At 48.5% G+C, this 140,986-nt stretch overlaps 5 protein-coding genes across 26 annotated transcripts; 2 read left to right on the plus strand and 3 right to left on the minus strand.

Moving 5' to 3' along the window:
- Positions 1-6,562: 6,562 nt before the first annotated feature.
- Positions 6,563-31,852, minus strand: RAB7B (RAB7B, member RAS oncogene family). 3 transcript variants are annotated; one of them, XM_002928429.4, is made up of 6 exons: positions 31,057-31,852; positions 23,495-23,563; positions 22,971-23,097; positions 22,078-22,293; positions 14,464-14,589; positions 6,563-8,811 (listed from the first exon to the last, which is right to left on the minus strand). In XM_002928429.4, the coding sequence occupies exons 2-6, from the start codon at positions 23,545-23,547 to the stop codon at positions 8,731-8,733; spliced, it is 603 nt and encodes a 200-aa protein (XP_002928475.1). In that variant the 5' UTR covers positions 23,548-23,563; positions 31,057-31,852; the 3' UTR covers positions 6,563-8,730. The 3 variants fall into 3 exon arrangements, with proteins under 3 accessions (XP_002928475.1, XP_011234588.1, XP_034523027.1); XM_011236286.3 differs by having other exon boundaries at positions 31,112-31,847; XM_034667136.1 differs by lacking the exon at positions 31,057-31,852 and adding an exon at positions 30,615-30,782.
- Positions 31,853-40,904: 9,052 nt separating this feature from the next.
- CTSE (cathepsin E) lies at positions 40,905-50,517 on the minus strand. The gene is made up of 9 exons (XM_002928428.4): positions 50,404-50,517; positions 49,626-49,782; positions 48,942-49,059; positions 47,847-47,965; positions 46,993-47,192; positions 44,582-44,704; positions 43,216-43,357; positions 43,035-43,133; positions 40,905-41,158 (listed from the first exon to the last, which is right to left on the minus strand). The coding sequence occupies exons 1-9, from the start codon at positions 50,469-50,471 to the stop codon at positions 40,994-40,996; spliced, it is 1,191 nt and encodes a 396-aa protein (XP_002928474.1). The 5' UTR covers positions 50,472-50,517; the 3' UTR covers positions 40,905-40,993.
- Positions 50,518-58,950: 8,433 nt separating this feature from the next.
- LOC109491070 lies at positions 58,951-81,426 on the plus strand. Of its 16 annotated transcripts, XR_004627363.1 has the most exons (10): positions 58,962-59,085; positions 68,783-68,939; positions 73,530-73,686; positions 75,419-75,469; positions 75,758-75,806; positions 76,088-76,194; positions 76,863-76,915; positions 77,190-77,372; positions 78,322-78,714; positions 81,290-81,426. XR_004627363.1 is itself a non-coding variant. In XM_034667141.1 (9 exons), exons 2-8 carry the CDS (start codon positions 68,934-68,936, stop codon positions 77,346-77,348), a joined length of 582 nt encoding a protein of 193 aa, XP_034523032.1. In that variant the 5' UTR covers positions 58,962-59,085; positions 68,783-68,933; the 3' UTR covers positions 77,349-77,372; positions 81,290-81,426. The 16 variants fall into 16 exon arrangements, 15 of the variants coding, with proteins under 15 accessions (XP_034523037.1, XP_034523032.1, XP_034523029.1 ...); XM_034667141.1 differs by lacking the exon at positions 78,322-78,714; XM_034667138.1 differs by lacking the exon at positions 81,290-81,426 and having other exon boundaries at positions 78,322-81,279.
- A 5,841-nt stretch (positions 81,427-87,267) lies between these two features.
- RHEX (regulator of hemoglobinization and erythroid cell expansion) lies at positions 87,268-103,516 on the plus strand. 5 transcript variants are annotated; one of them, XM_034667152.1, is made up of 8 exons: positions 87,268-87,425; positions 89,436-89,526; positions 89,646-89,739; positions 99,164-99,434; positions 99,656-99,756; positions 100,729-100,857; positions 102,120-102,190; positions 102,705-103,516. In XM_034667152.1, the coding sequence occupies exons 4-8, from the start codon at positions 99,424-99,426 to the stop codon at positions 102,903-102,905; spliced, it is 513 nt and encodes a 170-aa protein (XP_034523043.1). In that variant the 5' UTR covers positions 87,268-87,425; positions 89,436-89,526; positions 89,646-89,739; positions 99,164-99,423; the 3' UTR covers positions 102,906-103,516. The 5 variants fall into 5 exon arrangements, with proteins under 5 accessions (XP_034523043.1, XP_034523044.1, XP_002928473.1 ...); XM_034667153.1 differs by having other exon boundaries at positions 99,282-99,434; XM_002928427.4 differs by lacking the exon at positions 89,646-89,739.
- A 3,094-nt stretch (positions 103,517-106,610) lies between these two features.
- AVPR1B (arginine vasopressin receptor 1B) lies at positions 106,611-115,007 on the minus strand. The gene is made up of 2 exons (XM_011236288.3): positions 113,585-115,007; positions 106,611-109,866 (listed from the first exon to the last, which is right to left on the minus strand). The coding sequence occupies exons 1-2, from the start codon at positions 114,522-114,524 to the stop codon at positions 109,538-109,540; spliced, it is 1,269 nt and encodes a 422-aa protein (XP_011234590.2). The 5' UTR covers positions 114,525-115,007; the 3' UTR covers positions 106,611-109,537.
- Between the last annotated feature and the right edge of the window lie 25,979 nt (positions 115,008-140,986).

Below are 140,986 nucleotides of genomic sequence, written 5' to 3' on the forward strand. Positions count from 1 at the left end.
GGAACACACTAAGTGGATATATGAACCAAGCAGTACAGGAACAAAGAGGCAAAGAACAGCAAACACTATAATACCCACGTTGGGATAGCATTTCACAGTTTGTACGCCACATAGACTCCTGCGACACGCGGGTCTCGGTATGCCCACTTGACAACAAGGGAACAGAGGCCCAAAACAATGATAACATTGGCCCCTGCTCACCCTCTATCCTCTTGCCTAACTAGTGTGCAACTTTGGCAAGTTACTTAACATCTCTGTGCCCCGTTCCCCAGCTGTCTGATGGGGGGGATAATACAGCTCCTAGTTTGTACGATTGTCGGTGAGGACCACAGGCGTTAATATTCATAAGGTGCTCGGAACAGTGTATATAATAAGCCTCAATACATAATTGACAGCTAAAAACCAACCAACCAACCAACAAGGAATCTTGACCCCAAATGCAGTACTCTTTCTCTACATAATACTATACAGAGCTGTGTAGTTTCCAAATCACAAACATAGTCATGATTTTCTTTTAGTTTCTTATCATCCTTGTGAAGTAGGCAAGAAACAATTATCACCCCATTTTATAGAGGAGACAACTAAGATGATACTAGAAAGGATATTGACTCAAGATCACACAAAGGCTTAAGATGATCTGACTTCAAATATACAAGTCTGGCCATGACCTCACACGGAATTCCCTCCCCCAGATGTATCATCTGAAACAGGGGGAAAAAATCAAATCAGAGACTGGTAGGGATTCCACAAGACCTACAAATATCATTCTCTCCTATTTTCAGGGCTTAGAAATTCACCGACGTTTCCTGTCATCATGGGCTGTCATTGTATGTGAGACAAATGTTGCTGAGACTTGAAGGTCAAGGCAAACTCCTACAGATTCAAGAGTGATGGCCCAAGGTTGCACAAAGGTCTGGGGAGCTCCCTGCAGACCAAAGGCCTCCTTTCTCCCAAAGAAGCTGTCTTGGCGAGCAGCTGTGGGGGCAGGGGGGACACAGCGAGTTCCTCACTCAGGGAACTTGGGTTCAGTTCGGAGAGCGGAGGCAGGATCTTCCTGGAGTTAACCTTGCCGGCTGCCTGCTTCTAGAGACTCTGGGTGGGTGTGAGAATGGTACTTTAAATTTTGTTTGAAGTAGCCACAATGCTAACCAGACCATTTGGGTCCCAGAGCTCACTCAGGGGAGGACACAGAGAGATACGGATTGAATGAAGGAGTTCCTTTGTTTGTTTGCTCATTCACTTAATTCCCATTTACTTCACCCTTAGCCTGCAGTGGGGACGCCAGAGTCTTACGCCTTTATTCACAAATCGATTTGAAGCGAACACCCCTGCAACTGTTCCTGACCCAATGCAAACCACCAACTATTGAGTTCTGACCATTAATTAGGCACCACACAGACAGCAGTTTCCCCTTACCCACGCTCACGGTTACCCGTGGTCAACTGCAGTCCCGAAGCAGATGACCTTCCTGACGGATCTCAGACGGTCAGTAGCAGCCTCAGGCTTCGTCACAGTGCCTACGTCGCTCCCCTCACTTCATCTCATCACGTAGACATTTTATCATTTCACGTTGTCACAGAAGGGTGAGTATGGTACCATAGGAGATTCGGAGGAAGAGACCGCGTTCACATCACATTTATTGTAGTATATTATTATAATTGTTCTGTTTCCGTTATTGCTATTAGCCTCTTGCTGTGCCTTATTTACATATGTATCGAGCTTTGTCATAGGTAGTACCTATAGGAACACAGTGTAATACGTAGGGTTCAGGTATCCCCTGGGGCGGGGGAGATCTAGGAATGTATCCCTTGTGGGTAAGGGGTGGGGACGACTGTACCTAACTAGAGCCCTTCCAGGTTAGCACCATGATTCCTGCTGGACAGGTGAGATAATGGAAACTCTGAGAGGTCAGGTCATACACCCAAGGTCACACAGCGATGGGAAAGACAGTCAGGGTTCAAACTCAAGTGCGCTTGACTCCAAAGCCCAGGCTGTGGTTGAAGTTTTAAAATTTGGGTATTTGTGTCATAAAAAAGAATATGTGTAACACACATCTAAGACGCAAAGTGTAATAGTAAGATGACTGCCTGCGGCCTCACAGCCCAACTGGAGGACTGGGTGTTCCCCACATTGTCCAGTTGCCTGGTGTGTCTGGTGCCTATAGGGTCCCCCCACTTCTCCCCAACCCCGTTCCCCATCCAAGGTAACTGCTTTCTAAGTTTTGGGCTCATCATCCCCTTGTTTGTACGTTTTTTATTGCTCTATGTTGTTTTCCCAGATGTGTTTGTGGTAAGTATGTGTGAAGATAAACCATCTAGTTTTGCTTGCTTTCGAACTTTACTTAAATGGTAACAGTCTGTCTCCTTCTGTGGCTTATTATCTTCCATATGCTTTTGAGATTCACCCAGCTGATGTATGTGGCTTTAGTTTAGTCGTTTCCACTGCTGTAAACTTCCATTGTTTGAATACATCACGTTTTATTCATCCAATTTTCTGCAGAAGAACATCTGGGTCATTTCCAGTTTTGTTTTCTTTCTTTCCTTTTCTTTTCTCTGTTACAAACAATGCTACAAAGAAAATTCTTTTTTTTTTTTTTTAAGATTTTATTTATTTATTCGACAGAGATAGAGTCAGCCAGCGAGAGAGGGAACACGAGCAGGGGGAATGGGAGAGGAAGAAGCAGGCTCATAGCAAGAGCCTGATGTGGGGCTCGATCCCATAACACCGGGATCACGCCCTGAGCCGAAGGCAGACGCTTAACCGCTGTGCCACCCAGGCGCCCCTACAAAGAAAATTCTTGATCATGTCATCTGGTGCCCACCAGCCGGGGTTATGTATGTCAGGGGTGGGGTTCCAGGGTCATAGAGCCTGTATGTGGTGCTTTTATTCAATACAGCCCCAAAGTAGCTGTACCGGTTTATCTGGGGCCCATCCTTGGAGGAGGATCTTTTCTGGGGTCAGTGTCGGGCTTAGGAAAGTGGGCTCCAGAGTGTCAACTACCTGGTAAGTCTTGATATTAACCTTGGGGAATACCTACCCTTAAGGGTAGTCAGTCACTCACATGGTAATTCACAGCAGTGTGCAAACTTGGTAGTTTCTCTCCAGTGCTGAGCCTCTGGGGTTGGAAACACCTGTTCAGTTATTGACCAACATCCCAGGAAAACCAGAAAACCCCAGCTGATCTTGTCCCGCCCGGGAGCATGTGGGCTTGGGGGATTTCTTAGACATGTGTCCTGCTATGACAGAGTCCAATTCTGTCAGCCTTGGAGTCAAGGCTGTGTGTTGCAACTGACCCAAGGCAGCAAGGTCCTGCTTGGAGCTCGCCCTCTCTCCCTGCTTGTTCTGCCCCTTCTTCCTTCTACCAATATTCCCTTTTTTAAAAAATTTTATCTATTTATTTGAGACAGAGAGAGAATGAGAGAGGACACAAACTGGGGGGAGGGGCAAAGGGAGAAGGAGAAGCATACTCCCCGCTGAGCAGGGACCCTGGGATCATGACCTGAGCCGAAGGCAGATGCCCAACCAACTGAGCTGCCCAGGTGCCCCTATTCATTTTCCTTTTTAAAAATGTTTGATTATGTAATACATTCAAAGAGTTAAAAATTCAAAGTTATAAGATTGCATAAGCAGAGTCTTACTCCTGTATCTGACTCCCACTTGCCCAGCCCCCCCTCTGAAAGGTAGTCACTTTTATTAATTTCTTATGCATCTTTCTAGAGTTTTCTTTATGTACAAACAAAAATATCTTATTTAGGCCTCTTTTTACTGAAAAGATAGCATCTTACGCATATGCTTCCACCACTGCCTTTGCGGCAAACAATACCCCTCAGATGCTGTACTCCGTGTCACTCCGCAGAACGTTCTATCATTCGTTTTATTAGCTGTGTGGTATTCTGTCGGTTCCACAGTATTTATGTGTCACCTGCTACGCGCCAATGTCTCTGCTGAGTGCTGGGGTTAACGATGAGTCAAAACAGCCTTTGGGGAGCCCCCGTCTAAGGGCATGTAGATGAACAATTAGGATGAACTATTCTAGGAGCTGACTTTCCAGAAATATTTACTGAATACCAAGGACTTGTCAGGCATCGCTCTGCGCACCAGGTGGACGATGGGGAATAAAGCTGATGAAACTCCCCCCTGGTGGAGCTGGGGCTCTGGCACGGAGAACAGGGCCGTGGGGGCTGATGGAAGGCCCCAGGTTTCCGAGAAGGCTGACGAGAGGTAGCTATGTGTTAGCTGACGACTAGCAGCTAAGGGGGACTAGCGCCGGACACAGGCATCTTTGGGGAGCCGAGAGGAGTTGTTGCGTGTGGGGCTGAGGGAGGCGGTGGCCACGTCTAAGGCCCGAGCAGGCAGCGGGAGGACCACAGAGGGATTCTGTCTGCGCGGACCCCACGGGGAGGGCTGTGCGTGGAGTGGCTGGGAAAGGAGCAAGAGGGCTGGCAGGAGCCCCGCGGGGAGGCCACAAAGCAGTCTAGGCAGGACACGCCAGCTGCCTGGACCAGGTGGAGCAGAGGGGAGGGGGGAGAGGGCGGAGGTAACCTCAGCCATCTCTTCTGGGCCTGAGGCTAACCCCTCCTCCTTGGGCTGTCCTGGGGCCTCACTGACACAAGGAAGGCTCTCCACAGCTCCTGTGCCACCCCTCCTCCCTCCCCCCTCCACCTGTTTTACTGCTTTCGTCCAGTCTTATGAGCTTGTTTAGATTATTTTCCGTACTTCAACAAGGGAAACCCACTGTCTGGCCCTCTAAGTCCCTACTCCCCTCCCCACCCCCCCATATACACACACTGTTCCATGCACACACACACACATACCCACACTGCTTCATGCACACACCACACACACTGCTCCATGCACACACGCACACATACACACACTGTTCCGTGCACACACCACACACACGCACACTTGCTCCATGCACACACCACACACACACACTCACACTGCTCCATGCACACACCACACACACACATGCACACACACACAGTGCTCCATGCACACACCACACACACACGCACACTGCTCCATGCACACACACACACACACTGCTCCATGCACACACCACACACACACACACGCACACTGTTCCATGCACACACCACACACACATGCACACACACAGTGCTCCATGCACACACCACACACACACACGCACACTGCTCCATGCACACACACCACACACACACACACTGCTCCATGCACACACCACACACACCCACGCACACTGCTCCATGCACACACCACACACACACACACACACTGCTCCATGCACACACCGCACGCACACATACACACAAACATACCCCGTGCAGATCCACAAGCACACATTCCCCCCCCACACACACATTCCCCCCAGCAGCACACATCCTAGGGGGAACCTCCAGGTGGGCACGCAGCAGGCAGGTCCTCGTGTCCTCAGCCCATTGTCACAGCGGGGCCAGCCACACGCAGCTAGGAGTTTTGGGTGTCCCCGCCGACACGCCACCGGCCTGTGTGTGCCTGGGAGCAAGGCTGCCTGGTGGGTGCCGGCCACACACTGCACTCCGCGGAGCTGCCTGCGGCTGGGAGCAGGACAGCGAGGGGGCCTCTGCTGAGTGGGAGCAAAGGGCAGAAATTCCACCAAATCCCCTGGGGCAGTGTGGCACCCAGCCAGGCCCAGCCCAGGTTTATTTGGTGATAAGATTTGGTTTTGTTTTTTTCCCAAGCCCCAGCGGTGTGTGCCACGGAGCTCTGGCCGGGATCCTCCCTCTTATTCATTTGCGGTCTGGAGCTGCCCCTTTTTGCAGGGCTGTGGTGGGACAGGGGTGGCCTGGGTTGGAGCAGTCTTATTAATTGGGGTCCTGGTCTCTGAAGGGATGGTGGTGAAGGGGCCCCAGGAGGTGCTGCTCATGCCCTGCTCTGAGCTCCGGTGGTGCCGCTTAACCCAGTCTCGCAGCCCCCACGTGCCGCCTTCCTCTGCGGCACCCACCCCTACTGGGTTACCAAGGGCCAGTCTCAGACTCAGCAGTGGGGATGCTCTGCCCTCCCACATGGAAAGTTCTGTCCTGCTCCTGACTCTGGAGAAAAGTCAAAATGCCCACGTTAGCCTGGGGTCGATTCTCCACTTGGCTCTGGCAAAGACGGAACCCTCATCTTCAAGAGGCAGTGTGTCTGCGGCCCAGGTGGGCCTGGCCAGGGGCTCTATCATTCTGGAAGGCACTGAAAACAGAGCCGCTTCCTCAGGGACAGCTCTGGGTGTGTGTAACCTGTTCTCCAAGGGCTGTGTGCTTGGTTTAAAGATCCACTGTCACCATCTTGAAACTCTTAATCATTTTTGAACAAGGGGCAGGGCATTTTCATTTCACACTGGGCCCCGCCAGTTATGTAAGCCAGTCCTAATTTTTTGTTGTCCTCTCTTTAGTATCTTTTGAATTTTGAATTATGGAAACATGTTTGTTTTTATTATTAAAATTATTTTTATTTTTTAAAAGATTTTATTTATTTATTTGACAGAGAGTGAGAGCACAAGCAGGGGGAGCGGCAGGCAGGGGGAGAGGGAGAAGCAGGCTCCCCGCTGAGCAGGGAGCCCGAAGCTGGACTCGATCCCAGGGCCCTGGGATCATGACCTGAGCGGAAGGCAGACACTTAACCGAGTGAGCCACCCAGGCATCCCTGTTTGTTTTCTACACTTAATAACAAAATACCAAAAAGGAGAACAATAAAGAAGGACACATTATTTGTGGCACTCATTTAGAAACAGTTCGTGTCCATTGCGGTGCATGAGCTGCTGTATGCACAACCTGAACACCGTACATCCGACCCACAGTCCGACGGACTCCCAGGAGAACCTGTGTGACATGCAGAATGCCACTCGCATGAAGGACATAGAGACAGTGGCTTGCTCCCGGACATTTGCCGCCGCCCAGGACGAGCCAGTCCTTACTCCACAGCTTGCTGGGGAGACGAGGCTCCCCAAACTCTCCTCTGGCCCCTCCCCGCCAGGATTCCCTACCTCCGGGAGTATCTTCAGAGTCAGGTGACATCAGAAGTCCTAGGTGAACATCCCAGCTCTGCTCGGAGCTCAGTGCAGGACACTTCTGTGGAGACAGGAGACTTGCATGGTGGGCATTGATGGGGCCTGGGAGCCTCTGAGAGGTCATCTTGTCCACCCCCTTCAGGCCGGGCCCTGTCTATGCTGTCTCTTGCCAGAAGAGTCTGCAGGGACAGGGAGTCCATGAGTTTTCCAGACCCCTCATTGTAGTATTTGTCACTGATGTGGATTTCTTGCCTGAATTATTCATGTTTCAGTTTTTGCCCATTTCTTGCTAGGTGTAAGAAATTGGGATTCTCCTGCCCCACAGATTTCACAGGGTTAAACATGCCCACAGCCTGAGGACCAGCTTTGAGGATCAGCACGGAGAGAGAAAAGCACCCCCCTTCAAGTGTCATGCCTTGGCCGCTGGCCACCCAGCCTACAAGGGAAGGAGCACTGCTGCCCTCTGGTGGCCAACCAGCAGAGGCTCAAGGAGCAGCTCGCGGGGCGGGGTCGCCTTCGCTTGTCTCTGGGACAGCAGCTTGGAGTCTTCAGGTAAATTAATGTCCTTTCACTGTTCCTGGAACACAGCAAGCTTGTCCTCCCCTAAGGGCCTTGGCTCTTGCTGCCTCCTCTCCCTGTCTAGATCTCTAGTGGCAGTCACCTATTCTTCTCTAGTTCTTGGGCCAAATGACACCTACTCGGGGAAGCCCTCCTGGACCATTTTGTCTGAAATAGCACCAACCTCAGCTCCTGTCTCTTTCTATCCCATTTCCTTGTTTGCTTTGTTCAAGCACTCATCTAATATTTGAGAATGTCTGTTTCAATTCTGTGCCTAGGGCTTCTCTCCCTTATCAGAATATGGGGTCCCGGAGAGTAGGGTCTTTGCTAGTTTCATTTGTCACTGGACCTCCGTGCATTGTACATAGTAGATTCTCAACAATACTCGTTGAAGGAATAAATAAATGCATGTCAACAAGAGTAACTGAGATTGAAGCAGAGCTTCTGGTCATCAAAATCATATTCTCTGCGGTGGGCAGGGCACATACCCCCATTTGGCAGACGAACAAGCCGAGGCTCAGAGAGATTTATAGGAGTCTCTGAGCAGCCAGCAGAGAAGAATGAGCCAGTCCTTGGTGCCTTTCCTGGTCTCTCAGTCCCCTACCCTGGAGGGGACAGAACGATGTTCCAGGCTTGAACGGTGGCCGGCACGGGTTGAAGCAGGCCCTCACCTTCTGGCCCTGGTGACCAAGGCAGCCTGAGCTGCGCCCTGTTCCAAAGCTGTGCTGGAGCTTTGGGGCTGTGTGGTGGCTTGGGCGAGGAAGGCCAGTTCACAGGAGAGAAGAAGAGGACTCGAGACAGTGGCCTGTCCGTCTGCAGAGACGTGCGTTCTGGAGCAGGGCTGTGTTCGGGGAGGGTGGGTAGCAGGAAGGCTGGAGCCAGTGAGGGACCTGTGACTCCTCCAGGGTCAAGATTTGGCTGTGACGTTCTGGGTTCCATCGGGGTCCCTGAGGGCCCAGCCGGGTCCTCACTACACTCAGCCCGAGGCAGGGGCTGTACTCTGATCTGGACCCAGCACAGAGGCGAGGGGGTAGAGGGCTCTGGCTGCAGAGCCTAGGCTGCTTGGGCTGAGTTTGGGCAGGTGGGGGCGCTGGTGGGGCCGGGATGCCCAGGCCCCAGGCAGGCTTCGTCGGAGACCAGAGCGGGAGTCCAGGAGATCAGCAGCACCTACTCCTGGGCTGGTCTTCTGGCGAGAGCTTGATGGAGTCTGCGAGGTAATTCTCCAAGACGCTTCGATACTGGGGAAGGAAAAGAGAAGCCAGAGTTCACATCCTGAGAGGCAAGGCGCCTCACCTGCCCGGGGCGGGGGTGGGGGGGCCTGGTCTTCCCCACCCTCTTCTTTCCTCACCTCCCCCTCCAGCTTCTTCCCAGGAGCCCAGAGCAGGTGGATGGCACGAGTCACCTGACCTCCAGCGAGGTCCCAAAACTCTCCATTCTCCAGAGGGATCGACTGGGGTGACATTTGACCTCAAGCAGAGACGACGACAACCCACTCCTTCTTTCTGCTGGAGACCTATCCCCACGAACACCTCCACACTCCAACCTTCTCTCACCATGTCCACCTCCCAGTCCCCCTCCCCACCCCACCCTGGCACCTGCGGAAGCCCAGTCAATCCTCTGCCCTTCCCATGGCCTCTGTCCGCCCTAAAACAGACTCAGCATGTCCGCTGGGCCTATTTGCTTCTCTGCCCACCTTCCCAAACCCTTGTGTCCCAACAATGTCCAGAGAAAGCCTCTCCCCACCCAGCTGGCCACTTCTCTCCCAGGACCCACCCCGCTTGGCTCAGGGGCGAGGGTGGGGTGAGGCAAGGGGGCCCTTCCTCCAGGAGATGAATTCGAGGGCGAAAGGGTCTCCTCTTAAAGGGACCCCATCTCTTTTCTCTGCCAGGCTCTCACCAGTCACCAGGCTTGGGCGTCCATGCCCCCTCAGCTGGTACTGTGTGAGTGCCGAGCCCGTGGGTATGCCCTCGCTCTGCGTGTGAATGCCTCCCGGTCCCTTGGTGTGGACCCGAGCAGCACCCATCACCACTGGTGAATGTCACAGCCCTTAATGCCATGGCCCTGGGTCCCAGGAGGTGGTGTCAGGGCTCCCCTGATATGCCCTGATGTTGGTGGCTCCTGAGACACAGAAGGCCCCATGATGCCCCATGACTCACTGCCACCCCCAGGCTGAGTGGGCATTTAGCCTGACGTGCCGCGCTTGTGGTGCTGGGCTGGGATCCAGCCCTTTTCCAAATAATTTGTTTCTTGGAGCCCTTGTTTCTCAACCCTTCCCTGTAGGGTCTTGAGGGGCCTTAGCCTGGGTGATGGGCCTCGAATATCCCTAGACAGATTATTTAGAGTTTTTAGAATTTATATAATAATAATAATAATTTTAACAGGAAGGATTAGTGCTGGGGGGTGAGGGGCAGCGTACGCTCTGCAAAGGGTCCATCTCTCTGTAGATGTCCACACCCCAGATTGATCTCTCCCTCTGCTGGGGAGGATCCTAGCCCACTGCTTATGCACTTGACCCAGGGTACCCCAGGGCTTCCCAAGCTCTCACCCTGAGAAAGCAGAGTCCCAGCCGAGGTGTCTGAGAAGAGACGATGGGGCTGAGTGGCCCCTCATCACCTGCACCGTACCGGCCTGGCAAGCGGGCCCCAGCCTCTGCAGCCCCGGGCGCGTCCAGTGCCCCTGCTGGCCTGTTCTGTAGGGTACGGGCCCTCTCACGCCGCGGAGTGAACGTAGTTACACTCCTGCCAGTTCCGAACCTCCCAGCTAGGGCCGAAGAGGAGCAGAGCGTCCCCGGCTAAGCCCCCCTTTACACCGAGTGATCCAGCTTCCCCGAGAGGAAGGATTTGGAAGGATTCTCTGGTTGTTTGGTATTTTCCGGGTCCTTCCCTCATCATGAAAGCCAGAGACCGTGACTGGGATCCAGAACTTTCCTAATCGGCTCTTTGGACCCAGGAGGCAGGGCCTGTTGGTTCATCGTCCTCAAGTGTGCCCCACCCTCACATCCTCCCAAGGCCCGCTGGGACCCCAGAGCCCCTCATGACCAGAAGCCTGTGCCATTGTCCACACAGCCAGCCTCTGGGGAAGGAGATTGGGAATGCCCCGAGGATCGAGAGGATCGAGGAGCTGCGGGGCTCTCTGAGCTCCTTTGCATTTTATTCTAGATTCAAATGGAACGCTGCCTCTGGAAGGTGTGAGAAACTTCCTAATTCATTACACTGGCAAAGCCTGCGGGCTTCACTCCGGCTTTCTTCACCCAATAATATTCACACCTCCACAGGTCTGTGCCACTGGAGTGCTTCTCGTCTGTGACAGCATTTCGGTCCTCTCAGCAATGAGCGCACCTAGCTGTAAAGTCACACAGTGGTACCCTCACGCACCTGATGCGCCTAAGGGATGTGACTGACTGTGGCCATCTGTCCCCTCGAGCCCGGTCACCTCTCTGGCCCTGCTTTTAGATCCTCAAAAAGGTCCTATCATTTCACCACGCTTACCTGCTAGCCAGCCAGCCTGCTTCCCTCCTGGACGTGGCACTGTGTCTTTCTCTAGTTAGCTTCGAAGGAACTGGCCCCCAAGCTGCAGGGCACGCCCCGGGGGCCAGGCCTGACCGGTCCCAGCAGGGATGGAGTGCCAACCTCGGAAGAGCAGAATCCCAACCTCCCGGATCCCCTGAAGCAGATGGCATCCCTTCCTGGGCCATGAGGGCATACTTACTCATGTTTTGGAATTACTACATATCCTCATCCTCGAAAGTGGCCGGATTGGCATAGTGAAGTAACTGCCTACCATCTTTCCTTTCAAAATGGTAGCCGAGTACCTGTTCTGGTGCTGACCTCACAAGTCACTCTTTCCAATCAGAGTTCACCGCAGAACTCAAAGTTTCGAGGGACCGTGAGTGTCCTGTGCCCCAGTGGACCGCATGACCCCCTCCTCTTGTGATGCCCCTGCCCTCCCCCTCTTCTCTAGCCTGGTCCCTAGCATTCCATTCGATCCCACCTCCGTTCGCCAAGCTGGGCACCTGGTCATTGACCTAAATAGCCCCTGGTTCCTTCTCTCCTACCTTCGGCTGTCATCAACCACTGAGGCGCTCCCTCCAAACTCCACCCGGTCCGGCCACCCCATTCGGCCGCGCCTGGACTCCTGCGGTACCTTCCCCTCCACCCCTGGGGCCCGTCCTCCACGAAGCAGGAAACTCCCCTGCCACAAACCCGTCTCCACAGCTCCTGCCTTAAAGCGGCTACCTTGTTTAATGCCTTCTCTGTACAAGGAACTGCTTTATTTGGCCCTTGCAACAACCCCAATAGGAAGATACTATTATTTGAACTTTAAAGAGAGGGAATCGGTGGCTGAGGGAGGCTGCGTGACTCGCTTTAGGACGCACAGTGTGAGGCAGGGCCAGGACTTAATGTCGGATGTAGTGGGCTTCGGAGCCTGAGCCCGGGGGTTCCCTCCCGTGCCCAGCTCTCACATCTCCCTCCCAAACCCTCCACGACCTCCCTGGGAAGGAGGGGAAAGGCCTTTGCAGAAAATGTCTTTCAAAACTTGTTTGACCTTGAACTAGAGATGGGCAACCTCCAGGTTCACTTTAACATCTGCGTGAATTTTACATTTTATGCCCTAGTAATTATGTTTGTTTTGTTTTAATGTGAAAATATTTCTCCTTCAAGTTCCTGAGTAAAGGACATGCCCGGTGGGGTTTCGAGGTGCCGGGTGAGCCCCCATGTGCCTCGGGGCCAGCGGCGCGATCTGGACAGCATGCACCTGCAGCCCGAAGTCCGAGTCCCGGCTGGGGCTCTCCAAGCCTTCATGACCTGTGCTGTTGACCTTGTGGGCTCCCTCGCTCGCCCCACCCACACCCCGCTTCCCTTCATGCCACGTTTCCGTCTACTCACGGACCCACAGTGGGTTCCTCACGTGAGCCCTGCAGATTGGGGCCTGGGCCTCTGGCCATGCCCTTCTCTCTGCCCTTCTGCTGCCCCCGCCCTCCCCCCTCCTGTGTCCACCTGCAAACTGTGTATTGTCTTTCAACACCCAAGTCACATGCCGCTTCTCTGGGTAGCATCCTCACCACCCCCGCCGCCAGCCGCCACTGAGTCATCTTGGTGCCTTGACCTTGCTCCCTCTGGGGCACGTTCCTCTCTGACAGCCTGTTTGTGAATGTCTTACTCCTCTACCTGACTTTAGAGCCACTGAGGTCCGTAGCTCCAGCCCTAGCCTGAGAACTCAGTAAATGTTTCTGGGATTGCATTATTTCCATTTTACAGATGAGGAAACCGAGGCTCAGAGGAGTCACATGTCTTGCCCAGGGGTCCCCTTGAAAGCCCCAGGGCAGGATTCGAATGTAGGTCAGCCTGACTGTGGACACCATACTTGTGACTTCCAGACTTCTCATCGGTAAATTTCCGCCATTGACATGAGGGACTGATGTGGGCTTGCTAAGCCATTCTTCTGCCAAGTAGGATATTAAAACAACACCACCACCACCACCAGTAGAAAAGCTTCATCAAGTTGACACAGCAAGAAAGATGTAACTTTAAGAATAAAGGACACTCCTTCTTCAGAAAGGGCAGATGCTGGCCACACACAGACACGGGCTGTGGGCTGATGGCGCTTCCCTGTGACTCAGCATTTGGCTACCAGTGCCCTGTGTTTGTGGAGATCATTTATCACAGATCACCATACAAGGTCAAATAACATTCCTCCGCTTTCCAGGGCAAGGCATGAGCCCGCACATCTGTGGTTTGAGAGCTGACGTTGCAGACTGTGTCATAAAACCACACCTCTGGGTCATGTGCTAGAGACGGGCACCCACCCCCAGCTTCCCTTTAACCCGAGACAGCGAGGGCTGGGGGCTGGGACGGAAGCGTGAAAACAGTCTGTGGGGGAGGACCCTGAGCCGAAGGCTCTGGCACGTCTGGATGGCACGCTTGGGGCTCCTCCCTGGGCGGCCGGCCACGCGGACGTGGTTGCTGCCTCTCTCCCTGGTGGGCGCCCACAGGCAGGGCCCCGAGCCTCCTCTCCAGAGCGGCTGGCAGCACGGGGCCAGGGAGCCGGTCACCCCCAACGACGGCAGGCACCTCCACAGAGGGGAAACCCCCGACCTCTCATGCTCCTTTCCTCAGTTCAAAATCATTGCTGCCATGAGCTTCTCCCTGCTTCTGAGAAGCTCACCCTGATTAAATGTGGCAGAACGATGAGACAAGCCAATCCCTTCCCTGTGCGGATCACTCATGAACCCTCTTCTAAGTCTCCAGACTCCATATCAGAAGGGCATGAAAACCCTGCTACTGCCTCCAGGCAGCCTTCCCTGATCTTCCCATCCCTCCCCCTTCCCTCCCCCACTGTAGGGATGTGCCCCTCCTCTGGGGTCCCCCACCAAATCCTTCCCCAGCATACACCTGTTCTGTGACCCCATGTGGGCCTATCAGACTGCCTCCAGAGAGCAAGGGGCCCTGAGCCTTGCACATGGCCCCACACAGATGACACAGTCAACACAGGGGTCCACAGCTATCCTGCTGTTTGATGGGAGGATGTCAGCAACTCCAGCAGGCCTGTACTTCCACCTGGACAGAGGGCCGGCACTGTGGGTCTTCTCTCCCAGCAGCCAGGACTGAACTAGGTCACCACGTCTCAAACCCAGGGATGAGGTGCAGAACCCTACGTTTTAGAAAATCCAGACTGAGGGGCCACCAACTTTACACTCTAAAGTAGCTTTATACTTCTGGTGTTCTGGGGCTCAGAATCAGAGCACTGCCGAGCCCATTCCAGAACTCAGTAAGACAATGAGCAATCCTGTCCTACCCACAGCCCTACCAGTGCCCAGTGTGTTCTCTAGAAGCTCCTGAGTTTCCCATCCATGGGGCAGCCCTGGAGGTGCTGCCACCAAAGCCACTCACCCTGGACAGAGCCCGACTGGCCAGCATCTCGAAGGCTTGTACCACATTGATGTCATTCTTGGCACTGACTTCAAAGTATGGAATATCCTTCTCTCTACACCAGCCTTGGGCTACCTCCTGGGGCACCTGAAGGAGGGGAAGACATGATCACTGTCCCTGTATCATCACCGCCACCATCCCCACCATCATCATATTGCCCACCATCACATTCCCACCATCCCCGCCACCACTCCCATTTATCGAGAATCTTCCATGTTTCCAAAACTTTACATGCATTCTTTTTTTTTTATGAAGATTTTATTTATTTATGTGACAGAGATAGAGAGAGCACAAGCAGGGGGGCTGCAGAGGGAGAAGGAGAAGCAGGCTCCCCGGTGAGCAGGGAGCCTGACGTGAAGCTCGATCTCAGGGATCATGACCTGAGCTGAAGGCAGATGCGTAACTAACTGAGCCACCCAGGCGCCCCTACATGCTTGCTTTCTTTCTTCCTTCCTTCCTTTCTTTCTTTTATTTTTTTTAAGATTTTATTTATTTATTTGACAGAGAGAGAGAGACAGTCAGCGAGAGAGGGAACACAAGCAGGGGGAGTGGGAGAGGAAGAAGCAGGCTCCCAGTGTAGGAGCCTGATGTGGGGCTCAATCCCATAACGCTGGGATCACTCCCTGAGCTGAAGGCAGAAGCTTAACGACTGAGCCACCCAGGCGCCCCTCATGGATTCTTTCTTAACAAAAAGCTATGAGGTTGTTATTGTTAGCTCCATTTTCCAGATGGGGAAACTGAGGGCTGTGCTCAGCGTGTGTGGGGGTGAGCGGGATTTGAATACAGGCTTGGAAGAGAATTAGAGCCCATTGTACTATGCTGCCTTCCTAAGGCCCACACTAGGTGCTTCTTCCTGCCATTGGCTCCTTCTTCTGTCCCTTCCAAAGGAGATGAACGCGACAGACACTAGCCGGGGTGGAGGACTTCTGTCCCCTGAGCTGGCTGACTAGGGCCTGTGCCCAGGAGCTCTGTTGCTGAGCAGAGACTCAGGTCCTTGCTAACCTTCTTCCCCAGTGTAGAGTCCTAGCAACAGTCAATAAGCTGCTTCTATGGGCTGGATACTGTGTTAGATATCTTGTCCTAGTCATTCATTCAATCCTTGCAGTGACCCTGTGAGATGGGTGTTACTAGCTCCACTTTATAGTTAAGAACACTGAGGCTCAGAGCGGTTTAGCAACTTGCCTCAGATCACACAGCTGAGAAGGCAGAGCGGGAATGCAGCCCAGCTCAGTGCTTCGGGGGCATCGGGGCTGCCCTCTGCAGGGCACCGCGTGAGGACTGTGCCGCTTCTGTTCCCCCCACTAGACGGTTGGCTCCTTGAGCTCAGACTCAGGGTCCTTTCAGCTCTTGACCTGGCACCATAGGCCACTCAGGACAGGTGGAATGAGCACATCCCCACCCGACTGCAAACGGCCGATCAGAGTTTGAGAGTGTGGGTTTGGAAAGCGCCTGGCGGCCCTGTTAGTTACTTCCAAAGACAGTTGGAGCCATTCAGTCGGATGCCTAATTAATTATTTCCGGGAGGAGGAAATGGCCATATCTCGAACACTGGCTGTGCTCGGTACTTTATAACCATGATTTCATTTTATTTAAAATGGGGAAAGGACATTCTGCCTCTCTCCCAGAAGACAGCGCAGCCAGGGGGAAATCAGAGACTGTCTCCCTCACTCCTGCAGGTTCTAGGATTGACTATCTCATTGGTAAAGGAAGCATCCCTGTCCCCTGTTTCTTTGGTCCTTGCTTCCCTGGTCTCAGCCATGGCGGCAGCACCAGGGGCTCATAGCTATCTCCCCCAGTGCCTCTGCTGACACCAGCATTGTCCCGGCATTGGGAGGCTTGCCACCTGAGACTGGAGGGTGCAGCCTGGAGTCAGCTAAGCAGCCTGTCCTTTGGGGGGCTAGCTGACACCTCCACACCCCATGCCCAGGTCCTGGGGGTAAACCCTAGGCCTTGGTCTTGGCCTCTGATCTCCAAGACTCTCCTGCCTTTATGGGGAGGGCCCCAGAATTGGCCAGGACTGCTTCCTTCCATGGAGCACTGATGCCTAAGGCCTGGTGAGCAACCAAGAAGGCTCACAGTTCAGGAACATTCTGAACTCTTTGGGGGAAGGGTCAAGGGTGGCTGTCCTCACTAGGAAGCACAAGTAAATAAGCATTAGGAACTCACGCATTGTACCTAGATGGCACCTTAGAAATGCAAAGGGGGTAATCAGAAGGGGGAATGAAACATGAGAGAGTATGGACTATGAGAAACAAACTGAAGACTTCAGAGGGGAGGGGGTGGGGGAATGGGATACTGGTGATGGGTAGTAAGGAGGGCACGTATTGCATGGTGCACTGGGTGTTATACGCAACTAATGAAGCATCAAACTTTACATCGGAATCTGGGGATGTACTGTATGGTGATTAACATAATATAATAAAAAAAAAAAAGAAATGCAAAGGGCTTCCTGCCTTTTACAGTCCTCCAGTGTAAGGGTGGGACTTACACTTCTTACAGTGCCTTCCAGCCTTCCTTTTTTCTACCCAATCCCCTGCCCAACCCCCTGTCTCCACCAGGTGATGAGCATTTGACTGGACACATCACTGATGTCCAGGAGAGGCAGTAAAAACTGAAGTCAAGAGAAAAGAAGTCAAGGCCTCTGCCTCTCCAGGATGTAGGGAGATCTGTTATATTTTGTGGCGTGAGACGCAGAAGCCCGGATTCATGCCCATGAGACCCAGCAACAGGGCTGGGATGACAAGGCTGCAGCAGCAACCCGCTCAGCTCGGCTCCCTTCTCTCCCACTGGACAGTGACCGGGCCTGTCTGGTGCCCAGTTGTGACAGGTGTTTTATCTCACTTGGCCCTGATCTCTCTGTTGGGTTTATATGGAATGGTTAAATACCCGCTCCAAAAGGTCAGCTGAGATGATGTTGTAAATTAACCTTCTTGGGGGGCCTGGGTAGCTCAGTTGGTTAAGCGCCTGCCTTCGGCTCAGGACATGATCCCAGGGTCATGGGATCGAGCCCCACATCAGATCCCTGATCAGCGGTGAGTCTGCTTCTCCCTCTGTCTCTCACTCACTCGTGCTCTCTCTCTTTCTCAAAAAAAAAAAAAAAAAATCTCAAAAAAAAATTAACCTTCTTTTTGTTCGCCCCTTCTCCTCCCCCACTCAAGCTCTGCAAGCCAGCCTGGGAAGAAAGCTGCCCAGACTGGGCCTTCCACTATTCACTTCCAGTTCTTGTTACGGTTTCAAGATTGTTTAAATTATCTTGTCTTTTCTTTATTTATAAAATAACAGTTCCTTATACTTTAGGCTCTGACTGTGGAAATAAATTCAAGGAGTGGTACTTGGGGACTTGGGAAATCCGAAATTTTGAAAGTGTTACCTCGGTTAATTTTGTTTTTGGCTGACAATATACACTATGAACATTGTTTTTCTGTTACAATTTTGCTTGTTCATCAGAGGCCAAATGTTTGACAAACCTAGCTCGGTTTGCATAATTTTGTGCATGATGTCTTTCCATCTCATATGCATTTTAAATCATCAGTTGTATTAATGTTAACATTAGTGTGTCAGATACATCTTGAACCACTACCAAAAGTAACAGAAAATATTTTCGGAAAATATAATTCCCATGTTAAGAATCAGCGATGAGTCAGAAATTGCCTACCTGAGCAGAGAGCAAAAAATTCACATTCTAGCAAATAGATTCCTCATAGGATGGGTGCTAGCAGAGCTGTTCTTTCTATCAAACTAATATTTTTCCACTATGACCTTCTATGGAAGGAATAGGGATTTTTTAAAAAGTCAGCAATTTCTTTAAAATCATTCTGGTGATAAAGATATGTATATATAATACATGTACATGTATTTTATTGTGGTGACATAATACAACATACACATAAACATAAGCTTTACCACTTTATATTTAAGCCCACGGTTCAGTGGCTTTAAGCACATTTCCGTTGTTGGGTATGGATGGATGGGGTATCACCCCACCCACCTCCAGAACCTTTTCCTCATCCTAAATCTAGTGATATAGTTTTAAACATTTATTTCTTTTTTATTAAGTGGGGAAAACTCGCGTGTTTTCTCAGCCCATCCCTTGGAGGACATAAGAGGGAGGCTAACAACTGCTTCGGTGTATTAAGCTCGCCATGTGCTTTAGGGCACCAGTTCCTTCAGGCCCCTGGCCCGCTCATGAAGTCTGCGTCTGGGCTCCATGTTGCCGATGAGGAAGCTGGAGCTGGCCAGGGGCACACAGCAGGCGTGGGTTTGAGCCCAGAGAAGGTGCTCTTTCAGGTGGCACTCGGCTCTTATCCACTCACCCCTGTGCAAGTGAGAGCCCAGAGCACATCTCTCAGCTGGCCTTCTCTGTTCCCCAAACCCTCCGTTAAGCTGGGACCAAAACAAGGGACACTGGAGGGCAGTGGCTTCCCAGCCTCACCTCCCCTCACTCACGGTTCCTCCTCTCCACTTCCCTGCCCTCATCTCATTATTGCTGAGCTCTTCCCCACCTCTGCTGACCTATTCTACCTCCCCCCCAGTCCCCTTCCTGGGGCTTGCCTGTGGAAAGACAAACTCCCCTAGCCCTCCCTCCTCCAGGGTCCTCTCTCACTTCCCCGGGTTGGCTGAGCCCTGGCTTTTCCTGGAGTCTCTGTTCCCCCTGTCGCCCTCACCAGCCGGGACTGTCTCCATATGCTGCTCACCACAGACTCCAGACACGGGGATGGGCTTGCCCGGGCCTCACTGTTCCTTTCAAGTCTCTATTCTTCCTCTGTCTGCAGAGCAAAACCCCTCCCCTGAGGCTTGGATGGACACCCCTCCACCCCTCGGAGCCATCACCTGTTCTTTCTATCCTGCTTGTTTCGCTCCTCACCCTGTGGCCCCCCCCCCTCAGGGCAGCCTCACAGTTCCTGTCCCTCCATCAGAATGTGTCTTCTCTCCTCTTCAGCCTCTTCTTCCCAGGGCTTGACTCTGGATCTCCAACAAGCCGTTGAATCTGGCCTCTCATTCTGTGACACGGTCTCCTTCCCTTCGACCTCCTTCCACCCTCATTCCTTCAGCCCTGCCCTTCCACCTTGGACGCTGCAGCTGCCTGTTCCTTCAAACCTCCCCTTGGCTCTCTTCTTTCTGTGGTGGCTTGTCTGTGCCTCCACATCTCTACTCTTCAGCTACTCTTGTCTGGAAACACCTAAGTCCCAGATCCCTCATTCTTGGCTCTCAACCCACATGTGGCTACTGGAGAAAAACCCAACCCAGATGCCAACTCTAACTCCTGGTCTCCTTCTTTAGCTGGGACCCTAGTGTCACCCACCAGTTCTTATCTTTGTCCTTGACTTCTCTCCAGAGTAACTGGCAAAGCTTCACCATGATTCCTGAGACTTCTACTTGGTTCCCTTCCTCCTCCCGCTCAATAGAAGCTGGTGCCTCTGATCTCACGAGAAAAAAATCCAGCTCTCAGGCTTGGACCCGATGACCTACAGACTCATGAAGCAGGATGTTAAAATGGAAGTTTCGGCAGAGGCGCTACAATTTAATGGATGTCAGATATAAAGTGGGTTGGGAGACAGACTGCCACAGGACATTGCCCATTTCAAAAGGTTCATGACCAAGAAATTGTTAGATGACTGTAAAACCCACAGCATGGATATAAAAGGATTGAAAGGATTAGAGAGGATTTCTTTGGAAATAGTTGTGTTGTGGGTATACGCCTTCCCCTCCCCTCCTGGAAGAGAGAGAATAGGTCAATCCTCACTTCTAGCCAAAAGAAGGCTTCAAGGAGGCCACTTGAAAAGCTTCACATATGACCCCCGGAGTTTGGTGGATACAGTGGACAGGTGCCTGACAAGCCCTTGAGGGGTCTAAGACAAAGGCAACAGGGCAGAGAACGGACTGCTGTGAGAACGAGTCACCCTTGCCCTCAAGGGAGCCAGAATCCAAAGGCGAGGCTTGTGGGAGGAGATGTGGGGTCCAAGGAGAGCTAGCCGGCCTGGAGCTATTGTAAATCCCATCAGAAGGACTTCCTGCAGGACATGGTGCCCCCAGTTGGGTGGAGGATGAAAAATCGGGAGACGAGGAGAGAGAGAAGGAAAATGCAAGACTCTTGTCATGGGAGGGACAGTAAATGCTTCCAGTGGAGGCTTCGTAAGGACTCAAAGGTAACCCATGGAAGAGACAACTTGAAACACCTGCTGGGACCAGAGAGTACAAACTGTCTTGTGACAGTACCCATCAAACAAGGATTTTCCTGCTATCCTGACTTCTTCTCCCCCTTGCTTCATTTCTGACAGGGTCCGAAACCAGAATTATCCAGAGAAGGGGAGGGAAGCGTGGACACATAAAGTTGGCAATGAGATGCAAAAGACCATTCCCCTGTCTAGACCACAGTGTTCTCCTCTATAACTGCCCCAAGTGGAAAAAAGAAAGGGAGACACCTTGCTTTTCAATGAACTTAGGACTTTGATTATTACCTGAGACTGGATATTTGCAATTAGAGAATGGACACTAAATTTGCAACCTGAAGTGACCATAGAATTGATGATGCCTAGATTTCTATTTCCAGAAGAGACATCTCTGAAGTTTTATTCTAGCATATTCCACAGTCCACTGTCATCTCCAATTAGTTCTTCTACAAGTGCCTTAAACTCAGCACATCTAAACTCATCTCTTTCTGAACAGGAGGCTCTTCTTGATGGCGGTAGCTTCTCTGGAAGCACCATCAACCATCCATCCATCCATCCGTCCATCATTCCAAATGATGCCTCAGTTCTATCCTTTTCTCTATTTGAACCATTGTGAAAACATAGCTCAAACATGATGGCTCAGTTCCTCATTTCTTTTCTCTATGTGAAACACTAAGACAACCTTGTTCAAATGGCTCTTTCTGGTGTCACTGAAGCTTCATCTGGCACAAGGTCATCTTTTACAAATTAAGTCTACCTCTATTGTTTTCTCATTAGTGCGCAATATGGAGAGAGCGCTAATCAATTCCACTATGGCAGTAAACACCAACACAAGTGGGGTCACAGCAGCTGGGGAGCAGCCAGCTGCATGTGGTTAGCCAGATAATCTGAAAAACGCTCATGTTGATAAAAATATATATTAGTAGTTTCCCAGAAAATTTATAGAGTTAAGAATTTATAACTGCCATCCCTGCATGATGCTGGGTAGAAATACTGTTCTAGAAGTTAATTCAAATTCCACCTGCTTTCCTCTGATGCCTTAATTCTTCCATTCTGTGTCTCTAGACAAAATTGCTTTCACTTCTCAGCTCACATCACGCTATTTCTTGCCTTTGCTCATATCGTTTCTTCAGCCTGGAACCCATCTCTCCTGGAAGCCCTTTCTATACTCTGGGCTTGAGTAGATGCCTTTTCACTGTGGTCCCCAAATATCCAAGGTATATCTCTGTCATCGCATTTATCATAATCATGTTTTAGAGTGTCTGTATCCACTACTAGACTGTGAGATTCTTGAGGTAAGGATTGGGCTTGGTTCTGCTCTGTATGTGTGGGACCCACCCCAGGGCCTGGCACGTAGTAGGTGCTCATACAATGTTTGGAGACCGAATGAAAGTATGGACGGTACCTGCCGGTCTGCGAGATCGATCTTGTTGCCCAGCACCACCATGGGGTAGGATGGCTCCATTGGAATCGTTTTGGCCAGAACATCACCCCGCCAGGTATCCAACGCTTCAAAGGATTCCAGGTCGGTGACATCAAAAGCCAGGATGCAGCCATCAGAGCCTTTGTAGAATGTGGACACCATGGAGCGAAACCGCTCCTGTCCGCCCGTGTCCCAGATCTGGAGGGGAAGAGCAGCTGCCCCATCAGGCTGTGATGAGGGCCTGGAGGTAGGCCCAGCTGGGCCACATGATGTCAAAGTTTCCTTTCCTGAGCAGGAAGCTTGTGGTCCATTCACACACGGGCATCTTAACCCTGCCACCCATGTACTCTCCAGCATCTCAACACTATCATCTGAGCTCTCATTGTCCCCCTGGGTCATCAAGAAAGGCATAATTATTCTCATCTGATAGATTTGGACTTTGAGAGTGACTTGCTCAAGGCCACTTACCAAGATTTCCAGTGAACCTGAGACTAGGAGTGGGGCCTCCTAACTCCTGGATTTGTCCTTCCTCCCCGCCCCCAGATCAGGGATCAGCAGTTTTTTTCTTAAAGGGCCACATAGTAAATATTTTAGTCTTTACAAACCATACTGTGGGTTGCAGCTACTCAATTCTGCTGTTGTAGTGCGAAAGCATTCATCGACTGTAAGGAAACAGTGGACATGGCTGTGTTCCAATAAAACTTTATTTACAAAAATGGGTGGTGGACCACATTCGACCCATGAGTTGAAGTTCGCTGATCTCTACTCTAGACCTTTGTAGCTCCTGGTGTACATTGCTGTGTGAGTGGCTAGCTAGGGAATGTGGGATGATTTTCAGGCATGCATGCTGAAGAGGGAAAGGCAGAGCTGCTCACCTGTAGTTTCAAAGTTGTGTCATCCAGGATGATAATCTTGGAGAGGATGCTGGCCCCCAGCGTGGTCTGGTAGTCCTCGTAAAACGTCTTGTGCACATATTGGTGGAGGAGGGAAGTCTTTCCTACACTGAGAACAAACCCCCAAACACATGTGAACAATAAACACACACACACACACACATACCCACACACACCATTCTCAGATCTTGCCATGCCCCTCTTGCTGCCATCTCTCCGAGCTTCTGAGTTTCTAACACTTACAGTCCAAGGACCACAGTGAGCAGCAAGGGATTAGGGAATGGACTCTAGAAGCTGGGACCCACCCAAACAAACCAGAAACCAGGCAGACCGACTCTCAGGCTCTTTTGCTCATCTGAGCTCTCTTGCTGGGGGTAGGATGTCCTCCCCAGTGCCACTCTGAATCTGAGAGAGACCCATGGTAGGTAGGAAATATTCAGAGGTCTCACTGTCCTTGGGTCGAGGCTGCTTCCCAACCCCCACACCCTGAGTTGATCCTGGCTTACCCCAGGGCTCCGATGATGATGAGCTTCAGGTCCACCTTCTTCCGGGGATTCATGGAGGGCCTTCAGAGCCTGTAGGGAAACAGAGGTCAGCTGCATGCTGGTCAGAGTCCCCTGTGGCCATTGTTGCTGAGGCTGGCCTCTGCTTTCCCTGCCTTGATGTGCAGATCATTGTTCTGGGCCCAGACTCAGGTGGGGTTGTTCTCCAAAAGAGATGGATCATCAGCAACCCTTATCCCCCCACTTCCTCTTGGGGCCTCCACAAGGCTGGAAGTGTGATGACCCCACAGGACAGGCACATTGCTCACCCTTCAGCTTTACAAACCCTGCTCTTGGAGGCAGCCTGGAGCACCAAGAAGACCGGACAGGGTTGAACAGAGGCCTCGAGGACAGTCAAGCCTAGAGCCAGAGATGGAGGGCAGTGTGGGAAGAGGAGATGGAGGCAGGACAAGGGGTCCATTGTCAGGACTGCCTGAGAGGCTTTGGATGGGAGAGTGCCCCTCCCCCAGCCCGAGGTGTTGCTGCAATCACAGAATCAAAAGGCTCTTCTCCAATGCAGCTGGTGGGGCTATAATGGGTACATGTTTCTGGAAAGCTACTTGGCAGCCAGTATTGACAGCCTTAAAAATGGTCCTGCCCTCCATTTCTAGGAATTTGTCCTAAGGAAATAATCTGAAATGCGGGCAAAGATTCTTGTTCAAGAGTGTTCGTCACAGAATTATTTATAAACATCTGACAACAAGGAAGTGGGTAAATAAATCATGGCACACAATGAACTATTAATGTGGAGTTTTTGAGAATATTATACTAATGTGGGAAAATGCTTATGCCATAGGGTCTAAAGATTTTTAAAAAGATTTTATTTATTTTGAGAGAGAGAGAGAGACAGAGAGAATGAGCAGGGGGAGGGGCAGAGGAAGAGGGAGAGGCAGACTTTCTGCTGAGCAGGGAGCCCGACACGGGGCTCGATCCCAGGACCCCGAGATCATGACCTGAACTGAAGGCAGACAGACACCCAACCAACTGAGCCACCTAGGCACCCCTCATAGGGTCTAAAAGAAAGACAGAAGACACTAAACTGTATATACGCCGCCCCAAATAGAACATGAGTTCCTACTTGCATAGAAAAAGGTCTAGAAAGAAATATACAACAAATTTAAGTGGTTAATTCTGGGTGGTAGGAAACTGCACAATTTAACATGCGTTCTCTGTGCTTTTTAGTATGTTTCATTTTTTTTATAACAAACATGGCAAACAGGTCTTGTTCTTGTAAGAGAAGTACACATATGTGTGTGCATTTTCTATAGACACGCACATATTGATTACTATTATTGCATTTTTAGCAAGCTAATGCAAAACCGTCACAGGGGGTTTGCTTAACTGGGTCTTTGGGTTCTACGTTTACACGCACACTTACGTATACACAATTCCCGACTCCTGAGTCTCCTATCCTTGGATGTATTCAGTAGGCATACTGAGAAAACTTGATCCGATTCTGCCTGGCTGAGGTGTCAAAAAAGCCAGCTTGAGTTTCCCCTGGGACTTGGAAAAAGCTCTACATTGAATGTCCTGAGCCCTTGGTTCTCGTTCCCTTACTTTGTCACTGTGGGGTATTGGGCCAGTTACTTCCCCTTTCTGAGTCTTGGCTCTCCAACTAGAGAATGAACAAGTTGGGCCCCAAAGACTCAAAGCCCCTTCTGGTTGAAACATGCTTTATCTACTGCAGCTGTAACTCACCGGCCACGAGAGCCTTGGCTGGGGGTGCCTAGTTAGTGCAAAGCTAAAACAAAAGCCCCCAGAGGCAGAGGGCTCTTAGGGCCCCTCCATGAGCCATGACATGGCCCAAGGGTGATTTGAGGCTCTGCTCAGAGCTGCTTGTCCCAAGAGCCAGAATTGGTGTCACTGGACCCTCTGCCATACAGCCTAGGACGGCTGGGTTGGCATGGCGGGCAACAGGTGTTGGTGATCCATGACAGTCATTCCAAAAAGACCTACATGTCAACTGCATTGCAAAGCCCCGCACTAGACACAGGGAAGAGCACAAAGATGGGACAAATAGGAACCGCCACTAGGGAGTCATCATGGGAGAAAGCACAGGGCTGAGTGATTACACCAGAGAGAAGGTATAAAGCATCTAACAGGGGGTGCCTGGGTGGCACAGCGGTTAAGCGTCTGCCTTTGGCTCAGGGCGTGGTCCCGGCATTATGGGATCGAGCCCCACATCAGACTCTTCCGATATGAGCCTGCTTCTTCCTCTCCCACTCCGCCTGCTTGTGTTCCCTCTCTCGCTGGCTGTCTCTATCTCTGTCGAATAAATAAATAAAATCTTAAAAAAAAAAAAAAGCATCGAACAGAAGCACACAGAAAGTGCGGTGGGAATTTGCGGGTGGGGAGAGAAGCTGGCAATCCAACTGGCCCTGAAGAAACAAGACTTGTGGCTAGGGGGTGATAGTTCAGAGGGAGGGGATGAAGTAATCAAAACTCTGGGAACAGGTGAATGGAGAAGGCAGATGGTTTGCTTCAGGGAAGGGTGAGGAGAAGGGTATGGAGGCAGGAAAGCAGGGAGAAGCAGCAAGTTTTAAGGTGGGTCGTGGGGTTCAGACGAAGGATTCTGTCCATTCATTCATTCATTCATTCAGCAGACATTCCCTATGCTCCAGACAGGCAGAAGAAGGTAATTCCAGGCATTAGTCAGGGCTGGCATTTTGTGATGGGTGTCACTACCCACAGGGACACCACCCAGGGGAGAAATGGCTCAGAAGCCTGTGAAAGGCAGCATGTCTCCAAGTATCAGTTACCACCCCAGAAGGGGAGTGAGAGCCATGGCGAGGTCTTTCCTAAAGGCTTTGGTACAGCATGCTAACTTAGCTTCAAAAGCTAATATAGTGCCTTAGAAGGGGAGTCAGAACCCCAGGGAGGCAGGGCCAAGTGGGAAAGGAACTGGCAACGGCAGAGCATCTGCAGGGGCTGCTCTGCGTTCTCTGAGAGCCCAGGGAATCCTCCCCATGGTCCCAGGACATGAGGACCTGAGACTCAGAGAAGCCAAGTCACTCGTCACTCATCCAAGGCCCACCGGGCAGTACGTGGATGAGCGAGGGTTTGAACGGAAGGCCAGACAAGGCTCCTCCGCCCGGCTGCCTCCTGACCTCCTGAGTTTGAACACAGAGAATCCGTGCGCAGAGGATCCGGGGCACTGGGCTCAGGTGTGGTGTGCCCCATCCAAACCCCAGCAGAGTTGGAGGAGAGGGAGAGAAGAGCAGCCAAAGTGACAAGAGGTAGAAACGGGAGCGCAGGCAACAGGTCTGCGGTACAAGAAGTTCGGTGAGGATGGACCACCGGGGTCGAGACTCGGCGTGCTCACTGGGAGGGCAGTGTGTTCACACGCTGTGATAGGGCCCTGCCTCCACGCTGGTCTCGTCTGTGCTCACAGGACAAGCTGCTCGCCTGGCGCTGTGTCCAGGGCTTTGCGAATATGCAAATGCAAACATGCATCTCACTGTGAGGTTAAGTGAGTGAATACCTTATTATAATACACATACTACATTATTTTAATACATTTACTGGCCCAAATGAAATGTTCAAGAAATGTTAGCTCTTGTATGACTATTATTAGCACACAAAAGGAGATTTTATTTATTTATTTGACAGAGAGAGAGAACAGCAGAGGGAAAGGGAGAAACAGACTCCTGCTGAGCAGGGACCCTGATGTGGGACTTGATCCCAGGACTCCAGGATCATGACACTTAACCAGCTGAGCCACCCAGTTGTCCCTGTTCTACTGTCTTCCATAAGACTAGAGCAAGGATCACATACCCGCCACTTGGTGCCTCTGTCAGAGGCTCAGGGCTGCTGGTGTGGGTTTGATGTGGGGCAGCGGAGCTGGTGTGCTTACGAAGGGGAAGTTGGGGGTGAGGGCAGGGGACGTAGACAGCGCGTGTGTGTAACAGAGGACCAATATCCTCTACCTGGGAAGCACCCTACAGATAATCAAAGATCATATACGACGTGAAAGTGGGCAAGGAATATGAATAAGTAACCAACAGAAGTCTTACGAATGATAAGTAGCAAGCTTTGAAAGGATACTCAACCTTACTAATTTTTAGAGACATACAGAATTTAAAAATACCATTTTTTTTTTTACCTGCCAGAGAGTAGCAAAAATTAAAAAAGACTGATGGTAACATTTAGTGTTGGCAAATGTATAGGGAAAGCGCTATTGTATATTGCTGATAGACTACGAATAGCATGGCCTTTTTTGGAGGGAAATTTGACAATACCAAAATGTAATACCCCAGATTCTAATTTTACTGATCTATCCTGCAGAAACGCACCTCTACTCAAACATATCTTTGTACAAAGATGGTTTCTGGAGAACATTGTTGCGACCCAGTGTCCATCGATCAGAGATTCTCTACATAAATTATGACCCATTCAGACTTTGGAATACTAGGCGGTTTTAAAAAGAGTGAAGGAATGAAGTAGAAAAATATGATAACAATTAAGTAAAAAAGAACATCCCTGAACATTCTGTATAGTACGATCTCAATTGTATGCAAACAACAATGTTGACCATATATTTAGTATTCTATCTGTGCTTGTCTGTACACACAAGAAGCTGTGGGGATCAGACACTGAAAGGTTAATAGGAGCTGGGGAAAGGTAGATGAGAAGCTAGGAGCTACTGTTTTATTTTATATACGTCCTTTTTAAAAATTTGTTACACCAGGCTCAGTTGTCCTTGTTATTAAACAATATCAAATATATAACCTTAAAATTTCTTTAAAAAGAGCACATGGGTGAATGGCAGCCCAAAGTCATCAGAGTGTGACTTCCTGACAAGACAAATCACTTTTGTGTCAGGGGCAGGAGAGGGAGGTCACCCCGTAGCAGGGATTGATCATGAATTTCGGAGTCAGAGTTCTCATTCGGCCTCCCTACGTTCGTGACCTTGGGTGAATTGCTTGGCCTTGGTGAGTCTGTGCCCTCGTGGGTAAAACCAACACGGCTCATGGCTGTGGCTTGTTCTAGAGGGTGGCGTGCATCATTTCTTAGAGCACCACAGGCTCCCCCAACTGAGGAAGACCCAGAAAAATGGTTAAAAATTGCATGGGATGGGGGTGGGGCGGCAGAGACCTCATTTGCAGCACCTGCCACCTTCCGTGGTGTAGGTACTTCCGCCACGGCGGATTTCAAGCCAGCAGCGGGGAGCCTGCTCCAGCGCACTGTAGGAGGGACCTCAGAAATGATTAGTCCAATCCCCCACCCAGTGCTTGAGCCATCTCGACCACATCATGGGAAGACGGAGCTAGACCTGCCCCAGAGAGCTCCTTCCCTCCATTAGCCGTGGAGTTCTCCTGGGGCCACACGAAACATGCCCAATCCCTCTGTCACATGCCTGGCCTTCTGAGGTTTCCAGGCTTCTCCTTGAGTTTTTCTTGAGTCTTTTCTTCTTCAGACCCTCGTGACTCACCTTGGGCTTGACTCTGAGCTCCCCTTCCCCTCCCCCCCACTACCCTAGTCCCCTTCCCCTGGATGTGCCCTGAAAGTATTCTGCCACTGCTGATCCCCAACCCCACTCTCAGAGGGGCAGAATTTGCTGAGCTTGCTATTTAAATAGCCTGCTCCTTGCACCCAGGATAACTAGCAGCAAGAAGAGGGTGACCAGGACTGTGTCACTGGCGAGGGAAGGCGGCTTGGCGGAAGACACTGGCTGGGCTCACCAAGGAGCTAGGTGCAGACTTCAGACAGTGGCTGAAGTCCCCTCCCATGTCCTCTAGGCTCTGGCCTTGGCCGGACTTTGGCAACAGCTGTCCTTTCGAGCCTCCTCCCACTCACTCAGCTGCCTTGAATGCTCCAAACCTGGGCATCCTCCTAGAGGCCAGGCTGAGTCATCGCCTTCCACTGTTAAGTAACAGGGAAAAGCGGGCTTGGAAGGCAGGGCCCTGCCTTCAGCCAGCTCCAGTCCACCCAGAGCAGAATGCGCGGGTGGCTCACTCTCCATTGCACGTGACTAACTCTTCTCCCCTTCTTGCCCAGCAGTCCTTCTAAGCCTGCAGCCCTGGCCTCGCTTACCCGCCAAAGCTATGGTGTAGCTCAGTCGCTGGGGAGCAAGAAAGACTGGGTTGATGCCCAACCCCCATGACAGCCCTAGGGCTTGGGGTCAGTCTTACAAGAACTCTTGGCTCTGTTCTGTTCTCACCTTCCTACTTCCCTTCTCTCCCTACCCCACTGGCCCAAACCAGGACCCAGGTACCATCTCCTGCCTCGTTGGTGTTGGGTGGGGTGTCATTTCTGCCGACTAGGAGAACAATGAGCAGGGGCAGATGGGAATTCTGAAGCAGGCAGTCTCCCCACCTTGCTCCTACTACCTTACCCCACTTTCAGTGCCTCCCCTCCCTGCTCCCCACATCTGGGGAAATGATAAATACATCCGCACTAAAGATAATGGGATTTACAATCATGGGAATAAAGTTTGTCTCTGAAAAGAAGCTGTCTATGGAGTGAACAGCTTTATTGCCTTGAGGGAAGGCTCATGACTCTGCCTTACCCTCCTAAATCCCAGCAGGTCTAGACCTGCTCCCTCCAGGAAATGTACCCGCAGCCCTGGTTTCAGAAGGCTCAGCACCTACTCTTATTCTTTAAGTTCTTTGGAAGTATTAGCCCTGTCTCCCTAAGTAGACTGTCAGTGCCCCGAGGAGAGGACACTGCCTCCCACTTCTCTATCCCTCAGTGGAGCCTGACCCATGCTGGGAATAATGAATCTTCAATAAATAGTCATTCATCTCCATCCATCCATCCATCCATCCACCCATCCATCTGTCCATCCGTCCATTCATCCATCCATCCACCCATCCATCTGTCCACCCGTCCATCCATCCAGCCCACGTACCGTGTACTTACTATGCAACAGCACTATGTAGATCTGAGGCTGCAGACAAGCTACTACCTCTATGGGACTTGTGTGATGGGGCATCGACTGACAAGCTCAAAGAAATTATTCTTATTAATGCATAATGCCTAGCCATTATAGGGCACATGGCAGTTTACCAAATGCCAGCATAGTCCAGTGGGTTCCTGAGTCAAGAACAACTAGTTAGTGGCAAGTTGAGACTAGAATCCATATCTGTCCAAGTCCATTCATTGCTTGCTTAGCTTTGCAGAGCCGTGCCCGGAGACATATTTATGATTTAGAATAAGAAGGACGGTTTCCTACTCTAGGAGTTCCTCCTTCCCCCATGAGACACTTCGGCCAGCAGATTCCACCCAAGAAGATGCCCTGTCGATGTGGCAAGGCTACCCAGGGCGTTAGCTGGCTCTCCTCTGCTGAGCCAGCAGCTGTGTACTCCGGCTGAGACCGATGGCCCATGCAGAGCCCCGAGCCGGGCCCCAGCTCCCAGGCCTGGGCGGGGAAGTCCTTTCTGCCTGGCTCGCTGCCATGCCCTAGACGTTTCTCTGGCGTGGAGGGTCTTTGGGTTGGATCTAAGCCCTGCAGCTGCCAGATTCTAAGCCTCATCCTTGCATGCCTTGCCTCTACTCCCTCCCACCCCACCCCAAAACCCCAGTACCTCTGGGGGTTGCTGGGACAGACAGAAGAACTGAAGAAACTTCCAGGGCACTTACAGCGGCGTCTGCTTAGCATCCGGCCTCCGAGGGCAGGCGACGTTCTCTCTGAGTCTGGGAGTCTCCTCTTAGAGCAAAGGTCTCAGCCGGTTCAGAGGAAAAAAGCTTTGGATCAGAGCAGCTTCTTGAGGCCAAGCGACTTGCTTCTGTTTTCCTCCTCTCCCTCTCATGCACAGACTTGGGAAAGTTGCAAAAGAGGCCAAGCCGGTGAGCTCAGCTGTGTGGGTGGAGGGGGTGGGGTGGAATGGGAAGCTCGGCTTCAGAGCTCCCTTGATGGGGTGGACTCCGTGAGAATTACGTTTACGGGGATGCTGGCCCTGGGGGTGGGGACAAGGCATAGAAGGTTCGAGGGTGGGGGTGTGTGGGTCAGAGCCTGTAGGGCAACACGCAGGTTTGTGGGCACCAGACAAAACCCCTGGCTGGTTTAGGAACTTCTGCAGGAGCTCCTGGAAGCCCCCCAGGGAAGGGGACCTTTTGTTTGTGGAAGTATTAGAGTCACATGTGCGGTAGAGTCGGTCCCACCTCCAGCCTGGCAGGAAGACATTCCGGTCCTTACGCCTTGTTCTCACCCTAGCACTGTACGCCCCGCTGCCTCATATCACCTTGCCACCGCACGCACGCACACACGCACGCGCACGCACACACGCACACCCGTCTTGGGACAGGGAGGCAAGTCCTGGCATCTCCCTGGGCTCTCAGATGGAGACGTGTGGCTCCACATGGAGTACTTAAGAGACTCCGGCAACTTTCTCGGTACTGCGAGCATGCGAGCATGCGGCTAAGTTTGGTATTCCTTTGAGCTGCTGGAACCACGCCCCGAGTAACGATGGTTGGCAGATAAAAGGGGAATAAGGTCGGTCTTGACAAGCCCGAAGTAATTGGATTCCCAGCTCCCCAGGGCTCTCCTTAAGGCTTGTAACACATTCGATGCAGCCCTCCTTCCTTCCCCCCACACATTCCTTCCAAGATGGGCTGTTTTCCTCCCTGCTGGGCCATCCCCTTGCTCCATATCCTCACTCAGCTCACTCTTCCTGGTGTCCTTTGAGCCTCTGGCCCCGCCTCATTGCTACTGTCTATGCCTGGCTGGTCAGCTGGACTCTGTGTTCCCCAAAGGCAGAGCTAGTAACCTCAAACCCCACACCCGGCCACACGCAGTGCCAGGGACAGGCCTGGGTAAGGAGTTTTCAGTGGGACAAAAGCTCCAGCTGATGCTCACGTCCTTGTTCCAGTTAGCACGTGCCTGGAGAGAGGGTGCGCTGACCTCCCGAAGTGTGTTGTTGGGCAGGGGGCATCAAGCTGGAAAAATCCCAGAGCACGTTTATCCATAATATTCTATTATGTTTGCTTGGGAAAAGGTACATCCCTCCACCCCCAGGGTAACCACTGCTTTATGACATCTCCTTTGTTCTTAAATGGTCGCTCTTTAGAATCCAGCTGCCCCTCCCCGCCCTATATTCTTCTACTTTTCTGAGACCAGGTTTTATTTATTTTTTCTTTTCTTTTTTTTTTAATTTAAATTTTAATTAGTTAACATGCAGTGCCATATTGATTTTTGGAGTAGGATTCCTGAGACCAGGTTTTCAATGAATGTGTGTGTGTGAGAGAGAGACAGAGAGAGAATGAGGATGAACCTCTGTAGACCGTGGAGGCATATGTGAGACTCTTGCAGAGAATACGTAAAAGTCTCCAGCCATAGGGTCTGCCACTGTGGGTGCTTTTGGGGAGGGGAAGTGAACTATCCTCGCCTAGTCCTTACAGTCTCTGAACACAGGACTGAAACTTAGACTTTCTGGGGATGTTTGCAGAACTGTCCTTAACACCTTTGAAAGCCACCCTCAGGCTTTAGTTCCTACTTCTTCTGTCCACATGGATCGAGGGTCAGCAACTTCCCTTCTCTTCCTCTGACACATGCCCTGGTGGTAAATGGGGACCAGCCTCTCCCCTGCAGAGGCAGCCCTGATCCTGCCTTCATTGAACTTCCTTCCTTCTTTCCCTCTTGCATGCGTTCATCCAGTCATCTGAGTATGTCCAGCCCTTTGGGGGACACAAGATAAATACTTTCATTTAATTAGTGCAAATAAGACACGGTACAAATAATGATATAACAAATGAAGCTACAGGGTTGTGGGGATTTAGAGGGTTTGGAGGAGGAAAAGGCTTTGTGGAAAGGAAGGATCTGAATTGGAGCTCGAAGGATGGACAGGATATGAACACGTGCAGATTGTGATAAGCCAAGGAGGGAGTCAAGTTCAACCTAAGAAGCGATCTGTGGATGGAGGGAAGGAGATGCCGACTGTCTGCTTGGCAAGAGAGAGAGTGCACAAAAGAGGCTCCAAGTCAGGGCTGACCTCCTGCAGGACAGCAATTTCAATCTGGTTTTTCCTGGCACCCTGTCTGACCTCTCTTCACCAGAGTTTGAACAGTTGTTGTAAAAGGGATGATTTGGGGGAACGTGTGCCTCTGGTGAACAGGATAGAAGGATTCCTTGGAGCAAAAGCGTGTGAGTGAGAAAATGGGGATGGTTTGGTTTGATCCGGAGTGGAATAGTTGTGAGAGGAGGACAGGAGGTCAAACTGAGGCACGGCCCTAGAGAGCCCTCATGTCAGCTTGGATTCCAACCATGTGCAGTGGGACCACTGGGAAGTTGGGAGCATGGGGAAGGTGCGAGTCCAGCTGCGTTTTGGAAATGCATCTGGAAGGAGGCGAGACCAGAACCAGAGCATCAGGATGATCTGGAAGTACACCTGGTGAAAGGTAATGACCAGGGACATGGGGGCGAGGAAACAAGTCAGAGGGGCAGGTTTCTGACAGAACCAGCATGGCAGTTGTGAAGATCCGATGCCTGACTCTTGAGTCATTCAGCAGCTGTTAGGAGGCCCTCCTGTGCTCCACGCACTGAGCTGGGCGCTGTGTGTCCAGTGGGCAGCAAGACACCCTTCCTTTGCTCACTCCCGGCAGTTAGCTTTCAGTAAATCCTTTTTTTTAATAGATTTTTTTTTTTTTTTGAGAGAGAGAGAGAGCACGCGCACATGAGTGGGGGAGGGACAGAGGGAGAGGAAGAGAGAGAATCCCAAGCACCTTCCACATCCGGCACGGAGCCTCATGTGGGGCTCGATCCCACGACCCTGAGATCAGGACCTGCGCTGAAATTCAGAGTCAGACACTTAACTGACTGAGCCCCCCAGGCGCCCCAAGCTCTCAGTAAATCTTCATTACAACTGAAGATGTGCTGGGGGAGTAGGAGGGAATGCAGGGCAGATGGGCTCAGGCTCTGCTCTCTGAGCCTGTGTAACGGACGGGACGCTGACACCTTAGCTGAGAGGGGAAGCAGTGAGATTGGAAGCGGATATGGGAGTTTCTGTTTTGTCTAAACTGAGATGGAGGGCCAGCAGGACATCTCCCTGGCACCGGTGACGGTCTACCGGGGAGAACTGTCCCTGTCTTGTTCATGCTTTTGTCCCCAGACCACAGCACAGTGCCCGGCGCATGCTCAGTGCTTGGCCCAGAACCCCCATCACCCCACCCAGCCCCAGCCCCAAACCCTCATCTCACTTCCAGCCACAGCAGTTCTGGTGATGGCTCCTGCTGTTTCCCTGGTCTCAAACCCACAAGCGCTCCCCCCACGGGTCAAGGAACCTGCCAGCAGGGCGCCAACGCAGGGAAGCAGACACCGGGCCGCATCTGGGCAGGTAGACTGGCAGAGGCCCTGGCCCCAGCAGCCTCCGGGAGAGGCCAGGAATCCACAACGGAAGTGCAGGGACACGATGCCCGCGGGCAAGACTCTGACCAGAGCCGACAGGAGGAAGCAGAAACCCGTGGAGAGTTCACACTCGCCTGCCACCCCACCACCTGTCACGGGACCGTTCTCAGCTGCGCCCCGTCCACAGGGCCTTGCTGGCGATGTCCTGGGGAACCGAGCCGCAGCTGTGCGCGCTGGAAGTGTGTAGTCGGCTTGGAAAGTCACCTTTTTATATTTATTTCCCTTCTCTCTCTCTCACTTCCCTTTTCCCACTCTTGCTTCCTTCGCATTGAACTTCCCAATAAAATGTTAAATATAAGCTTCTGACTCCAGAATTAAAAAAAAAAATTCCCTGTCAGGGAACTTGGAGCAGCATCGGGCTCCGTAAACGTGCCGCGTGCGCGAAGGCGCTACAGGGTAGAGCTCCGGTCACACGGAGGGAAAGGAGGGCCGAAGGGTGCGCTGGAAAAGGTCGGAGATTTGCAAACCGACTGCTTGGAAAGGTCGGCAAGGGGGTTGTGTCCATAGCTCAGAGCCACGCGGAGGCACCTCACCTCCTAGGTGAAGGGGAGAGAGGCAGGAGAGACGGGAGGGCTCAGGAGGAACTGGAAACCCGCTCACATGTGAGAAGCAGGAGAAGAGAAAGATCCCAGCGCGGGCGTGTGGACGCAGAGATGACCGGTGTCCGGGAAACGCCCTCACGCGTCCGGCCGCCGCCACGCGGCTTGTGCAGCCCGGCAGACACGGCGTGGCCGCGGATTCCCGCCGAGCCACAGGGTAGAATGGTGAGCCGGGCAGGGTTCCCGCCCTCACGGAGCTCAGGCTGAATAGCTGGAGAGGGAACGTCCCGCGGGCGCCTGAGCCTCTTTCAGATCTGGTGTGTGAAGATGCCCGGCGGGACCGGCCACTCGCCCTGTCCGTGGCACGCGAAGAGTGACTCTGAGGTCCTGGGGCCTGTGGGAACCACAAGACAGAAGGGATCTCCGTTCCTGAGTTGTGCGACTCTTTACCTGGACGGTTCGTGGGAGAAAGAACCTTTTCTTGCGTCAAGACACTGCGATTTGGGGGTTTATCTGTCAAGCCCCAACCTGGCGAGTGTTGAAAAAGCAAGAGGCAGCCGTTGGAGCTGGGGAATAGAAGCGTCTTCCGGGCCTGCCGCGTGGCCTCGCGTGTCTCTCGCACACCCCAGGTTTGTGGTCTGGGAGTGAGTTCTCACCTGTCTCCTCTCCCCTTGCCGTCCTCAGGCGCAAGCTCTCCTGGATGGGCTCCCCAGCCAAGGTGGCTGAGCCGTGTGCTCCCACTTTGCTCAGAGAAGGGGTCAGGCTTCACAGTCCCGAGCTCTCTGACTCTCACGGCGCGACAGTCATCTGGTCGCCCTGCTACAGCGGGATGCCCGTGCCAGAGCTGCTCGGCTGAGAACAACAGAAGCAGCGGGAAGAGAGGGACCACCGGACCTTGGGACGGACAGAGCAGGGTAGCCGGGGCCGTCTGGGCACGGGGGACTCGGAAGCTATCTCTCTGTGTGCCTTCCAGGCCCCCAGCACCCGTCGCCCCTGTGGGGCCCGCTCAACATTCAGATTCCCAGAGAGAGAGTTTGGTGGGTGTGACTGAGGCCTGTGTGCTTCCCTGTAATGTTGGTGCTGATGACAGGACTGCCAGCCCGCCAGGCTCACGTAGAGCAGGAGAGGGGGTGATGCCCAGCCCAGACATAGCAGGTTCCCAGGAATCCTCTTAGCAGGGTCTTATTTCCACAGAGGAGTGGACAGGAGGAAGCTGTCTGGAGCCTCTTGGGGCCTCTTGGGATCAGCAACCATTGACTTGTCAGCAACAAATCCATTTTTATTTTAAAAGGTAAATGTTATTGGGGGGACTGACCAAAATCTACCTGCCATCCTTGCCCTGGCGACATGCTGAACTGACAGATACCTGGCTTGGGGGAAGGGGTATAAATTAGAAGAAGGGGGGACGCCTGGGTGAAGCATCTGCCTTCGGCTCAGGTCATGATTCCAGGATCGAGTTCTGCATCAGGGTCCTTGCTCCACGGGGAGCCTGCTTCTCCCTCTGCCTGCCGCTCCCCTGTTTGTGCGTGCTCTCTCTTTCTGGCTAATAAATAAATAAAATCTTTTTTAAAAAATTAGAAACAGGGATGAGGGGCCAGGAGACGTGGATTCCACTTTGACTACTACTTTTGACAAATCATTTCACGTTTCATCACTCCAATTTCCTCATTTAGAAAACAGGGTAATAAAACCTGCTCTGTCTAATTTACAGATTTTTTTTTTTTTTTGTGAGGGGAAAATAAAGAGAAGAAAGGAAAGAAAGACAAAATACCAAAATCTCCCGAAAGGACTTTACTAAGCTGAAAATCGAGTATAAGAGCAATTAGTTAGAGATGTCTCTGTTACAGGTTGAATTGTGTTTCCCCCAAATGTATGCCGAAGTCCTAACCCCCAGTCCCTCAGAATGACCTTATTTGGAAAGAGGGTCTTGGAAGATGTAATTTGTTTAAGGTGAGATGAGCTCATACTGGAGTGGGGAGGCTCTTATCCAATACAACTCATGTCCTTAGAAGAGAAGAGGCACGGAGACAGACGCACAGGGGACGACAGGCAGAGACTGAGGTGTCGCTGCTCTAAGACAAGGAACGCGAAGGACTGCCAGCCATCACCCGAAGCTAGGGAGAACAAGGAAGATTCTCCCCTTCGGGTTTCAGAGGAATAATGACCTTGTTGATACCTCGATCTTGGAGTTCTAGCTTCCAGAACTGTGAGACAATCCATTTCTGTAGCTTTAAGCCACCCCGTGTGGGGTACTTGCTCATGGCAGCCCCAGGGAATTGAATATACAACCTTTAACAAATTCCCAGGGCACAGGAAAGCTTGGTCAAAGCTCTTGTCCCATCGCCGGGAGGTTTATGACCTAGGATCAGACATGGCACAGGGGACAAGGACCCGAGTTTCTGGGATAATGCCACTGATGTGAAGGTCACAAAGAGCAAAGGTCAGTTTTGGAAAACCCAGAGCAGCTAATAGGGCTAAGAAGGTGCAGAGCCAGCAGGGTTTGGTCCACACGGACTGAAAGCATCACTTCTGCCTCGAGAGAGCAGCGTGCTCAGAGCAGAACTGGCTCTGGGAAGCTTCCGGCCTGCTCTCACTTCCTGCTGGCACAGATGAAGCATCACCTTCATGCCCCAGGCCTCCAGCACTCAGGCTCCTGGACCCACAGGGACCTGGCTGCACATGCAATCCACCAGGGTAGCCCACTGTGCAGAGAGCACCTTTAAGGAGAAAGCCTGCAGGGATGCTATCAGCCACTTGGTTCCCACATGGCTCTTGGCTGCTTTGTTTTAGAGAAGTCATAGAGCCTTTTTACTCTAGGCCCCTATGCCTGGTGTGAGATTTGCTCATGTGGAGTGTGGGTCTGGTCCCTGTGTGATTAGTGTTTATGCACATGCCATGTAGGTATTGGATCCTCGCAATAAATCCATGCGATAGTTACTATTATCGTGTTCATTTTACAGATGAAGAAACTGAGGTGCAGAGTTCCCACAACGGGTGTCAAGAGTCAAGTCCAGGCCTGTGTGAGTCCAGAGCCTGTGATGTTAACTGCTCTGTTATATTGCTTTGATAGTTTATTTGGATCAGGCTGTTCTGAATTAACTCTGGAGGTAATAATTTAGTAAAAAAAAGAAAAGAAAGAACAAAACCAGAAAAACGTGTGTGTATGTGTGAACCAAGGATCTGCCTAGACCTCATACTTAGAGGGGGAGGGGAGCTAACATTACGAGCTAAGTGCTTCCATCCATGTAAACCTATCGCTCTGTGAGGCGGGCATCTCGGAGACACGAAGTAACCAGCCAAGGTCACCAAATTGATCGGGACAGGGCACAAGTGCAAATCTGGGTCATCTGACTGTCAGCCTGGTGTGTTTTCCATGACCTCTGTGCCAAAAGTGACAGCTGGATCTGTCCTACCGATCTTGAGGGTCTTAGAGTAACTCAGCGCCCGGCACAAAATAAATATTTATGGGATTGGGTTGAATTAAACCCAAATGAATCTACGCTTCATTAAGAGAGGGTTTGATCAATAAATGGACCCCATGCTGATGTTACAGAAACGAGCTGACCGTGCTGATGCGGAATCTGTTACATGAGCGGTTTAGAGATGAGTATGTGTAGTATGGGTCCTTTTTTTTTTTTTTTTAGAGATTTTTAATTTATTCATTTGAGAGAGAGAGAGAGAGAGAGCAAGTGAGAGCACAAGCAGGGGGAGGGGCAGAAGCAGAGGGAGAAGCAGGCTCCCCGCAGAGCAGGGAGCCTGATGCGGAACTCGATTCCAGGACCATTGGATCACGACCTGAGCTGAAGGCAGATGCCTCAGCAACTGAGCCACCCAGGTGTCCCTATGATTCCTTTTTTTTTTGGAGGAAAAAAAAATTCCTTACCTCTGGCTATCTCTGTATATACAAAGGAAAAATCTGCATAAAACAACTTTAAATTAATAATAATGCTTATCTTCCTGAGGGTAAGGATCAGGAGGGATTTTAACATATTTTATAATAAGAAAATCCCTGAAGATGCTTGCATTTTGCAAAAAGCAAGAACAAAAGGAAGGAAAAGAAAGACCTGTTGTTTCTGGTGGCAGTAGATCCCGCCAGCCTGAGTAAGCAACTCAGACCCGATTGAGCATGTCAGCTCCCATAGGTTGGGCCCTGGGGCCCCATAGGAGACAAGGGTTGGTTCAGAGCCCCTCACCCCCCATATCCTCTCCTTGCCCATTCTGTAATACGTTTATTTATAACAAACTTATGAGCACACAACCAGGAGACAGGACTTTTGGGAATGGGCCTGGAACATCTTTTCATGTTGAGGTCAAGTCAAAAGTTCACAGAAACTAACTTGAATGGGCACCTGCTGGCTGAACGTGGGGTGATTTGAATATTGAAAAAAACTGCAATAAGTTGAAACACTTTCATTTTTCTGATAGCCGTTAGAGAAAGGGAAAAAGCCAAGTAAGCTTACCTTTCCTGCATGAGCTCTACCTAATGGTAAGCAAATAGTTGATGAACTTGTTTGTTTGTTTTTAATAGAACTCTGGCTAACAAACACAGAAGGAAAAAATAGAATTAGAAAAATTCTCTAAAAATTCTCTAAAAAATAGAATTAGAAAATTAGAAAAATTTTTAGTGGTTATGAAACCTTTGGGTAAAACGCTGAAGGAAACTGGTCTTGGATGGATGGATGGATGCCTGACAGCTCCCGAACCCACTCGTCTGTCCTAACCTTGTGAATGAAGAGGCTCCAGGCATTACCTGCCCCCGATGGGCTACTATGGATGTACCCAGCACTGTGGATGAAATATTCTTGCCACAAAACCAGGCTCTAGAGACAACTGCCTTTTGTCAGAAAGATGGACTTAGAACCACGTTGCATGACATCCTCTGGATTTCAACCCACAGAATTCAGAATGCGGTCAACTCTGTACATGGAAGGAGACATAGAGACAGTTCAGATTTGAACTTTATTTGCATCCTGATACACACAAGTCACCAGTAAAAATGACCCAACATTTCTCAGAAAATAGGGAACATTTGAACGCTGATTGCCTATTTAAGAAAATTACAATGATTTATGGATAAATCTTGGCTGTGATGATTTATGATGTGATGCTCAGAATTTGCTTCTGGATAATGCAGGCAGGTGGGCTGGAGAGAGGAGAGGTGCTGGGTGCAGATAAAATAGGCCTGGCCACGTGCGGGTGAGTTATGAAAGGTGAGGGGGTGTGCACGGTGATTTCTTGCTCTATCATCTGCTTGTGTACATGTCTGGAGATTTCCAAAAGAAAATGTTAGCAACAAGTAATAAAAGGTATGGGTGTACAACTTAATTCTCGCATCATGATCGCAGTGGAGGTGGTGTGTATACGGGTGTGTGTGAGGTGTGTGAGGTGTGCGTGAAGTGTGTCAGTATGTGTGTGTGTGTTCTCGTGCTCTATTTGGACCTAGTTCAAGTTGCAGGCTAGAACAACTGTATCCTCCCCAGAATGACTTCTTGACCGCTGTGAAGAATGCCCCAATCTAATAGGCATGGCCGTATTTCCATGGGGCAGCAGGCAGGCTGGCCGGCACAGGCACAAGGCCGCAACTTACGGGACTGCCGGGGCCAGCCCAACACGGTTATTCCCACGATCAAAGACTGAGTAAAACCGTCTAATGAAGACATCGCCCAGGATCCAGAGGGGCCCAGCGGGAGGCTGGATGTCAAGACCTTGAAAGCCACTGCTGCAGAACTCCATTCCATCCACAAAGTCCTGGGATGGGAAAGAAGGTGTAAGCGACATAGAGGGAGAGAGGGAAGTAGTGCTGCCCGGAGGCTGTACTGTGTGGTAGTGGTGGTGACTCTACCGAATGGCCTTGGACAGTCACAACGTTGGCTGGTTGGTTCTTCCTCCCACTTCACACACGTCCACTTGTGTTTGCACGGTTTTGCATATGTGAACCTGGGCTTCGAAGTTCTACAATTTTGAGAATTGTTCATCTGTCATACATGCCCCCTGCCTCCCATTTAACAATTGGAAAAAGTGATGTCTTCTTTGGAAAAATGTCTATTTGTTCCTTCTGCCCATTTTTAATTGGATTGTTTTTTTTTGGGGGGTGTTGAGTTTGGTAAGTTCTTTATATATTTTGGATACTAACCCTTTATTGGATATGCCATTTGCAAATATTTTCTCCCATTCTGTAGATTGCCTTTTAGTTTTGTTGATTGTTTCCTTCACCGTGCAGAAGCTTTTTATTTTGATGTTGTCCCAATAGTTTATTTTTACTTTTGTTTCCCTTGCCTCAGGAGACATATCTAGAAAGAAGGTGCTAGGCCAGTGTTAAAGAGGTTTCTGTCTGTGCTCTCTTCTAGGATTTTTATGCAATTGCACTACTGAGTATGTATTCAAAGAACACAAAATTACTAAATCAAAGGGATACATGCACCAGATGTTTACAGCAGCATTATCCACAATAGCTGATAGCCAAATTATGCAAGCAGCCCAAGTGTCCTTCGACTGATGAATGGATAAAGAAAATGTGGGATATATACATATAAATATATGAATAGCACTCAGTCGTAAAAGACTTGCCATTTGCAATGCTGTGGATGGAGCTAGAGAGTATAATGCTAAGCGAAATAAGTCAGAGAAAAACAAATACCATATGATCTCATTCATATGTGGAACTTAAGAAAGAAAACAAATGAGCAAAGGGGAAAAGAGAGAGAGAGGCAGACTCTTAACTACAGAGAACAAACTGATGGTTACCAGAGGGGAGGTGGGTGGGGGATGGGTGAAACAGGTGAAGGGGGTGAAGGAGGGCACTTGTGATGAGCGCTGAGTGTTGTACGGAGGTGTGGAATCACTGTATTGTACGCCTGAAACTAATATTGTGCTGTATTGTTAACTAACTGGAATTTAAATAAAAACTTCAAAAGGACATTTGTTTTCCCTTGCATTGTCTGTTTATACTTGGCAGCTTGGGGAGGGGGTTAATGGAGATCAAGGTGTGGGGGGTAGGTAAGTCCCTAAAGTCCTCTCTATGCCTTAGCACCTCCATTCTGACACAATCGCTGTGGGTGACTCTCCGGTCAAGTCAGTGTGTTGAATGTCACCAAAGAACCACACGTGATATTGAAAATCTGGGCCAACTACCTTGCCCTACAACTTAGGAATCTACGGCAATAAAAGACCCTTTCTCGAGAAGAATGCTAATCTGAACAGGAGAAGATACAACCTCATTCCGCACCCCCTCCCCCAGTAGCTCCTACCTTGAGCCTCTTACCTTTCCGAGTCTCAACACCCTCACCCACGGAATGGGACAATAATATCCAATCTTAATGGGTCTTTGAGGGATTAAACTTTGTCAGTTGAAAAGTCCTAGCCGACAATGTCAGAAAACGTCACTAAGTGGCTTGTCCAAGGTTTGCTGCTGCTCCATGGCAGGATAGGAATTGAGAGAGAACCAGGCCGGTGGTCTTCCCACCACAGACAGCGTCATCCTTTCTAGAAGGAACGCCACTTCAGTGCAGGAGAAATGGGAGGGGGGCTCGGGGTCAACGCGGCCTGAGTGCAGGCGACGGAAAGAGGAAGTGGTGGGCTCGTGGGGAAGGCCCTGTGACGTGCAGAACAAGGAAGCAGTTCTTACCAGCAGGGTATAGGCAGTGGGTTGGAGGGTGTAGGAGATGCCATTGATGGTGAAGGTGACATCTGGCATGACATTGAGGTTGGCACACTCCACCCCATACTAAAACACAACACAGAGAACCCATTGAGAGGCCTCCCCCCTCCCCTGCTCCCGCCTCCTCCCTACCCCAGCAGGCACTGACTTCTCCATCCATGGGTTCTGCCCCAATGGCCTTCTGCAGCTGCTTGACTTTGTCTGAGGGGCCCGTGATGAGGGAAGTCCCCGTGTCCACAATGGCCTGGCAGCCCTCAGAGCAGAACATCACTGCGCCTCCCACCTGGATCCTGAGGACAAAGAAAATGTCATCAGCCAACCCCCCACTCCCGCCCCATCTGTCCCCCTTCCCCTCAGCCCTGAAGTTTCCCGGGCTCCCCAGCTGCTCTCACCCTCTGCTGGGCTCTCAAACATACAGTAATGATTTCCAAGTTTGACTGTCTCACACATGGGTATTTCTCAATTTTTCTGCGACTGAGATCCATAGCAGGAAATACATTTACTTTTGGACCCAATACACACACACACGCACACACACACGCATGCATGCACGGATGTAATAAAAATTTCATGAAACAGGGCTCAACCTTAGTATGTGAAGTGCACCCTGATATTTTCTATTTTATTCCATTTCATTAAAAATGTACATCATGACCCCCTAAAATGAGATCATGACCCATAAATGGGTAAGTCCCTCTGGCTTGAAAAACCCTCAGTAGACAGTGAGCACTGAGGCTTTTCGCTGTTACATTCCTCATGGCTAGCACATGCTCTCACCTTGCAGAAGTTTTTTCTTGGCGGAACTGAAACGTGAATTGCATTTTTTAAATTCCTGCGTTATCTGACACAGTGCTCGGTATGTGACGGGCATCTGGTCCCACGTCCCTGATTGCTCCATGCCCAGACACATGCGTGCGTGCACACACACACACACACACACACGTATGTCAAGGCCCAGCCCATGTCACCTCCTTCATGAAACCCTTGCTTGAGGAGTTCTTCAGATAGAAGCTGTCCTGCCCCGTCTGCCGGGCCACTTTGGTGGCACATCTCGTGGAGCACTGACCACCCTCCACCTTACAATGATAGTGGGGTGTGTGTGTGTGTGTGTGTGTGTGTGATCTTCTGGACATGCTTCTGGAGGCGAAATCAGAGTCCAGTCCACTCCTGTACCCCCATGTCACTGACCCCTGGCCCTATGTGTGTATTAAAGTGAAACGAGCCCCAAGTCATTGGCGGAGGGTTTGTATTTATAGTCTGTTGACTTGAGGGTGCAGCATGTGTACTGGGAGGGAAGCTGAGACTTGGTACCTCGTGCCTGTTGCCCTGGCAACCGCGGCCCCTTCCTGCACCTTTGCTCAGCACCTCCACACTTCCAGCCTCGCACGGCAGCCCCCGGGCTCTTCTCCCAGGGACCAGCACACTGATTCAGGCCAATTCAACGAACCCAATTTGCCTTGTGCCCGTCTTGCGTTCTTGCCTCATAGCATAACTACTTTGTGGAGAATACTCACGCATCCAGGGCAATCTGCCAGTAGCCTTGCTTGGTGACAGGGACCCAGTGCAGATTCCCGGAGAAATGGGAGTGGTCATAGCCTCCAAAAATCAGTTCACTTCCTGCACCACCTTCTGGGTCACTACATGGAAAGAAAGGCAGATTGTCCGGGAAGGGCCACTGGGTTACTCTAGAAACAAGCTGGTCACGTACACCAAATATGCAGATAGGCAGAAATATCAGCCTGGGCTTTGACACCAGGGCTCCCAACAACTGCAGGTTAATTATCTGGGCCTTTTTGGGCAAAAGGATTGAAGTACAGAAATAGCTTTGCTTGATGATTTCTCAATGTCTTCTTGCTTCTGGGATAAAAAGGCTAGCGAGGAGGTAGATGGGGACAACTGCTCTGGTCATGTAGGACCACGGCTAGGACCATCGGGGTGTGCACACACCATGTGACTGCTCTGGTCATGTGGAACCAAGGCTAGGACCATCGGGGTGTGCACACACCATGTGACTGCTCTGGTCATGTGGAACCAAGGCTAGGACCATCAGGGTGTGCACACACCATGTGACTTCATACACCCTCAAAAAGGCTTTTCCCCCCAAATATCTTTCCCACTATTGTTTTGATGGTGCCTGGAGTTTCCATACAATTCACTCTGTCGTGTTAAAGTAAGGAAGCTAATGGGAATGCAGCATGACTTAGTAGAGCTTGAAAATTTATTAATTTTCATTGGTGTTGATTTTTCGAGTATGTTCAGGCACCCGACAGGATTCTGGGGAAATAGGACATGAAACTGATGCATTTTTAGGAGGAAAAGGATCAGAAAACTACAAAAACTCAGGGTTCTGTGAGGCACAGTGGTAAAGGGGAAAGGAACCGGGTATTGTGGGCATCTTGGGAAAGTGGTTTTAGGGAGGTGGGGGGAAGAATAACTGTTTGTTGACGGCCTTTGTGGAGGGCTCTCGAGTGAAGAATTTCACCTGCTTAATCCTATTTATTTCGTACATCAACCTTGTGCCCATTTGAGGAAACTGAGACTTGGGACTTCAGTCCACGTCGGCCAGACAGCAAAGCCTTTGCTCTTTCCCGTCCTCCCCCATGTCTTTCCGGGCTGGTAGGGCACAGGGGGGCAGCAGAGGGTCTGGGCCACCTGCCCTCTTGCTCACGGTTCTGCCTGGGCTGGTCCCAACTGCAGTTTAATAAAGGAAACTCAAGACACTCCATGTGGAAGTGGAGAACGGGGAAAAATGGCTTACATGAAAACAGGGTAAGCTGAGGCCAGATCACACTGGGGAGGAGTCAGGAAGGTCAGAAATCTCCTTCCTATGCTGGGATGAAGGTGAGATGACCCTTCCAGGATCCCAGGTGAGAGTGGCCAGAGGCAGGTGAGCCTCATGACCTTTTCCAACTACAACAGGCACTTTTAAAAAAATTGCATCAATTAGGAGCACCTGGGTGGCACAGTCATTGGGCGTCTGCCTTCAGCTCAGGGCGTGATCCTGGCGTTCTGGGATCAAGCCCCATGTCAGGCTCCTCTGCTGGGAGCCTGCTTCTTCCTCTCCCACTCCCCCTGCTTGTGTTCCCTGTCTCACTGGCTGCGTCTCTCTCTGTCAAATAAATAAATAAAATCTTTAAAAAAATTGCATCAATTAACCATTTTTAAATGTATGGTTCAGTAGTGTTAAGGCGATTCATACTGTGATGGAGCCAGTCTCCAGAACCTTTTCACCTGTGAAACCAAAACTCTGTACTCATTCAACAATCACTTCCTATTCCCCTCCCCCGACACCTGGCAACCATCATTCTACTTTCTGTCCCGGGGAATCTGACTACTCCGGGCACCTTCCTGTAAGGGAAATCATGCAGAATTTGTCCTTTTGTGACTGGCTCGTTTCACTTAATAAGGTCCTCTAGGCTCATTCGCTTGTAGCATGTGTTAGAATTTCCTTCCTTTTTTCAGGCTGAGTAATATTATATTTTATGTAAACACTGCATCTTATTATGCCCTAAACTTTCCATTATTTTATTGTCAGCTTCCTTTCGAATTTTTTCCTGCCTCCTCCCACGGGAATCAAGCTTCCCGAGGGCAGGGACCGTCCTCCTTGTCTCACTGTCCTCCCCGCGCCTGGCACGGAGGTCGGCACATAGTAGGAGCTTGACAAATATTTATTCACTGTATAAATGAGTACCCAATCCCGGAGATTCCTCCTATTGGTTCAGGGAGGGACAGTTTACAAAGGGAGGCAAGCCCCCTTTCCTCAATATCCAGAGAGGGTAAGCCCAAGGTCATACAGCTGGTAATAGGTTAAGCAAGAGATCCACCCCAGGTGTTTGACTGCTAAGCCCAGTGCTCCTCCAGCAGCACCATGTTATCTCCCTGTGGTTGGAATTGACCTTCACCTTGGTGGGCTTGCCAGGCCTACCTGCTCATGTACACAGAAAACATGGGTATATCCACCAGGTTCTGTGCCATCATGTTGTCGAACACTGGGGTCACCCCACCCACAGCCAACGAGGGGTATCCCAGGCCCAGAATTCCATCAAACTCTGCGTTCACAAAGGTTTGGCCAGGCTCCGTGACACTCTCTCCAAATTGCTGGCCGACCACAACCAGTCCTTCCACCTGACGGGAGAAAACCCAAAAGAAAGCTTCATGGGAGATCTTTGGCACAGAGTCTCAGATTCCCGGATTCTCCCTCTAGTCTGAAGCGAATTCTTCCCCCACCCAACTTTCCTTGATTAAATGAGCACAGTGATTTCCCCACATGCCCACACCCTTAATTTTCTTTTTTTATGTAAGCTTTAAAAAAAAATTGGTCTGTAGATGGTTTTGGACTTTTTACATATAGAATCTTGTCACGTGTGAATATTGACAATATAGCTTCTTCCTTCACAATCTTAATGCCCTTAGTTTCTTTTTTCTTGCCTTATTGCACTGAGAGCATCTTTGGCTCATTCTTTTTTTTTTTTTTTTTTGCCTTTACTGATTCTTAAAAGGCTGCCACCAGGCTCTCTGCCCTGTGCACTGTTTCTCTGTGGAATTCCGCCGTGCTGCCACTCCAGAACCCAGCACCCTGAGCAGACTGGCCCATTGCCACTATCTCAAGCAGGGAATGCTACTCCCGCCTAGCGAGGCTTCCCCCTTTCCCTGGAAGCCAGCTCCTTGTTTCCACCTCTTCCTGAGGCAGATTTGAAAGGCTTCCCCTAAAGGCTCTGAAAAATCTTCTGTATCCCAAGTTTCTGGCCAAAAGAGAAGAGATGAAAGAGTTGTACTCACATCGACTTGGTCAGCTCCGATGATTCCAGACAAGCTGCCAGTCCCATACTGAATGGAGAAATGACTCCCCAGCACACTGTATGTGTTGGACTGGGAAGGGTAGAACCTGGAGTGTGTCTCTGGAAAAGCAAGGATGCTGCTGTTGCCGGGCCATCATCCCGCTGCCTTCGTTCCTGCCCTCCTACCCTACAGATGCAGGATCTCTTCCCTCAACTCCCAAGATTGAGCGGGGGCCTCTAAAAGGTTGTCCATGGCCCTCCTTAGTGAGTTAGTACTTCTTCTCTAGCCACATGGTGGCCTACTTGGGGACCAACTAGTTGTCCCTGGGCAAACATGGCCACCCACAGTGACGTCATGAGGCACACCAAGATAAGCGTCATGTATTAGGCGCCAGCAAAAGTCTCTGCCAACTCGTGCGGGTCAGAGCCTGGCATTCAGAAGAAACCCAGGGATAAATAAATGCCATTCCAGGCAACGACTCCCAATTCCTTGCCTAATCTGCAGACACCAATCTAGGGGTTTTCTGAGACACTGTGTCTCTAGAACTTATCCAGCATGGACTAAGACATCTTTCTTTAGCCCTTCCCTTTCCAACGCTAAGAAAGACGCCCGAGTTACCTCTGGCCAAACAGACCCAGCCCTGGGTAGTGCCCCACCAGCCCCACCTCTGATATCCTGGGATAGGCCACCAAGCCCTCTTGAAGCAGGCGAATAGTCAGCACTAGAACCCAGCCCACCTACCTGCCCAGAAACAGCCGTTTGAATGGAACTTGCCCCCCACATTCTTTTGGGTGTTCCAAAGGGAGTGAGTCATTGTGTACTCAAGGATTTGTATTGAGTTTGTATTTTCAGTGGCTGAGTTTTCTCCTATTAATTCTGGTCAGTATGAGAGTTGCTAGCATGGATGGCAGTCCAATTTTAGCTCTCTCCCTGGCCCAGCCCTGTTTCTGCCATAGGCAGTCCCAGGGCAGACTCCGAGGTGGAGAGGGGAAGCTGGTGTGGCACGCATGGCCAGTTTCTGGAAATCAAGCCCCCCTCCCCCAGAGTGCCAGGCCTCAGCTGCCATTCCCTGCTGGGGATCCTGGCCCTACTTACTGCAGGCTGCGCTGGTGCAGTACACGGAGGGGACCCAGAGGTTGGAGGAGCCAGTGTCAAAGATGACGGTGAAGTTCTGAGGTGGAGAGCCGATGGAGATGGTGCCGAAGTATTCCATCTACAGGGGAGGGAGCGAGGGGAGCAGAGTGTAGGTGGTGGGGAAGGGGCAGGGGCTCACCAGCGGGCCTTGGGAGAGCTCCCGGACCAGAGCCTGGGCTAACACAGACTGCAGCTTACAGAGCCTGGGGAGCGGCAACAGAGGGTAGAAGGAGCAGACAAAGGGCTACAAGGGGGGGAAATCAAGTCTCCCACCCTACTACTTCTTTAGCTCTCATTTGCAGGATTCCTCGTAATGGCTTTGTGAGCAAGGCAGGGGAGGCAGTAATGCTTTTGTTCTACAATCAGGGAAGGGAAGCTGGTGACGGTTAAATCATTTGTCCAAGGACGCATAGCAGGGCCCTTTTGTTTGTGATGCCTTTTCTTTTGCAGAGAGCTCCACACATTTGGGCACATAGGGGCTTGCTCAGTCAGATCCTCAGGGGCCCAAGGGATCAGTCCCTATGGGTTATCCTAGAGGGGAAACCCACACTGGCCTTCAGTGCTGCTGACCTGACTTGGCCACGCCCAGAGGCTAAGCCATCCTCCCCTCTCACCCTTCCCCAGCCCCTGCCCCGAATGCCTCACATCCAAGTAGTTGATGAGGGGCTCGTTGGCATCCTGGTTCATCGTGCAGGACTCGGTGAACTGGATCATATCCAAATTCTGGGATTTCCAGAACTCAGAGAGCTGGCCCCGTGCCCGCAGCTTCTTCCGGAGGGACTGATGCCTCCTGAGGGGCACCCTGACGACAAAGCCCCACGTGAGTCGGCTGCAGCTCGCCTCTCTCAGACCCATCCCTCACCCCGCCCCATTTCCCCAGAGGTAAACTGGGAAAGCACACAGAAGAAGATCTGCAAGGCAGCAGCGTTGCCAGAATTTGCCAGAGTTTGGCCAGAATTAGTGCCCTCTCTGCCCCCCGCCTGTCAGTCTTGTCTCTGCTCCTGAAGAGTCTTAGAATCTTAGACTTGAATCAGCCCTCCCTCTCAGAGATGAGCTCTTTGAGGTCTTGAAGGAAAACGGTCTGCAGCTGTGCATGAACCTCATAAGGGGCTGATTTAAAGGGTTAGAAAGACTCTTGCGGGCAGCCATGGTCAGTCCCTTGGGCAAGTACTCGGTCCTTTGTGCTCCCAACCACAGCTGCAGGTTGATTAATGTGAGACACTCCCTGGGACTTGGCAGGTGGGGGCAGAGGGATGGCATGGCATGGGCTGAAGGTCAAGGCCAACACAAGATGGCCGCTTTTCCCAGCCCTCAGTGTCTTCTCCTCTTCATTTCCCCATCAGCTTTCTTCTCCCAGAGCAGCCCTATGCTTGAGGACAGGAAGCTGCCCTTGCTGGACATAGAGCGGGGGGCTTGGTCTCACCTGTGGAGCCGTTGTTGAGCCAGCCCCAAGTCCAGGAGCACCAGCAGTAGAAGAATGAGTGTTTTCATTGTGGGCCTAACCAGCAGCTTCTTCCTTGCCCCCTCTCCTTTCTTCTCTCCCACAGGCCAGTGGAGGCAACTCTCCCTAACTCTCAGATCTGCCCTGCCCAGCCCAATCTGAGGACCCAATGATAAGGCCTCTTGCGTCAGTAGCCAGGCCCAGAACAAACACAGCGTGTATGACAAGGCGTTTCCCTTCCTCCCCTCAGCCCCAGGTTCCCCCCTGCAGGGGCAGGGGTGGGGGCTTTGTGGATCTGGGGTGGGACTTGAGGGTCTGTGCAAGACGGCAGTGCAGGTTCAACTTCTCCCAGAATTTTTGGTGTCCTCCCCTGACCCCTAGAAGCCCTGTGATCGTTGCTTGAGAGACCCTGTGTCCCTGGATGCCGGGACCCCTCCACGCACGTGTTACCATGGGTGTTCTGGCTGAGGACTCCCGGGGCGTGGAAGGCCAGTCGTCACCTGTGGGGCAGGATTCTAACTCAAAATACTGATCAGGCCGTTTTCTCTGTGTTTCCTCTTCTCTCCTCATTCCCTCAGGAGCCTCGAGGGCAGTTGACCCTCCCTCCATCCACTTTGAGGCAGAGACTAGCGCTCCTCAAAGGCCCTGAAATGGGAGATCAGGCTTGTGGAGCTAGTTTTTTGCCTCCCAAGGACTTGATGAATCGGTGCTGAGGAGCGGTGGGAAGTTTGGAGAATACAGAGGCAGCCCTGCGCAGGGGGGAAGCGGGAAGCCCTGCACATGGTAGGGTGGGGAAGGGGGGCAAGCCCTCATGATTCTGGAGCAGGTCCCTGGGTTAGTTCGCTAGGGCTGCTGTAACGACCCACCACAGATTGGGGGGCTTAACAGAAATGTATTTTCTCGGGATTCTGGAGGCTAGAAGTCCAAGATGAAGGTACAGACAGGGTTGGTTTTTCCTGAGGCCTCTTTCCTTGACGTGTAGAGATGGCTGCCTTCCCTCTTCCCTCTGTGTGTGTCTGTGTCTTGATCGCCTCTCCTTAAAAGTCATATTGTATTGAGGCCCCCAGTAAAGACCCCATTTTAACATAGTTACCTCTTTAGAGGCCCAATCTCTACATACAGTCACATTCTAAGGTTAAGACCTCAACATAAGAATTTGGGGGGATACAATTCAGTGCCTAATAGTGTCCACAGACAGCAGGAGCCTCAGTCTTGTCCATGGAGTAGGGGGCACTGGAGCTCAGTGCTTAGTTCCCAGCATGATTCGCCATTGCTGCGAACCCATCTCTGTGGCCATCCCACTTCCTCAACAGAGGGTGGGGATGGGGGATGGTGGTGGGGAGCACCTTCCCTTGGCCATGACCCAGTCCAGGTTTATAGGACACTCTGAACCTTGGGGCAGTCGAGGCTCTGGAGTGAAGGCAGAGTACCAGGGTTCGGGTCAGCTTTGCTCTGACTCGTCAGCCATCTTGGCAGTGTCTTAACTGCTGCCAGGGGCTCTGTTTTCCACCTTAGAAGCCCAAGCTGCAGACAAACTTGGAGTTTGGAGCTAAGTGGAGGGCTGCCTTGGGCTCCAAAAATGTTTAAAAGGACATCAAAGGGACTTAGGGCACAGCCTGGACCCTGGAAGCCCTGACCCCAAGGGCACAAATCTTCTTTCACATCTACCTGCTTGACAGTTCTCTTTGACCTTTCACTGGGGACTGATGTCTACCCCAGGAGGGCAGCATGAGCCAGAGGAAGTCAGACGTTGAGATAATTCGTTTGGGATTTTTCTCTGTCATGGTTGGCCCATAATTGCCCGGCTACTGGGTTCCCTAGACTTGTTATCTGCCAAATACCCTACATCCATTGTTTAGTTTTAAGGAGGATTAAAAACACAAAATACACGGTATGTGGAAGTACTTGAAAACCAGAAATGTGTCATCCGACTGAAGATCTTCACTATGAAAACCTTGCACTGGGAGACTTCTTTTTGCCATTAGGGCAAGCCCGCTTACACAGCAGATGGGGACACCGAGGCACAGAGAGGCAGAGTGACAGCCCCAGGAGCATGTGGTTCCTTTAGTGGCAGAGCTAGGGTTAGGACCCCAGCCTCCTCACTCCTAGTCCAGAGAACTTTCTGCCACAGAATGACATAATTATTACTGAACTGTTGAAATGAACCTAGCTGGATCCCCTCCCTCCTCGCCTGTCTTCCAGGCCAGTCCCCACATCCCCCTGGCCTCTCTTTATCGTGAGTGGCAGGTTTGCCTGGCTCAGACTGGAAAATGGGCTGGTTGGTCTGTGCAGCTGTGGGTCACCTGGCCCCTGACCGGATCGGGGACGTCCTGGATGGCCTGGGTGGAGCCGCAGGGTCTGGCTGGGTTTTGGAAAGTTTGATGCAGGCTAGAGGCAGGAGTATGGAGACGTTTGTCAGAACGAATGGGTTCTGTTCTCTCTGGAAACAATAGGAAGCTCCCCTCCCCTGGTCGCAGATTAGTGGATCCTCCCATGCTGGAACCAGATATTGCTGTGGACGGTTTGGGAACAAAAGCCCTTGGGGGCGCCTGAGTGACTCAGTTGGTTAAGTGTCTGACTCTTGATCTCAGCTCAGGTCTTGATCGAGCAGATGAGTTCAAGCCCTGCGTTGGGCTCCATGCTGGGCATGGAGCCTACTTAAAAAAAAAAAAAAAAGCCCTTGGGTATGTGCCTGTTGGTGTATGTATGTGTATGTCCTTTAAGAAAAGAGTGGGAAGAGCATTTGGGGTGAAATGGTACCATGTGGGCAAAAACAGGCCATAGTATGGGCCATTATCCTGTCCTTCAGCACTGAGAGAGCGTCTTTGGAAAGAAAGAGAGATCCTCAGGGAGGTGGATTGGAGGCTGGTCGGATGCATACTTTTTGTGTTTCCAGAACATTTGAAAGCTCTTGTTGTGACACTGTCCAATCAACTTCTCGTTTTTGGAGCTTCAGCTTGAGAAGATAAATTAATAATAAGAGGACGGTTTTTCAGTGCTCTGTGGAAATCAGCTTTATCACGGCTCTAGAGACGGAGTGTGTCCGTGTAAGACATGAGCAGCTGCTTCTCTGTCGCACTCAGCTGGCTCTTGGTCGCAGGGCAGCCAGCAATCCGGGATGCTCTGGGCCCTGCCTCCGGCGACATCGCCAGCTCAGCATGAACGTGACTGACTGGAAAACGTCCCAACCTCGTTTCTGCTCGAAGCTGATGAATGAAGGCAAGTCAACGACGCTTTGCGTGGTGCAGTAGGAAGAGGGCTGGGCTGGGATGCCTGGGGCTCGTCTTGGCTCTTCTACTACCTGGCCATATGACCTGGGATAAATCACTTTTCTCTGAATCTGGTTTCCTTGTCTCTGCCACGAAGAGGGTGGATTGGGTAACAACAACGAACACTTTGAGGGCATGTGCCGGGCTCTGAGCTAAGGACCTCGGGAGCATTAGCTCATTCTACCTTTACGCCAATCATATCCGGTAGGTATTATTTTAAAGCGCATTTTACAGATGAGATAACTGAGGCACAGAGAGTCTAAGCAACTTGCATAAGGTGCTGTAATCGGCATTCAAACCCAGGTTTTGCCTGACTTTAAAGGTGATGATCTGTACTCGGTGATCTCAAGGGTCTGATGTTTGAGAATTTCTTCCTGGAAGAGAAAGACCAAGAGAGAGGATGGGAGGAAGGAGGAGAGGGGAAAAGGAGGAGAGAAAATAATTTTCTGTGTGATGGAAAATTTGAGGCTTTTTAATTGTAAGAAGAGAGAAGGGCGTGTGCAGGGTGACGGTGGTGGTGAGGAGCTGTGTGACGAGGAATCTGGTCATTGCTTCTTTTTTGCAAATATTTCCTATTTTGCCTTCAAGGAGCCTCTCAGCAAAGATCATTGCTATACTATTGACAGGTGCAAAAATCCCCCCCTGCCCCTCTCTGCAATTTACCTCTGACCCAGACGTTGACTCCAAAAACTAAAATTTAAGGCGATTTTTTGCTTGTTGCTGAAAGAGAGCTCCTGACACCAAGGCTTGCTTTTCCCAGTGGCTTGATCTGCTTTGGTTTGGCAAAGCCTCTTGTTTTCATGCAACTGGAAAAAGGAAGGCTCTGACGTCTCCAGCATCTTGCCATGTCCGGAATTCAGTTAGCGTGAGTCATTTCCAAAACCACTGCCCACCCTATTCTGGGAAAATGCCTTTCAGACCGGAGATGATGGCAGTGCACCTGGCAGAGGACACAAGCACTGGGGCGGTTTCTCACTTGGACACAGCCCGAGTGCGCATGTGCACCTCCCGGTACCTGTGAGCAGGGGAACAGCTCATGCCTCGGGCTAGCCAGAGAGCAGGACTGCACGCCGACAGCTCCGTTTCTCTGGTGGTTCCTGAGCCCAGGCTTTGAAAGCAGACAGAGCAGGGTTTGGTGTCCAGTCCTGCCACTGAGGGGGAAGTGTGGTGTTGGCATTGTTTCGAATCATCAGATTGCTCTGCTGTAGGAAAGGAAAAGGATTTCCTTGCAGGATGATGTGAGGATTCCATGAGCCCATCCTCAGGAGGAGGGCTTTAGGTGCCACTCAGCCCAGTGCTTGACACCCAGTAAGCACTTAATACTGGGGCCCTGGCTACACCACATGGACCAGGGCGGGTGCCGGACATAGACTAGTGCTCGTTCTATGCCATCCGCCGTTCCAAGTGCTTTAAAGATCCTTACGAAATTCTCCCAACAACCCCAAGAGGTAAATAGTCCCAGAGAGGTAAAGGAATTTGTCCAAGGTCACATAGCTGGTGAAGACGGAACCGGGCTTAAACCCAAAGAGTCTCTGAGTCTGTGATCTTTTACAACTCCCACTGCCGTCTGTAGTCTAGACAATAATGTTACCGTACGTATTAACTCGCCGAAATACATTGCGGAGACCACCCTTTTGTCTTTTAACGGTTCAGGAAAGCGATCAAGACTTCTGCCTGTCCTTAGTTCTTCCTGTATGATCAGGGGCTCAACCATTTTAAGGCTGGGAAATGAAAAAATAAAAATAGACGCTAGGAAGTGAAAATGCTCTCTGACCCTTAGTTTTTTTTTATCTGTACAAGTTTGTTAGGAAGATTAATAAAAGTATCTGTGAAAATGGATGATGCACAGTGAGTGTACAATAAATACCCAATTAAAATTTTATTAGAAGGGGAAGACAGATTATACTTAGGCAATTGTGACAGAAATCTGAGCCTTTCCTTCATTATCTCTGGGTTTTCATTTGCAGACTTCCAGTGCCAGGGGACTCAGCCGACCGTGCTCTTGAATCTTTTCCTGCTGGTTCCATCCTGGAACTTCTGTGAGTGTCCTCAGGGTAGGATTTAGGCTGTGGCTGAATGGGAAAAAAGGCAGAACTTTAATCTCGGGATCTTTATAAAGTGTTGTTTGTCTTCATTTCTAAAAACTCTTGTCTCCTTCCTAGGCCATGAAATGCCTTGGAAACCCACAAGAGAGAAAACACATCCTAAAGATGCAGCTAAAATTAGGTCTATTCCAGGACACCAAGATACCTGTCTGATCTTCCTTTCTGGTTTAACAAACTTCTCTGATGGGAGAGTCTCCAAACGGAGCCCCATTTTCAAAGTCTTGGCAAACACCCCTCATTTACTCACACAAAAATCGGGACACTGAGTCTCACTGAATTTTTTTCAGAGACAAGAAATCCAAGGCTCCAAGAGGGTTCTCCTGCCCAAAGGGCGGGAAACAAGGACAGGAAAGGGAGGGCCTTCCACACCAAACTCTCCCAGGTGTTCTATGGGGTGGTGGTGGCAGGAAGTGACAGTGGATTGGATTGGAGTGGGGATGGAACACCGGGAAAGCGTGGTAAGCTTAGATTTGTTCTGGAGATAGAACCCACAGGCCCTGAGGCTGAATTGGATGGGGACGAAGGAAAGGAGGGATCAAGAACGACTCCTGGAATTTGTCCCACAGACACACACACACTTAGATATGTGTGAACAGCTGTTGAATCCAGGTTATTTATTCATCAAATGTTGTTTGTGATGGGAAAGCTTGGACATAGGGGGTCAGGAAGACTAGCTAAATGATTATGGTATAGCTATACGATGGAACGCTGTGGAACCATCACAAAATAATGAAAAAGCTCCAAAGAAGGATCTCGAGTATATATAGTTGGGTTAAAAAGTGTGTAACAGCATGTGCAGTATGCTACCATTCGTATACAACAAAAGGGGGAGACTGTGTATAGTTCCATTTGCTTCCATATGCCTAAAATATCTCTGGTAGGATATACCAAGAACCTGGTAGCACTTCACTTTCTGGGAAGGGAACTGGGTGGGTGGGGCAGGGGGAGGAGGCTTGTTGCATACCCTCTTCTACTTTTTGAACATCGAGTCATTGACTCTATTACTTCTTTAGTTTTCCGGTGACTATATTCCTTTATTAGTTTTCTATTGCTGCTATAGAAAATGACCATGAACGCAGTGGTTTAAAACAGTATGCACTTATTCTCTTTTAGCTCTGTAGGTGAGAGGATTGACCTGGGTCTCACTGTGTTAAAATAAAGGTGTCAGCAGGGCTGCCCTCCTCTCTGGAGGCTTTAGAGGAAAACCCATTTCCTTGCCTTTTCCAGCTTCTAGAGTCTGCCTGTATTCCTTAGGTTGTGGCCCCTTCCTCCATCTTCAAAGCCAGCAAGATTGTATGCCTCTGACCACTCTTCCATAGTGCAGGAAAGTTATCTTTTAAGCACTCGTGTGATTCGAGTCAGCCCCGTCACCCCCAGGTAATCTAGAACAATCTCCCCATCTCGAGGTCCTTGATTTCATCCAGGTTAGCCATGTAATCCCCATAGTCACAGATTTCAGGGATTAGAATGTGGACCTCTTTGCGGCCACTATTCTGCCTACCACAATTACTTATTCAAAAACATTTTAAATGCAAAAAAAAAAAAGTTAATGACTTCTAAACTTTGGTTAGGAGCTCTTGGTGGGAGGGATAGTGCTGTTCTTTACTGAGTACAGGATCGGGGGAGCAGACACAGGTTGATGGAGGTGGAGAATCAAGGTCTGTTTTGGACACATTCTGTGGAGATGGTGATAGACACTCCCAGGGGTGACATCAGGCTGACGCTTGAGTGTGTGGGTCTTGTGCTCTCATAAGCCTTGTTGAGGCTGAGGATACAAATTTGGGAGATATTGGCATATAGAAAGTGGTTAAAGCCATGAAACGGGCTGAGGACACCCAGGGAGAGTGCTGGGACGGAGAGGAGGAGACGCCCAGGGACTGTGCTCAGAATCCCGCGGATGGGTGAGCGGGGAGAATGAGCCGAAGAAGCTGGGAAGGAGCCTGGTGGGGATGCAGGAAACCACATTACCTGCTCCCAGAGACCCCTCAGCCCCCTAGATCGGAAAAGCCACCACCCGACTCTGTTTTTCTCCATCATGTTCCCTTGCCCACTTTGCAGTTTGTGTTTCTCTCCTGTGTCCCCACTATGTTGTGAGCTCCCTGAGAGCAGAGCTCTGGTAGTTGGGTCAGTGCTGTATCCCCAGCACCTAGCAGTGCCTGGCTCAGAGTAGGCAGTCAAATATTTATTAAATGGACGACTGAAGGAAAACAAGCCAACTTAATCCTTCTATCTCCCAATCCATAATAATGAAAACGGCTCTAAAATCTAAAAGTTAAAGAAGAAAACAGCACAGGCGTTTTAATCCTCCAGTGACCGTTCCCAGAGGTAAGGTTCCAAAGGAGTTGTTTGCAGGGTATGCTTTTAAGGGTACCTCTGTTCCACCTGGTGTCACCCTGCTTGGAATTCCACCATTGTCCACTTCCCCCTAGAGCAAGGCCTCTCTGCCTAGTGCCTAGCACCTAGCAAGCTCTCCATAAATCTTAGCTATTTATTTGGGCTTTTAAAAATGCAAATATCCCGGGAAAGAAGGCTCATGGAGTCACTAACTCCTTAGTATGAATTAGTTTCTCAGGAGGAATGGTAGGGTTTTTTTTTAAGTTTGTTTATTTGTTTATTTATTAAAGATTTTTATTTATTTATTTGACAGAGAGAGAGAGACAGCCAGTGAGAGAGGGAACACAAGCAGGGGGAGTGGGAGAGGAAGAAGCAGCCTCCCAGCGGAGCAGGGAGCCCTATGCGGGCTAGATCCCAGAACTCTGGGATCACGCCCTGGGCTGAGGGCAGACGCCCAATGACTGTGCCACCCAGGCGCCCCGAAGTTTCTTTATTTTTAGTAATCCTACACCCAATGTGGAGCTCAAACTCACAACCCTGAGATCAGGGGTGCCATGGTCTTCCGACTGAGCCAGCCAGACGCCTGGTCTCAGTAGGAATAAAGAAGGACCTCAGGGTGTGGGCACGGGTGGAGAAGCGGAAAGGGAGAAAGTGTTTCCAAAAAAAAAAAAAAATGCGAGGGAATCTAAAGCAAATCTCAGTTTGTGGTTTTGCTCAGGCCCACACCTGCACAGCACGAAGATTGCTCTGCAAGCTGCACCAGCCCCTGGCTTCTCATTTCGGGGGTGTGAGTCTCCCTCTGAGCCCAGCCAGGCAGTGGAGGAAATGAAGAGGCTCTCAAGGGAGGGGCAGGGGAGAGAGGACGGGGTAGGGCGGAGAGCAGCCACAGTGAGAGCAGCTGCCTCTTCAAGATGGAGGGCTCTTGTGGCTGCTGATGCTGGGCTTCCCGGAGTCAGGTAAGTGGCTCCATGGAGCGCTCAGAGTTCGCTTTCAGTTTCTTTCCTACTAGTCTGGAATCCGGGTACACCCGTTGTAGAGTGGACATTCTGCGGCTTAAAGGGATTAGAGCGAGGTTCCCCCCTTTCCTTACACTGCTCCCCAGGGTGCTGTAATACACCCTCAATCCCCTCCGCGGATGCGTAAGCTAACAGCGGTGTATGTGGATAATGGAGAGGAATTCTGCCTTGGGGGTGGGGTCGTCTAAAGGCTTATAGGAAAAGGGTTGAGCTGCAGGCTTCGTGCTTTTTGAGGAGCAGGCGGGGAACCTATAGGCAAATGTGTATTGTTGGGACAGACGTATGGACAGATCTGTGCCCTAGATCCCAAACTAGACAGTGAGCGCCTTGAAGGCAGCAGCCATGCCCTAGTGTAGACAGTTTGGTCCTCTGAAACCCAGCACAGCGGTTGGCACCTGGGGATTTGTCTACACCTGCCCGCTCCAATACAGTGAATACCTGGAATGTGGCTAGTTCGAGTTGAGATATGTTGCAGGCGTGAAGTGCGTACTGATCTCGAGGACTTGATAGGAAAATGGAACAAAAAATATCCCAATAATTTTTATATCAGTACAGGTTGAAACAGTAATTTTTTGGATATATTGGGTTAAATAAAATACATTATTAAGATTAATGTCCTCTGTTTCTTTTTGCTTTTTAAAATGTGGCTACCACAACATTTTGAATTCGTGTGTGTCTTGTGTTACATTTCCCTTGGACATGTCTGGTCTCTATTGCCCTGACTTTTGTCCTACCCCTTCTCTCTTTCTCAGCTCTCTGATCAGACTAGAGATGCCCTTCGCCCTGGGCATATAAAGGCCTCAGAATCTTTTATTGGCCAGAGTAAGGTCTCCTGTGTATTTTATACTTGTTGAATCACTGATTACACCCTAGCAAATGTGTTGCTCATACCATGTAATCTATAATCATACCCTTTGTTCTAGGATAAAGGAATTCGGGTGGCAGCAAGTAGGAGGGGAACTAACTTTTATTAAGAACCAGCTTCACAAATGTTTTCTCCTTTAGATTTATTTTCATGACAGCTCTGCGAGGAGGCGTTATATATTTTTTTCAGTCAAAGAAACTGAGGCTCGGAGAGCTCTGATAACTTGTTCAAGATCACCCACCTAGAAAGAAGCACAGGGTCAGGACTCAAAACCTGATGTGCCTGGCTCAGAAGGCAAATTTTCCCCCTACTCCTAGCATGTAGCTTCATTTGCTTATATTTGAGATAGAGTCCAGAGGGGTTCCCCCACTTATTTGTAGGTCCTATTATGCCTGCTCACGGAAGGAAGTCATTAGGGAGACCCTGGATGATTTATTCTTTATCACTGATTTCTAGATTGTGCAAGGAACAAGCCCAGGGCTGGTTCTCAGAACACCCAGGAGCATTCTAGATCTGGCATGGCCCCAATGTAACTAAGTGGCCTAGGATGCATGGCTTCCACCTCTGAAAACAAAGAGGACCTTTACCGTTTGTGATTCCACGCCTGCCGGCTGGGGAAACCACAGCAGGCTGTTCCTGTTGCTCAAGCCCTAATGGGTTACACCGAAAGTTGAGGAATTTTTTTCTAAATTAAGAATTTTTTTTTTTTTTACACTGCGAGAAACTGTTATTTCCTTATGTCGAGATTTCTGTTGATGGGCTGGAAACCAAATTCCAGATAAGAGACTCCATGTTGTGTGCGCAGGCAGGAAACCTCAAGTTCATTTTCAAGGATCGGGGGCTTTTGGCGACTGCCATGCAGTTCGTGTTTTCCGGAACTTTTTCGTACATAGTGCTGCATGCCTTGGAAATTTTGATCTGGTATCACTGCTCTAATGACCAGAAATCCTCATTCTCTGTTTAGCAGATGGGAGAGGAATGCCAAGTCTCTTCATAAGCTTGCTTATTAATCTTCCCTGAAAAGCCATTTTAGAAGAGCGCTGTCAAAGCTGGGACTCCCCGAGGAGTGCTGTCTTTAGGACTCTGACAGCCTGTCCCCTTGCTGAAGTTGAATGTAGAGAGCAGGGAAAGTCCTGGGGCTCTTCTGGACGCAGCTCTGATCGTCTCTTGTAGGCAGTTAGGCCCCTGAAGCAACCCCATCCCCAGCTCAGGCCCAGCTCGAACCTTCTGATCCAGTGTGCACTGATTGCTGAGGACAAGGCCCATGAAGATTCATTTTCCAGATGGTTTGCCGTTTCTTGTCGCCAGTCTCTGGAGGGTCAATCTAAGCGTCCTGCAAGTAGTTAGTTCTTCTAAATGGATTTCAGGATGAAGAGTGATTTTTCTCTCTCCCACTTGGTAGAGCCATACCTTAATTTGCTGTCAGTTTTTGAGGCCTTGAGGTTTAAAGAAATGGCTCAGGGAATATACCCTTAATCTAAATCCCTTCAGAACTTGGTTCTGGGCTCAAAGCCGTGGTGGGGGGAAAAGGGACAAACGGAACTGTTAGTAAGGTTTTTGAAAGCCTGTTTCTTCTTTGTTATTAATTTCATTCATTGAATTTTACGAGATCATGGTCTGTATGCTATTGAGCATTTGGCATTATTTTAAAGTTGTGTTTCTATTTATATACACACTCTGTAACATTCTTGGTTGGCCCGTTTTTACTGATTTCTATCTTGTATCATTTTCCTTACATTTAGGGCAGAGAGTTCTGCTAGCTTTTATTTATCTGAAAATGCATTTATTTTAGTCTCACGTGTGAGGAATATTATCTCCTGATATGGAATGTTTTCTATTGAAGTGTGATGAACGCACAGTTATATTGGTTTCAGGTGTACAGCATAGTGATCCCACAACTCTATGCACTGCTCCATGCTAAATAGAGTCACCAGCTGTCAGCAAGCAATATTATTACAATCTTACTGACTATAGTTCCTCTGCTGTACTTTTCATCTCTGTGGCTTATTTTGTAACTGCAGGTTTGTACCCCTTAATCCCCTTCTCCTATTTTGCCCATCCCCCCACCTACCTTCCCTTTGGCAACCACCCATTTGTTCCCTGTATTTAAGAATCTAGTTTTTTATATCTTTTTTTTCTTTGTTCCTTTGCTTTGTTTTTTAGATTCCACATCTGAGTGAAATCATATGGTATTTGTCTTTTTCTGACTTATTTTTCTTACTGTTATACCCTCTGGGTCCATCCCTGTTGTTGCAAACAGCGAGATCTCATTTCTTACAGCTGAGTAATATTCCACTATATTTACACACACCTCTGCTTTAGTCCTTCATCTGTGGTGCACACGTGGGTTGCTTCCATATCTTTGCTACTGTAAATCCTACAATAAACATAGGGTGCATTTATCTTTTTCATATACTGTTTTAATTTTCTTTGGGCAAAAACCCAGTAGTGGGGGGCGCCTGGGTGGCACAGTGGTTGGGCGTCTGCCTTCGGCTCAGGGCGTGATCCCGGCGTTATGGGATCGAGCCCCACATCAGGCTCCTCTGCTATGAGCCTGCTTCTTCCTCTCCCACTCCCCCTGCTTGTGTTCCCTCTCTCGCTGGCTGTGTCTATCTCTGTCAAATAAATAAATAAATAAATCTTTAAAAAAAAAAAAAAACCCAGTAGTGGAATTACCGAATCATAAGATATTTCTCCTTTTAACTTTTTGAGGAAACTCCATTCTGTTTTCCGCAGTGGCTGCCCCAGTTTGCTTTCCCACCAACAGTGCTCAGATGTTCCTTTTTTGCCACATCCTTGCCAACACTTGCTGTTTCTTGTCGTTTTGATTCTAGCCATTCTGACAAGTGTGAGGTGGTATCTCAGTGTGGTTTTGATTTGCATTTCCCTGATGATGAGTGATTTTTTTAAAAGATTTTATTTATTTATTTGACAGAGAGACACACAGCCAGCGAGAGAGGGAACACAAGGGGGGGAGTGGGAGAGAAAGAACCAGGCTTCCAGCGGAGCAGGGAGCCCGATGCTGGACTTGATCCCAGGACCCTGGGATCACACCCTGAGCTGAATGCAGATGCTTATTGACTGAGCCACCCAGGCGTCCCTGATGATGAGTGATCTTAAGCATCTTTTCACGTGTCTGTTGGCCATCTGCATGTTTCCTTTAAAAAATGTCTATTCAAGTCCTCTGCCCATTTTTAATCAGATTCATTCTTTCTCTTTTCTTTCTTTTTTTTGCTGTTGAATTGTATAAGTTCTTCATATATTTTAGATGTTAGCCCCCTTATCAGATATATCATTTGCAAATATCTTCTCCTTCAGTAGGTTGTCTTTGCTTTGCAAAAGCTTTTAATTTTGGTGTAGTCCCAATAGTTTATTTTTGCTTTTTTTTTCTTGCCCGAAGAGACATATCTGGAAAAATGTCCCTATAGCTGATGTCAAAGAAATTATTGCCTATGTTTTCTTCTAGGAGTTTTGTGGTTTCAGGTCTCACATTTAGGTCTTTAATCCATATTGAGCTTATTTTTGTGTGTGGTGCAAGAGAGTGGTCCAGTTTCATTCTTTTGCATGTTGCTGTGCAGTTTTCCCAGTATCACTTGTTGAGGAAGAGACTTTCCCATTGTATATTCTTGCCTTCTTTGTCATAGATTAACGACCATGTGAACACTGATTTATTCCTGGGCTCTGCATTCTGTTCCATTGTCTACTTTTGTGCCAGTCCCATACTGTTTTGATTGCTATAGCTTGGTAGTGTATCTTAGAGTTTGGAATAGTGATACCTTCAGCTTCATTCTTCTTTCTCAAGATTGCGTTGCCTATTTGGGGTTTTGAAAAACTGTTTCTTTCTTGAGTGTGCTAATTAACAGCAAGTTCCTGTTGTTCAACACATTCTGTGACTTCTAATCAGGACCCTTGCTCAAAACTGGGTAGCTGCAAATAAAAGGAGGGAAACATTTCATATGAACAAAAGCCCTGTTAAGTTACTTCTGGAAAACAAGCTTTTTTGAAGATCTTTCAACATGTCAACAAAGGAGATCATCAAGATACATGTTACTTTCAAATTAATTTCTTTTTCTGTGAAAATCCGTAGGAAAAGAAACTGTAGGTCAAGCTAACCTTGCAGGCAGCAGCTTTGATGGGAAGAAAAAGGCAATGACGTTCTGCTTTCCTAAAGCTTGTTGTCTATATCCCCCTAAAAGATCAAAACCTTCAGAAACAGGGACTACACCTGGAAAAAAAAACCCAAAAGAAAAATGACAAGGCTTACTATTTTTTAAAACAATATTTTATTTATTTATTTGACAGACAGCCAGCGGGAGAGGAAACACAAGCAGGGGGAGTGGGAGAGGAAGAAGCAGGCTCCCAGAGGAGCAGGGAGCCCGATGCTGGGCTCGATCCCAGAACCCTGGGATCACGCCCTGAGCTAGAGGCAGACTGAGCCACCCAGGCGCCCCAACAAGGCTTACTATTAACATGGCTATTAGGACATATCATTATCCCAGGGAACAGTGTGTTACTTTCAGAAACTGCCGAGGGAAATTTATGTGTGCTTTTAACTGGGTCGAGAGCCTTCTAAGGCAGGGAGCACACAGTAGGCACTCCATAGATGCTGAATAAACAGGATGCGGTGAGGAGCCAGCCCTTTGCTGATTTGCCATTCTCAGGCCTCTCGCCAGCTCTCCTAAAGCTGCTGGAAGTGCCCTGTATCCTCTGAACCACAGAAGAGAGTGTGGTGCGCTCATGTGCGTTCAGCAGCGCAAAGTGACATTCTCGTTTAGAAGCAAGTCTTGAGATCCTGACCGAGCAGCCTTGGCAGTGCTGCCCTGGGTATCCTGGGCGGGGATGGGGATGAGAGAGGGAAGGGGGAAGGGAGAGTGGAAGGAGCACAGTGCAGGTGAGGGTGGTGGTGGTTGGTGCTTTCCCTGCAGCTGATGGTGCTCTGGGCGTGGCTGGAAGGCTTCAGAGGGAGGAGGTAGGATGCTTCTCCCTCCGGGCGATCCCGCAAGTCCTTCCTACTGGTGGCACATAGTGAAAGACCAAGGAAAACCGGCTGGCATGTCGTGTCTGGTGGGTGATGGAGGGGCAGGTCAGACTGAGGGTGGGAGGCGGGAGGATCCGGGACTAGACCAGGCAGTCCTTGGTCCAGGCAGTAGATTTTTCCCGAGCCTCAGCCATGCCCTCCTGCTCTCTCTTTCACAGCCACCTTCTTACTTTACGACAAATATTTATTTAACATCTGGTCTGCAGGCGGCTTTGAAGTTCAAAACGAGCTAAATATGAAGTGACTCCAACGAGGCTCAGGTGCTGGGAACACCGGATTAAGGTGACATTTACTGAAATGTGTTTTAAAATAGGATCTCAGGAGTGTGGACATGGTCCAACCCTTGCTCATCACATATCAAAATCGATTTGTAGCAAAAAAACAATCAAACAAAAACAACCAACAGCCCAGGTTCACAGCAAAGCTGTTTCACTGACCTACATGAGAAGCAGGTGGTACTAGAAAGAGGTCAGAGCGGCAAGTACATTCCAGGACTCATCAGAGGCAAGAAGGGGAGACGCTCTGTAAACAGAAGGGGAAGCCCAGGGGTGGTAGAGAGAACCCTGACCGTCATGAGAACTCTTTTTCCCTCTCCAGGCGCTGGGTTCACAGGCAGCTTCAGTTCTGCCCAGGCTGCTTTTGGCAATCGCACTCGCCTCTGAACACTTCTTGTTAAAAACCACCTTCCGTTTCCAGCGCTCTCGTTGCATCAGAACTGGCCTCTTAGGGTTCTCGACTCAGGCCCCTCATGCTGGCTGGCTCTCCTAATTCCTATGCCCTCCTTTCTTTGAGGACCGCTGCCCCTTCGTCTCCACCTGAGGGGGGAGGCCAGCTCTCTCCCCACCCTGCCCTCCCTCACTCTTTTTTTCTCCTCTCCTCTTTCTTGCTCTCTTTTAACATGGTAAATGCTCACTGCAGAAGAATCAGAAAACACAGAGAAGAAAGAATGTGAAACTCACCAGGAATCCCACCACCCCGAGATAATTATTACTAACATTTGGGTATTTACTTTTCCCTGATGTGCACGTGGAGAGATGGCCATACTATGTCGCCAAGTGGGGGAAAAGGATACACAGAGCCCACATACACAGACACACAGGCGTCTGGTGTATTTCTATTAGTGGAGCATATTTGACGTTCTGCTGTGTTATCTGTCTTTTATTGACTTGACGGTAGGGTATGAGCGTCTTCCCCCGTCAATAAATGTGTTTCCATAGATCACTTTAATGGTTAAGTGTTATTTCACTTCATGGATGTCCTACAATCCACCACTTCTCCATATTAAAGGTGTTTCTCAACCACTGCTGTTGTAGATGACTTACAAGTCATAGTCTGACACCCAAATGCTTGCGTACTGTTAAAAAACAAAATTCAAGGGGCGCCTGGGTGGCTCAGTCAGTTAAGCGTCCAACTCTTGATTTCAGCTCAGATCATGATCTCAGGGTCGTGAGATTGTGTCCTGCTTGGGGAAGAGTCGTGGAGTCTGCATAAGATTCTCTCCCTCTCCCTCTACCCCTCCCTCCTGCTCTCTCCCCCTTACCCCCCCCCAATTCAACTGAGTAAATTTGAAGATATAATTAGCTTCATTCAGTGATTCATAAACTGGGCAGCATACCATCTAGCAAGTACAGGTGAGCTCCAAAGTGCTACAGAAAGGGAGAGGTTTTTAAAGGCAGGACAAGGAAGTCATAAACAGAAAAAAAATGATTTTAGGAGAGGTCACTTTCATTTGGGGACAAAAGGGTATTAACAGGTAGATTAGCTGATCTTCCTTTGGGGGATGGAGAGAGCCTCTGTGACAGATTGTCTGATTGGTCCTGACCAGTTAAGGCTAGATTTCTGGGGGAGGTTGAAATTGCAGTTAGAGTAGGCTTTAAGTCCCGGTTGGTGACTTGGCCTCAGGGACACTATTTTGGGTCTGTGGTTTTCTTTTTAACTATCCACATCCTTGGCTATTTCCTCGGGATAAATTCCTCTAAGTGAAGTTGCTGGGCCAAAGAAGTAGGGTCATCGCAGGGCCTTTTGATATACTCCAGTGAATTTCCCTTCACAAAGATTCTGACAATTGACTTCCTGCCGGAGTGCCCATCCCCAGAACATTTGCCAGGACTGAGCATTTTCCTTCTTTAAAAAAAAAAAAAGATTTTATGTGGTTTTAATTTCACTGCTTCGGTTGTGACTGCGCTAGAACTTCTTTTATAGATGTTTGCTTCTGGCCGTTTGCATGCCTTTGTCCAGACACATCCCGAGTCTGGGTTCAGGGGCGGGGACTGGGTAATAGGGCAGTGCACAAAGATTGACAAGACGTGGTTGGTCTTAGATGAGTCTCCTCTTTCCTTTTTCTAGAACTTTCTATTTTGGAGAAGTTGTTATCAATGTCAAGAGGCTGAGATTTCTTTAGATTCATATTTAAACTCCATGACATGTGTTTTGGCTCTTTGCATTTTTTTCTAATTTTTCTTGCAATCCATCTGTTATGGTTGACAATGGCACTAAGAGGTAAATTCACATCCTGCTCACATTTCCGGGACAGATTCATGTAACCAACGGCATGTTGCTCTTTTATTGTTATTTTTTTGGCCTTTCACCTCTTTCGCCCCATATTTATTCAACAATTCAAATAATTTCATTTCTTCTATAGGCAGCTTTTTATTTTCTGTTTATCATTCAGTACCTTTTTTTTCACTCCAATATCTTAGGAGAAGCAGCATATGAACCTAGTAGTTTATTTTGGTATTTGTGACTTTAAGAAATAGGATGTAGCAAGCTATGAAATTTAACTACAGTTAATTTTTATCTTGAAGAAATTTCCTTTAACAACCCATAAACAATAGCTGGGCTTTAATTAGCAGTCCATTATATAGACACCTCCAATATACAATAATTAATATTAAAAATTGAGATACTAATGTAAAAATGAAATATTAAAATCATAATTAAAATAATTATTTTATGGAGACATAATGGTAAATAAGCATTAATTGCTATAAATGTGAGTTATGGCATAATGAAAATCTGATAGATTATCATTCGGAAGTCCGAGCTACCGTTCAGACAGCCACACAAATTTTAATGCAAGATTTCAAATTTAACCGATGCACCAAAACTAATACAGGATTTTAAAAAAATTTAGATAAAAATCAGAAGAGCCATTGGAAAAGCAGCCCCTTGTTGGGAAGTGTTAGTTAATGTCGATCTTAAATCAGCGAGGTCCTTGCCAGCTTGTTCTGCTTCACCTTGTGAAGCAAGTAAATGTCAACACTGTTAGAAAAGGTCTTTTTATTTCCGTGTGTCAGAAACTTATAATAAACGGATTTGGTTAGATAAGACTTTGTTGTTGTCGTTATCTGCCAGAAAATTAATAAGAATATAAACCACTTGGGGTTCCTGGGTGGTGCAGTCAGTTGAGCGGTGGATTCTTGATTTCCGCTCAGGTCGTGATCTTAGGGTCGTGAGATGGATCGCTGCATTGGGCTCTGTGCTCAGTGCAGAGTCTGGTTGAAATTCTCTCTCACTCTCCCTCTGCCTCTTCCCCTGTGCTCTCTCTTGCAAGTATATGTAAATTAGAAAAAAAAAATAAACCACCTATCTTTGGAATCAGCAGTTAAATAAAAATGTGAAAAAAATTCAAAATAATAATGATGTTTATGATGCAGGTAGTTCTCTTAGATGCCATGCCCTTGAGCAATACACAACCTGAACAACCGCCCTTCACTTTTATGTGGCCATTCCAGGTAATATAACGCTCGCACATGCATACAAACAACCTGCAGAAGAGGCTACGTGGCAGTGAGACCTGTGTTTGGATGCCAGTCACACTGTTTGCTGTGACCTTGGGCAATTCCCTCACCACTCCCTAGGAATCCGTAGTCACCCCAGCTACAAATGAGAGTAAGTAATATTAGCCAAGAGGCTGGCATTCTGATTTTCTTAGGAAGTGAATGTTAAGGCAATTGTTTGAGGCTTGTGAAGAAGCCACGGTGCAAACTGAAAGCCTAAAGATGGTCTTTAAGGCACCCTCCAACCAATAAATGGCCTTGTCACAAAGGTTTCTATTCTGAGAAATGAAATTTTGCAAAAACAACCAGAAAAAGACAGTTAAAGTCCCAGAAATGGTGAGAATATTTACTTCAGAGGAAGCCAGGAGGAAGCTTGCTTAAATATCTTCCTCCTCTCCAGCCCCTGTCTGCTCTGCTGACCCCGTTTGATGACAGCAGCACATCTGTGGCCAGCCTGGGGGGAAGGAGTGTGTCCAACCTTGCGTCCCTTCATCAAGCACTTCCTGTGGCCTACTCCATTCCAGGCGCTGGTCTCATCTCTGGGTGGTAAATCAAGTCAGACATGATCTTCGTCGGCACAGGGCTCTTGAAGTCTAGATTGTGAATGGTCTTTCCTGCACCCCGTCCTCCCAGGTTCCGTCCCTCCTTCCTTCCACTACCCTAGGCGACAGCTTCCCTTCCTCCTCGGGTGTCCAGCGCACCTTCTCTTTTCAATGATTTCAGATATTCACTGAAGGAAACGTGACGGCGCGTTCCAGCAGCCCAGCTTTGCTCCTAGCACCCTGGCATGTCTGTGGTCCCAGCACTGCCCAGTTATCTTCCCATTGTCCAGCACCAGCACGAATGCCGCCTCCCCCGGCCCCATGCCAGCCTTGCCTTTTCACCCAAGCTGGAAATGACCTGTCCTTCCTCTCTGATCCAAGAGACATTTGTTTGTACCTCATGTTAACACTGACCCCACACTGTTACAGCTGTTGGAGTCACCGGCTATCTTCCCTGGGGTGGGAGAGGGAGCTGGGATCGCACTCTTTGAGCCAGGGCTATGGTCAATTCCTCCTTAACTCCTCCCAGAATTAGCTTGATCAAGTCCTTCTGTTGGTGGCCCTCGGCCATCCTGAGTCCAGGAGTGGCTCTTATGGTTTATTTATGTAATATTTTTTGGTCTCCTATATTACTCCATGCCCATGCCCTCCCACTCAACCACCCCACTCCTGCCATTGTTTTATGAATAAAAGTGCAACCTCTAATCTATCTAAATAACCATAAAGTTATTTACATTTTTGTGTCATCTCGAATGACACTTGGTGTTATTTTGGAGTGAATTTGCCTATTGACTAAGGGAATGAAACACTGCCTTGGAATTTCAGGCACCAGCAGCCAGCAATGAGGGGTTCGGGGCAGGGCAGGTGACCCTGGGAATTTCAGTGGGAGGCGGTCAGCTGCTTAGCCTGGCATGTGCTTCCTCTTCCTCTCCAGGCTTCCCTGACTTCAGAGCCCTGTTTCCCCCACACCTGGGCTCTACCCCCTCTGGCAGAGCCATCTACACAACTGTCGCATTGCCAGCCAGGAGGCCCTGAAGAGTTTTCTCTTCCAGGAGATTGTGTCCTTGACATACACTGCCATTGGAGAACAGCCATGTCTGTTTCTCCTGCGGCTTGTGGCTTCACCCTTTGCAGAAATGCCCCTCTCCCACTCTCTGGTGAAGAAACCCTGTGAGCCCCCAGACCAGAAGTTCTCCAACTTTTTGGTCTCAGGGTCCCTTTACACTCTTAAACATTGTCAAGGAATTCAAAGAGCTATTGTTTATGCGGGTTATATCTGTTTATATTTACCATTTTAGAGATGAAACCCAGGAACATTTTTTAACTATTTAATTAAAAAATAATACTAAAAGCATTTTGTACTAACATAAATAACATAGTTTTATGAAAAATAACCATATTTTCCAAAACATGAAAAATGTAGTGAGAAGAGAGGCATTGATTTACATTTTTTGCCAACCTCATTATTACTGTCTGGCTTGAGAAACGGGAGCTAGATTCTCAGATCTGTCTCTGCATTCAGTCTGTTGCCCTATCACATGGCACGCAGCTTTTGAAAATCTCCAAAGTCCAGTTGAGTACAAAGTACTCTGTACACTTGAGAAAGATTGAGAGTGAAAAAGGCAACTAGCATCTTAGTACTGGATATAGCTTTGACCTCACCAACCCTCTGAAAAGGTCTCTGGAACTCCCACGTTTTCCCTGGACCACACTTTGAGAACCACCTACCGCTTCATACCATTGGTTTCTTGATGGCAAGGCCATTTTCTTTTCATCCTTATAGCCTGGGTTTTAAGCAAACTATCCTTATGACTCAGTAAATCTTGTTCAAAGTAGGAAATAGCAGTGACATTGAGGGGTACCCGCCACCATGGCAGTAGCCCGGGGAAATGCTCCACTTATTCCGGTGATGTTACAGATGCTGACAGCGTTTGGATTCTTTTGGGGGACAGCGTTGAGAGGTGCTGGCAGTTCTGCTGAATACTCTCAGGGGTCTCAGATCTCTGTTCTTTGAGGAGCATTTTGATTTGGGGGAACAGCCAAAGGTCATATAGAGTGAGATCTGGTTAATAATATGGGTAATCAATTGGGAAACACTAGATTTTGGATTTTTAAAAAGTAACACTGACTCCTTAAAATTTAGATTGCAAATCTACTTTACTAGCCGTTCCCCCACTCTACACATATATTTATACGTGTGCAAAATGATGTTTGAGCATGTTTGATAACTGTGCCGTCATTTGAAGAGCAAAAATTGGAAACTATCTCGATGTCTACTACTAGGAGATAAGTTAAATAAATGGTGGGCATCCATGGACCAGAACACTCAGCAGCTGAAAGAAAGAGAAAGTTCTGTATGTGTTGATAATAAGTTAACTCCAAAATATATTAAGTGAAACAGCACGAGGCAGAATAATGTATACAGCATGCTATCACCTGGAGGGAAAAAACTATTTTGCATGTGTGTGTCTGTACGTCTGTGTGTCTATGTGTTTGCTTATGTATACACAAGGTGTATTCTAGACTGGAAATGCTGGTTGCTTCCGGGGAGGGGAACAAGCTAACTGGGGTGAAGGATGGGAAAGCAGCTTTTCAGGCTATCCTTTTGTACCTTTTAAATTCTGAATGATATGACTGCTCCCTAAAAAAACAAAAACTTTTTTTTTAAAGATTTTATTTTATTTATTTGACAGAGAGAGAGACAGCCAGCGAGAGAGGGAACACAAGCAGGGGGAGTGGGAGACAAAGAAGCAGGCTCCCAGCATATGAGCCTGATGTAGGGCTCGATCCCAGGACCCCGGGATCACGCCCTGAGCCGAAAGCAGACGCTTAATGACTGAGCCACCCAGGCGCCCCTAAAAAAACAAAAACTTTTAACCAATAAATAAATAAATAAGACAAAAGACTTCTAGAAGCTCCAAACTAAAAAGATTATGATGTTCCCTCCTCCCTCCAAAATTAAAAATAAAACAATTCCTAACACTTAGAAAGTCTATTCTCCAAAGAAGAGTCCTTAGTAGTCCTTGAGTAGTAAGGCTATTAGAAGGAAGGTGCAAGGTGCAAGGAGCCACGTGCAGAGGGGACACTAGAAGGGGTCAAGGACATGCATTTGTGACAAGAACTAGCTATTTTGTAGTGGTGCCTTATTCTTGTCACCCTTGCCCCATTTCACAGATAGGAAAACTGAGTCCAGGCAGGCTAAGTGACTCATCCACGTCACCTGGGCTCCTGGTTCCATCTATTGCTTCGTTAGGGGATTTCCTATTTGCTTCTGCAGATCTTTTTGGGGGGATGTGGCGGTGGGTGGGAGGACAGAAGGGGACAGATCCTCTTTTACTTGGTCTTAAACATACCTCTATCCTCATCTCACTCACCCTGAGGTGAGTGCCTGTGATGGCGCCTGGTGGGCCGCATCTCCCTGACTCCCTCCCCATGCCCAGGAAGGACGTCCTCCTGCAGGTGCCTCCAGGACACCGCCCTCGGTGTGTGGTAGGCACAGCTCCCCTATTTCCAAACTCGGCATCACCCGCCTTATCACGTACTTTGTCACACTCCATCGCCACTGCATCACATGGTTTTGTTGGTTCAGAAGGGACTTTGGGCTGTTTCAAATCAACTTCCTTTTCAAAGGATAAAGATCTGCCATCAACGAAGGGATTCAAAAGCCTGTGGTAGGCTAGTCACGACCGCGATTGACGGAGGCTGCGTGACCCTGGCCGGGGTGCTGGAAAGCAGTCTTCGGCTGTCGTGCGTTCGTTCAGCAGATACACATGGAAGCTGTTGGGTGCACAGGCACAGGGCGAGGTGCCGGGGATGGAGGGGTGATGAAAACAATAAGTGTCTGTTCTTGCAGCGCTTGTGTTCTCGTGATGAGAGACGGACAGTTGTCAAAACACAAATAAACGACAGAGGTAAATTCACATCCTAGTAGATCAGAGGGTGATGTGACGGAGAGGGGCTGGGGCGTCCACTCCAGGCCACGTGAAACGCTCTCGCAATGCTTTTTGAGGCCCTCCCCTCCAGTGGTGAGAGGCTAACACCCGCCCCACCCCGCAGGCTCCCGTGGAGGACTGAGAAGGGTGGAGAAGAGAGGGGCCAGTTCTCTGGGGCTCCGTGTTTGCTAGCTGCTGCTAAGCGCCTCTGAGAGACTCTGTTTCCAGCTAGAGGAGGGCACCTGTCCTGGGACCTGCAGGACCTGGCACAGGAAGTGTCTGCGCGGACTCCCTGGCGAAATGAACTGGACCAACTGGAGTTTCCAGGACTCCCGAGCTGACAGCGATCCCTTCCTGATCGACCCCACCCCGCCGCTCTGCTCCGGTGAGACCCGCTGAAAGCCAGCCTGAGGCCAGGCGGCTAGTATTTACTGTTCCACCATAGTCTGACCACTTAGCTCTCAACCCTGTGAAGGAGGTATGCTTACTGTGTCCATTTCACAGGTGAAGAAAATGAGGCTCAGAGAGGTTAAGTGACTGTCCTAAGATCACACAGTTAGGAAGTGCCCTGAGACCCAAGTCACTGGCCCTTAAGGCTCTTTCATGACCATCCTTCATGCTCTTTCTCCTCACTCCCACTGACCCTCCTCTGCCTTTCCCAGGTATGTCCTTGCCTTCCTAACCCTGGAGGGACACCCTCATGCTGTGTGTCCTCCTCGTGATAAACAAGTGTGCCCTATCCCAGCCAGCCAGCCCCCGCTGCCGCCGCAGGACCCCCTCTGGCTGCTCCAGGCTTACGTGTGACTTCTTACCCGCACCCCCGCCCCCGCCGTTCCCCCGCACGTCAAGCCCTATGACTTGGTTCCTCATCTTGGGTGTTGATGCCACGGGCACAGGGAAGATCTGGTTTCCAAGTCCCTTCCCTACCCCTCACTCGGAAGGTGGGCAGGAGCTTGTCAAAGAGAAACTTGGTGAGGTCAGCTATCTTACTCAGAAAGGGGACAGAAAGAAAGGCAGACGGGAAGTGGACCGTGAAGGTACCTGACACGATTCTGTTTGGCTTTAGTGGCCCAAGAAGGCTGTGATTCTTGGTGGGTCCCCTCCTAGATGCTACTTATCATCAGTGGGAATCAGGTGGCCCTAGTGATGCCGTGTGTTCCCTTCTCCCAACCTGAACAACGATCTCTGCGTTTGGGTGTCTGACAAGCCAGCTCCCAAGGCGCGTCTGGAGAGGTGCTCCCTGCCATAGGGGCCGAACCGTGCAGCTCTGCTTCGTGGGGGAAGGAAGTGGGAGGAAGCTGAGTGCAGACAAAGAGAGCTTTGGTTTGGAGGCTGAAACTCCATGGCTCCGACACTTGTGCGGGGCAAGTGGCTTGTCCTGAAGCTTCTCACATGCACAGTGGGAGGGGTTGACTAGATAGGTTTTAGGCTTCCTTCTCACTCTGAGACTCCAGGGACAGACTGTGTCCGGAGAGGGGAAGGGCTTGGTGTCTCCATCCCTTGATGTGGGAGACATGTTTTCACAGGGTGGAGAATGGCACCTCCCCCCCACGCCCCCCACCCCGGTCTGGGCAAGCTCTCATACCTGCTACTTCTGCCCAGTATCAGCTCAACTTTCCAGGGTCCTGACCCCTTCCCACCCCCCCACATGCCCTTCTCTGGGTACCCCTCATCTGCACCATTCTGGTGATCTTTTCTCTGGACATCCTGTCATATTTGGTATCCCTCGACCCTTTGTAAGGGGGAGAACTTGAGAGTGAAGTGACCACACAGAGGCAGCAAGGTGTAGCCTCATTAACACACAATCTAAAGTCAGAGAGATGTGGGTTCAAGTCCGAACTCTGCCACTTACTAGTTCTAGGACCTTGAGCAAGTCTGATCTCTGTCTGAGCTGATTTCTTTACTAACAGTTGTTCCTATCTCATTGTCTATTTATGAAGATTAAATAAGTTACTGAATGTGCCTGGCATATATTAAGTCCTCAGTAAATGGTAACTAACATTACATTGATTCCCTGTAGAGCTCATTGGTACGTGTGCTGTGAGTCCTTTTGGACTGCTCTGACAAATGACCATAGACTGGGTGGCTTATAAACAATAGAAATTTGTTTCTTATAGTTCTAGATGCTGGTAGAGCCAAGATTAAGGCAGTAGCACATTCGGTGTCTGGTGAGAGCCCGCTTCCCTGTTCATAAGCAATATCTATCTTCTCCCTGGGTCCTCCCATGGTGGAAGGGGGCAGGGGGCTCCATGGGGGTCTCTTTTCTCAGGGCATTAATCCTATTCATGAAGGCTCTACCCTCATGACCTACTCTCACCTCCCAAAGGCCCCATTTCCTAATACCATCACACTGGGGGCTAGGGGTTAACATATGAATTTTGGCAGGACACAACATTCAGTCAATAGCATGTGTGTAAAAATTACTCTCCGTTTGCCTTTCCTTTTCTTTTCTGTAGAGAACTTCACTACCCTGAAGCCAGAGGCTAAACCCAATGAACTCAGCAGGTAGGTAAGAGAGGGGATGAGAGGTACTGGGGACTGTGGAGGAGGGGTCTGCTTGGCCTGGGTGTGGGGATTGGTGTGAGTGGGACCATGGCTCTGGAGGTTGGGGCACAGGAGAGAGGGTCAAAATGGTGGCAGGAGATGGTTGGGTACCAGAGACACGGAAGCCTAGAAATGGAAGAGCTCCTACAAGAGTAGGGAGACCCCAGGGCAACTCTGTGGACGGTCACCGACGCTGGCCAAGGCAGCTGGAACACCCTCATTTCTCTGTGTGCTTCTCCCAGCCTATGCACGGCAGCCACAGCCATTTCGGGCTCCGTTGGTGTGGTGGCTCTCATCTTGCTCCTGGTGGGTCTCTTGTCTATGACCCTGAAGAAATGGAGACATGAGAGTGAGTGGCCCTGGAACTGGGGGTGGAGATGGGGGTGTCTCTCCTAGGGGGCAGCCTTGGGGGATGGGTGGAGCGGTGAGCTATGGTGTCTGTTCTCTAGAGCTACCAGAAACTCTGCATAGAGCGACAGATTTACTTACGGTACGAGTTCCTTATGCTGAGAGCCATATCTAAGCAATCTGTATATATTCTTTTTTTTTTTTTAAAGATTTTTTATTTATTTATAAGACAGAGATAGAGACAGCCAGCGAGAGAGAGGGAACACAAGCAGGGGGAGTGGGAGAGGAAGAAGCAGGCTCATAGCAGAGGAGCCTGACGTGGGGCTCGATCCCATAACGCCGGGATCACGCCCTGAGCCGAAGGCAGACGCTTAACTGCTCTGCCACCCAGGCGCCCCAATCTGTATATATTCTTATGGCTTATAGCATCAACTAAAAGAAATATTGCTGCCATCTAACCTCATCTAAATAATAACCCAAATTGAGAAGTGTACCAGGAGTGCTCACTCTCCCATCTCATTCTGGGCATTTAGCTTCCTCTCAGGAGCCCTGTGGCTTCAATACAATGAATTTCGCACATCAAAGTTCAAGCCTGAGTCCAGCAATCAACCAAGTCAAGAGGGTTTCTATGTCCACTCAAGCTGACTCTGAATTTATTAATTTTTCTAGGACTATTTAAGAAACAACTGCGGCACCAGACCAACTTTCTCCGAAAAACTCCGGTAAGGAAAATAGTCATTGTTCCCAGAGGAGCTTCTGGTCACTCTGCCACGATTCCATGCTGTTTCCTATGTAGGCCCCATACAGGAGATAGTGGGGATGAAGCAGAAAATGGCCCTAAAAGAAATGTTTTTGAAGATAGAGGGAAATTCAGGGTTTGCTTGGCAAAAACCCAACATTCCCCCTGTAGTCCTGCAGGAGCCCAGTAGCTGGCATTGTCTATGGAAGTCTCTGGTGCCTAGATATCTGTCTCTAACTGGGGTCCTGTCTCTGAAGGAGCTTTCCTGCCATGCTGATGCCATATATTCCAACGTGATCAACCTGGCTCCCTGGAAAGAGGATGACTTCTCTGTCTATGTCAACGTGCCCCCTTTCGATTGCCCCAGGAAGACGTCACCAGACCGAGTGGAATATGCCTCCATTGTATTCCACTGACGGGAAGCCAGCGAGATGCTTCAGGTGAAGGGTCAGACCTATGCCCCAGCTGGAGCCTGAGTTGGCTTGTGCCTTAAATGGGTGTGTGTGTGTGTGCATGTGTGTCTATTTAGAAAAATGTATAAAACATATTCTAATGGTTGCAAATGGCTGGCTATTTCTTCTAATTTATTGGAAACAAAGTGAAGTTCTAATGGAAAGGAGCGGCATACGAGAGACAAGGACATGCTGGTCCCAGCCACCCCAGCCCCAGAAGCAGGTTCCTGAGACAGACTGGCCAACAAAGAAGATTTCTCTAGCTTTTGTCCCTCCTGAGGCTAGGGTTGAGCAGGAGGGTTCCTACTATTCAGGGCTCAGCTTCTGGATTGTGTCTCTCTTACTCTGTCTTGTCAAGAATTAACAGCTTGCTGGTGTCTGTGGAGAAGTGAATGGTTGCCTACTTTGTATGTCTGCCCGACAGAACCGCTGGGCAGTATAGCAAGTGTGAGGGGAGGAAGTGGGAGGGGCAGCAGAGACATGGGAAATCCTTCTTACTGAGGAACAAGGCCTGTGAGTGCCCGCAGGCATGGAGGGCCCCCCGGGAAAGGAGTGTGGAAGGAAGGTTCGGCGGAAATGGGCTACATGTCACCACTGAGCAGGGACAGCTCTGTGGGAACTTTGGAAGATGTCTGGAATCACAATCTAGTCTCTCCTTCTTTTCTTCATTTAAAAACATGTATTAAACAACACCATGTTCTAGACTCTGGGAATCTAGTTGTGACCCTAAAAGACAAAACCTCGTCCTCACAGAGCTGACCTTCTAGGAGGGGGAAAGAGTCAATGAACAAATGAGCACATACACAGACTATCAGATGAGGGTGTATGCTATGGAGAAAAAGAAAGCAAGTGGTGGAACGTAGGGAGCACCAGGTGGGAGCGGGCTGCTATTTTGCAGTGGATGATCGGGGATGTCTCACCATTACATGACCTAAAGGAAGTGATGGTAAATGGGGAAGAACATTCTGGGAAGAAGGAACAGTGAGTGCAAAGGCCCTGCGGTGGAAGTACACCTCACATGGTCAAAGACAAGCAAGGAGGTGAGTGCGTTTGGAGTGGAAGGGAAACAGTATGAGGAGATGAGGTTTGTGCAACAAATCAGCACCCGAGTTTGGGAATCAGGGATCCAAGGCAGCATTTCCCACAGCCTGTTCCATGGAATGTTAGTACAGAGCAGCGGGTTGGGAGGGATGATGCCTCTGGCCGTTCGTACTACTCTCTGCATTCCCGTTGCTCTTCTCTGCTGATCTCCAGCATTCTCCTCATGTACAGGGGACTCCTGAACCTCAGGCCTGATCGTCATGCCACCCGAATCCTGTCAGCACCCAAGGTGATTTAAGTGGCAAGTTAGACAGTCCTCCCTGCCTCTGAGCTCGAAGTTCCCCCAAGTGTGTTCTAGTTACGGGAGACCTTAGCAGATGTAGGGATGGAGAGATTAAATGGGATCTAGGACCAAGTAAATTTAGGAAATGATGAGTAAGCAAAGAGCAATGGAGAAAAAGAAATTTTCACTTAAAACCAAAGCTAATGGAAGCCCCTGCTTGTCTTCTAGGGAGGGTGCCTGGTTCATGTCATTAAGAACACCTTCCTACGTCGTTACAGCTCCATTCCACTCACAGGGAAGGAGGAGAGGAGAAGGAGGTAGAGAGGAAGCACTGACATTTCCAACCCTCTGCCACCTTTTCTGTGTCAGTCAAGGGCAAGTCCAGGGGTGCACAGTCCCTTGTTTTAGCAGAGATATAGGCTCATCACGCGCCCTGGTGGCCGGGGATTTTCCTACTGTACGCCTGCTGTCCCAGCGGCATTATTCACTCAGCAGTGTTAGAGTTTGGACGGCACAGTAAGCGGTCACCCATTCACAAGGCGTTGAGAGAGCAAAAGAAGGTGTAAGACCAAGTAAGGAGGGGAAGTGAAGATGTTCTGTATGATAAAGTGAGAATGGGTTGGGTGGGGGTGAAGGAAGCTGGGAGAATCATGAGTTAGGGGGATAACGAGGAGAGTTTTGAGGTGAAGGGGGGTTAAAGTCACAAAAAGACTTCTACCACTATAAGCCTCAGGAAAGCCTGCTGGACACACCAATACCTGGTACAGGTATTTTGAGGAAGGGAAAAGGGGACCGAAATACGTATCTTGGTCAGCATAGAGCAGAAATAAGAGGGAAGTGGTAAAAGGTGCTTTATGAATAATTTGGACAAGTCAGGGGGAGGCTGAACTCAGAGCTGGAAGTGAGAACACAAACCCTCTGGAAATTCTCAGAAATCTCAGGGAGGGCCCCAGAATTTCCAAAGAAACAACAACTAGAATATTGAGCCAATGGTATCTAAATCTTAATGGATAGACTGACCTCTACCTAAATCTGGGTGGTAAAATTTAAACAGGATTCTTTATTGCAAGACTTCTCAGAGCCTTCAATGTGTAATGTATTCTGTGAATGGCCATGCAGCACTCTTTAACTCCCTTTCATTCCCCCACGAGCATCCACCAGGGCAGGAAGCACCCCTGTAGCACCTGTGGGAAGAGCTGGTATAAGGAGCACCTGCCCACGTGGCACTGTCACAGAGGGACTCCGGTGACCAGGGAGGGCGCAGAGTAGCCACTAGACTTTCATGGTGCCAAATGGGATGACTGCCCGGCCTGAAGCCAGGACACCCCCTTTCCCAGCCTTGATTTGTGCACAACAGCTCCAAATTCTTAGTGAAGCAGCAAGAGACATCTCTCTATGGTAGTAGCTCTCAGCTGGGAGAAAGTTCACTCGCCCTTCGAGGGGACATTTGAAAATATCTGGCGACATTTTTGATTGTCACAATGAGGTGAGGTGTGTGTGTGTGTTACTGGCATACACTGGGTAGAGACCAGGGATGTATCCTGCGATGCACTGGACGCCCCCTCCCCTCAAGTACAATTATCCTTCACAAAACCTCAATAGAACTGCTCTTGAGAAAACCTGCTGTAGGGCCTTCCTGGAGCTCATGTGTGAGCCCGCCTTGGTGCCGGCTCCTACAAACATCTAAAATACAGGTATTTGCCCAGGCCTTCTCCGCCCCAATCTTAGGACCCATGGTGATTCTAACAACAGTAAAATGAACGCTTAATAATAATTAAGAAATCTTAGCAACTAGAAGGAAGGGTGACCAACCATCACGATTTGCTGGGGACTGTCCCACTTTTAGCACTGAGAATTCTGGGTTCCAGGAAACCCCTCAGGGCTGGGCTAACAGCTAGGACTCCAATACTAAATCAACCTTTGCGACTTCGGAGCGAACGGCTACCCGTCCCAGTTTGGACAGAATTCCGGATATTTCCAGTTAAAGCCTGGAGGGCAAGTGAGTTATGTGCTCCAAGAAGACCCAGGTCTTGGGCTTTAAGACAAATTCCTCCAGCTCATCCTCAAAAGAAGTTGTCCACAGCTCACCAGCCTGGTGGGGTAGCTGTCTTCCTCTCTTTGCTCTCCACCCGCGCCCATGGCTCCACCACTGTATCGCTCTCCAAGGAGCTGCTCAGAGCTTTTTGCTGAATGAGTGAATGGATTCTGATCTTCTGGAAGATTCTTGGGAAATTCTGTTAAGTAGGTTGAGGAGCTTCTAGACGTTGTGGCAACTGCTCTTTCTTCTGAAAAGCATAATCCTGCAAGGCTCTGAAAACTCTCAAAGAAAATGTATCTGTTTTAACAAGGACAGGGATTTGGAACATGAAATACTTGGCAAAGTCCTACAAGAAATCTCTGTGTGACTGGAAGTGAGGCTCACTTGCTCTCTTAATGTTTCTATTAGAGGATAGAAAAACCCAGCTTCCCAGTGCCCAGCAGGGAGGAGCATTTTATCACTGACGTTATTTAGAATTACTGGCACATGGCGATAATAAAAAATAGATTGCCTTTAGTTTTATTGTTTTAACATCTTCTACAGACAACGCATCCCTTTGAGCCCTGCTTATGGGACGGACAGCTCCCACGGCCACCTGCACCACCCCTTGGGTCACCACGGTCGGCTTTCAGTCTCCGCCCTTCACTTACTGTGCTCAGCGTTTGCCAAATAAACTAATTTCCCTAAGTCCGGGCTTTCTCATTTGTGAAATGGAAATAATAATGGCTACTTCAACAGGTGTTGTGTGATGATGTTACATGAAAATAGTCTATAAACTATAAGATGCTATAGAAAATGTAAAGAAGTACCAACTGGTTGTTACAATTGATTATGTTATAAGGAGTTGTTTCTCATTCATTAGTTGAGTGAACTCAATCAGCAGGACTGTGTTGCCATCATTAGAAGGGACTGGCCATTATCCGTTAACACACTTTTTTGGGGGTTTTTTTTGGTTTTTTTTTTTTGAGAACTTGCTTCAAATATCATTCAGCAGCAGCTCCTCATAAACAGGAACTCAGCAAATAAATAAATCATATGAGCCCCGATTTTTCACTTCCTTAGCAGCTGATCAGCTAAGCAGGGAGCTAACATAGACAAAAAACAGTGGAAGAAAATTTGTGTGCAAGATAGGCTAGCCCAGATGGAGGAAAAAATGCAACTTAGAAAGGTCCAAACTTGGGGCGCTTGCGTGGCGCAGTGGTTAAGCATCTGCCTTTGGCTCAGGGCATGATCCTGGAGTTCCGGGATCGAGCCCCACATCAGGCTCCTCCGCTGGAAGCCTGCTTCTTCCTCTCCCACTCCCCCTGCTTGTGTTCTCTCTCTTGCTGGCGGTCTCTCTCTGTCAAATAAATAAATAAATCTTAAAAAAAAAAAAAAGAAAAAGAGAAAAGAAAGGTCCAAATTTAACGAGATTGATGGGTGCAGAGGAATGTCCTTCATTTTCTAAGGATTCTTGTTTTTAGAAGAGGATGTACATCAGGCTTTGCAAAAATAGTGGACTCTTCTAGTATCCTCTGAAAATACATTTCTGGGCGTGAAATATTGAAAACTGGATCTAGTAAATTCATCGACATGCCCCGGAAACACCAGCTGGGGCAATCCTGACTGCACCAGGAAAGCTGGGGGACAGCTGGGGGCCCCAACATGTTAGATGGGTGGTCCTTGAGGCCTGGTGTCTGTGCATTCCCATCCCATTCCTGCTATGTCTTTACCATGATATTGGGGTCTTCTCATCAGGCTCCATCTGTCATCTGATATTGGAGCCCCTCAGGGCTCTCTTGGGACCTTTGTCGCCTCACTCTACTCCCAAAGGCTTGAGGAACATCTGCTTGCACGCCACTGAAATCGACATCTCTCACTGCAGACGGAAGCTCGGGCTTCACTGACCACAGACTGTGATGAGCCCCTCTGCTGCCTGTTCCCTGGCTCCTTTTAACTTTCCGGAATACAGCATTCATCACACCTTCGTGTGATTTCTTTTTATTTATTTATTTATTTTTATTTTTTGAGAGAGAGAGGAAGGGCAGAGGGTGAGGGTGAGAGAGAATCGTAAGCAGGTTCAGGGCTCGATCTCAAGATCCTGAGATCCTAAGATCATGACCTGAGCTGAAATCAAGAGTCAGACCCCCAACCAACTGAGCCATCCAGGCTCCCCCTTTTGTGTGATTTTTTATCTGAAGTCTATGATCCCCATTACATGAGGATGAGGACCACGTCTATCTTCTTCACTCTGTATCCCAAGTGCTTAGCACAGGGCTGGCGCATCACAGACCATCAAGAAATATCTGCAGAATGAATGAACGGCAGAGCCATGTGGGGGGAATAACAGTGGCCACAGTAGAAAAGCCTCAGTTTTTTCTATAATTCTCTTTTAATAGCAGCTTTAGGGAGGTAGAATTCACATACAATACAATTCATTCATTAACACACGCGGTTTTTCGTATATGCACAGAGATGTGCCGCTAGTACCACAATCAATTTTAGAACAATTTCCATTGTTCCAACTCTCAGTAGCTGTCACTCTCCGTTTCCTTGGTTGTTATTTTTAAAAGATAAACAGCCTGGGATTGAGCCCCAGGTCGGGCGCCGCACCCAGCGGGGGGTCTGCTTGAGAGTCTCTTCCTCTCCCTCTGCCCCTCCCCAGCTCCCATATGCTCTTTCTTTCTAAAATAAATAAATCAATCTTTTACAAAGCGGGGGGGGGGGGGGGGGGGGGGGGGAAAGATAATACAGCCTAACATTTGCAGAGTGTTTTGTCGCTCAGAGTACTTCATGTGGGCTCATCGATTCTTGAACGACGCTGTGAGGTGGGCGTTTTAGGGCATCTGTCACTGAGGTTAAGCTTCAGATTATGGAATGAGACCACCAATCAATAAAAAGTTTCAGCTGAAAGGGCGGACAGGAGCGGTGGGTGTGGCCGCGGGCAGGAAGCTCCTGGCTATAGACGCATGCGTCTGGAAAGGCACGGGGCTGGGTGCTTCCCACGTGTTGTCAGTGAACTCAGGGCTGTGCACTGCACCCCGCCCGTGGCGTGCTGACCTACTCACCGAAGCACAAAGTCCATTAGGGCATACAGAAGGCACACCAATATTGCCTAAAGCAAATGGCTTTTGAAATAATAATAAAAGATCTGAATGTGAATCCTGGTTCTGCTACTTAAAAAGATGCTGAATTTGAGAACCTCCCCAATTTTCAGTTTCTTTATTTTAAAACAGTATCCTCCATGTAAGTTCGTTGTGAGGATTAAATGAATTAGTGTATAGGAAGCAACGGGTACAGTTGCTGGCACTCAATAAATAGTAAAACATTTTATTACTAATGATAAACAGATTTGAAAAAAAAAATTAAAACCCTTGTGGCAGTAACACTCTATCATTACTGAAAAATGATAATTCATTGCTCTCCACATTGTAGATAAATGGAGACACTCAAATACTGCTAATGGAGTACATCTTCTGAAAGCAGAAGGTCAATATGATGCCAGAACCATAAGCGCACTTTCCTTGAACTTAGATATTCACTTCTAGAACTTAACCCTAAGGAAATAGTCTGAACTAAGGGGAAAAAAAAAATCTGTGTGTACAAAGTTATCCAGGATGGTGTTATCTGCAATAGTAAAAACACTGGAAACCACTGAGTGATGACCCAAGGGATGGTTTGAAATTCAGGGTTAGACCAGCAAGATGGGATATTAGGTAGCCATTAAAAATGTGGTGAAGGGGTACCTGGCTGGCTCAGTCTGTAAGCATGAAACTCTTATTTGCAGGGTTATGAGTTCAAACCCCACATTGGATGTAGAGATTACTTAAAAATAAAATCTTTTTAAAAATACCATGAAAACCATTGAGGCACAGAGGGACCCCCGTGAGTGGACACCGTGAGGATGGAGGGATCCTGGAGGAAGGTGAAGAGAGAAAAGCAAGCAAAATACCCGAGATAAAGGGGGAAGCAGCTGCCAGATAGTGGGAGCCTTATAGATATTGTTCAGGATCTCGGATTTCATCCTAAGTACGATGGGAAACCACGGGAGAGTTTTTAGCAGAGGGTGACATAACCAGAACTGTGGGTTTTAAAAGCTCCTTTGTTATTATGTGGAAAACAATTTGGAAAAGTATTTTTAAAAAGCAAGTATGCAAGGGAAGTAGTATGGAAAATGTATTAGGGTGATTGCACAATGAGCAAGGGGTTTTCCCTTTACCAGAAAATCCCTACTCCCGTTGACACACCATTTTCCTCTCTTAAAGATGGAGAGAGAAAACAGCTTCTCCTGCAGTGAGTAGCTGTGTACTCTGGGAGACCCTGTATCCTGCAGCTGTTGGAGGCATTGCACAGGGAAAGGGCTCTGGAAGGGATGCGGTCTTATGAACCGTCCGGGGAGGGCAGGGGAAAGCATGTTATCAATGTCCATCAGCTACTCCAGCAGGTGATAAACTATCAAAAATAGCTTCCTGTTGCTGTTACAGATGTTATAAGTTCATTTATCACCGTTCTGATCTCCTCTCGGATCCTGCCTTTGGGGCTGGAGTCTGTCGAGCTCAAAGCAGAGACAGGAGGGCCATATCATGTGGGGCTTGGCAGGTGAGTCCTGGATGGGGGACCATGGGAGGAATGTGTTCCCAGTGGCCTCTGGGCAGGAGCAGGCTGAGTGCCTCTGTGGGTGACTCCTCAGCTCATCCTCAACAGGTGTTTGCGAGTGGTGAGGGAGCGGGTGAGCGGCTGGCGTACCCCGTCCACGTGTAACAGGGCGCTTGGCTTTATCCCCTCTCTTCTCCGTGCCACGAACATTTGTTGAGCACCTGCTCCAGGGGCAGGCAGAGTTCCGACCCCCCCAGGACACAGAGACCCTCAATAATTCTTACGTGGCTCTGTAAAGCAGAGCCATGGATGATCTCATCAAAACCCCTTCCAGTTCTGTATGAGGAAATACAGTCCAGAGAGGTCACATGCCTCTGATCTCTAGGGCACCGACGTCCAAGTCAAGCGGACTTTCTACGGTTGCATCACTCTCTAGCGAGGGTGCACGCATGGAGGACCCTGAATATGTCCCGTTCAAAGATCCTTAATAATGACACCACACTCTGAGCCTTGGAGTGGCATCATGGAAGGTTCTGGTTCATGAGTGGTTCACGAGCGGTCCACACAGAAGAGCAGACCTGCGTGAAGCTTACTCAGCGCTGGCTTCTGCCATTGCTGTACCAGGTTCGTGTCAAAGGGTAATCAAAGAGTCGAGACCTGGCTTGATCCCTGTGAGTTAACCATAGCTCGAGTTCATTACTTAAAGATCGTGGCAGAGCCGAGGGCAGAGAGGAGTGTATTTGATCCTGGCAGGTGAACCGGAAGGGTGTGGAGATCCCCATTAGGAAATCACTCTTGTGGGTTCCTAAAGCTTGAGTGACAACAGGGCTCTACGTTCTTAACACAACTTATGCAAAGGAAAGAAAATGGCAGCTGCAGCCACAGACGTATTTCCACAATGGGCCAATGACACGTCAAGGGCCATAAAGCACTGAGCAGGACTGAGCCTAAAGGATGGCTTTCTAACTTTCTTCTCCTAGAGAATGAAAAGATAGATCACTGCCATTTGTTGTTTACCCCAGAAAAGAACTCTGTTAAGTGTTTTGCATATTTGTAGTCTTTAAACAAGCTTACGAGATCTTTAAAAAATTAGATATTTATTATTAACCCAATTTTACAAATGAAAAAACTGAGGATCAGTGAGGTTAAGCAACTTTCCTCAAGTCTCACAGCTACCGAATAGTGTAGCAGGGTTTAAATCTGAATATATCTGATTCTGAAGCCATTATGCTACACTGGTTAACTTGTCCTGAACAGGGAGGTGACATCACAGAGACCTGTAAGGTTCTGCTTTCTTCGTTTTACAGCAGGATCATCTAATCCTCCTCATGTCTTCTTCACGACCAAATCTGAATCCTGGGGGTTTCGCTGGAGACCCCCCCAACAGCCTGCAATGGGCCTTCCCTGCCTTCCTGGTATGATCATACCAACTGTGGCAACCGTCTTGGGTTGGTGTCATTTCACGTTTAATGGCAAAGAAATTGTCCTTGCAAAACGATCCTCACCCGTTGCCCAGCATCCCATCCACAGTCTCTTCACCTGGGGCCACTTCACACACAGGTTCAAAGTTGGGCCAGGCTGGAAGGGACCTTTGCTAATACCTAGAGACCCACGTCTTCATTTTATAGGGGAAGAACATGGGTTACCTGATGGGAAAGTGGTTTGGCTAACTCCTGCGGCAAGTGAATGCGAGAGGTGGGACTTGAACCCAGGCCTCTTGGCTCCTGGCCGGTGCCGCCCTCTCCATGCTACCAGGCTCTGTGCATGTTTGCGGTATTTAAATGTGCGTTCACAGGGAGACAGAGAGACTACTAATCTCCTGCATCTACGTACTCTGTCTGCAGAGCGCAGTGGGGCAGAGCCCTGCTGAGAAAGATAGAGGGTGTTATCTGTTGCCTCACTCTGCTCTCCTCCGCGAGCTAGATCATTATCTTCCGAGCAGAGCAGCGTGCCCCCGCCCTGCTGGAAATGGTGAAACATTTGCCACTGACCTCCAATGACTGAGAAGCTCTGGGTGGGGCTGGGGGGTTGGTGGGGACGATGTTTCCATCAGGACATTGCTGAAACACAAGCTGGGGTCAGACCTTGCTTGTGGTTCCCGGGGGTAAGTATTGCTGGGGAGGTGGACTTTTAAAGGAGTTGGAGGAGTGTGTGTCTGTAAACAGAGAGGTGCAGAAGTCTCGAAGGGGGTTCTCTATGTGCTGGGATTCCAGAGTGTGGAAGTCAGTTGCCTTCGGCTTGGAGTGAGCCTAAGATCGAAGAGTCTGTACTTGACGGACCTTAGTCTCTTGTTCCCGAGACCTAAGATGTGTCTACGGTAACAGCAGTGGCAATCAGGGCTCCGGCTCGAAGGCGTGTAGGCCTTGGATCCAGACAGCACTAGATCCAAAGAACTCTGCTAAACCTATGTAAGCCTCAGTTTCTTCCTCTGTAAAATGGGTATACAACTATGCACCTTACAGGGTTGCTATGAGGTAACAGACAAGTAGTAGATTTGGCGCCCAGCGACGCGTTCCATCAATAATAGCTATCAATGCAACATTCTTTTTAAGTCAATGGGGAACTCGATCCCAGAGAACATCTCCCTGCAGGAGTATTTTCCTTAAGATTTGTTCAGAGCTGTAAAAGACTGGCATATGTGGAGGGAAGGGACTTGGGAGGCAATTTGGAAATGTATTGAATGGGAGTCACAGAATGCAGCCGTCAAAGAGGAAAGTCATGGAACAACAGCAGAGTAATATGTGACTTTTACATAGAGCTTACCCTGTGCCAGAAGCAGTCCGAAGAGCTTTATATAGGTTAATTCATTTTATCCTCACAACAACACTGAAAATGCCGGTGCTATTAATAGCTCCTCGTTACAGTCGAGGAAACTGAGGCACAGCGGTTTTAAGTGACTTGCCCGAAGTCAAACTGGGAAAGAAAAGCTTCTGGAGAAGGTTAGCCGAGAAGAGCGTGCTTAGAGCCGTGCTCTGGGAGTTCAGGACCCACAGCGCTTGCAAGTGTCGATGAGGCACTTGGGGAAGACTTGGTGATTGGCCGACCTATTTCTTGCTCTGTATCTTGACCTTGTTGTTTGAGCTTTGGCAACTCTGCTCAAAACAATACCTTGAGTGGAATTGGCTGTGCAGTTGGCGGGGCCCTGAGCAAATGAAGATCTGGGGTTCCTTGTTAAAAAAGTATTAAGAATTTGAAGATGGCAACAGCAAGGCAGTAAACCAATCCATGGGCCCTCAACCGACTAGATTGCCTAGGTGGCAGGCCCATGAAGCCAGCCCTGGCCCTGAGACCCAACCATGAGGCAGGAACAGTGCTGGAAGGTTCCACAGTCTCACTTACTCCCCGTGATGAGCTCTAGAAGGGAGACATTTGACTTCCCAATTAACAGAGGAGAAACTGAGACTCAGGGACATTAAGTGGCTCCCCCAAGTTTAAATAGTGTTTCCATTCTTCTCTTACGCATTGTTTCTAAGTCTTCTGCCAGGAATTGTGGAGTATAAAATATGGACAACATGGTCCCAGCCACCAAAGCACTCCCAAACTGTGCATAACCTGTAGAAGGAGCTTAGCTTCTCTGAAATTTAGTTGGGCGATCTATGAAACAGACTGGTTTGGCCCTTTCGGTTTAGCCGGAGCTTTGCGGGACCCAGCAAAAATGATCCATGATTACTGCTGAAGTTGCTTGCGATGCTCCGGATACTTGACGATTGAGGCTTAGAGCTAAGTGGCATTGAGGTTCCGTTTATCTCAGGGAATTGCTGATAAAAAAAATGCCTTCCCCAAAATTACGAATTAGAAATTTTGAATAATTTGCTTTCTTCCTTAAAACTTGGCCATGCCTGTCCCTGTCAATGTGTATTACTAAAGATGTGGCATATCTGGTTGAAACTCAAAGTTGCTACTTCTGGTTAATTTGAGTCCCTCATCATTTATGTCCATGTTAGACTCAGGGAATTCTAGGACGACGAAATGTCCGAACTACATCTATTTAGCACATCACCCTCCTCAGTTTTAGAGAAACTGAGGCTCAGAGAGAAGTGACATGTCCAAGGGGGCTGAATTTGCAAAGTCGCCAAGTTGGAAAGTGGATCTGGGTTTTCCTTTTGTATTCCAGATGTGTCCCAGCCACCTGGAGGGAGCTCCCTGCCATGGTAACCAGCACTGAAGGGACTCAAGAGACGATTTTACTGGCACCCAGGACAAAGGTGATGTCCTCACTTTCTGTCGTCCCCTTCCCCATGGTATTTGGCGGACCCCACTCCTCCCTTCTCACTGTTGGATATTTTGACCTTCTCTGTCCCCTGGTGCGTGGACACGGCAACAGCCATGGGAACAGGGACTGTTTAGGACCGAGGACTTCCCAGGACCATAAGGCTTCGTATCTTGGGTTGCTTATACGTCTCATCTGAAAATCATGGGTGAGCCCCGATTTCTTACAGGGCCCTCTGGAAATGGGTGCATTTTTATAGTTAAGCCAGTTTGTGTTGAATCCTCTGTTTGGGTCTCAGGATCACTCCCTGTTGAGCACCTATGTACGCCAGGCCCTCCACTAACCTTCTCAGATATTGTATGCAGTACGGTGAAGGCTCCGGCACCGAATAGCATGGCTTTGAATTCTGTCCTCTCCATGGGGGATTCAAGTCTTGTTTTCTCATATGTAAAATGGGGACAATAGTAGCTACCTCACAAGTTTGTTATTCTGATGATTAAACAAGATAATTTATAGGGGCACCTGGCTGGCTCATCAGTAGAGCCTGTGACTCTTGATCTGGGGTTGTGAGTTTGAGCCCCACATTGGGCATAGAGCCTACTTTTAAAAAAACTTAAAAATAAAAAATTGTTAAAAAAGAGAATTTATGCAAAATGCTTTGCATGATGCTGGCACATAACAAGCCCACAACGTGTGTAACTTAAAAAAAAAAAAGAGAGAAAGAAACAGGTGCTGTCCCCATTTTTCAGATTAAACACTGAGGCCCAGAGAAAGAAAGCTACTCATAGCCAGGAATCTCAGAGCTGAAATTCCAGACCCAAGCCATCTGGCCACCAAGTCCCCGCTCCTCACCGTCTTCCTGCACTTACCTGTGAGGCTGCCCTGCAGTGTATCCAGCTTTCTCCCACAGTATTTTATTTTCGTGTGGCCAAATCTATATCAAACCTTGTTGGAGACAGTGGCTTGCCCTGCAGCCAGGGCTGGCGGACGCCTTTCGCTGAATGGCTCTTTCCTGCCCTCTCCATTCATCCATTGCCTGTACTTTGACGTTCCTACTCAGTGACTCCTCTCTGAGTGTTCTGTTGAGTGGGGATCCATTTTTCCTCTGAGATAGTACGTACTATGGATGCCACTCTTTCTGACGTTTCATCATGCTTTGTTGTGACATCTCTTCTGCTTTTTGGCTTTTCACATATTAATGTCTTGATTTTCCGAGGACAATGTGAGCTCTTGAATGTTCAGATGGCGTTCTTGCCTTCATCCTGTCCATTAGACTATTCCATCCAGGGCCACACACCTAGACCACTCAATATATATTTGATTGAAACTCACACATGTAGCTGATTATTTCAATGTTTTATTAACATGGTGAGATACAATTTAGATTGTAAATAAAATTTTTATGTAGATAAATTTTGTACTATGCTAATTGAGGGACTCAGAATTTCTGGGTTTACTCAATATTCTTAAAATATTGAAAAAAGATACTTTAATTGTGGAAAACTTGGACAATGACAGATAGTATATAGAGTTAAATAAAGCATCGTCCACAATCTCAATACCCAGTTTTGTTAACATTTAGATATATTTTCTTTCATTTCCCCTTTTTGAACAAAGTACATTTAAATGAAATCTCCAATTTAATTTCCATAAATTTACATTCATGAATAAATGTATATTTGATATGCAAAATTACTGTCAACGAAGTATTCTGGATTTGGTGAACCGAATCAGGTGACTGAGGGTTATTACTAAACTAATATAATAGACAAAAAGTTTAATGAGCCAAAGTTTTATTTTTTGTACAATTTTTTAAAAATTTTTATTCTTTTTATATATTTTAACATGTATATTTATATACATATATTTTATATTTTATATATTTTAACATGTATATTTATATACATATATTTTAACATTTATGTTTATATATTTTATATATTTTTAAATATATTAATATATTTTTATTCTTTTTATATATTTTTAACATGTTTTGCACATGCTTGCTCTAGTGTTTTTGTCTATTTGTCTTTAAATTTTATTTGATTTAAATATATGAAGTTTTAGTATTTTAGAATCAAATCTATTTTTCCTGCTGCTTTGTGCTTTCTTCCATTGCATATAAGCTGAGAAAGTTACCTCTCATCTGGGATTTAATAAATATTATTGAATATGTGAATATCTGATCCATTTCCTTCTACTTTAAAAGCCTCGACTTGAAAATGTTTACTTCTTTAATCTCTTTGGAATTTATTTTTTTATATCATGTCTGGATGCAAGCTATTTTTTGTTTTTCTTATAGGTAGCTAATTTATTATTCTGTGCACAACGTTTCTTAAAAGACTCTTTCCTTTCCACCTACTGCTTTGTGAACCGCTTTTGTGATTTATTTATTATCCATACTAGAGAATTTTTTCAAGTCTACACCACTCTTTAAAAATGGTATGTCAAGGGGCACCCAGGTGGCACAGTGGATTGAGAGACCAACTCTTGGTTTCAGCTCAGTTCGTGATCTCAGGCTCGTGGGATGGAGTTCTGTGCTCAGAGCCGAGCCTGCTTGAGTTTCTCTATCTCCCTCTGTTCCCCCTGTGCTCTCTCTCTTTTTCTCTCTCAAATAAATAAATAAATGAATCTTTTTTGAAAAAAAGTGGTATGTCAGGAACCTGCCTGGTCACAATTCTTTTTCACACACGTTTCAGTTCTTCTCAACTGTTACTTTCTTCCCCAGATAAATTTTAGAATTAATTTGGAGTTGTAAAAAATTCTCACTATAGTTTTAATTGGAGTTATACAGCCCAACAAATTATTTTCAAAGTGATTTTTTTTAGTCTTCTAGATTCCCAATCTGAAACATCACGTGTCTATTATTTATGTCTTTTTAAATTTTTTTATTTATTTATTTTTAAAAGAGGTTATTTTTAAGTCTCTGCACTTTAAGGACTCTGCACAGTTCAAACTCACAACTCCGAGATCAAGAGTCGCATGCTCTACTGACTGAGGCAGCCAGGCACCCCAATTTTTAGATATCTCAGAAGATTTTTATTATTTTCTTAAAATTAATCTTACACTCTATCCTGTGTGATAGCTGCTAAGACTCCTGGTTCCCCCTCCCCACAATTCCATTTCCTAACTGGTTATTGCTGATATAATAGGAAGAATAGCTGATAATTTTAGAATATTATCATGCCCTCAGGACTTTCCTGAGTACTCTCATCAATTTCACTACTTTTTCAATTGATTCTTTGGGGATTTCTAGGTGTAAAACCACATCTTTTGCAAATAAGGATGAATTTGACTTGCCCTTGCCCCAAACCATACCTTGATTGCTTTCATGTATCAGTGAATAGCCCAGGCTCTGGCACCAACCTGCGTGGGCACAAAGCCCCATTAACTCTTCTTATTATCTGAGCAAGTTATTGAATTTCTCCATGTCTTAGTTTTGCCCTCTGTAAAATGGAAATAGTAATTATACTTCAATTTTTAAAAAAGGAAAAAGAAAAGGAAAAAACAGTACCATATCTCTTCAATGGTTGTGAGAATTAGGTGAGTGATATACGTAAAAGTGTCGCAGAACGTGCTCAATTAACTATTCCATACCCTTATTATTATTGGAGGTTGGAGGTTGGAGGAACTTCCAACTTCCCAAGTTAGAATTTCCAGGATTAATTTTTTTAAATGGTTATAGCAGACATCCTTGCTCTCGCTAAAACATTTTACCACTTGTTAAGGTGTTGATTATTGGTATTCTTTATTATAAGATATTCTTTATTATAGTAAGAAATAAGTCTCATATTCTTATTTTATTAAGAAATAAGAAACAAGTATTTGATTTCATCAAATGAATGTTTTTTGGCATTTTACGAGATCATCATTTCAAAAACTTGATCTGTTGATGCTCTGTTCATATTATGTAAGAGACAGTTCCCTGAAATGATTGAGAGCTGAGCCTGGTTTGAAATTTGGCTCTTCCAGAGGGGGGACTGGGGAAAATTGCTCAACCTTCCCAAGCCTTACTGTCCTGTCTAGGAAATGGTGATAATGTCTATTCTTGCAAAGCAAGAGCATAAAAGAGCATGGTGAATTCTCAACACTAGTTTTCATTATTTTCATAGTTGATTTCCTGGATGTCCCTGGAATAACTTCTTGATATTATCTTATATTTACTTCTGTATTCATAAGTGACATGATCCTGCTGCATTTTTCACTTTTTGTCTGTGCCCTGGATCTGCATAAGAGCACAAAAATCACGTGTTCCTCAAAAGTTTAAAATAACTCATTTTCTAAAACCATTTGGACATAAATTTTGAGTAGATTAATTCCAATAATGCTTTTAGTTTCTAAATAATAATGTCATTTATTGCATGCTTATTATTATGTGACAAAAGCTATAATAATTACTTCATGAAGCTCATCTTATATCATCCTCAGAGGCAAGTATCATTTATATTTGTCTTATTAAAACCTCAGAACTAGTTATTTTTGCTCCCATCATACAGATAAGAAAACTGAGGCTTTGAGGAGTTCAAGAACTAGACCAGGCTCAAGCAGGGAATGAACAGAGATGTGAATTCAAGCTGACTCCGTTCTCTGCTTTTCATGGCTAAATACCATGCAGCCTTCCACACTTCTTTCTTGGTACTTTGTTTGATTTTGGGCTCTTTAAACTTCCTGTGCCTTATGGAATCAATTTTGCTAATTTATATTTTTCTAGGAAATCATTAATTTTATTGAGATTTCATTAAAAAAACACCTTAGTAGCCTCAGAATTTTTTATCTCCTCTGTTTCTGGGGCTATATTCATTATGAGTTTGGCTTATTTATGTTTCCTCCTTTTCTTGATTATTCCAAAGTGCATATTAAATTAGGGGAGAAAAGTCTAGTAATGTGAGGGAGACTGGATGATATTATAAAATGGAAAGAGATTTTTTTTCTTTTAAAGTATCCCATTTCCATCCAAATTTGCTTCTCTTCCCCCTTCCTTGAGTCCTTTTTTTTTTTTTAAAGATTTTATTAATTTATATGACACAGAGGGAGAGAGCACAAGCAGAAGGAGAAGCAGATTCCCTACCAAGCAAGGAGTCCAATGAGGGGCTCGATCCTAAGACCCTGGGATCATGACCTGAGCTGAAGGCAGATGCTTAACCAACTGAGCCACCCAGGGACCCCTTACTTTAGTCTTTAAAAAGAAGAATGCTTGGAGCGCGAAAGAGCCTGACGAAAACTTTCAAGTGTCCAGCCCTTCATTCACCAGGGCCTAGAAAGGACTTCTCCTTGCCTCAGCTCCACAGCTGAGGCAGTGGCAGGCCTGGGAGGCCAGGCTCTCCTAGGCTTGTTCTCTTTCCATATGATTCAGCTGTGCTATGGTTCAAAATTTTAATTTTAAAAACAATAAATTAATGAAGATTGCAAAAAAAATCTTTTCAAGGGATGTCTGGGTGCTCAGTCAAGCATCTGCCTTCGGCTCAGGTCATGTTCCCAGGGTCCTGGGATGGAGCCCTGTGTCAGGCTTCACGCTCAGTGGGGAGCCTGCTTCTCCCTCTCCCTCCGCCTGCCACTCCCCCTGCTTCTGCTCACTCTCCCTCTCTGTTAGAAAAAAAAAAATCGATAAAGCCTTAACAATATTGATAGCAATTATTGATTATTGCAATCCATATGGTTTTCATATAAATCATCTCCTATTGTGCTCTTGTTTGAAACCACCCTTTGTAGAATGACTCTCTCCAAAGAAAGCATGTCAGGCAGGAACGAGGTGCGTCTTTATTATTTCACCTCAATGTTGGGCTGTGCCAACTACAAAGGCCCCACGAGAGCTCCTCTATCAATAGAAAGGGGAAGCAATCAGATGGGATCCGGGCCTGACCAGAGGTCTTGGGATTTCTTGGCAGGTCTGAAGCAAACGGAGCAAATGCTCCCAGCCTCTGCTGGAGTGTGGGTGGCAGGTTCCTGGCAGGGAGCTGTGTTAGTGTTGGTCCAGGTGTCAAAACTCAGCACGTGAAAGAGGGCAGAACAGTCCCAATCTTGATGAGGGAATGAGCCAGTGGCAAACTCTCTCATGGTCCAGGTACTTTTTTCACAACCTAATTACACTAATTTGCTCATTTCCTGGTTATTTGGTGTGTGGGGTGGGGGGGGAGGAGGTGCAAATGAGCAGATGTTTTTGCTCACTGTCTGATCAGCAATCTGCAATTAGACCCCAAGGAACAGCCTGTTCGTTGCGGTGAGGGGCCATTAGCCACTTAAATAATGACATCTGTCATCATTTTCATACCTCATCCTGTCCCGGATCTTATCTTCAAACTATACTCAACATGAATGCCTGAGTTTCCTAAAATAGACCAACTCAATTTTAATAGCTCTACTCTAGATGCCATCTTGGTGAAGCATATCCGATATGGAGTCCGGATCTTCCTCCATTCATAATGGGGTCAGGTCCCGATAATCCCATTGTAAATTGAAAATATCCTAAGTCGGAAATGCATTTATTCCACCTAATGTTCCAAACATAGCCTCGCCCAGCCCACCTTAAACGAGCTCAGAGTACTTACATTAGCCTATAGTGGGGCAAAGACCATCTGACACAGAGCCTGTTGTATAATAACGTGTTGAATATCTCCGGTATCTTATTGAACCCTGCACTGAGAGTGAACAACAGAATGCCTGTAAGGGTGCAGAAGGGTTGTGAGTGTATCGGTTGTTGACCCTCATGGTCGCATAGCTGACTGGGAGCTGCCTAGCATTAGACAGGGTACGGCACCGCATACGGCCAGCCCACGAACAGATCCAAATTCAAAATTCCAAGTACGGTTTCTACTGAATGAGTATGATTTTCCACCACTGTATTGTCTAAAAATCATTAAGTCAAACTGTCATGGGGGCCCATCCGTAATCACTGAGTGCTTCCCACATGCCTGGCGTTGTATACCGGTCTTTAGAAACAGCATGATGCACTGGGCCCACCCAAGAACTCTGTGAGGTAGATGCTATCATTCTCCCCAAATTACAGGTACAGACGCTGAGGTCCTGAGAAGTTTAATTCCCATTTAGAAGGGAACAGAACTTGGATTCCTACTGACGTCTGTTTGAGTTTAGGCTATATCCTGGCATAGGTAGCGTGCGTCATTTGGCTAGTAAGATGTTCAGAATATAATAAAACGACGGCAGGAAGTACAGTTTTGTATAAAGAAACAAAATAAGATATTGGTTTTAAAATAGTGGAACATTGTTTTAATGCAGTGATTCTCAACTGGGGGCAAGAGTTGCTGCATTGGGGTGGGGCATTTGGAAATGTGTGGGGCCATTTTTGGTCAGTTCGGTGGTCACATTAACCTGTTACGATGTGGTCTCCCAGGATGCTGAATGTCCAGCACAGTGCAAAATAGTTCTAGACAACAATGGAGTGTCTGGTGCTGGATCTCAGAAAGCGCTCAGAAACACGGAAAAAGGGGCATAGTAGTAATTCACGATGATGCCATAAAACTCAAGGGTAGCAAACTCAGATGGCTTCAGGGGTCAGTCAGGGACTGAGGACCACATATTCCTTGTTAGGGCCTCCAAATTTAAGTCTTGAGAAAGCACTTCATCAAACAAAATCACTTGGCGCCGAATTTGGTCTGTGGCTCTCCAGTTTGGAGCTTTTTACTGGCGGTTTTTCTGATCTAGAAACATGTTTACGATAGATTCAGTGAAGAGGAAAAGCTGCTCGTCAGTGAGACGCTGTGTTTAGAAAAGGTTGAATCCATGTATACATGTATTTACACGCACACATATACAGAGTACCGATACTTATGAAAATCTGTAGACAGTGTTAGGGAATAAAATGCGGGCGATTTTGTGAAATGTTTTGATTATTTGTATTTTAAATTCCACCACAAATGTCTGTTAGTTGTTTAATTTTTAATAAATAAGGAGAGAGAGGAGCCTTAAAAAATGAAAATCTGAGTGTGGTTTCAGAACACAGCCCTTAGCGGCTTCCGGGCCGTCCCTTTTGATGAAAGAAGGAGAATAATTTCTGTGATTAAGGACAAGTCAGACATTGAAGATGAGGTAATCAATACCAAAGCACTAGGACGCCTTCAAAACTGGAACAACACTGTTGGTTTCCCAGACACGCTGGTCACGCTTCTAGCCCCTTTCCAAGATTTTCATGTCTTTTGTGGCTCAATAAAGCTCTCCTGGTAAAGTCCAATCTCCTTTCTGCATCTACCCCAGAAATCAATACTGGAATTTGCTTGAGAAATCAGTACCTGTCAAAATTTTAGGAGGGTTTATCCAAAATAAGACAAGAGCAAGGCATTAAAACTATTATCTATGCCTTTTTTCAATCGAGTTGCCCAATCCTTCAAGGTCATTGTTTTTTCCTGAAAAATCCCCGTTTTGCTTTAGCTCCATCATTTTTGTGTTTTATTTCCAGCTCTGCAAATTTTATTTTGTGCTCAAGTCACTTTTGACTGAGCTTTCTTTCTGGAGTTTGCTGATCACTGGAGGATTTATACCCACTTGTCTATGGGAACTTCCTGGAGTTCTTTCTCACCTGCCTCTCTGGGTTGTGTCTTCCTCCTGCTCCCCTGCAGCCCCTTCTAACCGGCATCTGGTGCTCATGAGACAACCCGACACATTTAACTTGAAAAGTAAAGGGTAGAGTTAGGTGCCTTCGGGAGAAGTAGCTAGAACTTATTATGTAGGAAAGGGGGCAGATAAAGGACATATGATGAATAAACTGGGTATGTGTTGCTTCCAACTTTTGACTTTGTAAAGTCACTGCCAAGGACTAGCTTGTAGGTGTGTGAAAGGAGATGGTGGTGTTTTCTTTCTGGAAACTTCCAACTGGCCAACACCCACAGCCCTGAAGAGGCTTTGGTGGCAAACACCACACATCTTCCTGCCCATCACCGCCTTCTCTCTCTCTTGACTCTTGGTCCAAGTTCTGATCTTAGAAAGCCCCTGTGTGAGAATCACAATTAAAACAAAAGTTTTCAGGACTTTCCACACCGCCTTTAGCACTTGGAAACCCTGATAGGGAAAATAAGCGTCCATGGCAAAGTCTATTAAGGGGTTATGATCTGCCCCGTCTGAGTGCTGAGTAAGTATCATTTCAAAAGCTTTGAAATTATCCTGCCTTTGTCTTATAGTAAACTCCATATTCAACAACATGCTGATGAAATGCATAAGCTGATTTTTTAAATCAACATGTTCATGGACGTAACAGCATCCAGAGTCTCAGTCCTAAAACCTCATGAAGCCATGCCTGGTGTGTGTGTGAGTCTGTGTGCATATGCATGTGTATTTAAGATTTGGATTCTTTCATGACTCTCTCCCACTGTATTTGCTCGAGTGGAACCCTTCACACTTCTGGCCCCAGGCTCTCCGGGCGCTGAGACCAGTGGTTGAAACTGTAGGCTTGGGTTTAGAGCCCAAATCTAGGTCAGCCACTTGCCGGCTGTGTGGCCTCAGACGTGTCCCTCTGCTGTCTGAGTCTCACCAGCTCATTAGTAAAGGAGGGGTCATAACATCCCAGCCATGGACCGCGTGAATGGGGTCGCACGGTGCGTGTGCCAGGGGCTCATCCAGTGCATGCCCCCCGCCCCCGCTGTCAGGTGCTAATATCTAACGACTAGTTACTGCCTGTTTTGTAGATTCAAAAAGTGAAATCTGCGGGGAGGAAAGCCAGTGACCCCTGAGCAGCCGAGTTTGCCTGCAGGGAATTGGGGCGTAGAGCCCCTGAGTCCTGAGCAGCCTCCTCTCCTCCTGCAGTTCTCCAGGACGGTCCTGCGGGGGTGGCACTGCGTGCAGACCAGCTGCCCAGTGTGGTTCCCCCACATCTCTTCCTTCTGCCCCCCGCCCCCGGAAGAGCCTGAGGCTCACTGACGCCCCGCGGCCGCCCTGCAAGCTCATCATGCTGACAGAGTGAGTGGGGTTCCGACCAGACTGATGGGTGTAGCTGGCTTCCAGGCACGCACACCACCCTCCCTTGCTCCCCATGCCTTACCGTCCAGAGAGGCAAAGGGACGAGCCCTGAGACACACAGCAACACTGGATGGCTGTCTCTGGCTGGGGGCAGGGGCGGGTTTGCAGCTGTAGTCGAATCTCTGCAACCTCTAACTCTAACCCTTGTCCTTTTGCAACAGAAACATGAAGCTCTGGCATGGGTTAGTGATTGCAGTGGTGTCCCTCGTCCTCCAGGCCTGCGTCTTCGCCGCCATCAGCTACCTGCTCAGCAGGCACATGGGTAAACGCCCTGGCATCCTCTTCCCTCCTAGCCACTTGCAGGGACCGTCCCTGAGCCCACAGCAAGATGAGCCCCAAGCACCCCTTGCATACCTACTTGAGGATCTGCTAGCCAGATCATCCCTTACTGGGTAATCCCCACTCTGACCCAACCTATTTCCGGTTGGGAATGACAGCCAGAGCCCTTCCACAGCCCAGACCTTCTACCTAGAGACCAGCTCCTGCAATGCTCGTGAGGCTGGGCTCATTTAGCCTGGGTCTAACTCATTTTCTTTGTCACCTCCAAAGGACTCAACGTGAAGAAATGGCTTTGCATTCCCACAGGAGGGAGGATGGCTAGACGAAGAGATTAGCTTAAATTCTTGAGCTGATTCACAATGGAAAATAGAGTTCTGTTCTGGGATGGCATTATAATTAGGGAAAGTAAAATAAAGGAAGTGTAGGCTTTTCGAGCCATTCATTCATTCACTACAACAGGGAACAAAACAAAAACCCCTGTCCTATAACTTACATTGCAGGGGGCGCACAGACGACAAGCCAGACAAACAGGTAATGCGCACGTGCATTAGATTATGGTGGATGCTAGGGAAGAGGAAGATGAAGCAAGGCGAGGGGATAGGAACGGGACGGTGGCCAGCAACACTGACAAGCTGACATTTGAGTACAAACCTCTGGAAGTGAGGAAGTGAGCCTCATTTGCAAAGGGCCTGAGGCAGAAGGGTGTCCGGTAGAGGACAGCAGGAGCAGAGAGGCCAAGGTGGCTGCAACTGCGAGAAGGAGGAATGGTGAGGCCTGGGGGCCCTTGCAGGCTGGGACTTCAGCTTGTACTCCAAGCCAGGCGAGGGGGTTCGAGTGGAGCGCTGACGTTTGAAGAGGTCCCTGGATATTTTGCCCTATGGAGGGCAGTGCTCAGAGACAGAATGCGCCTGACCTGGAGAGCTGCCACTTTTGACCCTTGCCCTGTCCCCTTTAGCCAAGGAGAGTGAGCGGATACTGAAAGGGGCCAGTGTCCAGGCCCCAAGGCCCAGCCCTGCCCACCATCAGCCACTCGCTGCCAAGGAGGAGACTCGAGGCACCCCTGGGTCTGAGCCCCGTTATAGGCGTGAGTAATGGGGTGGGAAGGGGGGAACTTGTCCTATAGCTTCTTCTGCCCTGCCCGGACCCCGGGGAGCCGCCCTGCAGCAGCCCGGCTCTGTCCCCGCCAGCCCAACCCCAGCCGGAGGATTCCGCGCACCCACCGTGAGGGCCTCGCCAGCCTACCTTTTCAGTAAGCTGCTCTTCCTATCACATGGGGCCCATCGCGCTGGGTTTGTGTGGGTCTAAGTTCTTTTCCAGGTTTGGTCCAGTGTGAGCCACGGCAGAGGGGGCTTGGGGCTGTCTCTGCTCCTGTCTCTGTCATACTATGGTGCCTGTTCTTCTAACCGGCCGCGTAGTGGGGCAACCAAGATGTCAGCCGCCTCTGCCTGCCTCTGGCCGAGGGATCTGGGTGTTTTAATAAATCCGAGTCTCGGTGATGGTTCAAATCCCCGTCCCCCTCTGGTGAGTGAACCAACAGGAACACCACCTCTTGTTTCCTCTTTCAGGGCTGAGGAGACGCACCAGGTCAGCCTTCACGCAGTGGAAATTCCTGCTTCCACAGCAAGACGACTAACTGCCCCAGTCTACTCACCCCCCAGAGACCACACTCTTTCCCCTGGTTTATCTCTTGACTGATTTGCATTCGCTCCAACCTTCTATCTTTTCAGTTGGAGGGATCTGGTGGTCAGGCTTCCCTGCACTGAGATAAGACCTCAGTGTGTGTGAGAACCAGAGGAGAGCATCACGTGAACTCAGTGTTTCTGCAGAAAGGGCGGGGCAGGGGGCACTGGCCTCATCGGGACCCTGGCCCTAGAGCTTCACCGGACCCCGGCCAGAGAATCAGAGACTCTTTGGTTGGCAGGGACCTCAGAGATCGTCATCCAACCCTCTTGCTTCACCGGGAGCAAAACCAGATGCAAAAAGGGTTGTCATCTGCCTAGAGTTAGTGACAGAGCTAGAGCCTGTGCCCGTGTCCCTGCTAGCCCCTCCAACACGGCCCTGCCCGAGGTTGTTTCTATTGGTTTTAGATGGAGCGGGATGGAGCAGCTGTGCCTGGACTTTTTGGGCACATTCCTGGCTTTTTGGGGGGCCCTTTCTCCCCTTCTGCTTTCTTTGTTCAATTCCTTCTTTCTCTTTTTTTTGGCGGGGGGCTCCGCATCTCTCTTCCCCGCTTGGCTTTGCATGGCTGGCTCTGCCTGTCTCTGTCTTCCTCTCCCTTCCATTGTGTCCATCTCTTCCTAATACCCGCTGGTTTTCCTTAGAAGAACAGTTTCTATTTCTCCCTAGATGACAGCGACACATCCTCAGACAGCTCCGACAGTTCGGACAGCTCAGGCAGCTCGTCTCCAGCCCGCCAGGTAACGAACAACCCTGATCCCAGCCCTTTGTATGCAGTTGGGGTCCTTGCTGTAAAAGACTGAGCAGCACCAGGCCATCCTAGCTGCAGAGATGGGAGCAGGGAAGGCAGGGCTTCTTGAGTCTTTATAGCATCCGTAGTGACAGGTGGGCAGGCTCATGGCAACGTGGATCTGAGTGGGCTGTAAAAAGGCAAGTACTAATGGACCAGCTCCTCCTCCCCATGCCCCAGTCACTGGGCCAAAGTCCGCTCTGAGTCCTGACCTCACTGAGATTCAGTCTCCACAGCTTTCCTTAAACCCCTTCATTCTCCACAGACAGGAGGCAGGAGCTGTGGGCCATCGTCCCCCTTCCTGCTTCCCTGCTCTCCAACCCAGGCACCTGGGAGCCGCCTTCTCTCCCTTCCAGCCTGGGGGGAGCCGAGCCACCCTGAGTGAGAGTTCCGTCCTGGGGTGCCCCCTCCTCCGACCCTGTTAGGAATCTTGACCCACATTTCTCTGCTTCCCCCCGCCCAAGGCCACCAAGGACATGAATTACACACAAGTGGTCTTTTCCACCCCTGGAGGACTGAAAAATGAATCTGCCCTGGACTACGAGAACATAAAGGAAACCACAGATTATGTGAACGTCAATCCCATAAGCCGCAAGCCCAATTTCTGGACTTCTCTGAACCCTGCTGACCCTGAGCCAGTGGAATACACTCAGGTGGCCATGTGAATTCTCGGCTTTCTCGTGGGGGGCTGCTCTCTAGAAATTCTCGCACTTATTTTGTAGGGGAATTACTTTTTTTTTTTTTTTAAACAAGGCATAGGAGAATAAGTAGGCCTGTATCTCACTCAACAAGAAAGATTCGGGTCAGATGTCAGGAAGAACTTCTAGGATAAGTATGAATGAGTGGAGATATCAGTAGAGAAAGGGGTAAATAAAGTCTTTCTCCATAGAAAATTGTGAAAAACATTTTAATCAGCTGTAGTAGAGTTCTGTTTGGCGATCTTACCATTAAATGACTCTTTGAGCTCTTTAATGTTTGTCAACCAACAACTTCCTTCAAAGTTTTAAATAAAATGGCAACGGCCACTTCTTCGTTTCCTCTTGCCTCACCCGGCACGCTGCCCTTTGCAGGGCTGTGTCTTGCTGAGCAATGCTGCTCTGCCCTCAGCACTTTAAGTAGGCCACTTAGAAGGCTCACCATCAGTCAACCTTTGAATTCCCTGATTATTAGAAACAAAGGCTGACAGAGCCCTGGTAAATACCAACTAGCACCACAGTCTGTGATTCCAGGGAAACATCTCCCCAAATTCAATCCAATAAAATGCAATATTCTTTTCTGGTTTGTTGTTGTTTACTTGTTTGTTTTAAGCCGATTAGGAAAAAAAGGGCACTTTCTTAACTTGATGAAGAACAGCTTATCTCAAATCAGCTGATTGCATGATATTTCTCCGTAAGGTCCTAGACACAGTTTTAGTGAAACATGAACACAGTAAAAGTGTCCACACTGTCATTTCACGTCACGGCCCTAGAAGTTCTCGTTGGTGGAATCAAACAGTTGACAAAAATAAGGGCCATTACTGTTGGAAAGGAGGATGAATTTCGTGATTGTTTGTAGCTACCCTCATCCTACAAAAATCTCAGAGAATTAACGTGTTTTAAAATTGACAATGAGGGGCGCCTGGGTGGTACAGCGGTTAAGCGTCTGCCTTCGGCTCAGGGCGTGATCCCAGCGTTATGGGATCAAGTCCCACATCAGGCTCTTCCGCTATGAGCCTGCTTCTTCCTCTCCCACTCCCCCTGCTTGTGTTCCCTCTCTCGCTGGCTGTCTCTGTCAAATAAATAATTAAAATCTTAAAAAATAAAATAAAATAAAATAAAATAAAATAAAATAAAATAGACACTGAGATACGTGTACAATGTACTTTCTCCAGTAGCCGATTAAGACGTGAAATGAAAAGAAAATCTTGCTCACGTGAAATGAAAAGAAAATCTTGCTCACGACAGCTAAACCCACATCTCAAACAATGGACGCCCCAGGCACACGCCTAGCCAAATTCCAACCCCAGAGGAGGGGCGTTCAGGTCTGCGAGAGGATTTGTACCTGTGCTCCGCCTGCTGGCTGCAAATGCCCTTTCCAGCCCTGGCGCCCAGAGCAGTGGGCGGCTTTCATTGCCCCAGGCTCCTCTTCCCCAAGAGGATCTGAAGACGTGGTTCTGGTTTGGGTTTCTGCGGCTGCGCCGTTCTGCGTGTCCCTCCACCGCTTGGCTATCGCTGTTGTTCCTCTCCTGCTACGATTTGAATGTCCGTGCCCCCTTAAATTCCTATGTTGAAATTCTGACCCCAAGGTGATGGCATTAAGTGTGGGGCCTTTGGGTGTGATTAGAGGAGGAGGGTGGATTAGCGCTTTTGTCAAAAAGACCCCCACAGGGCTCCTTAGCCCCTTTTGCTTTGTGAGAATACAACGTCTTCAACCCAGAAGAGGGCCCTCCGTAACCGTGCTGGCACCCTGATTTTAGACTTCCAGCCTCCAGCACTGAGAGAAAGAAAGTTCTGCTGTTTATAAACCCCCCTGTTTGTGGCGTTTTGTTATGGCAGCTGGAATGAACTAAGACAACTGCTTAGAAAGCTTTCCTTAACAGGGAACAAGAGATTTGATTGATTAGAGAGGCAGAATGAGGAAGAAACACCAACAATGTCACCACCAGCAACACTGTCTTTTTATCTAGAAACGAAACTCCACTTATGGATCTCTTTTAAAAAGGAAAAGAAGAATTTAAGGGTGTGTGGAAGATGTTCAGATGAGTTACCATACACCCAAGGGAGGCTGGGCAGGGACACCACTGAGACAGGTCCCACACCAGGAGAGGGGACAACAGAAATAGTGCAGGGCGTCCTTTCTGCAGGATTCTGGAAAGGCTCTGAGATTCGGAGAAGCACACATAAAAAGAACACTTGAACATCTGGGCTGGTGAGGTCAATGCGCTTAGGACCCAGTTGTGGGGACAGGCAAGAACATGGACCAAACATGTGACAAAAGGGAAGTAACACAGAACAATGAAAGCAGACCCTATAAATGATTGGGCAGATTGAGTATGGAATGTTAAGATCAGACGTCATCAGAGAAAACAACCCAGAGATGTTTCCGGGTGATTTCTGACCTCAGTTTAGAAAGAAGGCGGAAAAGTCAATTGATGGTAGAAGAGGCAGAAGGAAAGGGAGCAGGCCTACCCAATGCAGGCTCTCCATAAATGCTCCAGGGACTGACCCGTCCTGAGCTACAGGCCCCGGCCCCCTGGAGTGGGGAGTTATGTCGGCGAGCACAGAGACCTGAATGCCACTGACCATCTGATTCAGGTCTATAATTTACTCTGCTATGATTGGCTTCCAAGGCATGATATTTGTAGCAAATAAATATATCTGGGAGGTTAACATTAGCACCTGCCCCAATTGCCCCAGTTATGTCTCTAAATAGAGTTGAACATGTGACTCTGCCCAGTGACTAGCAGAGATTGGATTGACCGTCCACGGTACAGATGACTTCTCAGATGCCCTGATACGGGAAGAGGAGGACTGATTTCACGTCCTAAAGAGTTTGGGCCAACAAGCAGATGACTAAGGCCAGCTAACAATTGGGGGTGATCTTCAAATTCCTTGCTGACCATGTTGCTAGAAATAGAACGTCCTTTTGTATGTAATACCTCCATGCACTCGGAAGGTCAGCTGCGTCAATCTGGGAGAGACCGTGCTGCCCCACTCTGGCTTCCCCCGTGAGCGCGGGCTGGATAAAAATCTCTTCAAATTTATCTTACAAGATACAGAGAAACTGATTTGCTACTGGCAACAAGTAGATGGTTGATTACGTGCCAATAATGAACTGGGATTCTATGGTGGATCCGAATAGATGCGACCTGTCGCCAGCGGAGTCTCAGTCTAAAGGAGCCAGCATCCAAGTGCCCGCTATAACCACAGCAGAACTCCATGAGCCATGCTGAATTATTGGCCAACAAGACCCGCTAGGGTGAGGAGGTGTTTCATGCCCACCTGCAGTGGTTTTTTTGCTCCCGGGATCAGGACACATTTCTGGGCCCAGAATGTGGGCTCTCAAGAGGACTCCTCCCCCAAGCCCCGGCCTCTAAACTGAACACATAATAACTGCAGCTCATCTGTGTTTCTGAGGTCCCACTCGCTCTTTCAAACACTCTTTTCAGGCGACAGTTTCTACATTCCGTCCCTCGCCTTGCTCTTGTTCTTTGCCCTTTCTTGACAAATACATCCTCCATGAGCTTAGAGAGAGAGAGCATGTGTCCAGGTTATCTCCGGAGAACTGGGTCAAGTGAGGAGCCAAGACTCGAGAACTGGAGGGAGAGGCATAGGTATTAGAGAGGCTGAGGGACTCTCCCAGCCTTCCCTGTGGGCCAGCCTCGTTTCAGACTCACTTTTAGCTCCACACTGCCACCTTGTGACTTCAGGGCCAATCCCAGGACACTCCCGTTTCCCTCTTATGTGGGTGAAGGTCACTCCCCACCCCTTCAAACTCTCTTCCCCATCATCAAGGAGAGCAAATCTTATTTCAGCTTGAATGTCCCGTTGTCCCTGCTCCTAGGAAACAAATATGCCCAGAAATTTCCTGGTTATTAAGGAGTTTTATTGGTCAACTTTAACCCCATCTCTGGATTTCTGACCCAGGAGGAAGCTTACCACAGCCTGGACTGAGTCTAGAGCCCCTTGATAAATAAAAGACCTATTTACATACAAAACACAGACACAGACATCTGGAAACTTACTGGCCTATACCAAACAACATAAAAAACCATTCTGAGAAACCTCCATAGAAGGTCAGTTCACCTCCTGCCGTTCTCCGCCCTGCCCACCCCTTATCCCTTGCTCCCACATGCGTTCTAAAGCACTGATGTGCTGTATTCCACAGAATCCACAGGATGGCATAAACATTTCACAAAAGTGCCCATCTCGGAGGCAGCACGGTTCCATTTCTCCTGGGGTTAGCTGTCAGAAGTGAGATTAACGCCAGACAACAGAGACCCTCCTCCACGCTTCCCATAGGAGGTTAGCCTCCAGATGCAGTGCGGAGCTGGGCCATCATTATCTTCCCTGTAGAGTGTTCTATGGTCTATGATCTTATGGCTCCCTTGCCCAACAAGGTAGGCATTGTTGTTTCTATTTAACAAGGAAACTGTTGCTCAGAGAGATTAGAGGACTTGTCCAAGATCATACGGACAAAAAAGCAATGAGAGCAGGACTCAAAGCCAAGTCTTTGAAGTACAAAACTGGTGTCCCTTCTCCCAGTCATCACGACGGGCAACGGTTTACCTGGTACTGACTTGGGCACGAGGAAGAGGAACCGTGGTGTGAGGGGCGGTGGCTTACATATGCAGGGCAGGAAACTTCAGCAGCTCATGCTGGCATGGGAGGCTCCTAAGCCCAGCTCCTCCAGGATGGATGGACAAGGAAGAAGTGGTTGAATGTCAGGGGCTCACATGGGCAACAGAACGCAGTAGAGAGACCGTGGGCCCTCACATCTGCCTTGAGCCTTGGTCCCATTAGCGTCTGTGTCCCACTCCCCAGTTCTTTAGCATTGAAGGCTAGGGACACTTTGCTCACTCAGAACACTCAGTTTAGGTTCTTCTAAGGAAGCCAAAGGAGGCTTCTCAGAGCTGAGTGACCTCTTAAAGCTCAAAGTTACAGCCATTTCCTACAGTTTCCTAAGAGTAGAGGGCGGACAGCCTGTTCCCTGGAGCTGCTCTCAGCAGCTCTTAATTAGATTAGCTGCCCCTTCCACTAGTAGAGAGCTCCTGGGTCTTCCAACCTCTTTTACATCCACAGTCCTATTTGACTTCGTAACAGAGACGAAGGATTAGCCAGCATTCTCCCCACATTGGCCATCAGTCGCGGCAGAACCAAGACCCGGTTCTCCTGACTTTTCAGCTGACGCTCTTTCCACCACCAAGGATTAGAATCCGGAATTCGGGTGGGGAAGCCACCCTGTGATCTAAATCCCACTGTTGATCATGAGGACACACAGGGCAAAGCCCCAAGTCTAGCTGCTCGGCTGTCCCTCCCAGGTTTAGCATCACAGAATGGAGGGCAAAAGTAGATGGTATGACCATGGTGGGACCCACAGCCACCAGAATTGAGTCAAAGGGTATAAATGTCATTGTCATGAAAATCCAGCAACTCTTCTAGAGCCTGCTGGTTAGAAAGGGCTCTGCTGTAACCCCATGCCCAGTCTTGCAAAGTCATGACAGGGCAGAGCTGGGAAAGACCAAGGTCCATGATGATCCATAAGTGGTCATCTCTGGCCTAACAGGTGAGAAGACAGAGGCCCAGAGAAGGGAGGGGACCTGCCCAAGTTCCTACAGGTACCTGACGGCAGAGCTGAGTCTCAAATCCCGGGCTCCTGACTTCATCACAGAACGCATGGCTCGTAGGGAAGCTCTGAAAAGCCTCAAGGAAGTCTAGAGTCATGATCTAGCCACACTTTTTGTAAGGATGTCTCCCCTGGGCCATCCCAGAGGAGGGTGCCGTGTGGATCCCTTGGGGGAGGAAGGAGAGCCACCAACGGGTGCTGCCTCAGAGGCTTTGCCCACTCTTCATCTTACTGTGACCATCTTCATTTTCTGCTTTCCTCCCTCCCTCACCTACTCCCTCCCAGGGGGTCACCCCCCTGAGGGTTTACTTTGCCCTGTCATCCATCCTGTAAGGGTGGGTGATATGGGGAGAAGAAAAAAGAGCATTTGTGGAATTTCTACCAGTTACAGGTGCACCTCCCTTCAGCAGACAGGCGGGCACAGTGGGCAAAGCTGGTATTCCTGCTCAAACAACCCCCCCCCGGTTTCCTTCATGAAAGAAGCCTCCCTATACAAAACAAACAAACAAATCTGGGATCTAGACAGAGAAAGAGGATCCTTCTCACAGATTCTCACTTCTCCCCCCTCCTGGTTGCGCTGGGTGTGCTAGTCAGGTTAGGATGGGGACAAACAGTCGAGGCGGGAGAGCAGCCCGAGTCCCTGCCACCTACAGACCCCCAGACAGGGCCACCCTCAGCCTGCCTGAGATCTGGGGCACCACACCCACCACACGCGTGGGCCCCCAGGCACCCTGTGAATGCACAGGATCAGGGAAGTGAGGCTTTGACTCTCCCTGATTCCCAAGGTGGGAGATTGGGAGCAAACAAGAGTCCGCCAGAGGCACCTGTAATACCAAGGGTAGGACGGCCATTCTGGCCCCCTCACCCTGCCTCAAAGTGGGCTCCCCCTAACTCCAACCCTGGCCCTCCCAACTTTTACACCCAGTGCTGAGATAAGCAGAGCTCCTCCGCCAGCCCCGCGGGCGAGTGTTCCCTAAAAGGCGATGGTCTCAGTGGAGGCCTCGCCGTCCACCTGCGCCGAGTCCTTCGGTGAGCCTTCGGGCCCAGGGTCCCTGCTGAGTCTGGGGCTGAGGGTGAGGGTGCGCAGGCCGCTGGAGCAGGTCAGCAGGGTGGTGCGGCGGCTGGAGGGGCTGTCGCTGGAGTGCCGTGAGCGGGGCCGGGGCCGGGGTCCCCCGCAGCAGGCCAGGCGGCGCAGGGGGCGCGGCCGCAGGTGGCTGTTGAAGCCCATGTAGACCCAGGGGTTGCAACAGCTGCTGAGGCTGCCCAGGAGCATGGAGATGGTGAAGGCCACGTCGGTGGAATCTGCAGAAGGATAGACACAAGAAGCCTTAGAATGACAAAGCTGGATGGGACCTGGGAGAGAGTCCAAGACCCCATTGAGCAGAGGAGAAAACTGAGTTCCCAGAGGGGAGAAAGGACTCACTTGGTTCTATAATTAGAAAGGAGCACAGCTGGGACTTGGAGCTGGGACTCCGGCTCCACAGTCGTGCGTCACTGGGTCTTGTCTGTGATGACGGGGTAAGGGTAGGAGCTAACGTTTGCTCCAAGTTAACCTTCAAGGTATAAACATAGTCAGGGACAGGACCAGCCCAAATAGGAGACAGTGTCTTTGTTCCAAAACCCAGCCCTTAAATCCCCGAATGGATGGAGATCTAGAAGGGGATCTAGAAGGGGACAACTTCTGTTGTCATGAAAGGAAAATGACTGTGATTCTAGGCCAAGTTCAGGCCCCTTTGGCCCCCATTCTCATTTATGTCATAGACATGGGTGCACACTGTCCTCTGGATTCTGTCCTCCTTGACCCCTCAGCGGCAGTGTCACTCATCCTGTCGCTCAGGCATTGAGCACATTGAGCACATGAGCACTGACAGTACCAGGCCATGGCTGGGAGCTGGGGAGGGCAATCAGCCGGCTGCCCTGCAGGGGCCATCAGCTCCGACTGCAGTGGGCGGGCGGGGGGCAGCTGCTAGGTACAGGGCACCCAAGCATCCCGTTCCAGGCGAATACTTGTTCTGTGTCCTCAGAGATTACACCCAGCGAATGCACCATCCTTCAGGGAAAAACCAAATCTCTCTGGGGCAGTCAAAATGGGAGAGTGCAGCCTGATAAAATGTCTTCTGGACACCAGATTCTTTCTGAAGACTGCATGGAGCTCCACACGCCAGTAGGCCAGCATCCGGGACGGGCTCGGGCCTCCTGTGGCCGCACCTCATTCGGGCCGTCGCACGGGCTGTGCACTGCGGTGCCTCCAGCAGGGGCGGAGAATCACTGAAAGCGATGGCAAAGCTCTACGGAATCTTAGGGGTTAATGGCACAGGCTTGAGGCCAAGGCCACGGACCCCAAGGCAGTCATCCCGTACCCTTGTGCAGTTTCAACCAGCAAAGTCAAAGGCAAAGCTCAGACGCCTCTCCTGTAAGGCACTGTGAACTCTTCAGATATGCTGGTTCCTCGTGCATCTCTCCCCTAGGGGTGCTCATAGGTGTGGTGCTCGTAGCCCAAGCAAAGGGAAGACGGGGGTCAGAACGTGTGAGTGAAGACATGAAGCACAGTGGTGAGAAGCTGAAGGCATCTGGGCCTGGGCTGACCCACGTAGGGCACAGAAGGGGGGGCACCAGGGGCGTACCTGTCGGTGGAGGAGGGACCAGTCTCATCAACAAACGGGGCCTCCTTGATTTTCCCTCCATTCTGGCGTGCTCCCCAGTTCACAACACCGGGGAGCTGCGGAAGATGTGGGAAGTTGCTCAGGGGGTGGTGTTCACCCTATCCGCTCCCTAGACGAGGCCAGGGGGGGAAGAGTTCCATAAGTGCTTTCGCCTGGGAACCGTCTGCTTGACTGGGCCCCCCTCGGAGCCAGGCCCAGTGCAGGGGCTGGAAATGTGGCCCGAGCACCAGGGTCTGCAGGGGCTCTCCATCCTTGAGGGTAGAACTCGGCGGGAACTCAGCTGACAGTCAGGGGCAGGAGCAAGGGCAAGGGCAAGGCCAAAGAGACAGGCAGGCTCCAATCAGAGACTCAGGGACAAGAGGACAGGAGGCCGGCGTGCTATGAAGAGGAACTGGGTGTACTGGAAAGTGAGTTTAAAGTAATGGACCTCAGCCCCACACGAAGGGCCTCAATGGGCTTCCAGTTTTCTGAGAGACCACATTGGCTTGTAAGGTAACATGTTGTTCCTGCCCTCCTTGCTCAGAGAGGCCCTTGGTAAGTGAGAAATCTGTCTACGCAGGTAAGGCATGTGTACTGAGGGGCGGGCTCGTGATGACAGTAACAGGGCAGGCAAGCAGGGAAGCCTGTTCTGGCTGGGTGGCGGGGTCCCCATCTTCTGGTGGGTTTCTCAATGAAGGGGCAAATGACTCCACCATTCCCCTTCACTGCCATTGGCTAAGCTGGATTGTTGAGAGGAAAGCCATGTCACGGTGAATGCTTGGGCCACAACGATCTCAATTTGGGTGCTGGCACCATGTCTTACTAGAGTGGCACCATGGACCAGTTATTTCACCTCTCTGAGTCTCAGGTTACTCAGACATAAAGCAGAGAAGGCCACCAGTAAGCACCAAGGACTGAATGTGCTTGGCACGAGGAAGCCCTCCTTCCTTCTGTTCTGTGCTTGGCTAGAGCAGCAGGGGGTCCCTACAGTTGGTTAGAATCCATACATTCATTGCTCTGAGGCTAATTTGCAAATAGCCATTTGTCCAGAGGGATGTCCAAAAGGGGGGATAAAATGGGACCGTAATAGTTTGGTATTGTTTTCACACTTCTCTTGCAGGGTTGTGTTTAATTCATGAACAGCCTGGCCCTTCTTTAGTCTCTCCAGAAAAGCAAGGTTTTTGGCTTGAGTGTGTCCTAGGATGAGCAAAATGAGATTAGAAACAAAAGCACAAGGGAAGGGGGATCCACTCCCTGGGAATTGGTAGCCCGGGTCTGCTAGTCAGCAAATTTTCAAGAAGCTTCTAGAACAATCTGTGCACAGGGCCTCCCTTGGGCAGTTACATGCTGCCCCCATTATACATCCTGGGCTATGCACATGACTCACACTGTGGAGCATGTGGTCACCTCCACTCACAAACACTCAGATGAATTAACTTGCACTTGTCCCCACATCTCACTCTTATTAGGGGAGCAGGAAGGGACATCTTTGAACACTACTCTTCAACATTTAAGCTGCCCAGACACAGCCCTACGTTCCTGAGTACGCACTCATCCCCAGGTGGCTGGACCATGCGGCAGTGTCTAAAGCTCAGGAGGTTTCCTTCCACCTCACCCCAGAAAAATGACAACGGCAAGAGACCGGAACATGGTCTCCACGGAGGATCCCAGGATCCCATTTTGTGCTGCTCACCACATTCAGAGCCAGGGTTATGAACCGAGCAGGGGGTAAGGGAAAAAGACAAGGAAACAGCAGGCTTCGGTTCTGCTCTTCACGTTGCCACTCCCTAGCTGAGTAGCCCTGGGCAAGTCACCTTTCCCCTCTGAGCCTCTCTTCCCGTTAGCAAAATGAAGGGGTCGAACCTGACATTTCACGGTTGTCATGTGCCAACAGGCTAATTAATTGGAAGTTGTTGTTGAGAAGGAGTTTGAAGTCATGCCCAGGCTCAGGGGGGTAGAGCGCTGAGAGACATAGCTCTCAGCTGTGGTCACCCATTGTCATCCTGGACAATTTGAAAATTCTTTTCAACTCTATCGTTCTATGATTTCAATGCTCGTCTGTGAAACTGGCAGTTGGTTGGCCAAATCTGCCAACAGTCATATTTCACTAAGGCTACGTAATATTTTTAAATGTTTAAATTAGGTGCCCAAAATTTAAACTATGGAAATTTTACATAAAAGATACTCACACGGCATCCGTGGGCTGGATGGAAGTTATGGCTGCCCCTTTGCGCAGGGGACAGGCACCACCTTTCATAATTCCTTTGCTCAACTGTTACCGGCCAGGCCCTGGGAAGCTTCAGAACCCTGACCTAAGCCTGCTGTTCTCCCTTCCCCGCTCTTTCTCACTCCCCCGCCCCGCCCAGAGACACACTTGCCTTCATCAGGGGCATTCTTGTCCCACACAGACCACATCTGGACGCTGAAGAAGGGTGCCCAGCAGGCGATGTAGGCCAGCACGATGACAAAAGTCATTTTCACAGTTTGGATCTTGGCCCTGGAGATGGTGCTGATGCTGCTGACACGGGACGGCAGCCCCCGCATGGCTGCAGCTGGGCCAGAAGGTGAGGTCTTGTCCCAAGTCCTCCAGCCCCTTCCTTCCCCCTTCCGGGCCTGTGTCTTGACTTTGAGGTTCTTACAGATCTCGTGGTAGATGAGGCTGTAGCAGGCCGTGAGCATGGCCACGGGCAGGACAAAGATGGCCAGGGTGGTCCACGTGATATAGACCTGAGGCCCCCAGGGGACGCGGAAGTCTGCCCAGCAGTCCAGCACCCCGGTGCCCTGGATCACCTCCCGCAAAGAAAAGATGAAGACTTGAGGCAAGCTGAGGATGGCAGCCAGCAGCCAGGGAGCAGCGATGAGCCGGTAGGTGGACTGGCTGGGCTGCTGGAGGCTGCGCAGGGGGCGGCAAACAGCCAGGTAGCGGTCCAGCGTCATGGCCAGCAGCATGTAGGTGGAGGCAAACATGCTAAGCACCTGCAGATACTTGACGGCCCGGCAGAGGAGGTCAGGGCCCCGGAAGCGGTAGGTGATGTCCCACAGCAGCTGGGGCAGCACCTGGAAGAGGGCCACGCCCAGGTCAGTCAGGGCCAGGTGCAGAACAAACAGGTGCATGCGGGAGCGCTTGCGGCTGGGCTGCCCCAGGGTCAGCAGCACAGTCAGATTGCCCCCTGTCGCCAGCACCAGGACGGTGCCCAGGACTCCGATCTCTACCTTGGCCAGCTCCTCATCCCGGCCCAGCCAGGGTGTGGTGGCATTGGGGGCAGAGAAGGGGCCCAGAGGAGTGGGGCTGGCAGCCCAGGCAGGCCCAGAATCCATGGCTGACTTTGCTGGGAGGGAAGGGGAGGAGGCCGAGAGAGGGATAGACAATGTGGGGCAAGTGGAGAGGTTTGATGGGTGAAATGGAGGGAAAAGGGAAAGGTTTCAGATGGGGAGAAGGGGGGAATGACAGGGAGAAGGTGAAAATAGGTAGGAATAGAGAGGAGGAGAGAGAAAGAGATAAGGAAGGAGAAGATGCTGATCCCACAACACGGAGGGAAGCTTAGGAGCGAAGAGAAAGAGGGCTCAGGGAGGAGGACAGATGTCAGGAAAAGAAAAATGGTTGAGGCTGTGCAGGGTGAGGCTTCTGGAAGGGAAGGAAGCCTGGGACCTGCCACCACTTCCCGATCCACCCCAAATTCACTTTCTCCCAACTTTTCTGGAAGCGGAAAGCCGATGTCCCTAAGCCTGCTTGGTGGCGAGGTCCGGGCCATGGGGGGCCATGGAAGTCCAGCGAAGCCGGCGCGGGGGCCGGGAGCCCTGACCAGCAGAGGAGGGAGCGCAGCGGCTGGAGCCCAGTGGGGGTTTTATGGGCTTGCAGCAGGAGCCCAGCGGCCCCTCCGCGCGCCGGTTGGCTCCGGCAGAGGAGGGCGGAGTGAGGCTCCCCCACGCGCTGCCTGCAGGAGGACCGAGAAGAGGCTGGGAAGGGGCGGGGGGGGAAGTGTCGGGGAGGGAGAAGGGGCAGCCGAGCAGGGACAGGGAGCGAGAGAAGCAGAAGACTCAGACAAGTGCTCACAGGCCTGCCAGACCCCCGGACTTCATCTATGCTCGCACCCCGGAACCGTGGGACTGTCTCCCAAGACAGGTGCACACGCAGGGAGGAGGGGGTGGTCCCTCTGCAACGCGGGGCCCCTAAGGCTGGCAGCGCTGTTGGGAGTGTCCCCTGCCTAGGGCTCCCTGTTAGCCCGCGAAGGGTCCAGAGTCTGCAGGGGGGGCCAGGTGGGCGAGGTGGCGCCACCAGACGGAACCCTCAAGCCCTTGGCGGCGACGTCTGACCGCAGCCACTGGTGGGAGACTTGGAGCCATAAGGCAGGAAGAGAAAGCCGAGGGTGGAGAGGGAGCGGTGGCAGAGACAGGACAGAGGCGCGGGGTGGACCCCGGAGCCCTGGGGCGCTGGGGGTGAGCGGCCCAGTGGGGGGAATTCCCCTGTGTGTGTCCGCAGAAGTCCTAACCCGCAGCCTCCCCACAATGTTTCATGGACAAAATCGCAAACGCGGTTAACCACCCTGAGGGGGCAGAAAACAGGCCCAGAGAAGTGGCGTGACTTGCCCTAGAAGATCACAGAGCCAGTATGCCGCAGGGGCAGGACCTTCCCGCTCCGCGTGCCTTTCCCAGAACGAACCTAATGCCCAGTGTGTGAGCAGCACTGGTGCTCAGGGGACATACAGCAGGTGGATTACTGGGATTCTCGGATGAGAAGTTCTTTGGGAGTGACAACAGCATAGTCTGCCACCCTCAGAAAGCGCAGGGTCCATCATTGATCAGAAGTCCTCTTGTCTCTCCCTGTCATCAAACCAGATGCCCCTTCAGTGTCACCCACCCACCCACGCAATTAACATGCTTCTTGAAGAGATTACCTCCTAAACACCTACAAATTCATCTCCACTTCCTCCCACTGCCTGGGTGCAAACCCCATCTCTCCCCCCAAGTACTGTAGCACCCCCCCCTTCAACGCAGGCCCCACCTTCTCCAGGATTTTGCTCTCTTTGAATGATGATTTTAAGTCTCTCTACTGGTTCCTTCCCCTCTGCAGGCAAACAAACTCTACTGTTGTCCATTAAAAAAAAGTCATAACCCTCCTCAGACCCTATACCCCCGCCTCTAGCTACAGCCATCTCTTGCCTCTCACAGCAGAATTTCTATAAAGGGCTGTCTAGCTGGTCTCCGTTTTCTTGTTCCCATTTATTTCTGGATATATTCATTAAAATTATGTATATTTACACATTTTTAGAATATTGTGTATTACACAAATGATACCATACTAGAAACACCACTCTAGAACGTACTTATAAAATTCTAGTTGATTTTTGAGATCTGTCCATGATCATACGTGAGATAGATCAAGTTCATTCAGTTTAATTACTGCACGGTATTCAAACATGTGAATATGACACATTTTATTTATCCTGAACCCTATTTTTATCATTGAATTTAGTTCCAGCTCTTTTTTGTTTTTTGGGGGTTTTTTTTGCTATTTTTTTAAAATGCTACAATGACTATTCTTATGTATGCCTCCTTGTGTTCATGTGTGAGAATTTTCTGGGGTTTACATCCAGAAGTATATGCTGGGTATTGGTATTCTTGGGTCATACAATGTATGAATTTTCAATTACGTTGTACGATATCCTAACTTTTATCTCTAAATTCATTGTATTGATTTATTCTCCCACTGGCTGTGCATGACTTTCCTGACATCGTCACAGTCAAACTTGTTCATTTTCACCAACCTGATTGGTGTGAAACAGAATCCCATTTTGCTTTTACTTTTTCTCTGATCCCTAATTATTGGAGGTAAATTTCCATATATTTTTTTGTTGTTTGGGTTTCCTCTTCCATGGATTGTTCATATCCTCTGCATAATTTTTGATTAGGCCATTTTTCTTACTGATTTGTAGGACTTCTTTACGCGTTCTGATATGAGCTTTTATGGATTCCGATACATAGCAGATATTTTCCTCTATCTGCCACTTATCTTTTAACTTTGTTTATGGGGTCATTTGTGACACAGAAAATTTACATTTTAATGTCATCAATACTTTGTTTTATCATTTCTGCTCTTCTATCTTATGTTACCTATCTTGAGAACAGAGATACCCCTCTATATTTCTTTCTAACATGTTTAACTTTTGCTTTTCATATTTAGGTCTTTAATCCACTGGAATTTATTTTTGTGCATATGACAGGTAAGAATCTAACTTCATTTTTTCCCCCACATGGCACGCCAATTTCTTCATTTATTGAGTAGTACATCATTTCTCAATTGTCACCTGTATAATAAATATATCAAGTTCAAAATATGTATGAGCTTATCTCTGGGATCTCTGTTCTATGCCATTGGGTTATTTTTGATCCCTGGTCTAATATTTCACTATTTTAGGAACTAAGGCTTTATAATAAACCTTGATATATGGTAAAAACAAGCCTTCCTCTATTTCTTATTTCTTATTTTCAAAACACTTTTCTCAATTTTAAAATTGTGAAATTGATATCAGTTTGTCTAGTTCCACAAAAAATTCTGTTAAGCTTTTGGTTGGAAGCATTGAGTTTAGAGAATAATTTGGGAAGAATTCACTTTTATGAGTTTAATCAGATCTACTCTTATGTCCTTCAATAATGTTTTATAATTTTTGTCATAAATGTCCCATCTTTTGATAGAGTCCTTTCTCTATACCTAATAGTTTCTGTTGCCATTATATACAGAATTTTGTTTTATCACTTTTTCTGGTTAGTTATGGCCAGTGTATGGGAACAATATTGATTTTTGTGTCTTGCTCTTATATTCAGCAATTTTGCTGCACACTCTTATCAGTAAATTAGTTTGGATTATCTGTGCATTTAATGTTGTCTGCAAACAATGATTATTCTTTGTCTTTTTTTTTTATTAAAGATTTATTTATTTATTTATTTATTTATTTATTTATTTATTTATTTGACAGAGAGAGACAACCAGTGAGAGAGGGAACACAAGCAAGGGGAATGGGAGAGGAAGAAGCCAGGCTCCCAGTGGAGGAGCCTGATGTGGGGCTTGATCCCAGAACGCTGGGATCACGCCCTGAGCCAAAGGCAGACGCTCAATGACTGAGCCACCCAGGCGCCCCTATTCTTTGTCTTTTATTCCCAGTCCATTTCTTTTTCTTGTCTTATTGTGATGGCTAAGACTCTACTACAAAGTTGAAGTGCAGGCATCATTCATATTTCTGACTTTGGTGAGACTGCTGCTAAAGTTTCATCATTAAGTATTGTATTTATGGTAGTCCTCTTCACTTTTAATTTTTAAATATGCTTATTTTTACATGTACATGTACAGTGGTTATGAAAAAAAGCCATCCCCCCAAAACTGTTCTATTTTTTAACTCCGTAGAGGTAGTAATTTTCTTCTATTTTTCAAGTTTTTTATTACATTTTCTTTAACCATATACAAAAATAGAGAGAATAGCACTTCATAGGAGAACATAGTTGTTCCTCTTTCCTTTTTGCAGTTGCTTCTCACTCCAATTTGTGGACTTACCATACTTTACTCTTCCAATCCCCTTTTATGGGGATTTTGGTTGTATCCAATCTTGCTATTACAAATAGTGCTTCAATAAATTGCCTTGTATATATTTCCTTCTATACTTTGCCAGTATATCTTTGTGGTAGGCTTCTAGAAATGAAATTGCTGGGTTAAAGGGTATTTGCATTAACAGTTTTACTATATATTGCCAAATTCTCCTCTCTAGAGATTGGACCAATTGCATTCCCACTAGGAATGTATGAGGGTACCTGTTTCCCCATAGTCTTGCCAACAGTGTGTTCTTAAATTTTGGATTTTTGCCAATCTGATAAGATAAAACTAGTATCTCAGTATAGTTTTAATTTGTATGCCTTTTATTATGAGTGAGGTTGAGCATCTTAATGTCAAGAGCAATTCTTTTTTTTTTTTAAGGTTTATTTTATTTTAGAAAGACAGAGAGAGAGAGAGAGTGCATGCGAGCTAGAGTGAGGATGTGCAAACAGGGGAAAAGGGCAGAGGGAGAGGGAGAGAAGCAGACTCCCCATTGAGCACAGAGCCCTGGAGCAGGGCTCAATCTCACTACTCTGAGATCATGACCTGAGCTGAAATCAAGAGTCAGATGCTCAGCTGACTGAGCCACCCAAGTGTCCCTGTCAAGAGCCATCCTTATTTCTTTTTCTAATGATTATTGATATCTCTAGTGAATTTTTCTGTGATTGTTGGTCTTTTTATTTTCTCTTTTGGAAACTTTATGTACTGTGGTAATGAACCCTTGTCTGACATTTAAATTGCAAATATTTTTTCTTGCTTTGTCATTGATCTTCTTACTTGATTTATGGTATTTCTTGACAGAGGGTCACCTTTTTAAACTTATTAGATTTATTTGCTCTCAACCTCCATAATTCTAAATAACAAATATATACTACTACTTCTTCCGTTTTGGGTTTTAAGCACTACCTATTAGCCTTCCCTTTGGTAGGTGAGCGTATAGTACCCTTTCAACAGAGACCTACCCCTCACATATGTACTTCCTGTATCCCCATCTTCCCAGTCTAGTAATGGGAACAGTGACTTGTGGGTCCCCACTGGAAACTGACCTTGTATAAATTGAAAGTTCTCAGGGAACTTACAAATAAAAATTTGTAAAACCTTCCACCAAAAGTATTTTAAAATTTAAAAAAGAGACAATTTGTTCTCAAATAATTTAATCTAATCCTTTACAAAAGGATTTGCTTCCTTGGATTTGAATGTCAGTTTCTACATTATTAACTAGTAGACTAAGATGCAGAGAAACCAAAATCAGAATTGGTAGATGTCACTTCAATTAAAGAAGAAAGAAATGTTCTATTTCCATACATTCATCTCGAGCATAGTGTTTTCAGGAATAGAGCTATCATGAAAAATGAAATTTTTCTTAGAATATATATTTCACAATATTTCTTCTCTTAATAATCTTCTGTTTTGACCAAAAGGGTGAACTCAAAATCTTTCCCACATTATTACTGGACAGCCAAGGAGTGAGAAGTGTGTCCCTCTACTGCCACACCATGACCTGGGTAGAAGAAAGTGGATAAGGGCATTTTTCTTCTACAGCCTCTAGGTGCCTGGCCTGCAGAGGTCTTGTCTTGACTGGGATTCAGAACACGTTGAGTTAATTGCCAGAGCTGGGATTTCATGGAGATGCTTGGTTCCTTCTCGTCATACTCATCATCCATCAGGCACTGGCCTTTCTGCTTGCCTGGGTAACCCTTGATTCACAGTCCCATAAACGTCTAGATGGAGGAAGTGGTCTGGTGAAGATGGGCCATTACTGGGACTAATGCATCTTTTACAGCCGGGAGCCGGCCTTGCTGTTGCCACTGTCTTCTGCTAAGTTGGCTTAACTCTGAGATTGATGGAGAGCCAAAGAGTAAAAGGGGTGGGTGTAGAGCATAGGAGGGTAGACTAATCAGTGTTGATTTCAGGGACTCCCAGGAAGTCTCTACTTGTTCCTCTTGCCGTAAAATAGCTTGTACAGTCACAGAATGTTGAAGTTGAAAGGGACTTATTTTGGTTCAGACCAAGAGGCTGAGGAGTGATGGAAAGGACCTCAGGGACTATCAAGTTCCATTCTCTCATTTTCCAGAAGAAAGTCCAACCTGAAAGCCAAAGACACAAGTGAACTTCTCAACATCACATAGATATCAGAGGTGAGAGTGAGGACCCAAGCCCACCCATGTGCTCTTTTCCCCATTGCCCTCTCAGGGCAGTGGTTCTCCACTCTGGCTGTATGTGAGAATCTCCTGATCAAAGTGTAAAATGCGCAGGGCTCATGCACAGAGATCAACAGCTGGGAGGTACTTGCCTGGAAATATAAGGTGGATTCCTGACGTCACCCTGGTCCTACCAGATGAGAGTCTTTGGAGATGAGAACCAGGAGGTTGCATTTGAAATAAGTACCCCGCCCAAGTCTGAGCGTCACCACGACATAGGAAATATAAAGAAGCGTATTTTATGTCTTAGGCAGCTTGCCATGCAGGTGGAAATGACCCCAAAGCAGGAAGGTAATATAATCAGTGTGTGTTTTAGAAGGGTGATTCTGGCAGCAGTGCCCAGGATGGCCTTGTGAGGGACGCTGGAAGCAGGAGGTCTATTCAGAGGTGTTGGCAGTACGCCTGGCCGGAGGTAAGGGCAGGGGCACTGCAGAAGAGGGACAGATGCCACATGTCAGCCCCGTCATAGATGTGGCTTTTTTTTTTTTATGGCAGGCCATCACCAATTCCTTTTGGACGCTGGAAATCTGTAGATGACAAACAAATAAAAATAGTCCTAAAAAACCCATTCCATTTATGCTAGCAGAGCCCCAAGCCCTAAAAAGAGGATGGTTTGCCTTCTCTGAGTATAATTCAAAATAAAACAACACTGAAGGTTCACATGGATGTTGACATTTAAAAAGCTGCTTTCTAGATTCTCCAGTCGTATCTTTCTAGATACATTCATTAGAGCTGCGCTCTTCTTACCTGTTGGGTTTCTCCTTTGCCGGGCCCTAAGCACAGGCTTAGTCTGTCTGTGAGGTTATCAGAACCAGGGAGGGAGGCAGGGTGCGTGGAAGGAAGTCAGGAGGTACTTCGGGAGGGGTTGGTGGTGATGAGCTTTGAGGCAGATTTCACATGGGACACGGAGCATGGATAAAAGCAAGAATGAGGGAAGTCCGTGTGGAGGTAAGACTGACTGGGGAAGAGAAACTGCAGCTTCTGGATAGAGCTGAATTGTTCTAGAATCTACAAAATTGAACTGGGTAAGAAGTGGGAACATCCCTCCAGAGTGGGGACAGGCTGTCTCTGATCTTGAGTTCCAATGCTGTCAGCATTGGTGCACGGGCTCTGAGACCTCAGAAAAATGTAGCCCTTGACTCAGGGGAGAGGTCAGAAAAAGCCACAGGCTGACATGAAGCCAAATGAGCAACTGAAAATGGACACACTTGGCCATCTTTAGACATTAATTTTAAACCATGCAATGAGACTGAGCTGGAGATTGAAATACACATCAGTATCTATCAGTATTCATCTATCTTATCAATATCTAAAAGGTCCTGTTAAGTTCTTTTTTAAAAAAAAGATTTTATTTATTTATTTGAGAGACAGAGCATGAGCGGGTGGGGGGAGGGGCAGAGGGAGAAGCAGATTTCCCACTGAGCTGGGAGCCCAACGTAGGGCTCGATCCCAGGATCCCCAAAATTAAGACCTGAGCTGAAGGCAGACACTTAACCAACGGGGCCACCCAGGTGCCCGGGGCCTGTTAAGTTCTACTGTTAAAAAACAACAAAAATCTGCCTGTTTTTATTCTATTTTATTTTTTTAAGTCGGCATTTTCTAGAACATGTAATCAGGGGATCCTTTCACCATACAAGGGAGAAGTTTCAAACTGACTGACCGAATCTGGCCTTGGCACATTTTGTCTGTTTCATGGGGCATTTGCAAAAATGTTTGAACTGGTTGCCACCATTAAAAAATCAGGTGATTTCACCTGAAAATCCAGATTACCAACTTCTCTTGAAAAAAAAAAATCAGATCTGGCCATTTCAGGACCTCCTTCCCACGTGGTCACTGTCTACTGGAGCTGAACAGTGGTCATTTTGAGAAGGGACAGGCCCCCTTCAGTTTGCCAGAGTCCCCAGGGCTCAGCATTGTCCCCTCACCACCACCACCCCTGCGCCAAGCACTGGCTGCCATGTATCCTCACACCTGTGCTATTTTTTCTTAGTAAAGAGCACTAAGAAGCATATTAGATGGAAGTTCCTATTGAAAGTGTTCTTTCATCGAGCCTGCTTCACTCCTTTATACTCATACCTGGCCCTTGTCGCATCTATGTTGGGACCCTGTTCTAACATCTACTATCATCATCACAGCACCAGATGAAGGAAAGAGCTGCCAAGCTGCCTTCCCCGCCACTCCTTCCATTTATCAGTATAGAAATGCCGGGGGGCGCCTGGGTGGTACAGCGGTTAAGCGTCTGCCTTCGGCTCAGGGCGTGATCCCGGCGTTATGGGATCGAGTCCCACATCAGGCCTCTGCTATGAGCCTGCTTCTTCCTCTCCCACTCCCCCTGCTTGTGTTCCCTCTCTCGCTGGCTGTCTCTATCTCTGTCGAATAAATAAATAAAAGCTTAAAAAAAAAAAAAAAAGAAGTGCCAGAACTACAAGAGGGTGAGAAGTACAGCTTCGGGAATATAGTCAATAATACTGGAATCACTTCGTATGGTGACAGACAGGGACTACACTTGTCGTGGTCAGCATTTCCTAATGTATGTAATTGTCTATACTGTGTTGTACACCTTGACACTAATATATGATATGTCAACTCTACTGCAATTGATTTTTTTAATTAAAAAATGGAAATGCTAGAACTGGTACAGGGGGCTTCGCAGATGGCCATGAAGTCACCTACCCTCCTCCGGAATCTCAAGACACCGGGAAAGCACGACTGAGAAGAACAAAGTTGTGATCTTTCGAAATGGTGTTATGGGGCTAACAAATGAATAGGTGTGTAGAAACAAGTGTATCATGAAAAGAGTCTACTCAAGGTATTCTAGGTGTGGAGAGGTCCGACTGGGGCTCTTCCTCTGTCTCTCCACAGCCTGAATAAAGCCTCCTTCTCAGCCACCCTCCTTTGGGCTGATTCTGTGCTCACCAAGCAACCTCCTGGTTATAAATTCCATCCTGGGAAATGGGTGTCTCAGGAGGCCGATGTGAATATTCTGGTTCCTGGCCAGCCACGCTCGTTCATTACTCATTTGCAAAATGGCCTTCTGGCACACCTGCTTCTTGGGAGGTGTGATTAGCACTGGCCTGTGTCCCCCACGACCTGAGCTCCTGACCTCGCAAAGCTAAGGACCAGAATAGTGACAAGTAGCATCCTCACCAACGGACAGCGTCACCTGCTAGACCCCAGCTCTCCCCTGAGTGCCCTGTGCTGTGCCCGACACAGGGAAGCATTCTGTCAGTGTTCGTGGGAAGGATCTCAAACGGACACATTTCAGCAGAAGCCAGGTGACCCCCGCCCGCATCAGCGATGTCTGAGGGGATTCTTGCTCTGCTCGGGAGGCTGGACTTCGGGATTTCAGAGGTCCCTGCTCTCTCAGGTTCTACAGCTCGGCTTCGTAGGCTGACGATGGCAGAGGGCAGAGCAGGGAGGAGTGAGAACCGTGCTGGCTTCAGCCAGTGGGCCATGGAAGGTGGGTCTCTGAAGGGAAAGGGCCGTCCTGTCCCAGCAGGCCTCTGTCAGCTTCCTGATAACGAGAGCCGCTCTCCTAGAATCCCTGGACACCCGGGAGAGGGAGAAAAGGCACACGTGGGTCTGCTCGATTTTCCTCTCAGGCCGCAGGTGCCAGGTTAGGGCAGGGCACAGAGGGGCTCCTGCCGACTCAGAGGAGACAGGCGGGACAGGCTCGACGGCCACGGAGGATGTGCTTGGGGCCAGCTCTGCACCTAACGTTAACGAATGCTGTGCACCCCTTACTAAGGAGAGTTTCAGGGTGTTGTCTGGTGTCCTGCCAACACTCCGGGTGGTGAGTGGCTGGAGAGGATGCAGGAGACCCCCCCCCCCCATGGCCTTTGTGCCCTGCTCGGCAACCGGCTCCCGAGGCCGCAGAGGAGAACTGTGTGGGTGGCCTGTTCCTTCCTTCTGTGACGCCCGTGACTGTCACAGCTGAAAGCACTGCTTTTGCGTTTTTCAGAAAGAATATTATGGTAGTACCACCTGGTTGTAACATTATTTTCATGTTTCCATATTTACTTCTTCTTTATGCAAATCCCAGACATCACGGAATAGGAATCTTTAAAAAATAAAGACATTTTCTCACATAACTAGAATACCATTTACTTTCTTGCAGGGCGGTAATACCATTATCATACCTAACACCATGAGCAATAAGTCCTTTGCTTCATCTAATCCCCAGTCTATATTCCAGTTTCCCCAACTGTCCCACAAACAAGTTTGTGTGGTTGGTTTGCTGGCAGCAAGGATTTTTAAACAGTGCTCCCAGCAACCTCGAGCTTCTGCACAAATGTCTCAGGGACCAGCCCAGCAAAGGTGAGGCTGAGGGGAAGGCCCAGGACCCCTCCCCTGTTTCAGCCAGAGCAGGTTTTATTATTAGGAGCAAAAGGGGTTTTCTGTTAAGAAAAAAAAAAAAAGATTTGAAAATCATTTCCGTGAGGCATGACCTCTCATACATTCAGAGAGAATGCCTATTGCTGTAATTGCCTTAAACCCAAGGGATGACATTGGACACCGTGGCGGGGGGGTAATGGGAACCCAGGGTTGGGGCAGGAAGACTTGGCAGAGTCAAACGGTTTTAGAAGGAGAGATTTTCTTCCCATTGGACATGAGCCTAGACTCACAAAGCAGACTTCTCCAGAACGTGGAATACATTGTGTCCACTTGGTAGTTTCTCCCCTAGATACTAACACATCTAACACTTTCACTCTTTCCTCTCGGGGTACCTCGATCCTGCTCTGTGAACCCCACCTCATTCTTGCTTATTCATAGGGCAGATTGGCACATTCTGACCCAGTGAATTTTGAAACCTCCCTGCTCCGTTCATACTTCTGCTTTTTCTACGTAGACTCTAAAGATCACGACCTCTGAGGAATGGTCTTCCAGAAGTTTCTCGTTACAGTTCAGCAGTACCGAAGCAAGATTAACACAGAGCAACAGCACCACGGCCCCATCAGCAGCAACGCAAGAAGCATTTTCTCACAGATGCAGCTCGTGACCAAGCAGACGCCGCTTTGTTATACGAGCTGAGCAACACAAGCCCACGTGAAAGGAGTGAGAAACTCTAGGAAATTCTGATCTTTTCGGGGAAACTTAATCATCGTAGCTATCGATAAGAGCTCGAGATCTTTCTCGCCTTCCAGGTCAAGAGCCCAGATGAACCCGCCCCAATTTGCTTTCGAGTTCTTGGAGTTACATTTCAAGTGATGACATTTGTCTGTCTGGTCTCTTCTGTTCGATTGCTCAGTCATAAGCTCCATACAGGGGGTGACAGGGTCCATGCCGTACGTACACACATATGTCAGTGAGCACGTGTTTACCCACTAATCTGTGGCTCACACACAAAGAAACAGAGTTTGGGGAGAGGAAAACCAGGGAACATTTGAAAGGAGTCATCCTTTCCCACCACTAACATTTTTGTAATTTTTCAGTTAAAGGCTTTTGACATCCTAGCTTGCCATTGAATCCAACTAATATTTATGGCTATCTACTAAACAACAGCTTCCCCAGGGCACCTGGGTGGTGCAGTCAGTCAAGAGTCCAACTCATGGTTTCAGCTCAGGTCGTGATCTCAGGGTCGTGAGATCAAGCCCCACGGTGGGCTCCACACTCAGTGAGGAGTCTGCTTGAGTTTCTCTGTCCCTCTCCTCCCACTCTTGCTCTCTCTCTCTAAAATAAATAAATAAATACATCTGTAAAAAAATTACCTAGTTCCCTTTGGATATAAGAAAGGCATAAACCAAAGCCCCTTCCCTAGGATGTTTGCTATTTAATTTTGACACAAGCCTGCCCACCAGAAAGACGAAGCCGTGTAAGAGTATACACTCTCCCCTCCCACCTGTTCAAACACCGCCCTGCTTTCAATGTCCAAACCAAATCTTCCCCTCACACTAAGCATTCCTATACTCGCCCAGCCTCTACCGAGGACCTACTGAGGGCCAAGTACAGCACTGAAACCAGAGGGAGAACAGTGAAGGAAATAGCTGTGCTTCCTATTCCAGGACTTCAGTCGATCTTGAAAAGTGATCTGACTGTGCCATGTGTAGGTGTGCTCGTTACTCTCACAGTGGTAAGCTCCTGCAAGGTGACCATCCTATCTTCCATCCTTTCGTCATCCCCCCACTAGCTAGAATTTGGCCATCGAACTTATGAAATAAAGTTTGAAGGGTTGTGTTGTACAGCATTTTCAGTAAACATGAAAAGCTATAAATTGATAGTAAAATCTTAACACGGGAAAATTGAAAAACACTAAGAACTCCCGCCCACCCTTTAAAACACAGCTCAAAAGTCACCTCCTCCATGAGGCCTTTCCTCACTTACTCAGGCGGACTTAGTCCTGTCTTCTCTTTGAGTCCATACCACTTGGTGAAGACCTCTCTAGATAAAATTTAGCATAGTAATGGTAAGTATCAGTTTACCAAGTTTCCCCTGAGACAAGCACCTCAGTGTTTGGGGGAAGAGGCAGAGGGTCCCATACCCTGGCCCAGGAGACAGCTCCTCCCTGCTTCTTGGGTGGAGGGTGCATAGAGGATACACGTGTCCGTTAGGCCTTTTCCTGACAGGATGACAGATGTGCAAATAAACATTTGCACACTTACCACTCCATGTAAATGCATAACAGTCCTCCCGACTCACTTTCCTGAGAATATAAAGAAACGGCGTACTTGGGGGGGGGGGGGAGGGGGGGGGCGGNGTGGGAGGCAGTGGTCAAGGGAACCGAGGTTCAGCTCTGCTAGGGGAAGGAGTCCTGGAGACTACTGTTCAGCATAGAGACTGTGTTTCATAATACTGCGTTGCTTACGTCAAGCTTTGGCCAGGAGGGTAGGTCTTAGTGAAGTGTTCTTATCACAAAAAATATATAATAATACTAATAATAAAGAGGGTGGGAGGAAACTTTTGGAGAAGAAGGATATGTTTATGGCATAGAGTGTGCCCAGAGTTTCATGGGTGGATACTTATCTCCAAACTCCTTCTGCTAAATACATTAAACCCTACAGCCTTTTAGATGTCAGTTGTAGCTCAATGAAGTGGTTAAAAAAAAAAAAAGAATAAAGAGTTCTAGGCCTTTGAAAGAGATAAAAGGTGAAAGAGGTGGTCTAATTAAAGGCTGTAGATTCTGAGGTTGGGCTCACCCACCAGAGTGAAGTCAAGACACTTGGGACAGTGTTCACTCAGCATTTCCAAAACAAGGAAGATGGTGGTAGCATATAATATTGGCTGTCAGGAGAAGGGGGTGACATCTCAAAGAATCCACTAGTAAGGGCCAAGGAAAAAATTTACCTGAGACGGTGGGCATCTGAGGGGAACAGGTTTGGTCGCCCCAAACATTGGTTTAGCTGACAGGCTCCGGGGAAGGGGAGGTGATGGCCATGGGCTGAGGGTCAGGAGGGGGAGGCACACGACAGTGCCCAGAAGGAGCAGGAAGAACAAAGCAGGACCCTGATTCCAGGAACTTCATTACCAGAAGAGGAACCTAGGTGGCATTTCAACTTTCAGGGACAAGGAGGGGACCCAGGTATTGCAATTGGTGAGGAGGCCACCATGTTACAGTAATTTTTGAGCTCAACTTCTGGAGCCAGAGGGACAAAGTCAGGATGAACCTGCCTGTGCCTTGAAGCGGTCTCAGCTAAGGGACTGTGGTTTGGGGCGTGGAGGTGGAGGGGTGGGGGTGGGGTGGCAGAGAATTAGCTGACCATTTCTCCCCTGGGTTATAAGCCACCTCCAAATGATGCTGGCTAAGACCACCAGAAAGCTTAAACTCAGTCTCAAAGCCGAACTTTGAGTTAAAAGGAAGCTTGAGATTCTCTCTTTCACTTCCTTGGGCATTTAGGTTTTAAATTCATTGGTAAACGTTGGTTTGAGAGGAAGCCCGGAGTAGATGATGATCGAGGTTTGAGATTTTAACCTGAATCCAAATTCTAAGGCTTTCTTGTAACATACCCAGCTAACTGGAAACTTTGAAAGTAAATACATTTTGAAGAGAAAATAAAAAGATGTAAGATCCCCCTGCTCTCAGAGGAGGGCTTTGCAACCTGTGAGTGACGTCATCGTTTTGTTGCCTATGAGACAACTGGATGGAAAGTTCTGTTTCCACTTTCTTCCAAAACATTTATGTGTCCAGGAAGGTGCTAGTGGGTCTCTAGGAATTGTTTCTTAAGTGCCTTGGTGCCCTGCTTTGGAAAACAAAGGCACATTATCCAGGTAGAGCACTCAGCGAGGTGGCTCTGGGCCCAGCCCCACGGTGTTTGCTTTCTGAGGACATCTGGAGTGGGAGCCCTGGTGACCGGGCATATCTGATGGCCGCACACCTATCCTCCAGGACTTAGGGGAGCCATCACATGGGTACTGGATCAAATGAACATTATAAAGCCTGCTAATGGACTCATCACAATGTATCCGACTGGTCAGATAGATCTGGTATTTGAGATGAAGGTGCGGGGACCACCTGCCCTATTGCTGGGACTGAGGGATTTCCTGGGATGTGAGACTAAAAGCAGGATGGTACCCCTAAACTGGGATGGTGGTCACCCTACTAAAGAGCATCCCCTTTTCCTACTGTTGATGCCAACAAGAGAAGACCAGATGGGAAGAGGAGAGAGAGTACAACTCCTTAACTCAGTGGCTGTCAAGCATTAACCTGAATAGAGACCACCGGAAGGCTCATGAAAGTGGGTTCCTGAGTCTCATCGCCAGAGCTTCCGGGTCAGTAGGTCTGGGGCAGACCTGAGAACTGGCATTTCTTACTAGTTCCTGGCTGCTGCTGAGTGTACGAGCCTCTGCTCTGACACACTGGGCTCTTAGCTGCCCATGGGAATCACGGAGGATTTTATATATATATATAAAATATATATATGTGTGTGTTTGTGTGTGTGTGCTTGTGTGCTGGGTCTTACTCCCCGCTCCCCCCCCACCGACATTCTCACCCCCAGACATTCTGATGTAACTAGCTGCCATGGGGATTTTTAAGCCTCCCCAGGTGACCCTAATGGGCAAGAAAGCTGGAGACCACCGCTCGATGAAAAGGCTCTGCTACCCCTGAAGGGCTCTGACCTGAACTCGTTTCCTGCCATTTATTCATTTGACATTTAACACATATTTGTTGAGCAACTACTATGTGTCCTGTCCTGTGCCAAGGCTGGGCGCCTAAGATGGACAGGATCCCTCCCTCGAGGAGCTTCCTGTTTATGGAAACGCAGTATAAGCTAGTCAACCAAAACTGTGGCACACTGGAAAATCGTGGCAAGAGCCCTGGAGAAGAAGAGCAGGGAGCAGGTGGAAGAGAGAAGGAGGGGCTGCGGGGGGAGCTGCCCGGGACAGCGAAGTCGCTGGGGAGGGCTCGAAGATGACGTTTCAGGTCAAGATTGAAAAATTAGGAACGGGCTATGCCACGTGTGGGGTGAAAAGCACCCCAGGGAAGAGAAAGGCCTTGTGCGGAGGCCCCAGGTTGGAGAAGGGCTTGGCGGATTCCCGTCACTGTCGGAGGGAGCGTTTCTGGAGACACAGCGCCGGGGCAGGCCGGCTAGCCTCCCTGAGCAGGGCCTCCCAGGCCCCGGGGATGGGCTAGGGTCATAATCTAAGTGCAATAGCAAGCCACAGGGAGAGAGAGAGAGAGAGAGAGAGAGACATTACTGTTTGTGTTTTTACATATTTTTAAAATATTTTGATGACTGTGTGTGGAGTGGAGGCCCGAAGCATCTGACTCAGGTCCTTCACCAAAGACACGTGAGGGTGAGAGAGTCAGGCACCGAGCAGTCACGAGAACGTCTCCCCCGTGGGCAGCTGGGGTTCTGGAAGGGCTGCGTGGGGTCGCCGTGTGGGGCTGTAGCTATGTGGGGGGGTGCTGTGACCGCCCATCACACGGAGTCAAGGTGGCTGGGCTCGCCTCTCCTCTGTGCCCCGCATGGGCTAATTCACCAGGTGTTAGGTTACGTACATCGGTTTCACGCCTCTGCCTCTTCTCGGTGTGGACTGGGGCTGGAGGCTCTTCTCACGAGGGGCCAGCTTTACAGTTCCCTGCTAGATGAGCTGGAGGTTCCAGGGCTGGCGGCCAAGCAGGCAAGTCCGAAGCCAGGCCCCGTGGCCCAGGGACTCACGGGTCCCAGGTGCACGGCCATCTGCAGTGGCCTTCGGCGTTGTGTGGGGACTTGTAATCTATCGCCCAGATGGAGGGTTACGGGAAATGGTTCTGGCAGGTACCCAGATCCTGAGGTGGGAGGGCAGCGACGTGGATAATCTGTGGAAAAGCCTGTCCTGAGTCAGTAGGTGCCAACACCCTCAGGGCAAGAGAAGGTGACTATCTCTCGATGCAGACAAGCGCTCTTTACCACTCAAAAGTAATTGCAGAATACATATGAGCTGAAAGTAATGCTTCTAGGGGTAAATGCATACACGTCATGTAGCCTTCCGTGGCCAAAACCTCACACCTTGCCCTAAGCTGCGTGCAAGCGAAGGAGAGAAGGGCAGGCCTGCCTTAGGCTTGCAGAGCGAGAGCTGAGATCAGGTGCCTGGGCTGCTAGTCCCCAGCACACTGCTCCCCTTGGGGATGGCTCCCTGGGAAAGACTTTGTGCCAGACAATGCAGCAGGGGACACTTTGTCTGGGGCCTGAGGGAGGCGGGACTGGGGTGAAACGTGTGAAGATGGGTCTCAATGAGGTACTCAATAAACATGTACTGATGGTGCTGGGCTAGGTGCTGGGAACGAGAGACCCTACGCCGGGCAAGGGAAAGAGATGGTGTAACTACGTGGGCACAAGGCCATATTTTATTCGTCTCTATATTAGCGGTGCCTGTCACATAGCAGACACTCAACACACGGGATTGAAAGAAATGCGTTAAGTACTTAGGAGTCCACTGAAGCTTCCCTGCTCTCAGCGAGCTCTTCACTCCTGGTGCGCAAGCACACTGGAGTGTTGCCTCAACAGGGGACTCTGCCTAGATCTCTGGGAAGAAATGTGTCAGGTGGAATAGGACAGATGATGGGGGCGCCTGGGTGGCTCAGTGGGTTAAGCATCAGACTCTTGGTTTCTGCTCAGGTCATGATCTCTGGGTCATGAGATTGAGCCCTGAGTCAGACTCTGTGCTCAGTGGGAGTCTGCTTGAAAATTCTCTCTCTATGCCCCTCCCCCTGTGCACTGTCTGTTTCTAAAATAAATTTAAAAATCTTTAAAAAAGAAAAAGAATAAGTGAGATAATGAAGATTTGGGGACAAAAAAAAAAGAGAGGTGAGGATAAAGGAAATAAAATGAGGATAAAGAAAAAATGCAGAAACTCAGGATGGAGAAAAACTAGAGAAGAAATAAAATCCGAGGACACTCCATGTCCTGGGGTCAACAAAATTTCAGGGTCATAAAAACCTAACACTGTGGCAGATGGCAGAGGGAAGCTGGGACTGCATAAGTGTGTGAAAGACTCATCTACCACTGCAGGAGATAAATAATGTCTAAGTATGGAGGTTCCTCAAAAATTAAAAATAGAATTACCATATGATCCAATAATCACACTATTGGGTATTTACCCAAAGAAAACACTAATTCAAAAGGATACATGCATCCCTATGTTTATTGCAGCATTATTTACAAGAGCTGTACTGTGGAAGCAGCCCGAGTGTCCATTGATAGATGAATGGATAAAGAAGATGTGACATATATAGACAATAAAGTATTACTCAGCCGTACAAAAGAATGAAATCTTGCCATTTCCAACAACATGGATGGAGCTAGAGAGTCTAATCCTAAGCAAAATAAGCCAGTCAGAGAAAGACACTCATATAAGGAATTTAAGAAATGACACAAATGAACAAAGGGGTGGGGAAAAGAGAGACAAAACAAAATCAAAAATCAACCCGCCCCCAACCAGGCTGTTAACTGCAGAGAACAAACAGATGTTTATCAGAGGGGAGGTGGGTGGGGGATGGGTGAAACAGGTGATGGGGATTAAGAACACACTTATCTTGATGAACACCGAGGAATGTATGGAACTGCTGAATCACTGTACTGTACACCTGAAATGAATATAACACTGTATGTTAACACATTGAATCAAAATTAAAAAAAAATAGATGTCTAAAATTGAAAAGTCCACACAAAGCATTAGACATTTATTTTTCAGATATGTGAAAGACCAAGAATTCAAAGTGGTTGCCCTTGGGGAAAGGGACAGAAAATGCTCTAAAGACTTCCTCCAGTCCTAGGTTAGTCTACTGGCCCTAATACTCTCCCCTGCTCAGACCCAGGCAGCAACCGGATCAGAGTCCCCTGGCAACCAACCCATGTCACTGAAACAGAAGCAGCAACACCAGAGCTGTAAAATGGAGAACAAGGCAGGCTTTTGAATAGGAAGAGATGGTGAGGTGCCCCAGGCAGCTGCAAGGCTAACTTCCAAAGTCGAGATCTGTTAAAATGATATTTGATTTTCTCTGGGTTGAATGGGAAACTTCAACCAAGTAAAAAAATATCTTCCTTGGGTAACAGCTGAAATAATGGAGGAAGCCACAGGAGGTAGGAGGGGTCAGGGTAGGATCAAAGCTAATCGTCAGGCTGCTCCTTGCTCAGATGGCCCAGTTTGCCCCAGACTAATTGGGCCTCACACAGCTTGAAGACAAGGGGAAGAGGTCCTTAATAGACAGAAGCACAGAATAGAGGCAGAGAACTGAATGCCAGGGCTGGAACAAGTCTCAGTGACCATCTTTGCATGAAATGGAGGGTGGGAAAATTCAGTATGGTTGAGCAATCTGTCCAAGGACACAGAGGCAGACGGGGCAGAGCTGTCAGCTGACGTTGCATGTTCTGACTCTTGTCTAGTTCTCTTTTCCTTTCCACACTACCGCAGACAAAGCAAAATCAGCAGAACCGTGGTCTGGTACAGGGAGCCCTGGCTGGAAACCTGGAGACTCGGGTTCGAGGTGCAGATCCAATGAAAACCAACTGCTAAAACTTGGGAAAGTCACTCAGCCTTAAGCCTGAATTTTCTCATTTGTAGACTAGATGACATTTTATGAGGTTCTGGCTTCCCTCCCAGAAGGCCAAGTTTCTAGGTTGGAGAGAGGTATTTCATACTCATGTCATGCCTGGAAGACCTAATTCCACATCTAGCAGGCCTCTACACATACAGGCCGGGATCCCACAACTAGAGAGCCAGAGTCTATGCCCAAGAGGCAAGACTTCACATCAGGAGGAAATTTCCATGCCTAGAAAGTCAGATGTCATACTGGGAGGGCCAAGTTTTATGTCTACAAGGTCAGGTTTTGTGTGGAGAACCAGATCATATGCATGACAAGGCAGAACTCACACATAGGAGAGCTAAACCAATGCCTGAAAGTTCAGACTTTACACACACAGCGTTCGGGTTCCATGCTCATGGAACCCCCCTCTCTAACTCATACACCAGCTTCCACGCCTGCAGTCCCAGGACCCACACTTTATAGGTCATTTTTCATGATGAGACATTGATTTTCACACAAAGAGTGCCAGATTCCAAGCTTGTAGATTAAGATTTTGCAAGTACCGAGTGTCCTGCTAATAGGGCAAGGTTTATTTTCTTGAGAAGCACATTTCTGTGCTTGAAATCCCATGTGTCATATCTGAAGTGACACAGCCCACATTTGTAAGGACATGTTCCAGACTTGGAGATTCAGATTCTACCCATGCGATGCCAGTTTCCATGTTTGTGGGGCTATGTTCATTTCTTACAGATTGAGAGTCCGTACATGGATCACGGTTTCCAGCTTTGGAGAACAGGTTCCCTGTTCCCTGTCTCAGACTTTTAAGAGGATCAATTTCCAACTTCCTAACTTCTAAAAGTGCTCCTTCTTAAAATTAATCTGCCTGCCAGCACATCTGAAGTCAAGGTGAGACATTGGCTTACCTTTTCTGCCTTTCCATTCGTAATTGCTATTTTCCATTTTATTGAAACAGAATGAGTGAATGAGTAAATGAATGAATGAGGCCGTGACTAGCACCCTTCCTGAACTGAATTTGGAGCATTGCACTGGGGTGAAAGAAACTTCAGAGTAGCAGCAGCAATTCAATATACCATAGGGACGCCTCCTTTATTCAAGACACGGTCATCCTACACTGGGCCTATGTGTCTTTTTCTGTCTTATCTGTATTTCTGATGGCGGTGATAAAGGCATAGTGTAGAAACAAGATATTTTGGGATGTCCTGAATTCAGGTATGTTATAGAATAAAGTGGCAGGACAGACAGCAAATTTTGCTTAATGATCTTGCCTTTTCCATCCCCTGGTTATTGTCAAAGAATGCACTACCACTACGGGAGAGTCCTGTGAGAGCAAAGCAGAGAGGGTCGAGCTATTGAATTTAGCAGAGCCTTTTCATCCAGGTGACAAACTCATGGCAAGGCAATCCACCCCTTCCTCCCTCCCTCCTCTACTCCTGTCTGTCTTCGTATGCATCTTAGAATTAAATCAGAACGTATTCAAAGTATGTTGGAGATTAGCGGTATGCTACAAAACGTCACCTGCATTCGCCCACATCTTAGTTGAGGACTTTGCATTATTTCCAAGAAGAAAAGATGAGAAGCCCCACATTCACATCCCACATGTCAACGTTAAATCTTCAAGTTGAGAAAGGACCTTGAAAGTAAGTAGAGGCACTCTACGTTTCCCTAAATACTCATTGAGACTTGTGGAAAAAACATTTTTATTTATTTTGGCCAAAAGATTACTGATATCATAGACCCGTATTCAGTTTTCACTTGGGGGCCATCTCCTGCTACTCCTGCTCCCTGGGCCAGTCATTTGTATTACGTAAGAGCTGGACTTAGGTGAACTTGATGGAGACAGACTGTGAATTCAACTGTAAATGATGAACTTAAAGTAAGAAGTAGTGTGTCTTTTGTAAGCACCACGCTTATCAGTGGCTCAAAACCCTCTTTTCATTTTGCTCTTTATTTCCTCGGGGTAGATTAACCTGTGCTCTTAACAGCAGAATGTTTACTTAAGTAGAAAAAAAATGTTCCTAAAATGCATCTAGCTTGGAATGACCTGAACACTTTAGAAAACCAGCTTCATTAAATTTATTTTGGAAGTACATAAATTAAAATGTTTAAAAACCATTATTTTAGAGGACATGAGGTCGTTTGCATAATCTCAAGGAGAAAGAGATAGGAAACCAAGCTTGGAGTGTGGGCAGCCAGAACTTATCTTGCTGCTGCTGTCCCCACCACTGGACAGGCCTAATGTCGGGCAGGGACAGTCTGCCAAACCCCGGCGTCTACTTGGTCTGGAGGCTGGATGTCTCTCTGTCACCGCTGCACTCTCTCCTGAATAAGTCCGGCTCATGGCCGCATCTTCAGGACATTGTCTTCCACACTGAAATCACAGGCAGGAGCACCAACGGGAGGAGCCTGTGCCCCGTGCCTGTGCCCTGGCTTTAAGGGAATCTGGGAGAACTTGGCTTTTATTTTTAAAAAACAGACTCACTACATGGAAGAGTTCCCAAATATAGAGTTCCCAAAGCATCTAGATGGCTAAAAGGAACGATAAATGTTACCACACAATGTATGTAATAGTGCGATGATTTTAAATACAAATATTTAAATCAGCACATAATTGAGGATTACGTGATAATGTTCATTTTACTACAGTACTTTATTGTAACAATTTCCTGCTTTTCCTCATTCCACAAATGATGCACGTTTCTTAATTTACTTTGAATTAATTGCATTAAAGGGAATGATTAGTCAACAAAGAAATCTTTAAAAAAGACATGCTTTCTAGTGTTTGGTCTGGGGTGTGTGTATTAAAATACACATTGAAATTCAAGGCTTGAAATTTTATTCTCCCATTCTGCATTTGAGAAACATATTAACTTTTACAGAATTAAAAAAAAATGAAGTAGACACTAATCCCACTTTAAGTATGGAAAACCCTCGTGACCACGTAATAAACCTGGCAGGTGTCACAAGCCACTGGTTAGGAAACGCTGCTTTCCTTTTCTCTGGGTGATACTTGAATCTCAACCTCTGGTTGCTTACTGACTCAGCTTGTGGCATAATCACAGGTGGAGTGCTGAGAGCTAATCCCAGACCCCCCCTGCTGCCTGAGATCCAGCTAACTAGTTGTCCTTCCACCCACCCCATCTTCGCCTGCTTGATGTTGAAATCATACTACCTGCTTGAGCTGATCCACAAATGGATGGCCAGTTCTGTGTTGAGTGGCTCCTTCCAATCCCTCCCTCCAAAATCAATATGAAATGACCCAAACCAAGAAACCAGAGGCCTCTCCAGATGAAGAAATCCACAGTGGACTAGCGCGCCCCCCACAGCCTAGAACTGGAACCCTAGAGCCTCCGCTGCCGGGTCAAGTGCAAGGGGTCTCAGGTGGAACCTTATAATAGCCTATCCCATTTGGCTTTTCATTTACTGAGAATGAAGACTCTTTACACCCACAACGTGTTATTTGCTGAAAAGTGCTTATAAATAGCAGGCTGTAACCTTTTATCACATTTGTTCATTTAGAAACAAAACGGTTGGGACCTTATCTTTAGTTAATGCATATGGTATTCCGGTTGTAACCAGCGACCTTTTAGTTAAAAGAAAGTGACAGCAGCTTTTGCATTCAACCAACCCATAAAACAGGATGAGGAAACAGATTAAATGTTAAAACAGGGACCTAATCCCTTAGCAGCCCAGTGGGAGTGAGAACGGAGGCTTTCACTATTGAACAGACACCTCTTGGAGGTCACGAAAGATGCATGTCAGCAAGGAGCCCACCTTACCTACCACTTCTCCTGGAAAAGTCCCCAGCCCAGAGTAGCCAGAGCCGGGGGTTGTGCAGATGCTGCCCAGAGAGTGTGCCCTGAGCCTGCCCTGAGCCTGCCATTCAGAGCCTCCCGCAAGCGCAGCCCCAGGGTCTCTAAAGGCTTCCGGGCCATTGCAGTCTGCACTATCCTCACCTTCTCTTACAAGTCCTACTTACCAGCCAGACCGATCATTCTGCCACGTCAACATCTTGTGCCCTGTGCTGTGGGTTGCTTCGCATGTGTATGTCTTGCTTCTTTAAGAGAAATGTATTGTTGCTGGATTATGCTGATTATTATCTGATTAAATTATTGTCCTATAGTGCACTGGTAATGTGTGAGCACTTGTTAAAAAGAAAAACCACAGGCCCTGGGGTTCCTGGCTGGCTCAGGTAGAGCGTCTGACTCTAGGTCTTGGGGTCATGAGTTCGAGCCCCACATTGGAAGTGACGATTACTAAAAATAAATAAGTAAATAAACTTAAAAAAAAAAAACCAAACCAGAGGTCCGAAATGGTGTCACTTAAGCCAAGTTTCGACCCCTGACCCCTGAAACGGAGTCTTAACCGGGTCCATCAGGAATTGTCTGATTAGTATGAATAGGTCCTGCATGATCTGGTGTCTGTCTACCTTTCCAGTTGCACCGTCTGCAGCTCCAACCATGAAGCTGTCACTGACACTCTCCTGGGGAGCTTTTCGAACCTCATCTGAGGCATACTGCTGCTCCTCCTTGGGACAAATTCATTCTTGTCCTTCAGGTTATAGTTTATGTTGCCTCTTCGAGGAGAATGTCCATAAGAACATTTCAGTTTTCTTTCCTGCCCTTCCTCTGAGGTCCCTCCCTCTTCATGGCGCTTACCACTCTAGGCTATAAATATCCATTTGACTGCCTGCCTTCCTCACTGGACTGAGAGCTTCTAGAGGCAGAACCAGTGGGTTTTATCTGTTTATCCTGCTCAAGCCTTGGACAGTGCCCGGGATGCACGATGGGAACTCAGTTAGTATATGTCGGCTGCAGATGGAATGAATGGTGTATGAGATTTCTGAATCGAGCCCGAGGCAGGCAATTTTGGGGTCTCTATAACACCTGGGTGCAAATGAGACCGAGAGGAAAGTCCAGGTGAGTTGCGTTGCATTGCCCTGTGGGCTGGGGAGACAGGGCTTCCAGCCTGACTGGCCAGTGTGCAAGGCAGGCCTCTTTTACAGAAGAGCCAGTAAAAACCTTGCTCCGAGGCCTCCTGAGACTTCGCACGTCCTGCTGTGGGGAGTTGATCTCAACAGAGACTCTGTCAATGTTGCCTCCTCTTTAGGTCCTGCTTCATAAAAAAAAAAAAATTCATGAAGGTACTTCTTCAGGTTTTGCTGATAGGATCCCATTTGGGAGCCAAATTCGAAAGATTACAAAGATACAGGGCATTTGGCTCCTTTGGCACTCATTTGCTGGGTGACCCTGGGCAAGTCACCTAAACTCTCAGGGCTTCAACGCCCCCATGTACATGTCAGCTAAGTGTTCCTGGGCCTCCTCCACCCATGGGTACAGGGGGCCACATTAACGTCGGTGCTAGAATGTGTTGACCCCTTAGCTCCTGCTGCGTAAGAGCAGAGCCATGCTTTCCATCTCCTCTGTGATTTCTGGAGTCTAGAGGAAACCTCTCCCATATGTTCATGTTCTGCTGACAAGTTATTTGGGGAGGATCCCTGGCCACTGTCACTGCTGCCAGGCCTGAGGTCTGATTTAAAAAGCAAAAAGTTTGGGGGTGCCTGGGTGTCTCAGTCAGTTAAGCGTCTGCCGTCGGCTCAGATCAAGATCCCAGGGTCCTGGGATCGAGCCCCAAGTTGGGCTCCCTGATCAGCGAGGAGCCTGCTTCCCCCTCTCCCTCTGCCCCTCCTCCCCCCCGCTCGTCCTATCTCTCTCTCAAATAAATCTTTTTAAAAAATAAAAATAAAAAACGAAAAGTTTGTATGAACCTTTCTTATTGACAAAACTTTAGAGGAAACCTTTTATGATGCATTTTCAAGGGTCCAGACCTTTAGGTAGAAAGTGTGAAGACCTGGACATAAAGAAGACACCTAAATCTATAAGCCTAGCCTCAGGGAAAACCTGGTGCTGACTGGAACTCCTGCCTATCCAACCGTGTTCAGAACAAGGCCTCTTTTCCGAAGTTGTTTCTGGCTTAAGGACAGCAGGTGGCAGCAAAATCAAGCCTTTTGGTAGCAGAAACTTCTGGAGCTTCAGAGTTTCTCAGAGGAGGAGAAGCAGCTTTTAGTGAAAACCTTTCATCTAAAAATCTAAACTGAGCACAAGAACAAAAGCAAAACAGAGAGAGGAACTGCCTCAATTGGCCTTAGTCTCTTCAGACCCGGATGTCATTCCCTGCCTGCCATCCACAGAGCCACACCTTGTCCCTCGGAGGAATTCTGGGATGTCTATGGACCGTGGCCAGGAGAGGAACCCCGGGGTTTGCCTCTCCTCGACTAGAGATATTCGACAGGATTTCTGTCCTGATGGTGCCCTTGTCACACATTGAACCTGGTTCACCAGGAAACATATTGCTCAGGGCTGGGCTCACTGGAGAGGTCAGCCCAAATTCAGAACCAATTTGTGCATGAAGGAAGGTCTTTTTTCAAAGGAAATTTTTGGGGCAATAAAAAGAAACGAAGTACTGATACATGCTACAACACGATGAACCTCAAAAACGTCACGCTGAGTGAAAAAGACAGTCATAGAAGGCCACATGACGCATGATACCATTTATAGGAAATGGCCAGAATAGGCAAATCTAGAGAGAAAAAATAGATGAGTGGTTGTCTAGGGCCGGGGAGGTGGTGCTTGGGGAATGCCTGCTGATGAGGACAAGGTTTCTTTTGGGGGTGATGAAAGTGTTCCAAAATTAAGTTATGGTGATGACTGCATGAATCATCATAAATATACTATCAAATTATACACTTTAAATGGGTGAACTTTATGGGAACTGCTTAAAAAAGAAGAGAAAGGGGAAGTATAGTTCGGTCACTAATGTATTTCGAGTGAAAATAAACCTCAACTCACTATCCAAGACCCCGAGAATGGAAAATTAGGTCAATGATAATATAGAGTAGGAGGGATCCCCTCTCCCTGGCTACCTGAAGCACAAGACCAGAGCGAACAAGACACGCTTACAATAGAAACGTGGACAACAACAGTGGGATGGAAACACTGCCCCCACCACCACGACAGGTTTCATGTTAGAGAATTTAAGG

The sequence above is a fragment of the Ailuropoda melanoleuca genome, chromosome 8, assembly GCF_002007445.2.
Source record: "Ailuropoda melanoleuca isolate Jingjing chromosome 8, ASM200744v2, whole genome shotgun sequence".
Lineage (NCBI taxonomy): Eukaryota > Metazoa > Chordata > Mammalia > Carnivora > Ursidae > Ailuropoda > Ailuropoda melanoleuca.

Excerpts from the sequence above, each read along its gene's own strand:
- RAB7B (XM_002928429.4), bottom strand. The coding sequence starts at position 23,547 with ATGAATCCCCGGAAGAAGGTGGACCTGAAGCTCATCATCATCGGAGCC. Across the intron at positions 23,098-23,494 it reads ATCATCATCGGAGCCCTGGG|TGTAGGAAAGACTTCCCTCC; the intron begins GTAAGCCAGGAT and ends GTTTGTTCTCAG. Across the intron at positions 14,590-22,077 it reads TCGATCTCGCAGACCGGCAG|GTGCCCCAGGAGGTAGCCCA; the intron begins GTACCGTCCATA and ends CCCCTCCTTCAG.
- CTSE (XM_002928428.4), bottom strand. The coding sequence starts at position 50,471 with ATGAAAACACTCATTCTTCTACTGCTGGTGCTCCTGGACTTGGGGCTG. Across the intron at positions 43,358-44,581 it reads TGGCAGATTGCCCTGGATGC|GATCCAGGTGGGAGGCGCAG; the intron begins GTGAGTATTCTC and ends CTTTGTCCTCAG. Across the intron at positions 41,159-43,034 it reads CCACTGCCTATACCCTGCTG|GACTTTGTGGATGGAATGGA; the intron begins GTAAGAACTGCT and ends TTCCCATCCCAG.
- LOC109491070 (XM_034667141.1), top strand. Across the intron at positions 75,470-75,757 it reads AGTAGCACATTCGGTGTCTG|AGAACTTCACTACCCTGAAG; the intron begins GTGAGAGCCCGC and ends TCTTTTCTGTAG. Across the intron at positions 76,195-76,862 it reads GAAGAAATGGAGACATGAGA|GACTATTTAAGAAACAACTG; the intron begins GTGAGTGGCCCT and ends TAATTTTTCTAG.
- RHEX (XM_034667152.1), top strand. Across the intron at positions 100,858-102,119 it reads GTCTGAGCCCCGTTATAGGC|ATGACAGCGACACATCCTCA; the intron begins GTGAGTAATGGG and ends ATTTCTCCCTAG. Across the intron at positions 102,191-102,704 it reads GCTCGTCTCCAGCCCGCCAG|GCCACCAAGGACATGAATTA; the intron begins GTAACGAACAAC and ends CCCCCGCCCAAG.
- AVPR1B (XM_011236288.3), bottom strand. The coding sequence starts at position 114,524 with ATGGATTCTGGGCCTGCCTGGGCTGCCAGCCCCACTCCTCTGGGCCCC. Across the intron at positions 109,867-113,584 it reads CAAGAATGCCCCTGATGAAG|ATTCCACCGACGTGGCCTTC; the intron begins GCAAGTGTGTCT and ends ATCCTTCTGCAG.